At 34.7% G+C, this 114,390-nt stretch overlaps 1 protein-coding gene across 1 annotated transcript; it reads right to left on the bottom strand.

The window, feature by feature from the left end:
• Window positions 1-2,654: 2,654 nt before the first annotated feature.
• On the bottom strand, window positions 2,655-108,676 carry LOC124365893 (fibrillin-2-like). Its single transcript, XM_046822004.1, has 55 exons — window positions 108,264-108,676; window positions 79,235-79,317; window positions 72,750-72,851; window positions 71,391-71,564; window positions 69,907-70,002; window positions 68,932-69,126; window positions 67,038-67,289; window positions 66,368-66,523; window positions 65,908-66,090; window positions 64,907-65,026; window positions 63,337-63,459; window positions 61,541-61,789; window positions 60,834-60,953; window positions 57,584-57,799; window positions 55,830-56,026; window positions 54,412-54,592; window positions 52,825-52,994; window positions 52,147-52,282; window positions 50,352-50,557; window positions 49,505-49,655; window positions 45,775-45,900; window positions 45,002-45,127; window positions 44,132-44,257; window positions 41,972-42,053; window positions 39,813-39,979; window positions 37,560-37,753; window positions 36,128-36,262; window positions 35,847-36,024; window positions 35,467-35,580; window positions 34,954-35,088; window positions 34,651-34,865; window positions 34,160-34,298; window positions 33,562-33,675; window positions 32,771-32,929; window positions 30,853-31,047; window positions 29,086-29,214; window positions 28,718-28,966; window positions 27,078-27,223; window positions 26,074-26,182; window positions 23,047-23,211; window positions 20,853-20,960; window positions 20,078-20,257; window positions 18,732-18,844; window positions 18,469-18,601; window positions 17,305-17,553; window positions 15,380-15,583; window positions 13,104-13,229; window positions 10,294-10,533; window positions 8,882-9,054; window positions 7,771-7,965; window positions 5,059-5,166; window positions 4,172-4,324; window positions 3,927-4,028; window positions 3,616-3,744; window positions 2,655-3,154 (listed from the first exon to the last, which is right to left on the bottom strand). Exons 1-55 carry the CDS (start codon window positions 108,380-108,382, stop codon window positions 2,939-2,941), a joined length of 8,661 nt encoding a protein of 2,886 aa, XP_046677960.1. The 5' UTR covers window positions 108,383-108,676; the 3' UTR covers window positions 2,655-2,938.
• Window positions 108,677-114,390: the final 5,714 nt, after the last annotated feature.

Genomic DNA, 114,390 nt, shown 5'->3' with positions numbered 1-114,390 from the left:
ATTATAACATATTTTTTTAATTTTTCAAGTTGTTGAAAATTTTGCCCCCCTTTTCTAAAGGGGGGCAACTAAAAAATTTCAAATACAAACCCCTATCATGTGACCCCTCATTTTAAAGGGAATAAAAAAAGAAATCCAATAATGCAAACTAGAGGTCTCTACGTTTATTTTAACAGATTTTATGACAAATTTACAATTGAGTAAAGGGGGGCAACTAAACATTTTCAAATACAAACCCCTATCATGTGACCCCTCATTTTAAAGGGAATAAAAAAATAAATCCAATAATCCAAACTAGAGGTCTCTACGTTTATTTGAACAGATTTTATGACAAATTTACAATGATAAAATCAGTAACTATCTTGTTTTGTTTATCGTAACATGAGTCAACACTAACGCAAATTCTAAAAACAGTTACCTGTTTTAATGTAGCAGGTGTTCAAACTGTTCACCTTCGGCTGTTTGACAGTGTGCTAGACGTGTGTAAAAACTTGAGACATGATAGGGGTTTGTATTTGAAAATGTTTAGTTGCCCCCCTTTACTCAATTGTAAATTTGTCATAAAATCTGTTAAAATAAACGTAGAGACCTCTAGTTTGCATTATTGGATTTCTTTTTTTATTCCCTTTAAAATGAGGGGTCACATGATAGGGGTTTGTATTTGAAAATTTTTAGTTGCCCCCCTTTACCCCCCTTTAGAAAAGGGGGGCAAAATTTTCAACAACTTGAAAAATTAAAAAAATATGTTATAATAGGTAGGGTCAAGGTTTCACATAGATATCTCGGGCCGTTTAAATTATATCCAGGTGTGCCAGGACATAAAACTCACTCTGTATATAGAGTAGTGTAGCCTACTATTGACAATGTTTTCTGTTTTATAGCTGTGCTATTATGTGAAATGTTTGTGACAGTAAAGATTTATTTATTTATCTCTAATGTCTCTTATTACTATTTAACTTTGAATACATTACTAAATAAGTTAATAAGACTTAATAAAATAAGTAAACTTTTGGGTAATTGGCATAACAAAAACTGGTACAAACAATATGCTTAACTTTAAAAAATACCTGTCACTATAATAAAGTGCCAATTATTGTTAGATTTTAGATTTAATTAATTTAACATAACGCCGAAACATGTCGGCAGAATATAAATATTATAAACATACAAAAGTTAAAAAGTGATGTATGTGTTTTATGATGTAGACCACAAGAGCTGAAGGACAGAATCCATCGTATTTCAGAGCTAAGAGGGGTAGTGCATTACAGGCCATTGAAATTTAAGGACAAACACAAAACGTTCCTGAGAAGTACTAGTACACAAAGGGCCAAAAATCAATTTTGTCAATGGATAATGTGGATGTAAGAGAGTGCGCAGAAATCACTATTACTAGGCAGTGGCAATAAGGATTTGGGGGCCCTTGCAAGGTTCTTTACTGGGCCCTCCCCTTAAAGAAATATACTACAGTGAGGCCCCCATACCCATGGAGCCTTCTCTAGTCACAGCTTCTGTAGACCAACTGTCACTCTGTAACTGTAAGCTTACACATGTACCCAATTTTTCCTTGTCAAAAGCACAACTTAGATTGTCGTCTCAGAACCCCTGAACAATACTATAAAGAGTTAAAAGGTGAATTCAGTGAGACATACACTTATAATTGAAGTGTTTAATAATATACTATGGTACAATACGAACAACACAGCTATTAACATAACAATACCTTTAAAAATTAATAAAAGTTACATGTAACATCATATAGACTAACAAACGATTAACGATTCCATGGATTTTTAATGGTACTAAACTTATAGTTAAGTAAAAAAAATTACCAACTATTTACATAAGTTACGTTCACTAACTGTAGTGGAGTTTTACTCTACATTTACTAACTAAGGAATTGTGATTAAACTCGACAATGTTATCGTAAACATAATATCTATTGCATTACTGTTACACAGTAAAAAGAGAAACGTGATGTAGCTATCCACATTTATTATAATTATCCTACATTAACCTAATCTCCTTCATTATTATTGAGGGTAAATTCCAGGAAGGAGGGATTCTAATAAATAGATTAACTAGTCGATACAACTACAGATTTTCTGGTACAAAAATAAGAGATTTTTACTATTTTTATGCCAGAAAATTATATAACCATCAGAGTTATCCCGATTTATGCTATCCTAGTGTTGACTTAACCGATCAAATGCCTTATAAATATTAATGAATTTTTCCCCACCGCTCAGTGTGGTTTCCCTCTAATTCTCAGTCACTGCACTCGAAACTCTCGTCTACGGGCAGAAGTCAGTTACGGATGAACACAAGTAATTATGTACAGAATGAACACATCGGTGACTTGACAAGTGAGCCAGTGCCATTTCATACATATAGACTGGGGCGTCCTGAAAATCCATCGCTTGCTCAAAAAAAGTAAAAACTGTATTTCCAATCTTAAATGATTTCTGTATGTGTTGTAAAAATGAAAATACACAACTGGTTACAATTGTAAAATATTAAGTTTGAGATTTTTAATTTGATTGTATAGGGTTACATAAATTACTAATTATTAAAGTTTTAATCATGACAGAATTAGTTTACATTTTTTTAATAGCAGTTCTTGTACTTGTACAGTACAGTACAAAAGTACTTGTGGCAGTAAAATATTTTTTTATGTAGGTGATTTTTATATTAATTTTTTTTAAATAATTTAAATTTATTAATCTGTGATTAATTAATTGATATTTAGTGAGTTTCACTCATTTAATAGAATAAAATATCTCAAACCAAGACCCATGCAAGATATTTTGAACTGAAATGCAAGACTAGAATTTTGTTAAGTTGACTTTTGAGCTGCGGTCTGAGACTATTCATGGATGCCCCTGGCTCCTGAGAGCATAGCTAAGGCACTGGGTGGAGTACCGCTTCACCAACCCTAGTATCAGGAGCTGGCCACGATGGTGACACGCAGTGCTAGCGGCGCCTCCCAGATATCGTTGCTGGCTGCGGAGTTGATCCGACTGCCAGTTATCTCCAATGGGAAAGTGCCGGCATGTTTTAACCTGCGGCGGAAGTGTAGTGCCCATACTCCATGCTTGTGGACCATCTCAAACTGTCCATTCTCATTTCCCTTTGTTATATTGTATTCGAAATCGTTCTGAAACAGGTCAGTCAAAAAATTTAGGAAAACATTAGAATTTGAATTTTTTTCTGAAATGTCATAATAAGAAATGCATGATAAGCTTAGTTTTAATGCTTATAATAATATAAACATTCTAGTTAAGCCATATCTTTTGTTTTTATATTTCTTGCGTATTTAAAAACATTGTGTTTATTTAATTTACTCTATTTTTAAAATTTAGTATTATTTTTTAATTTGCAATCAATATTAATTAATAGTATTATTGACCTCTGTGCTGAAAACCAATGTGATTAATAAGTGCTACAGGACAAGTGTTTTAGGTAAAAAGCAATGCTCTGGAGAACGTGTAGCCTTTTTTTATAAGAAAATTTCTATCCCAACTTGAACCCTGGCTACTAGAGTCTATGTATTATTGACAAACGCTAATGTTTTTATGAAAAATTTCAAATTGTGGAGACAAAAAATCTAGTGTTTACCTTTATAGCTGGTTGAAGTTTCAAGATCCTTGTCCTGTGTTTGGTCTGTGCGAGGCTCACCTTCAATACCCTGTGGGGCTGCTCCATTCTGGGTTTGTCCCCGTGGTGATGTCTTCTATGTCGAGTCATCTGCAGACATTTATTTCTATTAGGCTTGTATGACTGATAAACCACATTCCAAATACCACCTACGATTCCTACTGCTAAAGACGGTTTAAACTGAATCATTTTGTAAAATTTAGAATGACCAACGATTTTGAAGAAGGGAAAGATGGCAAGTTGAGCATATCAGTGAATAATTGTTCACTTACTCTTCGTCTCCACAACTCTCTTAATTTCTTTGCATCGTACACAGAGTCTGTCGAGTTGAAGAACTTGGATTCTGCTATCATCCGCCGATGGCGCCCATTCACCTGATAAAGAAAATAATTAAATTTAAAATCAATTTTTTTCATTTTAAACTCATGTACCTATATAATTTATTCTTTAATGTATTTTTCCTTAACATTCATTGGCAATAAATAAATCTTATCAATACTGTAAGTGGAAGACTGACCTTGCAAGAGAAACAACCCTCTGTGGAGATGAGCCGGTCGTGTGGTACAGCGTACGGGTCCTGGTCTATAGGATATGTAGGAATGTTGCTGCCCAGATTGGGAGCACCGCCATAGCTCAGTCCTGCGGGATTTATGGTAGATAAGCAGTGGCCCTGAAAAAATGTATAAAAACATTAAACGTGGTTGATTTTGAGAAACAACAATTCCATTTAATAATTTCATGTTCATAGAGATTATTAATACCTCAATTTTACTTTTATATAGGATACATTTTTTATATAGCAGTGTTTTTTATAACGGTTATCATGTATATAAACATTATTTTGGGCATTTTTCACACATATCGAGAAGTATCAAATGCATAACATGTTTCTTCTCATTGTAAACATTGTAGTGAAGAACTCAGAACATGTTTAGACTATTTTTATAATATTTATTAAATTTTACAAAACATTGTTGAAAATTTATATAGATTTTGTGAGTATCAGATACACTTGAAATCTTTTAATTAAACTTGTGTTTTATTTTATGCCTTAAATACATTACATTAAAACCTCAAAGTGCACCATCGATGGAGTACAATATAAACAACTGCTTTATTAATTTGACAAAAGTCATTCGACGCCATAAACCACAACTGGTTTCTTACAATTTAAAACCAAATGTGTCATAAGAAAAGTGTGCACCACTGGTGGCATACATTAGGCCATTAAGAAGGCAAAATATAAATCTGTTAATTCTGTCAAGAAGAATATACTAATTATAACTAAACAAATGACCGTTGTCTTTAAAGTCTAACTGGAAAACATAGTGTCAGATTACTTTATTTTAAAGTACTTTTGTAAACAAAAAGCGACTAAAGCAATGGTAGTACATCAGTATGTACCTGTCCGATGCGTTCATAGCCTGAAGGACAGCCGCACTGAAACCCTGCACCTCCAGGACCGGGTGTACAGCCGAACGCACATGGACTACCAACACAACTCGAGGCCACCTGGACAAGATTGATAAAATTGCACATGGACTGTCTTGTGAACCAATTTAAATATGTATAAATGATTTAACAATAATTACTATCCAAGGCCAAAATATACATACAGAATAACCTAGATTTAATCTAAAATAGTAAGTTAGCTATTCAATGTAAATAACAGTCAAAGGATACAAATACTAAGGCTAGCTTTAAAGTTAAACTTTTGTGTTTTTGTATTGCTTTTTTTAAGAAACTTCTTTCAGTCTGAGATTTAATTAAGACTCTTTGTTTAAAGTTTTTTTACTATGGAAGGACCAACTAAAAATGCCAAAAACTACAGACCCATCTCCCTCTTATTTCCACTTTCTCCAAAATCCTGGAAATGAGAATTGTTTTAGCAAGATTAATGGCACACCTTATTCATCACAACCTCTTAACTGACTACCAACATGGCTTTCGGAAGAATAAGTTGACGTCTACAGCTTTAATAGCACTAATTTAGTTTGTCTAAGACCAGATAGAAAATGAACAATACACTTCTGCCATTTTCCTAGACTATAGCAAGGCTTTTGACTGCCTGGGCCATGACTTATATGCAGTAAACTTGAAAGACTAGGTATAAAAGACTCAGCTCTAAAATGGTTCAAAATCTATCTAACAGGACGCTCCCAAATTGTGGAACTGAAAAACGTATCAAATGAAGCTACAAAAAACTGCAGATCTTCAAAAATTGAACTGACAAGAGGAGTCCCACAAGGATCGGTATTACAGTAGGTCCGATTCTTTCTATCTTGTTTACAAACAACTTCCCCAAGCTAATCGCAAGTGAAAATGCCACTGCAATCATGTACGCAGATGACACAACAATTTTACTCAACGACAACACAGTTCAAGGCCTTTACCTTAACTCAAAATCAGTCTTAAGCAAAGCAATCCTTTCCTCAAAGAACAATAACCTCACAGTTAACCCTTCCAAAACCACATCTCTAAATTTCAGCACGAAAAAAGACATAGTCCCTCAAATGGATGATGTAACAACAGAAACCCATACAAAATTTCTCGGTGTTATACTTGACAACAAATTAACATGGACAGAGCACATAGACCACCTGTGCAAAAAAATCAGTGCTGGAATATATGTCGTCCGAAGAATTAAATACATTGGTGGACTCTCTGAAGCCAAGATAGCTTACTTGGCCCTGATGGAATCACATCTTAGATATGGCTTGACAGCGTGGGGAGGAACTTCAGCACACAATATGAACCGAATCCTTGTTCTTCAGAAGAAAGCTATAAGGATTCTTGCTAATCTTGACCCTCTACAGACTTGCAGACCAGCTTTCACCAACCTAGGAATCCTCACAGTGGTGGCTGTCTACATACTTGAAACCATAAAGCCTGTAGATGAAATAAACCCTATAAGAAACCATGATCTACACCACTATAACACTCGTCATGGCTCCAAGCTGGTCCTTCCAGTACAGCAAACTACTCTCTGGAAGAAAAAAACCTTCTTATGCAGGCTGATAACTGAGGAACCACCTACCGAACTGCCTGAGAGACCTGACTGGCAGTAAGCTGCAACAGGAGCTAAAGAAGTGGCTGATCAAAAGGCTGGTCTACTCATTAAAGGAATTTTTTTTAAATACTGAAAAATAACATGTACTTTATGTATTTATGATACCATTGTAATTCTTAACGAATGTGCAATAAAGAAAATTGTATTTTATTGTATTGTATCATGTCAAAGTGGTAGGATTTTTTTGGGACTTTGCCATTATTCAGTGATACAAAAAATCAGTAATAGTAACATTTTAAGATCTGAAAATTGATGTCCTCCTCAGGTAAATAACTAACCTAAAAACATAACTATGATCTAGTTTAAAATATACGAATGATAACTTAACGGTGTGATATGCATAAATCACAACAAACTAGCTGTGGGTAGCTCCATGCGCATTATTGCTCAAACATACTCTTAATATAACTAACGATAATTATTATAAACTGAAATAAAAAATATATAGGTCACAATCAGGGTGAGCGCTGCTTACAATAACCAATCTCTGGCCACTCGCCCATTAATTAAATGTACTTTGTTTATCTTAACTTAGATTGTAGTTATGGAGCTAGATTAGTTATTGACCTGAGGAAAAGATCAGATTCTAGATCTTTGTACTACTGATTTTTGTATCACTAATCGGCACTGTTTAGAAAGCATGAATCTAATTTCATGAACAAGTTTTCATAGTGATTTAAATAAATTATTACCTAGAGAATGTAGTTTAACAAAAAAGTTTAAGTAAAGAATTTTGCGCTTATATTACTATTTTTCTCAATATAAGAACAAAAGTCTGTGTTTAACGCTTTTTTGTAAGTCTGTGCTTTAATATTTTTGTTAAATTACATTCTCCAGTTAATAATTGTTTTTAATAGAATGAAAACTACATCATAAAATTAGATTTACGCTTTCTAGTCAGTGAGGATAGTCCTTTCTGTCAATATCTGTACAAGCCAGTTGTAATAACCAAACCAGCCATTATCATACTCTTAATTAATTTGATTGTTCATGAATGTTTTATATTTACGTCCTGAATGATTTCAGAAGTGAAATGACAATCATACCTGAACACAAACAACCAAAGCTTGGTCGAACTGGAATCCATCAGGACAGCCACACCGATAAGATCCCATGGTGTTGAAGCACTTTTGGTCTCCACAAGGGTTCTGGGTGCACTCGTTGTCATCCACACACTGGTTGTAGTAGACATGTTGTAAGAACCCATCAGGGCATCCGCAACGATATGTACCCATAAAGTTCTGCAAGAATGTTTATTTTCAAATTAATTAAAAATTCCAATAAGAAAAGACCTTCTAGAATGTGAGAATGTGAAACAAAATTTGAAACTGTGAATTTCCTAAGTGGTAAAAAATTAACCATTATTAAACAAACATGGTCTGTAATTAACCCTTCCCACGCGGCAAACGGATATATATCCTTCAAAGTCTATTTTGTGTTATTTAATAAATTGTAGTTGCCATGGAATCCGCTAGAGTTCAAGGGAGTGTGAATACTTGTTCCGAAAAGCAGATGTTACAGTTTGAACCTCATTGGCGCGTCGCAGTGGTGGGAGGGCGTGGCTTTGCCCTCGTGGCGTGATTTAGCCTCAATCTGCGGCGAACCATTACGCGGTAAACGGATATATCCCGGCATGGCATATTTTAGTGTTTAACGCTGTTTTGCCATATTTCCTTATTTACTGTTCATGTTCCTGTTGTATTTAGCATTATATTATCTTTTTATTTTGATGTTATTAATTAATATTAATTTTACCTTATTGAAAATATTTTTTTAAATTCAAGTAAAAAGGTTGTTTTTTCAATTTTTTGTAAAATTTGAAAATTTGTTAAAAAATATAGGGGTCTGATTATTTTGTGATACTGTATTATTTTTTATTCCTAATAGCCACCACTAACAAAAAAAAATTGAGTTTGTAAAATGTAAAAAAAATTTTTAAGTTAATTACGCGTTATGAATCAAAATTGAAAGATCAATTCCGTGTGGGAAGGGTTAAACGTGTTTGACACTTTTATCTGCTTTTGGTTGGCAGCAAAAAAAATAAGACAATGAACTAAAATAATTAGAGTTAAAGAAAATATTTAAATTTTGTTTTTTACAGTTTTACAATTTACAAATAAAAAACTCTTTTTTTTTCTAATCAAACAGTTAACAAACCTGACAGCCGTGTTCGCACTTGGAGTCGTCCGTACACTCGTCCGAGTCTGAGCAGTAGGAACCTGTCTTGTCCAGCTTGTAGCCACGTGGACAGAGGCAGCGGAAACTGCCGAGAGTGTTGATACATCGGCCAGGTGCGGGACACAAGTGTCCACTCTCACACTCGTCCACATCTGTCACAGATCACACATTAGTGTCATAACTGATAATACACTTGTCAATTGATTTTTTAATTAAGTGTCAGTAGTTGAGTTTAGTCTCCTACACTGGCTGAGAATGTACTCAAAGAGAGAGCAAGCTCTCAATCCTCATCTGGGTACGCTGTAATTAAGTGTGTTTCAAGTGTCCATATCAATATTGCAACGATTCAAATATTTAAATTACCAAAAAACTAATTTGGCACTATCACATTGTTTTAAGATTTCTGGACTTAATACATGCACAAAAAACTAAATTCAACATGGCTTTATTACAACATCATAAAATTTAAGTATCCACTTTTTTAATTTAAAAATATCACAATACGTCAGTTACTGTAGACATAGTCTATAATGGTATCCTTTCATATTTTGCATGGTTGTTTCTGGTTCCTCTCTGTTTATTGAAAGCTTATATATATTCCTTCTTAGCATAGAGATAAAGCTGCACCTCTAACAGAGAGGTTACTGGTTTAATTAGAATGGAAAGAAACAAAAATACAGTATTACATCAAATAAATTGACAGTGCAAAGCGTCCATAGTGAAAGCTAAGGTTTAAAATGAATTAAAAGTAAGTTTATCATTAATATGTCTGCTTGTTCTAAAATAATTTCTTTATTTGGTTAAAATTTCATACTGATTTAGTGGATTTTCTATACAAAATCGATCTATTGTAATTAATTTCCCTCATAATAAAAAAAGTTTCAATCACCATGAATTGGTGAAAAAAATACTGAAACAAATTTAAACTTGGTAGAAAAGTTAATCATACAAATATCTCCACTAAGTTCATAGGCCAGCTTGGTTCACCATTTCATTCCAATTAATTCGATCAAGGCTAATTGAGTTTCAAAATGTCACATGCCAACTGTTATTTGCAGTTTTAAATTCAAAATATCTTTACGGGCATTAATTTATTGCACAATCACAGATAAATAGTTGTCATACTAAATTTCAAAAATTAAAAAAAAAATATAAGTATAAGAAAGTGATCATATGGAATATAAGTATATGTTAACGTTAATCAAATATAAAACTCATCACTTAACCATTTGCATTTTCATCATTGAAGATAATTCTTCAAAAGAATACTATTGGTTGTATTTGTGTGCATAATCTAAAACCACTTTCATTTTCGAGAAGATTATATAAATAGGAACACTACATTACAGTATTAATTGCTCAATGGTCAGGTTTATATATTTTCAACTGACCGAGACAGTGGTCGCCAGCCTGGGTGTAGCCGGTGGGGCATGAGCATGAGTAGCTGCCCTGCGTGTTGACACACTGGTGCTGGCAGAGGTGTTGTCCTGTGGCGCACTCGTCCAGGTCCGCACAGCTCACACCGTCAGAGTGTAACACATAGCCTGAGCCGCACGAGCAGATGAAGCTGCCTTCTGTGTTCTGGCATGCGAACTGACATGGTGCCGGCTTCTGTTCACACTCATTTACATCTGTGACACACAGTTGTTATTAGCATCATTAGATTTTATGAAACTAACATAAACTTACAAAGAAATCTTCCCCTCAAGCAGATAAACAAATACCAAATGATAGATCAATGAAAATCGTACTTTTGTTTAATGAATAATGATGTAACGTAATATATCGAGTTTTTGCGGTGCAAGGGTAGATAGATAGGTCTTGTCTTCTGTAGGAGGACTGTTGGAGTTAGTGGAGCTCTCTAAGTGTTAAGGGCTGTTGCTTGCCTAGACATAGGATGTGCCAGCACCTGCCTACTTTGAGAGCTTCCCTTTCTTCCAAGAAGACATGACTGAGATTATTCTCTAAAATCTTTCCTCATGGATCTTGACAGAAGGTCAACCAACCGAACCCCCAACCTTATCCATCCAGAATATCCTATCACTAAGAAAGCAGTGCAAAGGTTGTTATAGGACTAAGAACAATTTCTCAGCTTCTTGTCCTTAGAGAAAAACAATAACAATATAGACCGAAAAATATAAAATTGTGACACAAAACATGTTTGACTGTCTTTACAGCTTGTTTGATTCGAGAAAACGCATAAAAATACATCAACAAGAACATCTTATCACATGTTTTGTGCATTTAGTTAATGCTATTTTACCAAACTGAGCATAAATAATAGTAATACATTTTAATTTGTTAGTATATGAGTTTGTGTTTCATGATTTACTAGCTGCTTCCTGCGACTTCACATGCTTTTCGTAAGATTTGCCCATAAATGTACTTCTGGATCAAGTGAATTATATTTCCAACGCTGATGTAGAGTTTGTCTTGTTGTCACGATCAAGAAAATCTGTCAAAAGTGTATGTTTATAGCCATTGTACACATACATGTACTTTATTATAAAGTGGTCTACCACTCAAGCTTCAAGTTCAATCAGAAATTTACTTTAAAGGCAAATATACATCATAACTTAGCGCCTTAATATAGTGTTTGATCATTTATTATACACGTAACTGCCTGATAACTGCAGTTTATAATGTGCAGGCGCTTTGAAAAGTTTAATCTTTTGCAGCACCATCTGGTGGCGAGTTACATCAATTGGCATAGCAAATAAACCTTCTCCGTGGAAAAAATACATATAAATACAAATTTTCATAATGATCAGTCTCATTATGAAAATTCTTCATAATAGACTAAATAATATCCTAATAATATCTTGTTATATTTCTTTAGTGAATAGTTTCTGAGTCTATCAATGTTAAATATACAAATATCTTCTTTTATATTCATGATTTATTAACATATTTATTGGGAACTGAAATTCATTGGTTATTAATTGTAACCATAAACAATTTAATTTTCTACAAAATTATGTAAATCACAAACAAATAATTAACATTATGAACATATTTATAAACCTTTGAATAAAAAGATCCACTTTGGAAAGTCAAAATTGTTTGTTTCATACTCTATTCTTATATTTTTTCTAGGTTTCTACTTAATAAATTTACTTTTATACTTATTAATAATGTGATAAAAATAGTGTTTCAGTGGAAAACTACAAGAAATACAACAAGAAATTGGATTATTTACAAATTTCTTCTGAAATGTACTGCTCATGAACATACTATAGAATAGTATGCAGTATTTTACTTCAACAACTAATATTCTACAAATGAAATTGTGAACAAACAGCAAAGTTAGTGACTGCTTTAACAAGTTTTACAACTCCCACACTCAGGGTTAAAAGTGTTGGGATTTAAAAAAAAAATTATGGTTGCCTGTAAAGTCGGTTTTACGGGCGAAGATTTTACGTGACAACGTCTTTTTTCTCGGTAGAATATTTATTGATATGAATATTATTAAATTGCACAATAGGAACAAGGAATTGAATGAAAATAAGAATTGCACAAATTTTAACTATAGAAATATATTTTGTTTACTAAAACATTGTACATAATTTGAAATTAATTAAAATTTGTTATTGTATTGTAAATGGTAAAGTTGAATAAAACATTACTACTAAAATTGGAATTTGAAATTCTTGCTAAACACAGTTAAATTCTAACTCCGCGCGTGGTGATTGGTCGCACTGTTATGACAGGTTAGAGGTTATAATTTGTTATTTTAAATGTTTGACTAGCAATACGCGCTGTTTCTTCTCAATCGACTTAATTACGATTGATTGCAGAGTGATTTAAACTAATAATTTACTTAACACTATCAACATTTGTCAATAGTATGACATAACCTATAAACTCAGTTTCTCAACTTTTGTGTCAATCTAACAATTAATCAATCAATCATAGTTTACGATAATGAAATATCAGTGTACAATTATTTACCTTTATTGTTGTAGTTGTTGTAAATGACGAATCTAAGCACTCCACATTTTCACGAATAAACATAGTTATCTGCTTTATCCCGTGCGGCGGACCCACAGTTATCTGCTTTATCCCGTGCGGATCCCGTGCGGCGGACGCACTGGACGGGCATCGTAACGTTACCCGGGCGTTACACTTTTTCATGAGTGACTCCGAGCCGCAACCTAATTTAAGACGTTGTCACGTCAAAAAGAGAGAACACAGGTGTTACCTTTGCAATGTTTTCCACTGTGGTCAGGCTTGAATCCCTTGTTGCAGAGGCACCGGTACGAGCCCAGTGTATTGATACAGCGACCATTCCGGCACAGATCTGGTATTGTGTGGCACTCGTCAATATCTGTAACAAAACAATTTTTACTAAACTTTCAAACAATAGCTCGCAATCAGTCTAGAGAAAAATACAACAATTTGGTTTTACAAACACTTCATTCTTGTTGAATGTCAGAAATGTTACACGTATTCTATAATAAAGAAATATGTTTTTAAATTAAACTAATTAATGCTATTTGGCCTTACAATCAAGTATCTTAAATTCAGGGATTGTCAGATAGGGTCCTCGCCTTACTGTATCTACCGGATCTTGCATTGAATCAGTGTGTGATTTCAGTATCAGCAATACCATATTTAGAGCTTGAATGTGATCTTAACTAAATTTGGGTTTGCAGTCGTGAAAACTGAGAAGATTTAGTAAAATTAGATTTGCAGCATTTATACCTGATCTCAATAATAGAAACAAAAACTCAGAATTATAAAACACACAAAGAAATACAGTTAAGTAACAAGATCAATGTTTTATTAGTAGATCATAGCTTAATTTTATCAAAAAAATTATTAAACATTTAATTTGTTAAATACTTTACACAAAACATCTGTTTCGTTCATCTTCATTTAACGTATTTAGAATTCGTGGTATATATAAAAACTAAGGTTGTTAATTGGCTGAGTGTTAGCAAAGCATATCACTTGAGGGACTGAAAAACACTCATTTCTGTTTGTCTGCACAATATCTTAACTGACCTAGACTTAAAAGTTTGCATGAAACTTCATTTCTACACAAACAAGAATGAGTTCTATGAAGGTGCATGAGCAACTGTGGAATTTGGCTGAGATTAATTGAAGCCTATCACTCAGTAGGCTGGCAAAATTCCTTTGTCTGCCACAGAGATTTCACAGGACACCTCAAGAAAGAAATGAAGTTACAATTTTGCATGCAAACTGTTGTGTTATTCCTACCTTGTAAAATACTATGTTTTCAATAATTATATAATGTAGATTATATTATTAACTAATTATATAATTAAAAATATATACATATTTTTTGATACTGTTGGTTTTACAATCCTTTTGGGGTTTTTAATTTTATTTCAATACACTTTAAATTTTCAACAACTGTATTTATGTTATATTCAACTTATTCTTTAACAACCCATTCAATAACATTCTAGTTACATTTTTATACAATAAATCTGCTGTATTTTTCAATATCCAAACTCACTATACAGTTTTTATTTTTCACTGTACCTACAGGCGTATTCGGAAAGAAGGTGTACCATTTATAAAAAACTACTAAAACAAGCAACTTGAAAGCAATTTTATTTTTATATGAAAGAGCATGTTGAAAATTAATTTTCTACATAGTTTTCACAAATGTTCAAACATTTGTATCAGGTGACCAGCTTTTCAATTCCTTCTGGATAGAAACTACCACCACTGATGATAGCTATGATTTTAAAACTCATTGTTGGATCCAAAGTGCTTGCCGTCAAGCTCACGCTTCATGTGCAGGTACAAGTGGTAGTATGATGGTGCCAAATCCAGACTGAATGGTCGGTGATCAAACTGCTCCCAACGAAACTGCTAAGTCACTTTTGGAACCCATTGGGAACACAGATTGTGATAACCTAGGTGGTCTTGAATCTTGTACAAAGCAGTTCATGATATTTGCAGAAATTCATTTAAAAGTGTCGTCATTATGAACCATCTGTCTTCATGAATGTTTTCATCAACTTTCCTTACCAGATCATCATTGACATCAGAAGGACGACCACACTGAGCCACATTGTGGACATTTGTTTAACCTTCATTGAACATTTTAACCCACTTTCTCTCCATTGAACGTGTTTAATTTGACAAAGAATTTTAGCCGGTTTCACACACTTTGTGTTCAAAAATCGAATTACAGAATGAATATCACAGTCACTGGGATCAGTAATTGTCTTAGACATTATAAATGTTCAGGATAATCAGTAAACACAACGTAGAGCAACCAAAATTGTGATAGTTGAGAGCCAGTGAACAAGGAAGACTTACGCACATGTGTGGAATGCCAACCGCAGCGCTGCAACGGCGGCACAATGAAACGTAACTTACTTTCCGAATACACCTCTTACCAAAGTATGGTGAGATTCTACAGCAGACAAATGGGTTAATACATCTATTACCTACCATATCCCCTTCTACTGTATTATTGTAAGAATTGTGACTGACCACTGCCATCTATGGAGTAGCCAGTGTCCAGACACAGCTGCTGATAGTCCTCCGACCCAATAGCAGGACACAACTCGCAGTACGGCCCCCAGGCTGCTCCCATAGTGCAACAGCAGTCAGCCTTCGTCACCGCCATCAGCCCGTCCGAGTGTGAGCTGCAGCGACCATTCATCAGCTTGCGGAAACAGTAACCCTGTCGTTCATCTGTCTCGGACAAAAGGATGTGTTAATTGTACAACGTTAGATCACAACAAATCTTTAAAGCTCTATGGTACGGATTTCTAACCACTGTTACGATAAGCTCCTACTTTTACTACGGCACAAGACATGTACTAACTTGAGGTCAACTGGAGTAATAAAAAGATATGTCCATCACAGTCAATGTGTTAAGGGAACTGGCAGTATGAAAATACATAAAAATATGGCACACTCCACTCCTAAAAACCAATAATTTAAATCAACTATAAACAGAGTTATAAGATATGAGTATGTCATTCAGTAGAGCAATGTTTAGACTAAAAAAAACAGAATCTGTCAAAAATTTGTTTTCAGAACACAAAATTTTAACTGTTTACAGTCTATACATATATGAGACAGTGATATATATAAAACAAAATGAGAGAAATGCAAAACCTTCAAAAATTTTACATCATTATAATACTAGATTTAAAAGAAATGTCCCTCAGCACAAACTAGAATTTTTCAAAAAAAGAACTGATTTTATGGGCCATAAATTTTTAACAAAACTACCAACAAAAATAATAAATGAACAAAATTTTATTAAAATGAAAAAAAGAGTTAAAAATATATTTGATAAATCTGGCTCTGTACTCCCTTGATGAGTTTTGGGAGGGAAGGTAGATTGGGAATGCCTGGTATGTAATTTTAGTATTTCATGTATATAAGCTTCTGGATTGTTTATTTCTTATTACATTGTATAATTTTAATTTTAAATGACATATAGATTAATTAGTATATTGTAAAAAACTTATTGACACTATTCATGTACACGCTGTACTATGTACGAATAAAGAATTTTTGAATCTTGAATCTTGAATCTACTCATAAACTATTTTTGTATCTGCAATAAAAGTCAGGGGCAATCCATTTAGTTGGCAGCTAGTAAAATGCCAGATTTATAAGTATAATTGTTCATTTTAATAATCAGAATTTCTGTTCCCATTGTACAATTCTATGAGGATTTATTATTTTTTGTGTACTAATTCTTTTATTAAAGTAACTTGCAACACAGTTGATTTTCCCCTAGATAATAAGAAGTTGATTGTATTTAATTCAGTAGCATACATAGTGCTACTGATACATTAAGGAAGTAAAGCTATTACACATGATATCACATTTTTTTTGAACAAGGGGACTAATCAATTATACAAAATGACAATAATACTTATTATCCTTTTAAACCAAGTATAACTCTTGGAAGCAATAGTCTAGTGATGTAAAGACTAGAACTCATGGAAAGCTTTAATTTAAGGCTTAATTATAATTAATCTAAACAATGAAACTTGCAAAAATATATACAGTAAAATCCAATTTATTATTTCAATTCATTAGCAAACATGTTGAATTGACTTTTCAATCGCACTCCAAGCTGTATTGAAATATGTTTAATGTAACATGTTTCAAAATTCTTCTGTAATAGTTAAGATAAATTTCCAAATATTAAATATAATAAAATAAAATAACTTGACGCGCAAATAGAAATGTTAACAAAATTAGACGTTGGTAGAAAGTGTTATTTTGTACAGAAACAAATTCATGTTTTGGTAGAAAATTTCAAAACTAACTAAAATACAGTTCCAAAATTTTAAATTAATTATGTATTCCACTATCTCTAGTAAAAGTTACACAGTTACACTGTGGAATGACCATTGAAGTTTTCTACAACTAAATACATCTCTACTAACCGATGCATTGCTTGAAGTCATAGCTAGATTTAAATCCCTCGAAACAGTCACAACGGTAGCTTCCCTGGAGATTCACACAGCGGCCGTTGGTGCAGATGTTGGGTTGGGTGAGGCACTCATTGACGTCCCTACAGTCGTCACTCATCCCCGTCTGTGAATAGCCTTCCGGACAGTTGCACATGAACGAGCCAATCAGATTCTTGCAGTTAAACCTGCAGTTGTTTGCGGGCGTCACGCATTCATCCACATCTTCAATGGAGAGCAAACATTATTATGTTGTTCATTTCTGACAAATAGAGTGATCTAAAAACTATAAGGTAATCTCTGGAACACATGTAATCAAATGGAAAAAAGTCTGAAACCATTTTAGGTGATAGTTACTATAATGTTACATTATCACTTATTGATATGATTCTGTTACCTTGTACTGCATCAAAATTCACTTATTCAATTTTTGCTTTTTTATATGAATCAGTATATATATATTATTCGTGAGATAAGCTTACAATTTTACTAAGGGCAGCTGATAACATTGTAAACAAAGGTTATTACAGTTAAAATAACAAATTTTTTATTAACTGTTCTGCAGAAAATTTTATATATCATGGCTTAGAATAACATAAAACAGTAAAATAGACAAATATAAAACAAATAATAAACGAAAGATTCTTAGTAAAGTTGATATTTTTATGATAATGTTTTCATTCGAACACAATGTTTTCATGACTTTAATCAATAACACTTGATAACAACATTAAAACCTCCAATTGCTATTTCTTTTATGATCTAACATCTACAATTAGTACGTATGCCTAATTTCTATACCTCACAACTTCTGTTATTATGATCCATTTCATGTTTGTAAACCACTTTCTTAAATGTTAGAACAAAAACAAGCAAGATCAGAAAAGATCTTGAATCATAAACAAACAAACAAATCTATCATGACTTACAAACGTAAAAGAAACAATACTTATTTCTGTATAGTTTCACATTTATGATAGAAACATCATACAGGACTAACTCCTTTGAGTCTACATTATTTTCAACACTAATGTTAGTGACACATTGGATCTTTGTTATTTGGGGCACCGATAAACCTATGTAAGTTTTAGTCCTTTCCAACACAAAAGGTTAGAAAAGATTAAGTGAAACACAACTCACCAACACAGTGACGTCCATCTGGAGCCAGGGCGTAGCCGTAAGGACAAATACACCGGTACGAGCCCGGCACATTGTGGCAACGGAACGCACACTGGTTGTTCAGCTCCAGGCACTCGTTGATGTCTTCACAAGCCTGTGTGACATTAAATTGTCAAATCACATTTCTATCTTTATCCGAGAATCACTTGTAAACAATTCGATAAAACAACAAAACTCGTCTATCATTTTCAATCTCTTCATAATAAAACATTAATTAATGTTACCTGCATCGGTCCTGGGGCGAAGCCTTCAGTACACGAACATTCGAAGCCACCAATAAGATTTGTACACGTTCCGTTACCACAGATCCCTGCACCACTCATACATTCATCATCATCTGCAAGCAAAAGTACAAAATACAGTAGACTGCATGTACAAGAGTCTTCATATTTGCAGTCTAAAGTACAACGCAAAACAACAAATTATATTATTATTTATAGCTATGTTTTTACTAACAGAAATATGAAGTGTCATTTTCTCAGAACCACAAGAATCAGATTTTCTTTATTTCATAAACATCAAGTTTAGAAAGTGCGTCGTATTAACTTATGTTAAATAGTATTTAAACAAAAACATCCAATGCTAAATATTTACAGAGTTTTATAACTTCTGTACAAAAATTCATCAATAGAGTAAAAAGATTTGTCAATGAACCAATTTTTCAGCTTCTTCTTTAGAGATTTGGTGGACCATTCTTGAGACTTGTTGGTAGGGCATTGAACAACTTTGCTCCGGCATAGGACTGCTTTCTCTGGAAGAGTGCTAGGCGAGGTAGGACTGTAGGTAAGGTAAACTGTTGGGAATGTCTCTTTTGATGGATAACAATGTTGCTTTTTAAAAGGACTGATATGTATGTTATATAGGCTCTAGAACTTCATATTTACTTATATTTCTGAATCTAGGAATTCAAGTACCTAAAATAAATACAGACCCAGAAAACGCTGTGCTTCCCACTAGAACAGACTGATTACTTACAGGTTGGGCAGCCGCTAGCAAGGCCCACCACTATTACAGCTCAGATAACCACACTCAAGACCCACTGTACTACGTTGCTGTCATTTCAAATATGGAATTAATTCCTTGCCTTCTACGCTTGACAAGTACTGCTTTCTATCGGAACATGAAGCAATTATGCACATTAGTTAACATTATTTCTGATTTCTTTAGTTTCATCCTGAAGTCTTTTGTAGTACCACATGCTTCTACTGCTAGTGACATATACGACTGCTACTACAAAGTTCAACAAAATTGTATCCAGTGCCTTCGTCAAACTTGAATACTCAAAATCCACGGAAGTAATTATTCTCGAAGCACCGATAGAATAAATTTTGCAATGGGCAAATGTCCACCTGCTATTTTTCCACCCTCATAATAGATGTAAAAAAATTACCTAAGGCGAGCATTCTTATCAATTGTTCATTATGTAACAAATTATAGTTTATAAACAGAATATGATGTAATTTTTTTTAATTTTATAATTTTGTGTTTTTCCCCTTGGTCTTAACATTATCTTCTACATAGCGAATATTCAGATCAGGGTTACAAATCATCAAATAATATTTGGACCTACCAATGCAGCGTTTCCCAGTGCCATCGAGGATATACCCGGCAGGACATTCGCAGCGGAAGGATCCGTCGGTGTTGATGCAATCTCCACCGTCACAGGCATGAGGCATGAAGTCACACTCATTGAGATCCTCACCCGTGTCCATCCTACCAGGTCCTTGTGGGCACAACTTCCAGAACTCCTCTGTGACAGAGAGAGCAAGTGAGAACATGCCCTAGTAGGGAAATTGTCCACCGACACAAATAATACGATGACAATACACTAGAGGGAAATAATAGATTCATGCATTGCACAATATTTACTGTTACAGTTACTGTTATTGACCTGAATACAGAAACCTCATAGAAGTAAAAATTTAAAATTATTATCTGAAAAACGTTAGTTTTTTATTTGGATTTTTATAAGTTGGAATGTTAGAATGTAAGACGCATTAGAATGTAATGTACGCATTAATTCAATAAAATAATTTGTATTCTAATTGTACAAACAGTTCAGATTGGAGAATATAAAATATGTATCACAGTTGCATGAAAAATTAGGAAAAATAAATACTAAATATAATAAATACACAAATAATAAATATTATTTTAATATATAGCAACAATATTATTGTGCATTAAGTGCTAGAAAATGATGTTTAACTAAACCCTACACTTGTGTATCACTCTGATCAAACGTAACGTTATTTCAATTAAAGTACAGCTGCTGTGCCAATCTGAACACAGCACGGCTCGTATGTATGTATGTATGTACTATGGAGGTAGAAGAGTTGGCTAACCTGAACCACCCTTCGGACACTGTTCACAGTAGCGACCCCATGCAGCCCCCATGCTGCAGCAACACTCCTTCATGGTCATTGGTTCCCGGCGCGCCATCGAACACCTGTCTGTGGTATAACAGATGGTTATTCTGTCATCCCTTCTAACAACTCCACAAAGTCAAACTTTTCAGGAATATATTTTTGTTTTAAAACCAATTAAAATAATTTATATCACACACTTTATTTTTTACTTCATAATTTTCAAAAATTTAATATTTTACATGTATAGTCCTCTTTTTTATCCTAGAAGCCTTAGAAACTGAAAAAGTGGTAGAAACGTTTGAGAGCAATGATTAAACTCTTATCAAAAAGGCTTAGAAGAAAAAATGTGTAGATGAAATTAAAATAATTAATGAAGTACAAAAATAAACTATTATTAACTCTTGTAGTGGCTCGAGAAAACGGATACATATTTTCAAACTAAAAACATATTATGTTATGTATCTTTTAAGCCAATTTAGTTGAAAAATAAATGTTCTTTCTGTGAAACATGTTATATAATGCATAAAGACTGCTCTGCTGATAAGAGCTTTTTAGTTTCATAATATTTTATATTTAGATATAATTTTAACTAATTAATAATACTTTTGTAGGTAGTTATGTTAAGTGCCATAGTTTTTCAAGATACATTTTCTTTTATGATCACTTACTTTTTGTTCGGTGCCCCAAACTGACTATGATATCTAAACCTAGATTGATAATTATAGTTGTCAACTAAAATGTAAAATAAAAATATCACTGCATGAGGTTCTAACAGTAGTTGCTAACAATGACAATAAAATAATATAAACATTTTATAATTGGCTCTGAATTTAGCAACATCACTGTTATGCAGCACAATCTAATACACTTCAATTGTAGTGATAATACTACTCTGGGTTTGAAGTATTACCCTGTTTGCCAACTGATATGTCAGAATACATCAGTAAGCTGTCTGCTGTGAAAGGTACTGAAGTACAGTAAATTAAAATTATGAGGAAGAAATTGATACCAGGGTCTATCACAGTTGCACTCAGAAAAAGACTATAATAATTAATGGAATCAATAATTGGCACTTAAATATTGTATTTGTCTTCAGATGATATGTTAAACAATAGAATTATGACATTAAGACAACACAATTATATATTTTATTCAATTACTAACTGCTCTGATAAAATAACAAACTTCAGCTAGAAGAAAATAAACAAAAGGATGTCGTTCAGATCAAAACTTCAATATGTGATTGTAATCATGCATTCAAAAATACAATGATGTGACGCAATTTAAGGATAGGAATGACCAAGATCAACTCCATAAAACTAATAAGGTCGACATTGGATCAAACTGGCATCAAATACAGTTCAGAAAACACGTCGACAACAACAAATTTGTCGAAATCAGGTAATGTTGATGTCCTCTGAACAATTCAATAACATCTGAGAAGAATTAATCAGCTTTCAATTCAAAATGCCATGGAAATAAGTTCTTTGTTTAAAGTTTTCTAAACAATGGATGGATTGTGAAGAAAACAGGTTTTTTCGTGTACTTGCCAAAGTTTAGTGATACAATAAATTAACACTACGTTTCCAGATCTGCATTTTCATCTGTTTCTCAGGTGGATAACTAACGTAACACATACTACAATCTACATTAAAGTAAACAAATTGTACCAGAACATTGTGATACGCCTAAGTCAGGAAACACAACAACCATCTTGTGTGTCAACTCCATGCATACTATCTCTAAAATATGCACTTAATATAAGAAAACCACTAATTATTAAAAGTGAACTAAAGAAACAGGTCACAATAGGTCTAAACTAAACAACCAACCTCTGAGGACAGTTTTCAAGTTGAAATAATCAAATAAGTTTTTTGAGACAGAAAAATTGTGTTTGGGAGGATTTTGTGGTTCTATAATGAAAGGTCTGGTTTTTCCCCCAGTGTGTTTAAATTCCAGCTTACTTCTAGTTTCCTGGTCAGGTACTCATCCGGTTACACTAAATTCGTTAATGCATTTCTATTCTGCGCTGTCAGACCTATAGACAGCTCATTCAATATATCACATTCATTAAGTAGTTAAATTAATTAAGTTCTTTTTAATAAAGATGAGTGCTCCTACATCTTTACAGTTTATAATTCAATCAGAGCTGTTAGCCATTTCAGCATACCCATGTTGAGAACATCGAAGCACATATCCTTGCGAACATCGACACACTTCATGCCATTCTGGCTGAGGACGTAGCCGTCAGGACACTCGCAGATGAAGCCTCCGTCAGTGTTGATGCAAGCTCCACCCTCGCAGATGCCAGCACTGTCCTGACATTCGTTGATATCTGTAATCATCACGATGCTACTTTAGTAGGAACACAGTCATTAGCAGTATGTTAACTGTTCCCTTTCCATTGGAAACAAGATCAGCACACTTTGATTGGGGTTGTGCAAACGTATGGATCATCCATTACATTGATTAAAAACTCTGTTCGTAAGAAAATATTTTCCTAACCATTCATCTTCAAGTGGTTTTTAATATAAAGACATTTTTATCCCTTTCAAAATTTAATTTAATATTAAAAGCGCTTTCGTCAGTTAATATTTTTGTTAACATGTTTTCTGCTAACAATAACTGATGTTGCCTTAACCGGCGAAATCTTTTCCTTTTTATACCCCAGATTGCCTATTTTTAAGTTCTAAAAAGATTAATATCACAACAATTTGAAGAATCAATTCTTTGTTTGAAGGTTATTTTTGACGATGGAAGGATTGTGAAGGAAACAGGATTTTTCCGGACATTTGCCATCGTTCAGTGAAACAAGAAGTGTTACTGATTTCTTGTTTCACTGAACATTGGCAAATGTCCGGAAAAATCCTCTTTCCTTCACAATTTGAAGAAGACAACAATTTTATAAAGAATGTCAAGACATAGAAACAGAATTCAACAAGGGCTAGTGTAGCGTTTGTAAAGCTACATTGGTTGATATTAAAACTTAAATTGAATGATATTTTTGGGAAAGAAATATTGGGATTTAATTTTAATTAGATTGTGAAAAGTTAGGATAAATACGAATATGTAATCCTTTGGCAAGTTAGTGCTGGTAACTTTAAATTATTAGGAAGGTGGTTCACTGCCTTGAATTGATGAGAACTTATCTTGTGTACTGCAGTTACGTCAGATCTGTGAGGGCTATTGTTTCTCAAGTTGGATATGGCTGGGCCAATGAGAGAATGCCGCGGATGTCCATCAGAAGGGGGTAGAAGGGGAACTATAAAAACTGCCAACTCATAATTTTCGGCCCTTTTTTGTAATTTATCGTGAGTTAGTTGATGACAGTGCGCGCCACGTTCCTAAATTTTTTTCCGAGAGGGATTTTGAAGTAAGCACTAAATTTATTGTACGTTATATTGAAATAGTCTTCCAGATCTGATATTAAATTAATTTTGTTGTCTTTTTTATAGGAAAAATTAAATGTATAGAAACTTCAAAGCAATCTGCATAACTGATTCTTGATGAACAATAAAGCACAATAGAATCAAACAAGTTACATTTGGTTCAAACTTGCAAGGAAAGAATTGAATTAAAAGTGAACTTTGTTAATAACTTTGATTGAATTTTGGAAATTTAGTAATTTATTAATATTTAATTTGAACTGTTTTATTGTGAATTTTTTATTGGAAATTAATTGAACTTTAATAATTGTTTGATAGAGTTGTATCTGAATTGCAAAGACTTGAAAGTTAAGGTACAACTAGTGGAAAGAGAAGTGTAATTTTTAATTTTTTAATTTTGATTGAACTTAGTTAGAAGTGAACATTTTTATTTTAGTTATTTCCAAGTGGTATTTGATTTTTATTTGAAAACTTTATTATTTTATTTCAGAAGAGAGCTCTGATTTTTAGTTTGATATATTTGACTAAAATTTTTATTTCTTGCCAAAGGACCTTTTTAATATTTCTATACAGTTTGTCAATTCTTTTGTGGAAAATAAAGAGTGATGAAATTCTGAAGCATTGAACTATTTAATTTGTCATTTTAAATAAATCCATTATCTTAATTTAGAACTGTGATTTTTATTTTAGACAAACCAGATAATATTTAACAGTTAAAAATGTGGTAATAAATTTTATTGAATATTCACTCGGAGCTTACTAATAAAAAAATATTTTATATCGTCTTGGATATCTGATTGATAATTTTATTCATAATATTGTGGAATATTAATACCTATAATCCAAGTCGTTATATCTAGAAAAACTATAATATAAAGATAAAGGTAGAGGATGTATTATTTCACCAGGTGAAGTTAGGGGCCAAGAGGCCCTGTCATACACTTTGCTTGGAGACTTAAATCAATCAATCAACATGTTTTATTGCCATAAAATAAAGATAATCGACAAAGTCTCATTATAGCTTTAATTATAAATATAGCCAAGTCAGTTATAAATCTTATATTATCTATCTAAAGCTGACTTCTGAACCACCACTGCTGGCAAGCAATCCACCTGCGGTGATCGCTCAGTGATTGCTCAGTGATCACCCATCCAAGCAGCAGCCACACTGGATGTTTTTTTTATTCAGTTATTTTGTGATAACCTCCATACTCGCGCTAAAGTGCTCCATTGCACTTATAATATTAGTACAGTTATAACAAGTGTCTTCATGTAGGACTAATTTATAGACGAAAATATCTAATAGTTGTACCTTTAAGTTGTACTTCTTTCCATAGTGTTTACCTTTCCAAACAGTCTCCATATTTGAGGACTATGCTGAAAGCTACTTGTTATTAGGACTACCTAGTTGTTATACATTTTTTCATAAGACATGTAAAACTTGGGACCTGCCAAAACACTTAAACCTAAGACATTTTATACTACTTCTGGGGTGACTGAACACAAAGAATAAAGGATAGCAACCACATTCTACATACTAACGTAGAATGACTGTTCTCAGCTCTGTCACACTGGGGGACTCTCTATCAGCCAAATTGTTTGCCAGAGAAACCACTCAGAGCCATTCACTCCACTCCACTTCCTTTGCAGTGGATAAAATCTTCCTCTGGATTCTTATATTATAGCAGGTTAGAGATGTACTGCTCCTGCACTTAACTATATCAGTTTTGGTATTCTGAGAATTGATTCAAACCGATAGACAGAAAGTAAAAGATTATAGTTTATGCAACTGAAAATGCTCAGGTACTGACCTACACACTGGGTCTTGTTAGGGTTGAGCCGGAAGCCTGAAGGGCAGGAACACTGGAAGGAGCCCATGAGGTTCTGACAGCGACCGGCTGGTCCACACATGCCACCTGTCTGAGACACCAACACTCTCACACTCGGCACAACAGACACTGCTTGCACTTGGAATACTTTGGAATTCCAACTATAACTTTCAACATTTTATCACTATGCCTCTTGTTTTGTGGAGTGATAGTTACATCAGAAAAATTATTTAATTTTGATGGGTCTGCAATACTCCTAATAATTATGCTGTATCCTAAAAAGATTTCTGTTACTCACAACTCTTTAAACAATTTATTTGAAAATAGATACAAATAAATTATTAATGTTTGGAATTTAAGTAACACAACTGACCAATATTATAGTCAGTCAAATATCAATATTTTAAGGAAACCTTAATTATAAGTTGTATAGTTGTTATATTTTTATTGCACAGTAAAAGTGGGTTAATGTTTTATAAAACGAAATAATAATACTACATGTGATTTATTATAGTATACAGTTATAATTATATAATAAATGGCATATTAATTCATGTTGAAGATGGAGCTTGTATTGGCTACTATCAACTTAATTACATTTGAACACATAAACCAATACTTAACACTTTTATTTTTATGAGGCCTTCCGATAGCAAAACTATCTTCATCAGAAACATCATAAAAGTAATTTTAGTTTAAATGTAATTAAGTTAAATATGAATTCATGTTATTCTATTTCTACTGTTACTTTAAACACCATTAAATGTCTTTTTTTCATTTAGGATAAAAAGCTGAGGATATCTCTTATTTCACTTACAGTAATTGTTCAAGAATCTCAGTGCTGCTTACAGAGTGACAGGATATTCAGAATGGTAAATGCGTTAACAATGTTTCAAACTCTTGTCATCATCAACAACCATTCCCTGTCTACCAAAACACATTTTGACTGAATTCAATTGTCTGTGCTGAATGTTGGTGCACGTTACCTCTTGACATTCGTCTATGTCCTGGCAGTGCTGACTGTCCGGTGAGAGTGTATAGCCATCAGCACACTCGCAGCGGAATGACCCAATTGTGTTGCGGCAGCGTCCGTTGCGACACAGATATGGCATTATGTAACATTCGTCCACATCTAGAACAATGGAAATTTATGAAATATTGTTTCTGTTTGGTACAGCTAGATTTTAAATAGTTTGTATTCATTTTGCTTGAAAAAGGAAGGAGGCAGATTCAATATTTGGCATCAACAGAGTTTGGAAAATGTTTTAAAACATGGATATGTGTTTTCAAACTAAGTTAATAATAAGTTTCAATCCCCAATTCAGCAATATTGTGCACAATTGTTTATATTGCAGAAAATACCAATCTGGTGAAATTTTATAGTAAGAGGCAATTCTAATTTATTTTACACAAAAATACTATTTCAATTATTAATTTTTTAAACTTGGTTTCCATATTCAGATAATTTACTTTTGACCAAAGATAAATGTTAATTTGTTACAAAGTAACTGGTTTGTCCGAAAAGTATTCAACCTTGCTTTTGCTTGCCAACTATTACGAGACTGACCGTCTCAGACCAGTTATGGGGATATAGGGAAAACCCTTTTAAGATTTGAGAATGCCACCAGGCATTCCCTGAGTTCCTTCCAGTACATGAGTCACAATGCCCTGCTTCATGCAATTACATGTGCTTATATCGCATTTCACTACGATCAATTGTGGTTTTAAGCAAAAAGTTATAATGAAGTTTTGTTGGAAACTTGGACATTCTGGTTCAGAGAAAGCTCTATGATACAAAAAGCATTTTGTGAAGAATTTATGGGTGATACTATGATAAAAGATGGTTTAGGCAATTCAAAGATGGCTGTTGATTTTATTGACGAGTGACCCGCAAGCATTAACGGTCTGAAGTCTTGCAACCTTGAACGTGTTTGTGTGGCAATCAACGAACACCATCAATTGATTTGTGAAAATTTACATAAAGATTTGGAAATGAACCGTTTTACTGAATTTCTGGCTTTTACAGGCCTGCCAGAATTACAGGTCACTCTTCACTGAAGTGTGGCCATCCAGAATCGTCTAAACCACTATTTTATCTGTCTACCATCCATAGATTTGTTTTCAAAAGCTTTGTGTATCACAGAGATTTTCTCTAAAGCAGAATGGCCAACTCTCTGCAAACTCTCTGCTCAAGACTTCAGCTGTTGAGAAATGGGATGATAGCACATGTAATAACAAACAAAGCAGAATCCTGTGACTCATGAATGGGCGGAGCACAGGTAATGCCTGATTGGCAGTCTTGAAGTGATCACCTATCCTTCCCGTAAACAATCTTGGACAGTTGATTACATAATAATTGGGCAGCAAAAGGAGGTCGGAAACTTTTTGAATGTATAGCTTATTACAGCATGTCTACATATATTTAATTTTACTAGTAACAGCTATTACAATTAAGTTATAAAACAACTATTATCTCATATCATAGGGATTAAATGATAAAAACTACAAATACAAAGGAAATGTTTCATGCCTCAGTTTTATAAATTGCTGTTTTTAGTCACAAAGGATTAACGACTTTACTTGTTATCACTACTACTTGCTACAGCAAAACCTTGCCCTCACTTACCAATGCAGTCATTATTATGGCTCAGTTTGAACCCCGGGAAACAATGGCACTTGAAGCTGCCGATGGCATTGATGCAGGTGCCGTTATTACAGATGTTCGGGTGTCGTATACACTCATCCGTGTCTGTGCAGGTCTCGCGCGATGCGGTCAGCTGGTACCCGTTGTGACACACGCATTGGAAACTGCCTTGAAAGTTGTTACAGTCACCGTTCTCGCATATACCAGGCCGCTCCAGGCACTCATCTATATCTGGAGGTTAAAATGGAAACTTAGTTTTTTCAACAGTAAAATATGTCTTGATGAAATTAAATACACTGAACACAATAGATTACTACTGTTATTGAAGAATAAAATCGATTTCAGCTCACCTACACAGTCCCTCATGCTCATGCCGAGCTTATACCCCTCAGGACACTGGCACTCAAAACTTCCGGGAGAGTTGACACACTGTGCGTTGCCTCGGCAAGGACTCGGGATACGCAGACACTCGTTGTCATCTGTACAAAAACGCATGTAAGATAACACAAAATGGGATAAAATACATCACTTACTCCACAGGAAAGTTTAAAATTAAATTTAATCAGGTATGTATCTAGAATTTCTGGGAGCATAAACTAATTTCTGATACCTTTTACAAAGTTTTTGTTGCACCTATACATTTTATTAATGGTAATTATGTTCTTATAATCAAGTAAATTATTCTTTAATTTAGTTGAGTATAAAAGTTTGAGATAATGTTTAAAAATAACAAGTACCGGCTCTGCATTATAGTGAGTAAAAAAAGAGCAGTCTTAATAACAATATGCAGCCATTATTCAACTTCATTGTCACGAATCTGTTGTTGATGACTGGTTAAATATTGATAAAAACTGGTTAACCTTAAAAAGTTTTGAAGATGATGAAATTGTGAGATGGCATTTGTTGATAGTGGAAGTGATGGGGAAGGGTGTGAGGGAATGATGAGGATTTGCCGGCTGAGCCCAAGGTCACGCACGAAACAGCAATAAATCACGTTCAGTGTTTGCTAGGTTATTTGGAGGGGTAGGAAGACAGTTTGCTTTGTGACAAACTGGTTTTGAGGTAGTTACGTTCGACAAAAATAAGGAAGGAAGCTGCTGCAAAAATACGAAAAACAATGATCGATTCCTTCCAACGAGTTATTAAGTAATCATAACTCATCTTTTAAATTGTAAATATTGTACATTGTTTATTTATTTTTTGTGGATATTAAATTGTGTAACATGTTTTTATTCTCAACTAAATAGACGATATAAGTGGATTATAAACACTCTTATTAGGTAAGTTTAACCGAAAACCTTTTTATTTAGCAATTAATTACTAGTTTGATATGGTTAATGGCTCCCTTTGTTTTAACTGTGTTTGGTTAACCGTGGGAGGCTTGCCGTTGATTACCATGTATAATCGAAAGTTGATTGCATAAAGTCATAGTACTGTAACCCTTTGAGGGTGACAATCAATTATAGCTCAATCGCAGAAATGTTGGTGTGTCATTTGAGGCTGGACATTGACTGTAGGTTGACCATAGTATTTTTTGGAAATACTTGCATGGTGGCAATAGTGTGACAAGCATTTTCACTACTTATTTATGGCACAAATTGTTCGTTCTGTTAAATTTTAAAAAGTTTAAAAGTAACCAAAAACATAACTTCGGGACGAAAGAGACATTTTTCAATGACCTGAAAGAGTTTATTTATTTTTCAATGTATTCATCTTGGCTGTTAAGGCACTTACCGTTAACATGCAACCAGTTTTTCAAAAGTCTAATGACATTATACACTTCACATGATGGGATTTTCCCTAAGTACAGCCATTTTGAAAGGCCACAGGACAAAAAAACTTGACTTTAAAGTAAAGAAACTCTGCATACACTAAGACAAGTAACAAAGCTAACGAACATGTTTGCATTGCAGGGCAAGGAATCAACATCGGCACAACCTTGCAATTCTATTGTTAATAAAATTGTTGGCACTCATGTAACAAAACAGTATCTAAAATAGCTCTAATATAACCCAGAAATACATTTACAAATAAAACCCCTACCATTAAAAAATAACCAAAGGATGTCACAGTATTGAATACAAAGTAAATTATTTCTCAACCAAAAGTGTGCTTACCGATACACTGGTGGGATTCAACATCGTACACGAACCCACGGTTGCACTGACACTCGAAGCTGCCGGGTGTGTTGAGACACGAACCGTGGTTACACATAGTTGGCATCAATGTGCACTCATCTATCTCGACACTGGCGTTGGTCATCGGGTCCATGATCTGACCTGGCTGGTTCCCACATAGCAGCAAGTATTCCTCTACAGCACAAATCGTATTTGTACATCTCTTTGCTTCTTAACATGGTAAAGCTCTGCTACTTCAGAATAGCATATAATACTATAGTTCTTTGCTAAATTGTGACTTATTTCAGTGAGGAGCGACAAAAAAACACTACATTGGCACAAGAAATTATACTCAATTTATTAATGCTGCTTCACAACTGCATGAGAATTTCGCATAAGGTAACCTCTTAAATAAAATTAAGGGAAAAGTATTTTTCCATGATTCATTGTCTTTTAAACATATCATTACATCACAAGAACTACAATATAAAATTCAATATTCAATATTGTAAAACATGTTTTCACATTTAATGGATACAATAGCAACTTAGTGGACAGAATTAATTTAAAGTATAAAAATAAAAATACTAATAAAGAAGATGGGAAACAACCAAAATAAAACTTTTATTTGTGTACAGTATAGCCAAACCATACAGCAAGGACTCAAAAGAACACTGAAAGATTGAGACATACATGTAATGTTTAGAACAAGTAACAGAGTATGTAACATCCTGAACAAGAATTGGTACAACCAAGGCGAGCCAAACAATTGACATGATGTCTATAAGTTAAAATGTACTGTGACAGCATATACATTGGGAAAACTGGTTCGAAACTAGATTTAAGATAACACCGTCCAAACCCATGGATAAATTAAACAAAACTTATCTTTTGTCTAACATTTTATTAACAGCAGTAACAACATGGGTAAAATTAATACCAGTTTAGAAATTTTACATAAACGCAAGAAAGGTTGTAAACTTGATACTCTCGAAGAATATTAAATTTATAAATGTTTCTGTTTATTTTGTTTTTGTTGTGTGGTTTTTTAACCACCTAATGATGGAACTTTTGATCCAAAAATTAATAGTGGAAATTTAACAATTGGACCTGTTTTGACCGGATATATCACCACATTTTGAGTTAATTTTCAGTATTTCTGACATCAAATAAAACATTTATCTTGAGTTCAACAAAATATTGTCTCCATCAAACCAATAAAAATCATCTGGAAGTGTGTTCAGAGCTACCCATTTTACATCATCCAAATTTTTATTAATATTTAAATATGGTAAAATAATATGTAATTTAACTCTTTGGAGACCAGCCAACCATATTAGATGGTGAAAAAGACCAGCTGACTATATATAGTTGATATTATGATTTCATTTGAAATTACGACGTCTTTATTTTAAACTTTAAAAAATCACCACTTTTACCCTGGCGGTTATAGACAAACTCGGCTCATAAATAAACAACATTCTTTTCCAAGCACGAATATATTGGTCTGGTTTTCAAAGGGCTAAATACGCAAATATCAAAATCAGCTGTGTATAAAACTGATAGCTGAATAATATTATAAAAATTTTTAGATATGATAATTTTGGATTTTCTCAAAATTCAGGATTGGAGCAAAAGAATGTTTAGAGGAAACTATAAATACCAAAATTACCATGAGTTTACTGTTAAATATTAAAAGAAACATTTGTTGTGGTCACAACAAGGTTCTCAAGGCTTGATTTTGTGGAGAAACTGTTAAGTTCAATCTAGTATGATCTGTTCTCTCAAAATTAGTTCAAGTCAACTTATATAAAACGTATTGTACGTTAAATAATCAAAAAAATAAGTAAAATGAGGAGAAAATTGTAATTAGTTTCATTTGAGCCCCCTTTCCATGTCAGGATTCCAGGTGACTTACCGGTCTTGTCAGCGGGACAAGGACGACAAGGGTGGCCCCAGGCTTGACCCATACTGCAACAGCACAACATCCTTGTCTGTTCGTTGGTCATCGGCTGTGAACACTGGCCCTCCGCGAACGACAGGTAACACAGCTCCTTCCGCATGTCCACACACTCCTCTAACATACCACTACATCAGTACAGGCGTAATAATATGAGATCCATGAAAGAAATCTATGTATAAACTATTAAAAGTTTAACATTGATGACTCCTGTTGTACAAGGTGCTTAAGCTTGTACAAGAGCATGTGAAAAAAACAGAGAGCAAAACAAAATTTGTTTGGCATATTTTTAATGTACAATTTTTGAAATACAGTCATTTTATAATAATAATAATATCTTTATTGTAATATTAATATATTACAATCATTGATAACATCTAAGTACAGCAGTTTGTACAGAAACATGCCAAGTCAAAATATAGTCTGTGGTGACTAATTAACTTAATATACTAATAGATTATTAAAACTTCATCATCAAAATAATGTACTAATACCTGAAAATAAAATCATCTGCAAACTAATTGTAAGTAAATGGATTTTTCCCTGCTATTTTTATATCAGGCATAATAAATTTAAAATTAGTGTCAGTTGCTAACTTTGATTTCTCCCTAATTATACATCAAAACCATTGGTCTACTTTCCTATTTTATGATATTATAGAACATGAAAATTATATACTTTCCGGGAAACAAATGTTAAAATATGTCACTGAGTGTTCCACATTTGTATGAAATTGACAAAATACTCACTGCCATTCGGCAGCAACATGTAGCCGTCAGGACAGACGCAGTGATAGCTTCCATCATCATTAACACAGAACCCGACACCACAGATGTTCAGCCTCTCTTGACACTCATTTATATCTGAGAAAAAAATAGTTTCACTTATAACTATGATACAAAAGATCAAATATGTTAAATAGTTGTTTTTGGCAATTATTTATTTTATTTTATTTTATAAAATTACATTACCTTTTTATGTTATTACAAAACAGCCACAGCATTCTTTCTGAACCACTTTAGTTTATATTCTTTTACTTTATATAAAGTCTAAACAGAAGATATAAATAGATCCCTTCTAGTGACATACATAAAATATTTATAGAAATAGGGCCTTTATTCTGGTAAAAATGTTACAAGACAGTATCCAGTTTAGACTGCAAAATAATCAGTACCTATAAAAATGCCACAATACTAATGTAGCAAAATCCAACCTGGCTGATTGTAAGTAATATTAACAATAACTACAACTGACTATCAGCATTACAAACAAGTCTGATTTTCAAGCAAACCTCAATAAATGAAACTGAGAATTTACGGTAACTATATAACAAAAGACTCCACTGACCTACACAATTGACTTGAGTGTCGTCGAGTCTAAAGCCTGTGTGGCAGGAACACATAAAGCTTCCAAAGGTGTTGGTACAGTGGCCATTCTTGCAAATTCCTTCATGCTCCTCACACTCGTTTATATCCTCCAATACTACCTGTAGAAGACAAATAAAATTCCAGATGTATACATCAAACCTTAAACTTAATTTTTCCCGACATGTACTGTTGTTTAGTGTTACTAAAAAATCAGTAACGCCATGTCATAGATTTTTTTTTCTACCGCTGAACAATGGTGAATGTCCGATAAAATCCTGTTCCTTCACAATTTTACTATGTTCAAAAACAAATAACAAACTTAAAATGTATTATTAATTGAACTTATGAAATCTATAATATAGTAATACTTTGAAAAAGCTTGTATGTACTTAAAATCAACACAAAAAAACTTTAAACTATTTAAATAATTTTATAAAAGAACAAAATATTAGATGTGAACATAGCACTCACAGTGAGAGTATTCGGCCGGTAGCCGACTCCACCAGGACATAGAGTCTTGTATTCCTCGGAGTTAATCTTAGGGCAAAGCTCACACTGAGGTCCCCAAGCCTTGCCTACACTGCAGCAACAAGTGGCCTTGGTCACAGGGGAGCCCATCTCTTGACTACATCGCTGTCTCCCTCTCCACTCTTCCACCTCTAGGTAGCAACGTGACTCTCGCTTATCTGTCAAAATTAAATGTTTTAAAATGCAACAAACGTTTTAGAACGCATCCAGTAAAGAAATATTGATCAGATTTCACTGCATACTAACCGACACAAGCATTTCCGGCTGGAACCAGCTGGTAATTTGGTGGGCACTGACAGATGAAGCTTCCCTGCGTGTTGATACATGTTCCGTAGAGACACGCCTGAGGACTGTCACACTCATTCACGTCCGTACAGTTGCCTAAAATATGATACCAAGTTAAAACATTGCAAATGCCATGAAATCATTTACGCTACAATGTTTTACATTCTGCTTTTCATGCAGCGTTAGTTTTACACAATTTCAACAGTGATACCTACGATAAATTACCATGCAACAACACAAGGTTCAGAAAAAAAATCTGATGGATTCGTTGAAATCCAGTGATTACAGTTTCTCTTATACATATGGAAGAGACAATAAATTAAAGTTTTAAATCGGAAGGTATAACATGATACGATGTGATCAGATCATGTACACAAATTATAGTAAAAATTATGTCATATAACACAATTCTTGAATAATTAGTACTAAAATTAGAGTAAGGATAGTATGAGACTGCAATACAGACATACTCACCCCCAGAATTATCCAGTTGATAGCCTTCATTACACTCACACCGGAACATACCAAAGATGTTTTCGCAGCGTCCGAAAACACACAGGTTGTTGAACATCATACACTCGTTGATATCTGCAGGCAAAATATTTTTTGGAAGTTTAAAAATTACTCGTTGTGGAATAAAAATTATAATTTTGTAAAAAATGTCAAAACAAAGTAAACTGGATAAATTTAACAATTTTATAGATATTTAAGGTAATAACCAGTAAAATGATGTAAATGGGAAAATATAAGTTTTCTAATACATGAATGAAGTTTAAGTTTCAATAGACAATAGACAAAACAAATCAACAGATGTTTCGATACACCTTCCATGAACACATCATGTCAGCACCTACCAACACAAGCCGTCTCACTCTTGTCGTCAGGATGCATGAAGCCCATCTCGCACTCGCAGCGGAAACTGCCCGGATAGTTGAGGCAGTGGCCATTCTCGCACAGTGTCGGACTCTCCGTACACTCATCCACATCTTGGCACGAATATCCGTCACCTCGGAAACCGGAGTCACATACACACTGGACACACGAACCAAGGGTTGAGACAAGTACAAGCAAGTGTGCTCAGCATTAACATCCTGATTTATCTTTTTATTATTCTATACTCAGTAGTGAAGCTGACCTTGAACGAGCCGTCGGTATTGATGCATTGAGCATTCTGGTCACAGCCACCGTTGTTTGTTAAGCACTCGTTGATGTCCCGGCAAGTGATTCCGTTACCAGTAAACCCATCTGGACACTTGCAGCTAAACGAACCCTGTAGTGGCAAACAAAATCATTACATTCCAACCAATATTACAATACGTTTTCAAGGACGTGGTGTATAAAAATGTACAAAACATTTTGGCTAAATATAAAAATGTATGTATAAATATTAAAACTTCTGAAAAGAAGACATGATGTAATTCAGAGAATATCAAAGTTAATGTAGTATCTTTTTTAGTTATAGTACATTATATCCTTTAATATTATCTTAAACTTAGTATGAACTTCATAACTATTACCAAACATAGCCTTTCTGTAGCATGATTATTCACTTCAATCAATGTCCAAAGGGGCAAAAAGTGCCTTAGAACAAAGTATGAACAATAATATAAAAATTGTTTCCACCAAATATTTTTAAAATCTAAACTTCATCATTGGCTTTGTTATATTGATCTTTCTCTCATATAAGTAATACCAATTACTTAAAGTTTCATATTCATTTTCATATTTACTTGAAACATTTCTGGAAATACGAGTATGTTAAGTGACTTTTGGTAATATTTTAGCAAATGATTTGACAATGGTTTAATTCTTTGTTCTTGGGTTTGCACATCCAATGTCATAATGCAGTGAAAACAGACAGAACACATGTTAAACTGGAACTGCCAATAATCAACTTACTGCTTATATAGGTGATTTGAGGAAACTGAGCTGTATTGTGATTGGCTAAATTTTAACCAAACTTAATGACCAAACAACAATCAATATAATATGGTTTCATCAAGGTTCTCTAATCTTTAAGAAGACCTGAACTGCCCAGTGACTTAGAATTAAAAACATAATTTCAAAAGAAAATGTACTGAGTTTGACAAGATAAAATCTTTGGTTAAAACTGCTAAAACATAAATTAGTTAAATGGTATATCTAATAATATGTTGATTGCATCTCTTGACTTTTACACAATGAATAAATTATTATAAATAATATTATGTCAACATTTTTTAGAATGTATGGGCTACCAAAAAAGATGTTTATATTAAAAAACAATTAACATCTCCACAGAATTAGAATATTTTTCATATATCTACACTCATGTCCATTTGTTTTTCAAACAAAATTCCTGAATTTTATACTGACTGAATTATAAAACTAGTCTGGGCTTCCAAACAAACATGAAGAAACTACAATTATAAAATATAATAATATTTGAAATACACATATTTTTTATTTTGAAATTAAATTTTCTACTGGCTTTCATGAATATTTTCTACTCAAGAACACTGAGATCTCAATTACATAAGAACTAGTGTACATTAGAAAGAGAAGCCAGATAAATAACAGATACCTACTGGATTATTGATACAAAGGGCGTTCATATCACACTGATGTGTCTCCAGAGCACACTCGTCATCGTCGGTACACTGAGGTCCGCGCCCTGGCTTGACCGAGTAGCCATCCTCGCAGCGACAGATGAATGAGCCGATCGTATTGTCACACTCACCGTTCCCGCACACATCTCGTCCGCTTTCACACTCGTTCACGTCTGAAAATTCAAGGAAATCGATTGAAATTATATTTTAATTATAATTTTTTTTTATTGTTTGAACAATTTTGTTAAATTAAACTTTAAACTGTGAAAAGTTTTTTAGATTGATCTAATGATGTTCGTAATGAGAACATAATATGTTAACCAATTTGTTAACATTTTAATTATGGTTACTAAAACAGCTGCAATAAAATTGACAATAACAAAATTAATAATGATTAAATACAAATAAACAGTTAATTAAAATAAATTACTAATTAACTATGTAATAAATAAAAAATATGAATAAACATTTAAAACATCAAATTAAAATTAAAGGTTTTTAATTGTTTGAAATTAAAACATTATATTGTTATTAAGTATTCTGATTGTGGCATCATAGAAAAGCAACAGTGTATACTATATATGTTGAAATTGATCATTCACTATGTAGAGCTACTATAATAATTAAATTGAAAAAACATGATACGTAGCATCCTTTAACTCTTAAAGCACGGCATGCCTGTACCATCAAAATTGTGGAAAACACGACATACAGAAGTATCTCTACTATCTTATTTTAGTTTATTGTGTACATCATAATGCTTTGAATGTGTAGGAATGCATAAGTGTATTGATTTATAACTGTAGGGAAGCACATTAAAGTCTGTGTCCCGTGAGAAGTTAATAAAAAAACCAATGCTATTCTTTTATCGATATTTCGTCCAACATTGTGAGGCGTGGCATGCAGATATATAAAAATGGCGGGGACCACGTACATGGTGAGTCTACGTGAAAAACAAAGTAGTAAACCTCAAGTAAAGTGTAATAAAATAATTTTAAATAATGAAAAAAGAATGCATGTGTTAATATGCTGTTATATGTGTATGAATATACTGAACTATCAGTCTCTTGAGGCAGTCTTTAAAACTTTTATGATTAACTATTGATACAAGGGTAGTTTGATAAGTCAGTGACTACAAACAAATTTTTCTGCAAATAACCATTTATTTTTTAATATAATCAATCACTTTTTAGCTCATATTTAGTCCAGTGTTTTTCTAACTTGTTTTATAACCTCCAAATAATAGGTTTTTTCAAGGCTCTCAAAATAGGACTTTCTTTCAGTAATGATTTCTTCATTCGACCCAAATCTCCTACAGGCCAGCCATTTCTTTACGTTTGGCAACAGGAAATAGTTGCAGGCAGGGGGCTAGATCTGGAGAATATGTTGGATAGGGTAGCAGTTTGTAGCCCAATTCATGGATTATTGCCATTATGACTAGACAAGTGTGCACACGTGCATTGTCTTGATGGAACAGCACTTTCTTCTTCACCAAATGCGGCCGTTTTTGCAGTTTTTGCTTCAAATCAACGTCGAATCTGTCCAAAAGCTCTGAATAGTATTCGCCATGATTGTTATACCCTTCTCAAGGTAATCCATGTGAATGACACTATGTGCATACTAAAAACTATGGACCTTGTTGGCTGACAGAATCACCTTGGCCTTCTTTGGACTGCAGCACAGTTGCATTTAAAGTTACTATGCGGAAAATTCAAAAAGTCACTGGCTTATCAAAACCACCCTTGTATATAAACAAATTTCAAAATTAAAAGTTGAAACCTGCCCTACAATCTTCCTTGTTCAATACGAACATGAAACAAACACAAAAACATAAAACACAAACATACATATGAGTTATACGTTACATATGAATAGACTCAAATTAGTTACATTGCTTTGGTAAACAAGTCTGATATGCAACCCAAAATCAATCTTCCAAAAGATGCTTTACTGTCTACAAAATCGTTATACGAAAAACCAATATTTCTACTTTGTAAGATTATTGTATCTATGTATATATGTACAAGATATAACTTTTTTCTCAAAAAAGCTCTTCTTAGAATTATATTTTTTAACACTAACATAACAAAATTTTAGCACAGTTACTATTAGGTCTATTAATTACAGTCTCACTCAAATTGTATTATATTATTATGGAATTTTCAATTTCAAACTGGTTTCCAATCTACAAGTCTTTACAAAAACCCTACTTGACTTTGATAGTTGGCATACCGAGACAAGAAGAGCCGCCGGGGCCAGGCAGCAAGCCGTCGGTGCAGCTGCAAGTGAAGCTGCCGATGGTGTTGGTACAACGGCCACCACTGCAAATCCTTGGGTTGTCCTTGCATTCATCCAGGTCCACACAGCCTCGGCCGTCCGACACCAGGCGGTAGCCGTCACTGCACACACACGCACCCTTCCGACTTTAATGTTGATAATACTTGGCTTCACCTGACTCTGACTGAATGAGGAGTGCTCTGATTTCAGCCAAACAATATAGTCTTCCCCCAACTCATTATCAGTATTAGTTATATCTGATTAGAGCTGGTTCAAGTCTAGCGTTCAAAACCAGGAGAAATATTCTATATTTGTAATAGATAGCTAATCGGATCTGACTAATGGTAGTAGAAGTTAAGAGAATATAAGATGGAATTAACTCTATTGTTTTGATTGTTATTATTCAAGCATTTCAACAAAGTTATCACTAAAGCATGATAATAATAAATTATAAATAACAGTATAATTTCAGTTTTCAATAATGATTAATTCTGTCACAAATGTTATCAGTCATAATTAAGAAGGTTTAGTATAAACATTTTTAGTGTAGGATAAGGAGGAAACTAGACCATTTTCTATCTTTTTAGTATTACATTACATAATACAACATCATAAACTTAAAATTATTGGACAATTGCGTAATCTTCCTTTTATAATAATCGGCAACTGCCAAAAAGCAATATTAATATATTGGTATATAACATTGATTATCATAATTTGCAATTTTATGATAATCAGGCTTTGCTAAATCTGTGTCCAGCTCAACTAAAATATTCAATCAAAATTTCCACTTGTCTAGATAAACAACCAAGTATTTTATGATAACAAATATGAATGTTATAAAAATAATCTTCTAAAATAACAACAATAATAACAATCAAGATGCATCAGGAGTGAATGTTATTTATACTCACTCAATACTGAAAATACAATTTTCGCAAGTCTCTAGAAAATGGATGAGATTCTACCAATTACAAATTCAGAGATTTGTACAGATTTTATCAACTGCACAGATCTTAACAGCTTCTAATATGCTATCATCATCCTTATTTAGACTCTGCTTCCAATTTTAGTAACCACCACCTGTTCATAATATGGACTATCTATACTCTGGTCATGTTTCCAACTGACCTGAAAAATCACAAAACTGCTAACTTTTAGTAACCATCATAATTATTATTTGGAGCATATCCATTTCTAATATGGATAAGCAAGACCAAATTATTTCTGGGGATTGTCTTGAATCAGTAAAAAGGTTATACTAGGAGAAATTCATTTTGTCGCCCTGTCTCTGTTTAGGATCTATGCCCAACTAGTTTATTTTGGCCACCCATCACTTGTCCTTAATGTAGACCAATAATGCTCTAATCACAGTTTTAGGTTACAGAGGTCTCGTGCAATAATTCCTGCAAAAAATGAGTTTGCATACTATTCTTAGGTTTTTTTCAGTATTTAGATCCACTACCTTAAATTTAGTCACCTGTGTAAATGTTCACCATTAAACTAACGATAGCAAACATATTCAATCATCATAACACTGTAAATGCACACATGTCTGTGTCTTTTACGGAATAGACTGGACTTCTAACTGGTCCACTTTGGTTTCCTGCGATAGGTCTATATTATGAATTTGTCATATGGTCACTCAAATCAAAAGCATCCAAGCAAACAATCTGGTCCAATTCCACTCTTTGTGAGTAAAGTCGTTTTAATTTTTTATAAAAACTAGAATTTTCATATTTTTAAGTGAATCTAAACTAATAATACTTGCTTTATATTTTTCTAATCTGTTGAGATACAGAGATTTCCAGAGGTGTCAATTACTGAAACTGGTCCAGCAGAACTAGAAAGTTAGCTGTCTGAAGAATTATTAATTATAATATATTAGGTGTTCAAAAATTTTGAATGTATTTAAATATTATTATGATTACAATACACGCAAATTTCTTTAAAAACACCAAAGCTGAATGTCTAGAAAACTATTTTACATTTTGTTTTCTTTCACACGGCATACAGATTTAAATTTGAATAGGAATCACATACTTTAATAAAACTGACAACATCAAACAAAAGGTTACACATGAGTTCTATAGCCTAGGAGTAACATTACTAACCTACATGCACAAGAGAAGCTGCCTGCAGTGTTGACACAAAGGCCTTGGCACCCTCCGTTGTTACTGGAGCACTCATCAATGTCTGTAACAATTTGTATATGTAATTACTTCAAAATTAAATCATATTCATGCAGTTATTAATCATCGAACTGGCAGTCATTTTTTTCTCAGATGTCAGGGCATTTTTGAGTGATATACTTGTACATTAAACATTTTGTAAAAAAATTACATTTTTACTATATACCTATATGTGTTTAAACCTATAAACCTACATTATTTTCTCAGTAAAATGTAGAGATAATTATGGTATAAAACATTATGCATAAACCATAAAACAGTAGCAGTCGTGGGACTGCCGATAGAAGTGAAAACGGAACTATTAAATTGAGAGTAATTAACAATACGTTATAGTAGCAGTACATCTGTAATTGTAAATGTGACGCGTTTTTAATTTTCCAATTTTAAAATCCACGAAAAAATATTATCAAATAACTAGAAATATATTTTACCACGCTAGTAAGATAAATCTTATACCGTAATAATACTCATTTCATGATGAAGAGGTTAAATATTAAAAACATAATTAAAATGAATAATGCTAAATTTTAAATACAAATATTCGTACAAATATTAAAAATGTTTAAAAATATATTCGTTGTTTTCATTATTCATTTATCTGTATAAAAATATGTTGTAATTGCTCAATATTAATAGTTAGTTAAACATAGAATACAAGTGAGTAAACACCGAGTGAACAACAGTGAGTTGAACACCGTTGTAAATAATACAGTTATTGCTACGGATAAAGTATATAATTGCAATAACAATTAAACCCACAATATTTTTAAAACTAATAAATTAGTTAAATTAACTTGGTTCTTTCGTAAAGGTATTTTTATTGCACAATAAACTAATTTATTGAGTTAATACGGTATCAGTGAGCCAATGCGCCAACTACAGTTCCGGCAGAAACGTTCACTCATCACTTCATACGCTACTACAGGCTAAACTAAACTTCCAATAAAAAAATGATAAATTACAAAAAAAAATATTCATCTATTTTCACACAACTTTCTCGCTGACAAATTTTGTCTGACCAAAAAATAAAAAAAAATCCTCGCTTACTACTTTTTTCTTGTCATTGTAAACGCTATGTAAAATGTAAACAATAATCAAAATTATTTCGAAATTTTTTAATATTTAAAAATGTAACCAATAGATTGCCAATATTAAGAGCTTTAATTTGACGCATCTTACAGAATTGTACGACATTGGCTTCACTTTTAAATCGCGAGAGGGAGCCGTAAAGGTCACTGATTTTCGCAGTCTGTTTTCATACTCCGCCGGGACAGTTTTAACACAGCGAGACTGACTTTTTCATGCAGGTTAGTAGTTCGCGGCCAAGTCTACGGTTAAAAAACACAGCGAGACTGACTTTTTCATGCAGGTTAGTATCATTAGCATGTCGGTGACGCGAACCGAGGATTTTACCCTCTACCAAAACGCTCAACGCGCCTAAAGAAGTTTTCACTTCAAAAATTACTGCACTAAATTTTTGTTTAAAGTGTGATAATATTATAAATATTAGAAAATCTTAGATAGTCAATTTAATTATCCATTTTATCTAGTTTCAGAAAATATATAATAGTAACCAGGTTCTCATGAAGAAAAATCATATATATTGTAAAAACCAAAAATAGCACATGAAAGACTAAATTTGTTAATATGGGTATGATTGTTTTCAAAAATGTACAAAAAAATGTAATTCTGACACTAAATGTTTCCAAAATATATAAAAATTTAGAGAATTATATGCACTGTAAAACAAAAAATAAATAAATTCATCTTAAACAATTACTGTATTGCCTTTACATCATAGTGAAAAATCTATATGCCCACAACAGCTCCACAGTACTTTGTCCTTTTTAATATTGTTTAGTCAGTAATTCTTCCCAACAGAACAACTCCTCCCGCTTCAAATTTAAAAAACTTAAAAATCCCAAAGGAAACTAATACATTTTCTAAAAAATCATATTATATTTTATATGAATTGATGTAATAGATAGTTCTTATTTTAACTATTTCCATCTGTATCATGATAACCATACAAACTGACTCACGAGAGGAACTGTTTGTCACGGCATATTACTATCAACCCACCTTCACAATGACTCTTCATGTCGGTCTGCTGATAGCCATCGTCGCAGACACACTGGTACGTGCCCATCATGTTCTCACAGACACCGTTGGAGCAGATGCCGGAAGTGCGGGAACACTCGTCTATGTCTGCAACAGTCGGAGAGAGAGAGGATGAATAAATATGCACAGTTGATAACATTTTATCTTCTTACAGACTGGAATGAGAGGAGGCTTCATACCTAAATAACGGCCAAAATAATTTGGTAGGACTCCAAGTGTATAAATTGACCAGGAGAGCATTAGGATTGTAAAACATTTCAATCAAGTAATTTAATTCACTTGGATCACTTCATCGTGTAGTATGGTTAGACATTCCAGGAAGTTGCTTTGTAGCAGTTGAAGAACCCGAACTTTCTGTGTTAATAAGGTACTCAGTAAGTATACAATATAATATTCTACTAAACGAATCTGTGTCTCTGTATAAACAGAGCCTGTCTCTGAGAGGTATGTATGCTCTTCCTATCCAATCTATCTCTTCCAATCAGATTAATAAACCTTTTTACCTAATAATTTTAAAACAGGCACATACTTAAAAATTGCTCAACATCGTAACGACCTTATTATTTTCTTTAAGGCTACAAAGTTATTTATAACACTGGAAGCATAAGTGTACTTATGTACACAATCTACTGAAAGTGAAAATGTACTGTTTATACTATCTTTTATGAAACCCTTTTACTAATCTAATCTGACACATGCTTACAATAAGTCTCCAACAGCAATCAGGCATGTATCCAGAAATGTTACACTCTTTGTGAGTGATCTAGTCAATAATACCAAAGCCTCAAAACTCTTCATGCTCATCACTACCTTATGAACTGACAATCTCACCTTTACAGGACTGCTTATCAGGGGCCAGCTCGTGACCAGGTGGACAGTTGCAGCGATAACTGCCTGGCGTGTTGTGACACACTCCGCCTCGACACAGTCCTGGTGTCCTTTCACATTCGTTGATATCTAGCCAACATACGGTTTTATATACACATTTAAATCTCCTCACAAACACAAAATATGCTTTTCAAAAGTTCTCTCCATTCTCCCAACATTTAAACCTGTTTCAAATGATACCAGAAATGTAATTAACAACTTACCAACACTTATACTTAGTCATAGTTATGAACACAAGACTGATCTATTGAATAAAGCAAAATATCACATAACTTATACTCCGTCCATGATTCTTACTGTATTCCAGTTTGACTACTGCATTTACAAGATATTCACTCCAAATTTAAACTTTACACCAAGTTTTGCGGGAGTATGTTAAAAATTAAGTGTCAATTATCTTCAACAATATGTTCCAAAATTAAAGAAATCTGACAGAAAAATATACAACTCAGGATAAAATTTAAGGTACATAATTATAATAGTGTACTATCTTTAATTGATGAAGATATTTTTTTAATAAAATCCAAGACATTTACATTCTACTACAAATTAAAAACCCATCACTGTATTAAAATTACAAAGACACATCCAAACGTTTAAAATGAATTCTATATGTACCATAATTGCTCAATCTTCGGCTAAATAAAATCTACATACAATAATATTCCTACTTTTCTTGCTAAGAAATCATATTCTACTATTATCAGCTTACTCACCCACACAAATCTGCATCATAGATGAACTCTCATAGCCTTCCTTGCAATCACACTCGAAGTTGCCAGGAACATTGCGGCAGATGCCGTCACCACACACTCCATGCATGATGCTGCACTCGTCAATATCTGTAACACACAGTCTATGTTAACTATCTTTCCCTTCCTTGCAATTACACTCGAAGTTGCTAGGAACATTGCGGCAGATGCCGTCACCACACACTCCATGCATGATGCTGCACTCGTCAATATCTGTAACACACAGTCTATGTTAACTATCTTTCCCTTCCTTGCAATTACACTCGAATTTGCTAGGAACATTGCGGCAGATGCCGTCACCACACACTCCATGCATGATGCTGCACTCGTCAATATCTGTAACACACAGTCTATGTTAACTATCTTTCCCTTCCTTGTAATTACACTCGAATTTGCTAGGAACATTGCGGCAGATGCCGTCACCACACACTCCATGCATGATGCTGCACTCGTCAATATCTGTAACACACAGTCTATGTTAACTATCTTTCCCTTCCTTGTAATTACACTCGAATTTGCTAGGAACATTGTGGCAGATGCCGTCACCACACACTCCATGCATGATGCTGCACTCGTCAATATCTGTAACACACAGTCTATGTTAACTATCTTTCCCTTCCTTGTAATTACACTCGAATTTGCTAGGAACATTGCGGCAGATGCCGTCACCACACACTCCATGCATGATGCTGCACTCGTCAATATCTGTAACACACAGTCTATGTTAACTATCTTTCCCTTCCTTGCAATTACACTCGAATTTGCCAGGAACATTGCGGCAGATGCCGTCACCACACACTCCATGCATGATGCTGCACTCGTCAATATCTGTAACACACAGTCTATGTTAACTATCTTTCCCTTCCTTGCAATTACACTCGAAGTTGCTAGGAACATTGCGGCAGATGCCGTCACCACACACTCCATGCATGATGCTGCACTCGTCAATATCTGTAACACGCAGTCTATGTTAACTATCTTTCCCTTCCTTGTAATTACACTCGAATTTGCTAGGAACATTGTGGCAGATGCCGTCACCACACACTCCATGCATGATGCTGCACTCGTCAATATCTGTAACACACAGTCTATGTTAACTATCTTTCCCTTCCTTGCAATTACACTCGAATTTGTTGCTAGGAACATTGCGGCAGATGCCGTCACCACACACTCCATGCATGATGCTGCACTCGTCAATATCTGTAACACACAGTCTATGTTAACTATCTTTCCCTTCCTTGTAATTACACTCGAATTTGCTAGGAACATTGCGGCAGATGCTGTCACCACACACTCCATGCATGATGCTGCACTCGTCAATATCTGTAACACGCAGTCTATGTTAACTATCTTTCCCTTCCTTGTAATTACACTCGAATTTGCTAGGAACATTGCGGCAGATGCTGTCACCACACACTCCATGCATGATGCTGCACTCGTCAATATCTGTAACACACAGTCTATGTTAACTATCTTTCCCTTCCTTGTAATTACACTCGAATTTGCTAGGAACATTGCGGCAGATGCCGTCACCACACACTCCATGCATGATGCTGCACTCGTCAATATCTGTAACACACAGTCTATGTTAACTATCTTTCCCTTCCTTGTAATTACACTCGAAGTTGCCAGGAACATTGCGGCAGATGCCGTCACCACACACTCCATGCATGATGCTGCACTCGTCAATATCTGTAACACACGCAGTCTATGTTAACTATCTTTCCCTTCCTTGTAATTACACTCGAATTTGCCAGGAACATTGCGGCAGATGCCGTCACCACACACTCCATGCATGATGCTGCACTCGTCAATATCTGTAACACGCAGTCTATGTTAACTATCTTTCCCTTCCTTGTAATTACACTCGAATTTGCCAGGAACATTGCGGCAGATGCCGTCACCACACACTCCATGCATGATGCTGCACTCGTCAATATCTGTAACACGCAGTCTATGTTAACTATCTTTCCCTTCCTTGTAATTACACTCGAATTTGCTAGGAACATTGCGGCAGATGCCGTCACCACACACTCCATGCATGATGCTGCACTCGTCAATATCTGTAACACGCAGTCTATGTTAACTATCTTTCCCTTCCTTGCAATTACACTCGAAGTTGCCAGGAACATTGCGGCAGATGCTGTCACCACACACTCCATGCATGATGCTGCACTCGTCAATATCTGTAACACACAGTCTATGTTAACTATCTTTCCCTTCCTTGTAATTACACTCGAATTTGCTAGGAACATTGCGGCAGATGCCGTCACCACACACTCCATGCATGATGCTGCACTCGTCAATATCTGTAACACACAGTCTATGTTAACTATCTTTCCCTTCCTTGTAATTACACTCGAATTTGCTAGGAACATTGCGGCAGATGCCGTCACCACACACTCCATGCATGATGCTGCACTCGTCAATATCTGTAACACACAGTCTATGTTAACTATCTTTCCCTTCCTTGTAATTACACTCGAATTTGCTAGGAACATTGCGGCAGATGCCGTCACCACACACTCCATGCATGATGCTGCACTCGTCAATATCTGTAACACACAGTCTATGTTAACTATCTTTCCCTTCCTTGTAATTACACTCGAATTTGCTAGGAACATTGCGGCAGATGCCGTCACCACACACTCCATGCATGATGCTGCACTCGTCAATATCTGTAACACACAGTCTATGTTAACTATCTTTCCCTTCCTTGTAATTACACTCGAATTTGCTAGGAACATTGCGGCAGATGCCGTCACCACACACTCCATGCATGATGCTGCACTCGTCAATATCTGTAACACACAGTCTATGTTAACTATCTTTCCCTTCCTTGTAATTACACTCGAATTTGCTAGGAACATTGCGGCAGATGCCGTCACCACACACTCCATGCATGATGCTGCACTCGTCAATATCTGTAACACACAGTCTATGTTAACTATCTTTCCCTTCCTTGTAATTACACTCGAATTTGCTAGAGAACATTGCGGCAGATGCCGTCACCACACATCCATGCATGATGCTGCACTTGTCAATATCTGTAACACACAGTCTATGTTAACTATCTTTCCCTTCCTTGTAATTACACTCGAATTTGCTAGGAACATTGCGGCAGATGCCGTCACCACACACACTCCATGCATGATGCTGCACTCGTCAATATCTGTAACACACAATCTATGTTAACTATCTTTCCCTTCCTTGTAATTACACTCGAATTTGCTAGGAACATTGCGGCAGATTCCATCACCCCACACTCCATCCATCCATACTGAACTCATTAATATCTGTCTGTGTTACAGTCTGTGTTAACACTCTAGACTAAACTTCAAATGTTGAAATATATAAATGATGAATTCCTTTCAATAGCTTTTTTATGTTTATCCAGAACTATTAATAATAAAACCATTGAAGTTAAGATAAAAAATTATCAGCATCAATAAAGTTTGTCACTACCTTTTTCAATTAAGATGACAAAACTTTTCAATATTTTAGCACTTTGCTTTGATGTGTGGGCAACATTCAGTTTTATATCTATATTTAAATCTTATTTCTCACAAATATAAAATATGTTTGTCAAAAGTGTTCTCCACAGTCTCATAACGAGTTTCAATATATTTCAATAATCTATTTGTGAAAAGATGCAGTACAATGAGCGTAACGATCAAAGACCAGTATCACTTACCAATGCACTTGATGCCATTTTCATCCAGAGCGTAACCCTGGTTGCAGCGGCAGTTGAATCCTCCGATTGTATTCTTGCACCGTCCGTTAGTACACATTCCAGGAAACTCTGTGCATTCATTGATATCTTTTCTGTCCACAAACCCATATCCCTGCAGGAAAACAGTAACATTCAGAGGAATATTTATTTTGAACAATATTTGTTTTTGTTCAGTATTGTATATGTATATACAATACTAAAAGTAATATTTGAAAAAAAACATTAGGCATTATGTGAAGTATCTGAACTAAAGTAAACAAACATGTTGAATACTTTGTGTAGCCACTCTATAGAATTTCCACAGATATGCAATTTTTATACCATGTTTTATACCATGATTATAACAGGTTATGTTAGATTAGTTTGGCTGTATTAAATTAATACGGTACAGTAGGTTATATGATATTTATAATTTTAATTAATAATTATCTGTTCAAAAATTGTAAATTTTATATTTTGCTTAACTGTGTGATGCCAGGATTTTACACATTGCTGCTAATATATAAATTTCATACTGATTAATTAATTAATAAGAAAATAATCAGTCAATAATTTTGAAATTGATATCTAGACTATTTCTTTTTACAGTAATCATACTATTAAGGTAATTTTTCGTTAGTTTTTGACAATGGATGGATTATACCGGTCATACATTTATTTTATACAAAAATAACACTAATGTTATTGTATTTATTTTACTTAACGATGAAAAATGTGCAAAAATATTCTTGTATATTATTAAAAATATTAATGAGGGATGTAGAAATATCACTATTTACCAATTGTTATCCAAAACCACTTTGCATACCTTAGGGCACAGCTCGTGATGAGTGTCGGTACCTTGGCGGGGACACTGCTCACACCGTGTGCCGTCAGATGGACCGCCCCACGCCTTGCCCACTGTGGAGCAACAGCACAGAGAGCGGGGGTACAGCCCCTCCAGCACTGTCACCCCTCCTCCATGTCTGAACTCAGTAAAACAGCTCTCCTGTCGCACGTCCAGGCACATTGTCCCTGTACACAAACACGGTCTTACTTTTAGCATGTGTTTACCCCAATCTTATAACAAAAACAGCTACTAAGGAAAGTTGGTATATATGCATGATAGACTAATTCAGCAGCTGTCTTTAGATGACTGATACAATGTGAGCAAGGCATGCTGATCAAAACCATAAGTAGAGAAAAAAATGTAGAAAGACTAGAATTTGTTACTCATCTAATATTTTTTTCCTGTTCACAGGGGTTGAAAAATCCTCATTGACACCCAGATGCCCGTACTTTTGGATATGCCAGTCTCTTACCGACTAAAAAACCACATTAGAGATGTAGCCTCAAAAAGTGTTTGATAAACTTATATACAATAATAAACCTTGTTAACACTTTTGATATATTTTTTTATTTTGTACGATGTACATTTCAAATTTTAAGAATTCATCATCAGGTACATTTTTAGGTTAAGGTAAATTATGAAAATAAATTATTGAAACCAGATTGTCATATGTTTGAACTACCTTGGTGTTTCCATTTTTAAGGGTAAACCTCTGGTTACATTTTTGTTGTTACTATTCATTGCTACATCTTGAATTCCTCATTTCATAATATTTATTTTGTCTAATTTACTATATTAACTATCTACACATGTCACCTACAAAGATATTATTCATTTACATTTAGCGGATCCTTTTCATAAGTTTTTTTTTAAAGCAACACCAAGAATATGATATTTCTATTTTTATGTAAATAGAAATATCATAACAGATTTCAGAAATGAATTTTTTTCTACAAGTAAACCTAACCTACCTAAACAGGATAAACCTAAAGTCTAAATGTTTTTCAGCAAAACTTTCAATTAGAACCTTGAAGACAACACTACGTTAACAACATAAAAGTTCCTTGATTACAGTTGGTTAATGAGAATAGGCAATTTAAAAGAGTAATAGAATTTCAGACACTTGCCATTGTTATACGTTACAAACACTAGAACAATATGTTTCCAGGATTGGAATCCAAGTCTTTTTCAAATCCCCAAAGAACTTAGGTTCAAGGAGACACAACAAAATTGTAGAACATATCAATAGATGGCGAAGAACTCACTACAGTCTAACTTGACAGTAAAACAAGTTGTATGTCAAACCTTTAAGACCCGAGCGATCAGAAAAAACACAACCTTAGGTGCCCTGGACACTGCGCCATACAACAGAAAGTGCCAACATTAATATTTTTTCCCAGTCACTCATCTTCTCTATGTGTGACATGTGTTTTGCAGTGCATGTGTATTGTGCTGTCACTATTCTTTGAGTTTCTTCTGACAGCTCTTAACTTTTAGATATATACTTAAATTTTTATGTACAACTTTTTATTGTCAAGTTTGGCTTTGGCACGTTTTTTTTATCATATATTGATTTGTACTTAAATTGTATTGTGCTTGTTTAACCTTGTTTCTTGTGTTTTTAGACATCTGAAGAAGAAGTATATTCCAATACTAGAAACATAGTGTTCTATTTTTGTGACACATAACGAATTGCAAGTATCTGAAATCCTGTTATAGTACACAACAGTCTGAGAAAGTAGTTATATAAACCATCTGTCTGCACGATATCAACCTGTGTTATCCAGTGTGAGTCCAGGTGGGCATATGCAGGTGAAGGAACCCTCTGTATTGACGCAGGTACCACCTCCTTTGCACAGTCCAGCATTCAGATCACACTCGTTAATGTCCGTGCAGATCTTGCCATCCACCTGTACACATACACACAACACGTCATCACAAGCCATAACATATTACTACAAGATACAAGGATATGTCACTATAAGATCTACTGCTAACCATGCCTTTCTTGTTGGATTAGTTTCCAAAACATGTAGTTGATGGAACAGTACTATGTTATAGTTGATCTGTTTAACTGTGCACCTGATGAGACAATAAGAATACCTCTTCACCTAGATTACACAATCAATATATTGTAGTCTAGATGTCTCTAATGTCGAAGCGATGTAAAGAGTTTATTTTGAGGTTCTTTGTCACCGACTTTTTTTATTTCTTCAGAAAAACATGATTTCAGTTCCAGGAATCAAGTCTATGACAGCATCGGATTCCAGACGCTGCACTGAGAGGAAGACCAAAGCATAATGGGGAAAGCAAGAACAGGTAAAGGTTATTCAGGAGAAAAGCAGTCAGCAAGAGGATAAATATTCTCTGAGAAAGTATATGCATATTATTATTTTCACAAATTTCAACAGGACCTAATTATTTGAGTACATAAACAAGTTTCCAGACTAACCTTGGCAAACCCCTTGGAACAGTCGCACTGGTGGACATTGCACAGCTCGCAGGGACTGCCCCAGGCCAGACCGATGCTGCAACAACACTCTGAGCGTAGAGTAAGGCGAGGCAGATTGTTTTCACAACGGCCGGCCACAAGTCGCGACCAGCATGTGCCTCTCCGGTTGTCTGCAACATTTCAATAAACATTTGCTGAACATCAAATTCTCGTCACTAAGTAAATTATATCCTAACATTTTAACCCTCTCCAGGCCTATTGCCCCCAATCGCCTTGACGCAGAGCCTGGCACTAAACTCCTCCAACCGCTACTAACTGCTTCATCATTACTCTCTGCATTGTGCTGCCATTGTACAGCCACTTTAGGAATTACTAATAGAAATATCTATTGACAGTGCTGTTGTTCGCGTTCATTGCATGCTTTTATCCCTAATGATGCTATCTAGGAGTAATTTATGAAACGTTTCATTGACAGTGATTTAGCCGTTGTTCATAAAAATTCCTTCCAACTTCTTTTGCTACCTTATAGAATTATTAGACCTTTTGTAACTTCCTACAGCAGCTGTTTTATTGCTTACTGTTGTGTTGTTTTTACAGTTCTTTGTTCTTATTTTAATACAAACAACATGTAATTTTAAAAACTCATGCCAAATAATAGATTTGGACTTATATAGAATACAAACATTAACAGGGTTTTAAATTTTAAATCTGTACATAACACAATATATTCAGCAATCACTTTGTAATGTTTTACAATTAAATTTCTTTATTTCAATATCGAAATATATACTAATTTTCATTGCACACAGTACACAATTTTAATTAAATAATATGTAACAGTTTTGTTCAAATAGAGTTTTTCAAATTAAAAAAAAAAAAACACGAGTGCAGTCTTCCGTGATGAAGTGGCCCAATCCATTCAGCCCGGTAGCACCAGAAGCACTTTGTGGTAATTCAACCGGAAGAGGATTAAAAGAACATGTAATTTTAAAAACTCATGCCAAACAATAGAATTAAACTTATAAAAAAATACAAACATTTACAGGGTTTTAAATTTTAAATCTGTACATAACACAATATATTCAGCAATCACTTTGTAATGTTTTACAATGAAATTTCTTTATTTCAATATTGAAATATATAATAGATTTTCATTGCACACAGTACACAATTTTAACTAAATGTTTTTGGATAAATATTTTATTAAAGTGTATACACCACTGATTCAAAAGTGCCAATACTATACTTTAAGTTGTGTACTTAAATGTTTGACTTCTAAGTTACTGATTTGACTTTCTTTGGATCTCTTGAGATGAACTTGACTCCACATTCAAGTATTCAAGTCTGAGACAGTGTCAGATACCAGATGCTGCAATAAAAGGAAGGTGAACTGGAGCTAAACTCAACACTCAAGTGCCTCAATTTGGCGATTAGAAATGGCTTAAGAATGTATCCAAATGTAAATAATGTAATTTAGTTTTTTATTTGTATAAATTTCTTATTTTAAAACACTTGTTACTTTCTGGACAGCTCTAGTAAGTAAGAAATTTTACATGATTAAAAGAAGGGAATGTTCAATGGACTCACCTATGCAGATACGGCCCGTGTTGTCGACAACAGAACCTGGCGGACACTCACACTCGTACGAGCCAATGGTGTTGACACATTCACCGTTGAAACAAGCCTCCGGACCCAACTGTCGACACTCATCTACGTCCTCACACATGTGGTTCGCAGCATTCAGTTGGGTCCCTGTCGGACATATACACTGGAACAAAGCCTTGCGTTTCTCTTGTGCACACACAATTATGGAAACTATCTCTTGTAGTTTATAGAACAAAACTCACTTACAAAACAAAATAGAACATACATTTAAAGTAGTTGTAAAAGTTAAACAAAATAATACAAAAGGGGGATATGTAAGTTGATTTTAGCACAGTTTCATCATTCTGTAAAAGTAAACTACTGTATATTCTTTTCTTTAATATTAAGGACATTTAACATGACATAAAAATTAACAAAAGTGAAATGATAAATGAAAACATTTTAAATTAAACTTATTTAAAACGAAAGCAAAATATCAGTATCAAAGGACCTGACAGAATGTAAGGATTGGTTGGTTCTACTAACCAATCCAACTGAGTAACTTCATCAAATGCATTACTATGTCATATGATACATATGATTGTACTGTTAGTTTAAAATAAGTTTATTCTGAGATTTTCTCGTTGCCATCATGGTTACCAATAAAATAAGACAATGTTTGAATTTTATCTTACTTTTAATCTTCAGCTTTTGACCCTAAATTCTTCCTTGAAGCAAGAGGAACAAATGTTCCAAATCTTTAGGATCTTTCCAACAAGAGTTATTACACAGACAACACAATTTTGGATAAAAAAACTGTTAAATGTTTAATGACTTATAAAGCAACAACTTTTATGATCCTTTAAGCTGTATCTGATACCAACCTGATACTATTTAATCAACACTCTAGATATTATTTTATGCTTCCTTTACTATTCCAACAGGAATAAATTTTGGGCAAAAAACTAAAACTTTGAGAGAACTATTTCTTGCATACTTGTCTTCCTTGAACTTTTTACTACATATAAGAGAATGTTTGAATTTTTTAAAGCAGTGCATTTTCCACAATTGTTTATTTAACCCATATCAGTATTTAAAAAGACCTCTGACTAATGTGAAGATAGATTATTATTAAGTGAAAACCGAATCTACTAGACCTACACAACAATTTTAAATCGTGAACTCTACTAGCAGTAATTAATTCCTCAACTATGATGAGATTAATTCATTTTTTATTAATTAATTGAATATTAAACATCGTAGTTTCAAATAGCAAGCCTTATTATCGATTAATTAATTACATTGAATAATTGTAATTGAAAAAATAAATAACCATGTTTTTTATTGCAGACAACTTAAAAACTCCTGCCTTGTTTATTTATTTTTACGTATGAATGAAATGAAACATGTTTGCCGTGTACCTGGTAGCTGCCCGGAGTGTTGCGACACTGACCGCCGCTGCAGATCAGCTCATCATCACACTCGTTAATATCGATGCAATGTTTGCCGCTAGCGTCCACTTCATAGCCGGCGTTGCAGATGCAGCGATGAGAGCCCATCATGTTCTCACAGGCACCATTCACACAAACACCTGGACTCTGGGCACACTCGTTGATATCTGGAACACCACACAACATCAGTCCCTATCTTTTGTATTTATTCTTTATTTATTTATCCAAAAATATCATCAATACTAATACGTGGAGATTGACCATGTAAACAAATATTACGAGGCCCGATCAGCCAAAGACCTCGTCTGATCCTGGGAATGTCAAGTCTGATTTAGGAACTGTAAATTAAGAATTAGATTCAAATCTTGTGTATCAGGTCTGAGGCTGAAATTGGACTAACAGAATCAGATTTTAGTAAAACCAAGTCTGATGTAGGTTTGAATTAATAGGGCTGAAAGCCAGGTATTGTTACAAGTTGATAGGAAAAACAGCACAATTGCCTTGAAAACTACCTTCTGAGTCCACTGATTTAAAAGAACATATAAAAGTACACATATTTTACACATGATTAAAATTTTTCGATTACACTGCAATCTTTATCAACCAGTAGAGTGCATTCTAGTTGTTTGTTGATTGTAAGTTACAGAGTCAATGTAGAAACAGGGTTGCCAATTCACTTGGTAAATCTATGTCAATTGTTGCTTTCTTCCTTATTATCTAAATTCAAATTGAAGGGGATCTCTTTTATATTAAAAAATAATAATATTTTGAGAATGAGCATGTTATTTAATGAAGGTGAGAAAATTCACTCAAACCTTAGGATGTTTTACACGTCTTAATGTTAAATATTAGTAGTAATTTACCTTGAAAACATATCGCTTCATTAAAAAATCCCCTTTTTGGACGGTTATAGATTATTACAACTTCAACAGCATAGCAACTAAATTGCGAATGCGATTACAATACAGCTTCAACTTAGTGCTTGGAATTTATATGTACATTTTTAAAACACTGAAGAGAATCCAATATTTTTTATAATAGGTAAATAATTATAAAACATATCTCCGTCTTTTAAATTTGATTTGATATGTTAGTTACTATTTTTAGCTTTGATATTTATAGATTGAACTATAGAAAGAAAGAAATTGATTATAATATACGTACTCATCTATTACAATACAAATCACTATTCACAACAGTCAAGAAAATATTAAAATTTATATTAACAAGCACTCCTAGAATTCAACTAACTCTTAAAGTGCAGAGTACTGAAATATCCGCATTGTCGTACTTTAGTTTATTGTGTACATTCTAAGTCAGAAAAATGATACGAATGTGTGATGGGAATGTACAAATTAATTTATTTATAATTATTGGGAAGCAAATTGGATTGTGTATCACATGAAAAATCAATTAATAATCAGTGTTATTCTTTTATTGATGTTTCATTTGAAAACATTAGATGTGGCATGTGAATACAACTATAAGGCACAACTAAACTAAACATACGGTGTGACTATGTGTAAAACATGGCCACCAGAGCTGGTAGAACTTTTTTATGTGTTATTTTTCTTTCAAGAAACAGAAAATAAGCTCAACTTTGGCAAAAAAAGATTTTTTTAAATATCTAAATGCACAATAATTGAACTGAAGCCAAATTTTCTTCAGCACTTAAAGGGTTAATACTGATCAGAACTTTCACAGCAAAGTACAACAACATTTACCGTCACCGCTGTAGGTCATGCCTGGTCCATGCGGACAGAGGAGGTTGAACTCTGGGCTGTTGAGTGGGGGGCAGGGCTGACAAGGGGTACCCCATCCCATCGGCTGGTCGGGGAATATACTGCAGCAGCAGCAGCTGGATTTGGTGACCGGGGAGGTGGAGGGGGAGGTACACTGGCCATCCTTATAGCGGGCATAGCATAGGTCCCGGCGACTGTCTGTAACACCCACACTGATCAATTTAATCCAAGAACACTTGTATGAATCAGTCTCACACAGTATGAATAAGATATATTTGTTACCACATGAAGTTATCATCGATTATCATTTCTCTGTAATTTATCAGTGCTTCAAACTGCTCATAGTCAGTCGCATGTATCCTATAGAACATGTGTCTATGGTGGGACCTCAAATCAAAATCTAAATAAAATTCTCAGCCTTCAAAAAAAAGGTCTGAGAACCATCTTGCGATTAAGAAATAATGATTCAGTCAGGGAACATTTTACCACCTTAAAAATATTGACAGTATATATAACCAGTATATTTTTAATACAATCATTTATGTAAAAAATCATGAACTCAATTTTAAAACTTTTTTTGAAAAAAGGTACACTTTTACAATACTAGAAACAAAAACACCATTATATTACCTCATCATAACTAGAAAAATTTAAGAAAGGCACCACCTATGCTGGAATAATTTTTTTTTAACTATATTCCCAAAGCAATAAAGGAAATAAATTATTTAAAAACATTCAAACTATTACTAAAAGACTTTCTTCTGCAGCATGCTTTTTATTCACTAGATGAATTATATTCATTAGGACAGTCAATATAACTCTTAAACATATAATAGGATTTTAAGGTTTTTTACAATTATTTTATTATATATTTTACTATATCATATGAGGTTATACAGTATAAAGAAACACTGTTATTAGTAGTTATAATGTACTTAACACTATTTATTGTATATTTATACATACTAAATAAAAACTTTTTGATTTGATTTGAAGTTCACAAAGGTAAACATTAAATGTGTTAAAACAAATTACGACAATTTTACTATATATTGTTCTATACAATCTGTTGAATAGATAACCTTGCCATAAACTGTTATGTACTTGGTAAGGCCACAAGAAGCAATCATTTATGGATCTCAAAATGTTAATATGAGGAGATGCACACAAATTTCATGTCTGTGCTGTGCTGGGCAGACTACTAGTGTTGTATTTCTTGTGACAAGTGAGCATCACATAACTCGGTCTGTTTGTGCACAAGAACTAGTACAACTGCTTTAATAATAAAAAACATACTATAATCAGAGATATAAAAAAGTCATTTCCTTTTAAAATTGTGTAAAAAAAACTCTAGCTGCAGAGGAAGTAAGTAAAACAAATTTTAATAATAATTTAAATCCTTAATAAATAGCATATTTTTTATTTGTTCAACATTATATCTAATGATTTCAAATTGTGTAAAATAAATTTTTAGCTAACCATAGCATTTTTGGTATTTCCAATAGAATCCAAAAATCCCCAATGGATTAAATGGGGTTAAAGTTTAAAACTGTGTTGTAAATAATAAGAATTTGTTTCAAATCCAAAATGTTATTATAAAAACTTTAGCCGAGGGTAACTTGTAACACTACTGGTTACTGATACAATTACAATTATACACTAATATAGTGGCTGGTATCTTCAGAATGGCAACCCTTCTTGAGATTACAGAAACTGATCAAATATATTTGCTTAAAAATTTTATTTTTTGGTTATTTTTATTTATAAACTAAAGTACTACACTTAAAATGAAACTGAGAAATAAACGATTTATACAGTTAAGTTTTAGCAGTGCACTCAGCCTTCTGCAGAGTTGATATTCAACACATATGTGCTACTAAATAGCCGTCAATATCTGGAATCAGTCAGAACCAATCATAAATTCAGGAGCCAGAGAATTGCTGAAGTATCAGTTTTAGTAACTACTGTTCAAGTTTCTGAGATAGATTTGCGTATTTGGAATATCCAAGAATGCCAATGAACACAATCACTAGCATGCAAGAATGCTATTGTGAAATGTGAAGAATGCTAGTTTTGATAGCAGAGATCTTTTTTGCTATGTGTGGTTTTTCAGATACCAGAGGGAACTTTAAGTTTCCCAAATCAGTTCAGGTATGAGTGATTAATTTTAAAACCTATTCCAGGTTAGAAAACCAAACAGGTACCAACATCTCAATACAGATTAATTAACTTGTTTCTGTTTTATTACTCAAGATTCAATCATTCCTTGCTCATGTAACAATCCCAAATATGGGCGTTGCCCCAAAATTTGCGAATAGATTGTTCAATTTTATTTTCCCAAATTCTCAGACAACCCTACCTTTTTTTGTTCAAGAAACTGAGGATCATTCCACTTATTCATAAAAGATCGTTTGTACTACTTCCGGATATTAAGGATGGATAAGGTTGGGGATAGAGACCAACCACCACAGTCAAGATCTCATGAGGAGGGATAGTGGACACTATCTCAGCCATGTCATGTTGAAAGAAAAGGGGGCTAGCTCTGTTCCAACCTCTTTCAGTCGAACAGAGGAAGGGGTGGTATTCCACCAACCACTAGGGTGGTCAGCTGACACATCGGTTTTTGCTGTACCTGTTCAGCTGGCAAGTATAAAGCAGCCAGAAGTGAATCCTCCTGGGAACAACTCTACCTTGTTTGTTCTCTTAGGATAAGAAACTGAAAAATTTCACTTCCAAAAATTAGCATAGTCTAAAAAGGACCTTTGTACTACTTCCAGAGTGACAAAATATTCTGGATAGGTAAGGTTGGGGGTAAGTACCTCCTCCTGTTGACATCCACAAGGAAGTATTTTGGGAGCATTCATCTCAGTCATATTGCCTTGGAAGAAGGGGAAGCCAGCTCTGTGCCAGCCTCTACAGTCGTCAAAGCAGGCAGTGGGTGGCACACCCTTATTTCTAGGCTAGCAACATCCCTTAACATTTAGGAAGCCCCAACAACTCCAACAGTCATTCCCCGCAGTAGACTAGACCTGTTAATCTATCTATCTACCTTTACACACCAATATCCTGACATCTGGGTTTAGTGATGTACCACTTCTGGACATTAATAAGGTTTGCAAGATTTAAGTGAAACAATGGTTTTTGCTGTAACTGTGTAGGGTCAACTGGAAGGTATTAGACAGCCAGAAGTGAAACCTCCTCTACCTTAGTCTACATCAATGTTGATACTCACCAACACAAGAACGTCCGTCAGGACCCAGGGTAAAGCCAGGCAGACACTCACAGCGGAAGTTGCCCTGGGTATTGATACATCGGCCGTTCTGACAGGGGGAGCTCTGACACTCGTCAATATCTACACAGACGTTACAATGAGCTAACATATCACAAGTTTACTATAGACCATATTCTTTAAGGGCTGATTAAGTATACTTTCCAGACTCATGTATAATAACAATCATAAAGTGCGTTTATATTAAATACCGAACAATTAAAAATAATTTACTCTTACAACACTATTTTTCAGTGTAATATTTCATATAATATCAAAAAATTGTTTTATAATATTGTATCACAGTGAGTTACACTGCTTATTTTTCATAATTAATAACTTATTTATAATTTATACAATATTATAAAATATTTGAAAAGATAATAAAACATTGTACAGATTAGAAATATAATTAGTTCGTACTTTATAAAAAAAATTCTAATTTATAACTGCCTATGCCTGTTAATTGTAACAAAGTTAATGGCAATAACTAATCAATTTTTAGAATTTGAATATTTCATATACATTTGAAATTTTTATGTTTACATCTCCTTCATCTTATTAAAAAGAGAAATTTTTTTTTAATGTACTGGATTGACTAAAATTATTTAGAGTGCTTAACCTTTATAACACACTGCTGTTATAGGTTAAGCACCTAGGTTCATACTGACCAATACAGCTGCGGTGGTCCGGAGTCAGCTTGAAGCCCGAGTCACAGACACAACGGTATGAGCCGTCCATGTTGAGACACTTGCCGCTAGCACACATCCCAGATATGCTGCACTCATTGGTATCCACACAGAAAGCCCCGTCAGCCGACACTATGAAGCCTGGCTGGCAGACACAGCGATAGGAGCCGGGCGTGTTCTCGCAGCGACCGTTCAAACAGATCCGAGGATTCTCGTAGCACTCATCAACATCTAAAATACACAAGTTGATTCTGAGGTTGGTTCAATTGCATGTATACAGTGCTAAATTAATTTATTTTCTTCCTTAATAAAACAATATTTATTGCTAAGGTGTCTAAGCCAGTACGATCTATTATACAATGTAAGGAGCAGAGACCTCTTCTAGGATTTGTATTTGAACTGATACCGACATCAATTTTGTCTTCCTAAGAAAACTCATTGTTTTTCTGACTTGCCGATACATAAGTGACTGTACGTATTGATGTACAAGTGACTTATAATATAACATGTATTTTATTTACCAATGACATGCCTAATCTTCTAAATACCTACTGCTCTTCCTTAATGTATGCCGACGATATGACTCTTCTGCTCACTGGGAACTCTACAGAAGAACTAGCAATTGATTCATATACAGCAATATGGCTTACCAGTACTGCCACTTCAACGACCTAGTAGTCAATATGACCAAGACCAAACAACTGACATTTGGTAGAAGACGAGATGAAATTGCAGCTCTTCCAGAAGTTGACATGCAACCCAAGGCAAAATTTCTTGGTGTAACAATTGACGAAACTCTTCCATGGACTCGGCATGTTGACGACCTTTGCAAGAAACTTAACACCAGCCTCTTTGTCATTAAAAGAATTAAGCACATCAGTGATTTAAACACTGGAAAGACAACTTATTATGCCCTTTTTGAGTCTCATCTGAGGTACAGCATTGCTATATGGAGAGGCACTACAGTCACTAACCTACAGAGACTTCTCCTGATCCAGAAGAAAGTAATAAGAACTCTTAGAGGCCTGGGACCGAAGGACAGCTGTCATGAAGGTTTCAAGGATCTTCGCATCTTGACAGTTGTGGCCCTCTACATCCTGGAAGTGACTATGTTTGCCGACATGAATGAACTCCCTCGGGGAACAGATGTACACCAGTACAACACTCAACATGCTGACAACTTCATCCTGCCAGCACACCATCTTTCACTGTATGGGAGGAAGCCGTCATACATGGGACGCAAGCTTTACAACCTGCTGCCAACCGAGATAAAGACTCAGAAGGGGAAGAACCTGAAGATGGCACTGAACAGATGGCTGGTGACCAGGCCGTACTACACGCTGGAAGAATATCTACATGAAACATGACTATCTTAGACATCAAAACTGCTCAACTCTAACTTACATTAACTTTAACACTGTGTATTTTGACGCCAATACATTTCTCTACAAAAATTGTAAATAGAGATTTTGACTTTGACTTACCGATGCATGAGTGTGGCCAGTGGGAGACAGTATGAAACCATTGTCTCACCTGAACTTGAAGGACCCGTCCATGTTAATGCAGACACCATTGTAACACTTGCCTGTTTGTCTCAGTGATCATATCAATATCGATGTACAAGTGACTTAACAATGCATGAATGACCGGTAGGAGACAGTATGAAACCGTTGTTACACCTACACTTTAAGGACCCGTCCGTGTTAATGCAGAGGCCATTGTAACACATGCCTGTTTGTCTCAGTGATCATATCAATATCGATGTACAAGTGACTTACCGATGCATGAGTGGCCGGTGGGAGACAGTATGAAACCGCTGTTACACCTGCACTTGAAGGATCCGTCCATGTTAATGCAGAGGCCATTGTAACACATGCCTGTTTGGCTGCATTCATCATGATCTGAAAAAAAGCAAGAACTTCATTATTACCACAAAATATGTATTGGGTATGATTTATTAACTTAAGATTAATTAATTATAAATTTAACAGTATATATTACAAGGACAATCCAGAAAGTCGATTATGTTTTGATACAAAAAACGAAATAAAAAAGTTGTATTTTATACATTTGAAAGTGACACTAAAATACTATTTTTCAACATAGTCACCATACAAATTTAGGCACTTATATAGTGGTGAACTAGTTTCGAAATTCCAGAGATATAAAATTCTGCCATCTGAGACTTCAACCAGGTAGTCACACTCTCCCACAGTTCCACGTCGTTATCAAAGCACTGTGTTGCAATTCACCTGTTTTACCCAAGTCTCGTCTCCTGTAAAGATTCGTTCGGGCAGCAAGTCACCATCTTTTTCTTAAGTATCCAAAAATGTTAATGAAACAGCCATATGATGATTTTTATCATGTCATTTTTAAACTTAATGCATCACTGACGCACTTCAACTTGAATAATCACATCATTCCCATAAACTTCACAGGGTTGGTGATAAATTTCAATAAGTTTATTTTGCCTAAGCAACCAATAAACTAACCAAACAACCTAACCGCATTACTGACTGCATTTCACAACTCATGGGATTTTCAATTGCATCATACATTTTAAACTGCTTCTGTAAATCAACAAAGAACGACAGTAACCTCTCACTAGCACGGCTGGATAACCATTGAATGGAGAACCACCTGACACAAAATGGCTACAATGGTTCTGCTCTTAGCGGCTGCAGAGCGAAACATAATCTACTTTCTGAATAGTCCTTGTACATAATGAATTGTTCATAATGATAATAGGTGTTCTTAATTATCATTTTATTTTATAGTACGTGGGTTTGATTTTTATTTATAATGTTAGTTTGTTATTTAAACAAATAGAAATTTTAATTTAAAAACTAAAATGTTTGCAAAACAAAGATTTTTAAATGTATTAAATTAGTGAGTTGTAGTTGTACCATTGTATTACAGTGTACAAAAACACTTGTAAATTTTGACATTTAGGTATATTCACCAGGCTCTCCACATATTTTCACTAATAAAACTAACCATTCTAACCTTATTTCTGGAGCTTGATGTTAAAGAAGTTATGGTAAAAGCTTTTCTTATTTTCCGTTACTAACAAAGGCATGACTAACATATAAAGAGAACTTTGTCCTCTTAAAATATTATCTAGAGTGTCTCTAGTCATCATAGAGTTTTAGAAACTTTTCCATTTTCATGATGTGGAATTGATACAAACACATACCTGTTACGTTGTATTCACAAGCAATATTTAAATATAGTCGGGATAGTGTTAAGTTGAATTAGTTAAGTTAAACTCAGTTGAAGTATTAATTAATAATAAATTATATGCCAAAATAGCAGTAAATCTATATTACAGATCTCAGTTCAGCTTACCAATACAGAGTCTACCATCGGAGGAGACGTCGAAGCCAACTGGACAGTGGCATGTGAAACTGCCTGGCGTGTTGGTACATTGCCCTCCTTGACAGAATCCCTGCCTGCACTCGTCCACATCTGCAATACAACACTCACTTACATCACATGTGAAGTTATTCTTTCTACTCATGTCATAAAAATTAAAGTTTATTATACCTTATGTTAGTGGTCAAGAGACCTTTATGAGTGACTTGTTAGCACATAATAATTTATGACTGTACTGAGCTCTCAGCTTGGGCCTAGCTTACCTTTGTAATGTAAACAAACCATAATAGGAGCTCAAGTCAAATAGTCAAATTTCATGTGCACAAAAGATATAAACGAATAAAAATATCACAAAAATATATGCCATTAAAAAGTTTTTATCACGTTTTTGAGAATAATTTATGAATTATACAGTTTTACATTACAAAATTAGAAACATATATGAATATACATACGTATACAGGGTGTCTTAAGATTCCCACTCCTTCATTTGGACATTTTTATAAATGGCGATAAATAGATTTACTTCAGGAGATTGCTTATGTGACAAATAGAGTTTTTTAAGCATGAAAAATTTCAACTGCTCTTCTGAAATGTGAGGTGGTTTGGGGTAAGTAAAGAAGTGTTTAATAGAAACCAAAGCTTTGTTGAATATCTGATCTCAGAAGACGGTTTAAACTAAACAACTTCTTGCTGGCAAAGATGTGGCAGTGGCCAGCAGTACTGCCTATCCAAGAGAAAATAGTTATGATTTCTTTATAACTCTTTTTATTTGTAAATATACCACAGTGGAACACTATACAAATGTAAGACTAACTGTAACTGTTGTTTATTGCCTATTATAAAAAAAAGATACCTATAAAAAACAACTTTGGTAAATACTTTATTCCTCTATTTAATTTAGAACACTAAACTGATTGATACAATAAAGTTTTAGCGGAACAACAAAAAGAAGTAGAGAGAGTTTGACTGGCCTTCACACACTTGCGACTGGCCCCTGGACACAAAGCCAGGATGGCAGCGACAGATGTAGCCGTCAGGAGTGTCCACACAGTCACCTCCGCCACAGATGAGTGGCCGCAGTGCACACTCGTCTATAGCCATCGGGGGACCTCCACCATTCCCTCCTCCCCCACCACACAGCTTCTTATATCCATCTGTAACACCGCCACACACAATATACACATTATGTATGAATTAATATACCCGAAAGCCAAAGGTTATTACTAATGGATAGGAAAATCTGCTGGCTTACATTGAAAACTTCCTTCTAGGCTCCACTGATTTGAAAGAAACACATAAAGACGCAGGAAAGTACAAATATTTAGAAATTTTCAATTGCACTGTAATATCTATCAACCAGTAGAGAGCACTCTACTTCTAGGTACAGACAACTGGTGAAACAGTAATAACACAGAAAGTTACAGAACTCACCTTCACCGGATCTGGGACACAAGTCACAATCATCGCCCCACGCCTGGCCCATGTTCATGCCGCAGCAACAGTCACGACGCGAGAGTCTCATGGATAACTCATTGTGACAGATTCCTCCCGATGTGACACTGGTGAAACAATTGCCTTGTCGAGCATCTGAACACAATGTAATTCACTATTAGTTGTTAGCAGATAAACACAGTTTCTTATAAATAGAAAACTTCCTTGAATAGATCAAAGGAAACTTCATTGTTATTAATAATACTTTGTCTAAAAACCATATTGTACTTATGAAAGGTATTTTTATGAATAAAAATCTGTGTATTGTGGGTTTTATTTTATGTGAAGCGTTACGATTAAATATTTCAAACGTCCACTTAAATATATGGTTGCCACTTATTATTAAATAAAAAAAAAAATAATCTAAAATACAAAATATATATAGTTCAAATTGTTTGAATTATTAACCTCAACACAGAGTACACTTCCACTGAAACATTTACATTTGATGTTTTTATTTATAACATATATTTACAAGTACCCACTCTTACTAAACTATTAAATCAAATTATAAGAAAACGTTTGTGGTTGTATTAAATACAATTATTTTACGTGAAGTGTTAAGATTAAATATTTTAAATGTCTACTTTAATACATGTTTGCCATTGACCTATACAGTTCTTGCGGTCCTGGGTGGGTATGAAGCCCGGGTTGCAGACACAGTAGAAGCTGCCATCCGTGTTGACACAGCGGCCATCCTGGCACGTGCCGGGTGTACTAGTGCACTCGTCTAGATCCCTACACTCGTTGGTCTCCAGGTGGCGCCGGTGTCCTGCTCCACACTCGCACTCGAATGAACCGATGGTGTTGATACACTTGCCCCCCAGACACAGACCAGGGATCGCCTCACACTCATCTATGTCTGCAGACAGATAAGTCCAGCAATGTTAATTACATGGAGTCAAATCAATTACAAAATTACAAATTTAAACAATCACAGAATATTGATATAATAGCATTGTGAAAATACTTTAAAAACGAGGAAAACATAACAAGAGTAAATGGCTGTAATATAATTTATCAATTGTCACAGCTTTGCATATACTGATTTTGATTGTCTGTATTTTTGCAATCATCCTGAATCTTTGAAACAAAGGGAGGCCCAGACTAAAAGAGGTTTAAGATATCAAATCACTAAAACTTTAAGAGAAGGTTGGCAATAATGAAGGTTCAAATCCTGATTTGTCACGGTCACTGTTATCAGTACTGTCCCGATGACCCCCACAGCATGATATCTAGATACTGCAAATATAGAAGATAAACAACATATTTATAAAGAGTTGATCAAGTACAAATGATTGGTGTCAAACAGAAAGTAAATATTACAAACTACATTTTGATCTACATAGATTCTATGCAGCCAAAATACAAAAATAGTAGGTTATCAAAAAAGTGCCATATATACAACATAATAAGTACATTTTTTGTAATACCAAAAACCTTCCTCTAAATAAAATAAAGTACTTCTAAAATGAACTTTGTTCCTTATATTTTTGAATTCATACACATGTATAAATGTTGTATTTTCGAAAAATGTAAAAATGTTTGATTCTTGCTTAACTTGGGTTATTCAAATATTTCAGATTGTGATTTACATAACGTATATCCTCCCCCTCCATTTTAAGGGCAAAAACATTATTACGTTATCAGAGATATGTCCCAATTGCTCCTTATTTTATAATAATTATGGATTACACTTAGTTTAGACAATGTATAATTAATCTCTTACAAATACTGAAACATCTTTACAAATAGGGTAATTTATTGTCCAAGCATCATTAAACACAAAAGTAATGCTCTGATGGAAACAACCTGTACCCTGACATGTATCTCTCTGTACAATTAAGATTGTACAACACCCTAAATGATTACATCCAATCAGAGTAAACTTAGATTCTATAGTTTCTCATCTACTAATTAATCAGCATATTAAAAGATAAGTTAAATTTAGATAGCAATGAAATAACATTGGCAGTGGTTTTATGCATTAATGTTGTATTCAGAAGTTAGATTTAGGAGCCTAAAATGAAATTGATCATCTCATAACTATTACTCTGGTGTGGATTAATTATTATCTAACCAATCAAACTTTTCCTTTTTAATTTTTTTTCTTTTCTATCATTGTTGAACGAACATTTTTGTTTTCAATTGAAAATGCATAATAAATATAATTTTATGTAAAACAGAGGGTTTTGTGACAAATGTAATCTAGTGAGGCAATGTTATAATTTTTCTCCTACCATTTTGGGTCCTACCAACCAACCAATAAATATGCCACTCTAGGTTATGTAAGATGGCATAAGATGTAAGATGTTAAGACACGAGATTTGTGTATGCATTTCCCACAAAATATACCTCCAGGTATGGGATCATACCAATAACAATAAAATAATAAATATAATGGTAAACTGACCTGACAAACTCGTGTGAATCTGACTTTAAAAATAGCACTAAACAGTATAAAATCAATAAAAATAAAATAAGCATCTCTTAGTTAGACTCACCAACACATTGGCCGCTGTGAATGTTCTTAAGATAGCCCTCGTCACAGGGTAGCGTTGACGGACACTTCTCGCAGGGGTGTCCCCAGGCCTGGCCGACCGTAGCACAGCACAACTGCTTGGTGCAGACAACACCGGCCAGTTGACCCTGGCACATGTCGTTCACCACTCGTTGGAAACACGGGCCTGTCCGGTAATCTAGCACAGTGATAATCACCAATTAGTGATAAATGTTTGTGATTATAATTTTGATTTGGAATCCTCACTTTTAATAACTTTCTGACAGTTAACCTCTAGCAAGGCTTTGAAACCTGGATTCTGTTATATCTCTACAACAATCAATCAACCCTGACAACTCTTTCACTCGCACATCCATGTATGAGAGTTCTCATAAACTGTTTCATAATTCATTCATTTGACTTGTTTGTTATAAGATTGTGTAATACCTTAAGGTCTTCTTTGAATTTGTGTAGGTGTCATTTCCAAATGCCTTAAAACCTTCTTTTAATAGTGAGCATCAGAATCCAACACCTTTCTACATTTAAGAACTTGTGTAAATAAATTATGTAGTATGGTTGAAATATTTTGGTCAAGTAAAAAGAAAGAAGGGGGATATAAAACATAGAAATGTTTAGAGTACGAAAAGCACAACAAAAGACCAAGAAACTGATGGGGTAAGTGAGTGAAGAAGAATTTTGTGAAGAAGGAAGACAGCATGTAGGAAAGAAAATCATAAAGGGTAAGATGGAGAACATTATGTACCAATCAAAGCACAGAGAAATGCAGGAATTTGTTTTACCTGATTAATTTATAAGCGTTTTAGAGGAGTAAAGGAGATGTATAGATATGAGAGTTGGAAACAATTTTTAAAATATTACTGATAGACTTTATTAATTAGTTTAAATTCATGGAAGATCTATAAGAAAACATGTAAACAACAACTAAGCCTACTTATAATTACCTATATTATTAACTCACCAGCTTCACATCTTCTGCCAGTAAAACCATACACACAAGCACAGCGATCTGGACCAATACAACGTCCAGCATTAAGGCAAGGTTCACGGCACACCGCTGAAATACATCAGGAATTAGTGCAAAATCTCCAAGGCAGAGTAAGTGTGCAAAGATAAGCGACCCTAAAAATGACTAAAAGAACCAACTCATCTTGCTCTTCTCTATATTAAATTATTTGCTTAAACCATACATAATCAAAAGTCTGTTTTAATATATTATTAATAATGGATAATTCGGAAGAATAACAAGTTTCTTATAAATTTATGTTTTTGCTAAGTATAACGAAGAACTACAAAATTATATTTTAAGAAGTTTTATCTATTGTTTTCTACAGGCGAGAAATCTTAAACAGATTAACACATTTAATTGTTAATAATACAATAAACACACAAACATGATAACACAACAGAGAATTTTTACACACCTATAATCAAGAATGAAATAAAACACACAAATAATGCTGTGTAAATACCAAAATTAAGAAGTAATAAAAGTAGAGTAAAGGATATTTTATTTTACCAGGTGAAGTTAGAGAAAGCCCTCTGTTACACCACTATCCTAATAAAATATATTATCTTGTTTGAACAAGATATTTTTAAACACCAAATGGTATAAATTAAATTTTTACCAGCTTTGAATTCAATAATATTAGTTGCAGACATATAAACTTCTAGTTTCAACTTAACAAGTGTGGTAATTTGTGAAGCACTGAATTATTCAATACAAGTCTTCAGAGTAACCAGATGAGATGTGTGTTATATTAATTATATGTACATTGTCTATAAATTATCAAATGTACAAGTTATAGCATCTGAATAATGTAAATGAAATTTAAATACCTGAAGTTCAGTTTCTATCTCATATAAAACTTGCAAAAATCTTCTCTTTGCTTCAAATTCCACGCAAATCTCACAAAAATGTAACTAAAACAATAACTTTTTTGTTCTCTTTGGGCAAGAAGCTTATAAATTGCCATTAGTCCTGTAAGAACCTTTGCACTGCTTCTGTAGTGACAGGATATTCAGGATGGGTAAGGTTAGGGAGTAGGGGTCACCTTCTATCAAGATCCATGAGGAAGAATTAGGGCACTACATAAAGTCATGTCTCCCCGGAAGAAGGGGAGGCCAGCTCTGAACCAGCCTCTCCAGTCAAAGTAGGCACGAGGTGGCACACCTTTGTTGAGGCTAGCAAGAACCTCTGAAGTTAGGGAACAAACCCCACAAACTCCAACAGTCATCTCCCAAAGTAGACTAGACCTATCGAATTGCCCATGAACCCCAGAATCTCAACATTTGCGGTTAGTGATGTGCCACTCCTGGACATCCATAAGGTTGCCCAGATTTAAGTGACACATCGGTTTTTGCTGTGCCAGTGGTGGGTTTGACTGGAAGGTATAAACCAGCCAGAAGTGATCCCTGTTGGGTACAACAACAACAATAACTTACCCTCTGTGCAAAACTCCCCCTGGTACCCAGGTTTACAGACACACTTGGAAGCGATGCATGTGCCTCCGTTGTGACATGGCCCTCGGCAGCCTCCACCAGACTCTCCTCCGTTAACTCTACTGCCAGGCTGTATCAATGGGGCTCCATTCCCTCCATTCACTTTCCCTCTGTCTCCTGTGGAACACACGTAGGCCTAGCAAATATTAGACCGCCCGCTTATAATGGCTCTATACTATTGTTTATAAATTGTTTACAAATTATATTCACAAAGTAAGAAAAGCCTTATTTATTCCAATTGTATTTTTAAAATGCCTTGGATAAAAATAGTAAGTACAATCTTAATGAACCTAAAATGTTTGATTTACAACAAAAAATATAATCTTATAAAGCACAATTACATTCAATTGTAAGAATAATTTCTTTGCTTCTAAGATCCATTGTATCCCAGGTGGGTTGGAAACTATATCACTGTTTTATGCAAACCTGAATAACATGCATAATTAATCCGTCATTACAGAATACAAACTTTTGTTTAATTTTATGTCAGAATCCATGAATCCGTTTCTTAAGAACACTGTTATTTCAAACTGATTATATTTACAGACAACAGCTTATTAGGCCTAGTATTATGATGCCTAGAAATTTCATTAGTTTTAATAATAGTAAGAGTAATGAATATATAGTAGTTCAAGGAAGAAGATAAATTTATTATTATTATTTATATAAATATATTATTATTTAATGATATGGCAATGTTTTATTATCAACATTGTTGACTGAGCGCAAACAAAGAATTTCTGCGGATTAGTTTTAAAAGTTAGTATATTCTTCCTTACGTCCACATAATTAAGGAAAATTTAAATTAATATGGTAATTATAGAGAATGACTCAATTAAAGGCAATAATAAAGCAATAAATTGTGAAATGGATAAAATAAGTTTCAATGTGCAAGGATTCCAGTTATCTGTAATCCTAATTTGTAATCCAGTTAAAGTATTCCACACTGACCAAGTACAAGTAAATCGACCCTGTTAATTTTTTGGGCATAGTTCAGTAATAAGTACTCTTAAATAATTGATATAGGCCTAACTAGATTATCAGTCGGTAATAATTTGAATAGCCTAGTCTGTTGAACCTTATGAAGATTTGAATTTTGAAAACTCCATATGGTCTTATGTTTTAACACTTTGTACAACAGAATGGACTTCCCACAGAGGTAAAGGATGTAATTTCCCTCCTTATCAAGCATGGCTGAGCAGTGGGTACACAACAGATTGAGGTATAGCAATTAATAGTATAAATCTTATCCAAAAATAAGTTATAGTAATTTATGAGTAACATTCTTTGACTACAACTTACCATTCTGTTTTTGATTACAGGTTGGTTGTAGGTTGCCATCCTCACAGAGGCAGACGTTAGGTTTAACACACCGACCTCGACCACATTTTCTTATACACACAGCTGCAACAAGAGCATAGCACAGTAATGAGAGGGTCAACTGGAAGAAAACAATACTACAACAATATTTTCTTCCAATACACAAATGTCATAAAGTCGTAATTGGTTTCTTATGACATTTTTACCTCAACGTCCATTGATTATCACCACAAATAAATCACTAACCAATTGAATCATTTCGAAAGCAAGTTGCAGTCTTATGAATAGCACAGTCAGTCAATTTTTACTCTAAATACAAAACGTAAATTCAATTAGTCCTTCAATTCCTGATTCCATAGTGTAATGTTAACCTATTGTAACCTTGGACTTGTGTAATGAAAACATTGAAAACTGAAAAACAACATTCAAAAGAACGGCGCGCCGAGACGTCAAAGCCGAATCGTACAGCCATATAAATAATGAAGCCACAACTGTATTGTTTTACTATAAGTAACAAATCCATCAAATGTTAAAAAAAGAATCCAACATTGTTTTGGGGATTTTGAATAAGTAGTGAATGCTGAATTGGAAACTTGTGCGCAACATCTCTCGCTTTGCCGTGTTTGAAGTTCTGATACAATTATTCATATTTTCAAATGTTGACAGCTAAATTAAAGCGCGCGGCGTAATTTAAAAACTCCTCTTTGCATACATGGAACAGTCAAAGACAAGTATATTACGTCATAAAACACATTATAACTTGATCTTAAATGGCTAATTTGAAAATTACTCGATAATACCTAGGTTGGTGATATCTAAATCAGTGTTGAAATTCACGATGTAGTACTTTAACAGGCCTTTTCTGGTGGATGAGGAAAGAATTTATGGATGAGGAAAGAAATTATGAGGAAAGAAGGCTGCTAGAGAAGTATTAGAGATAGGAATGCGGCTTTCTTTTCACAATGTTCATATCTAGACACGTTTACTATGCAAGCACAAAAATGTAGTTGGAGAGCAACTGCTCAGAACATCCTTGAAACATTTTATGACTGCGATTGTCTAAGAATGTGTCTGCACACTATCGTGCATAGTGGAGGTGAATTATATTTTTTACTACCTGAGTTGTATTATTCATTTGTATGATGCTTCGCATATTATTTGTACAAGTCAGCATCCCGCTAGTTTACACATAAAATAACTTTGACTTAAAAAGAGAATAAATCTTGCATCCATATGGACATTGTGTGCCGGAAATTTGAGCAAAGCCAGCTCTGTTCCGTAATGCATACATACCGATGTCTTGCTAAATATTTTGTTCAGACATGCATTCAATTTGAAGCCATGTTTAATTATTTTCTGTAAACACCGTTTATTTCGTTCACCACAAGACAGAGCGCAACCACAACGTTTCAAGTGGCAACAGGTTTTAGCATTGGATTAAATATCTTCTCATATACTATTTAATAATGTAAGGCGATCAATTTAAATGAGCGAATTGCTTGGGCTCAAAATGTCCTTTTGACTTACTCCTGATTGTAGAGAACTGTAATTTATAAATTATAAGTATTAATAGTGGAATACTGCACTGTATTGTTACATATGGCTTGAAACCAATGCGGATTCCGCAGAATATACGTGGATTTTGCGTATTTTAGATGTTGAAGTTAAGACCTAAATGTTAAGATGTTTAATGAACAGTTCCCGCCAAAATATAGAGGGGGCTATGAAAGGATGTGTACATCCACTGTTTTGCAGGTTGCCACATATCAGAGATTGCTGCTCACGTGATCAAAGGTTACGGTACCATAAAACTCACGAGACTATCGCATAATCGTTAATAACCACACACACTGTACCTATTTACTGTGTGTGACGTGGTAGCCGGACTTGGACAGTGGCGCAGGAATGTTTGTATAACACTAATGTGATATACTATAAACTGTATGTATTATGAAAATGAGGCTCCGTTTAGTCATTTGCATAGTTCTGTATATACTGTAAAATATCGAGACAACAGTCATTACTGCTAGTTATGCCCCAAAAGTATGTTGTCATCGCAAGTCGTATTGTCTTCTCGTCGTGAATAACCGCTTGGCATAGAATCTGATCACCATAAGGTATGGAGTTTTTCATATAATAAATACTTTGGCTGCTAATATATCACAGACAACTTTATCCGATACAATCATATGGACATTTTAGATTATCTTTCACCTATTTCATGAATAGGAATGGGACGACCTAAACATTTACAACATTGAGAACATTATTATTCTTTGTGTTTTTACTACCTTGCCCATTTTAATGAAGTTTTTCAATTGGTAACTTTTCACTTGTTTCATTTTGTTCCGGGTGATTTGAAAAATAGGCTTCCGTAATCGGTTTCTTTCCTTAGCTCACAATCTGTTTGTCAGAAGAACACTTAGGGTTACGTTCAAGTGACACCCGTGTTCCTGGAGCGCAACTCTCAGCAAATGAGAGGGTGGAAAACATTGGTGGTATGATGGGAGAGGGTGCGTGTGGGATTGTAGAAGGTATCGTACAATTACGTGAGAAAAGTTTCACGTCACACAGACACATTACAAATCAGTGAACTCATTCACGAATCAAAATTAAATTTTCTAACTGCCTAATTAGAAGTTATATCCACCTCAGACTCCTATTACTTATAACTCTTGTTATTTTACATAAACGCCTTCATAATGCACCCTAGAGGCTAACGAAGGAATTACTTTTCCCTACGACATCAGAGTTGGTGATAAAGTTGTGAACATTTCCATAAGAAATACATTGCAGCAAAGACATTTTACTTATTAAAAATAAAAACCCTGTTAATGTGTTATTCGCAGAATTAATGAACTCATTTATGTAATGTGGAATTTACCAAGTATTCTAAAATCAGGTAGCTATCCTAATTATTTATTTAAAAATGGAATAATTCCACTATGAATAAATTCAGTAAAATGTAAATTTTTACTTGCTGTGATCGCCTATTAATCCATACAATTCAGTTAACCTTTTGCTGGAGTCCAGTAACTGGCCAATCAAATCTAACCAGATTACTTGAAAATCAAGAGCCCAGAACACCCCTGATTGCCCAAGCTTTTCTAGAAGCTGAGTAAAAGAATAAGTAATATTACATTTGTATTTCAAATTCCGTAAAGATTTAGAACTCGTTATCTATCGAAAATATCAAAATCGTCATAATTAATATTGAATTTGAGGCAACAAATTAATGAGATGTTGGGCGAAAAGTTACTAGTAATTTGATTGTTAAAAACTTCAAAGAAAGGCAAAATTCAAAAGTTTTTATAAAAACTTCAAAAACTTAAATACATATAGAGACTTATTAATCCTTAAAATAAGGCACTCCATAATGGTAGTATGGCAAACAATAAAGGCGTAAGGATGTTTAAGATTAGGTATTTTTCTATATGTGTTGCATCAATACAGCCGGTTCTTAATTCATGACATTTTTACAAAATGTTAATTTTAAACTGCCCACTCTTTAACAGTTTAACGGTTCACCTTTCTAAACACTAACAGACTTAGTAGTTATCATCACTAGAAAAAAATTGGTTTTTGTAGCGCAATCGTGTTTGAAGCCAAGGTCAGTAATACGACTAAGCACCAAAGACACTTTTGATCCTTGTGATGAACAACGGTGTGGATCAAACAGGAAACAAAATTAATTACACGTTGTATTTAATTTGTATTAAGTAATAACTCAACATAGTAATAATGTCAAATCTAAATATAAAAACAACTGTGTATTTTTTCAGTTACTTCTATTGAAACAATATAAAAGTTTGAGGTTAGTTCACGGAAAAACTTGAATTGTGCGCCATGTTATATTTCAGATCTGTGTTATAAGTTAACAAAACAATCACTTTAAAGAACCAACTTCAGTATAAAAAAACAGTTATTATTTGTGCAGTATAATAAAAAGGGGTATTTTACACAGGAACTACAGGAACAGTTGTTTTTCGGTTCACACTGCACAGAAACATTGCTTACACACTTACATTCTTTAAAATATTTCGGTTTCGCTCTCGAGAGCTATCTTCAGTCAACGAGTTGGAGGCAGAGAGGACTAAGTGTAACATCGCCTCTATAATAAAGACGTTTGTCATTTCATTTTTAATTTGAAACAAAAGTTTCATACAACACTTTTTTTATTAAATATACGAAGGAAAATTTTAAATCGATTTAAATTCAGAAAATTTTTCTCTCAAAATATATTTTTCGTATCCCGTAACGGAAATTGTTTAGAGATTTAGGGATCTTCAGAATATATATTGAGCTTTGAAATTGAAATAAAACCTGCCATTTTTAGAGACCCCGGGCTTGGTACAGCAACACAGACAATAGTGTTGATTGTTTCTTTCAATGAACATCAATCAGTCAATGAGTAAAAGAATGCTCGTAATCCTGATATAAATTATGGCACTCCTTTTTTACTGCTGGGTGATATTGTATGGAAATCAAGCAGACTGCAGTCGAACAATCAGAGTGGAACGTCTGCAGATCTGAGTCATCCCGGAAGTTCATTTGGTAGAATCAACGTAGCATTTATGAATTTGAAATTGGCGCCACGTTGTCGATGCCGGAAACAACTACTTTCTTTATCTATTGAACTAGGGAGGGTACTAACCACAATCCAGAGAGTGCGGTAATTTCGGCATATCAATGGACTTTCAGCTACATGTAATTTTACATATGAGTGAATGCTACATATTTAGAAGAACGCTTTCTATAATTTTTCTAACATTAAAAGGGGAAAGTTTTCAAAAATTGAAGCACAGTACAATTTAGATTAAAACTTCTGAATAAAAGAAAAAAGAGTTAGTAATGTTCATTGCTCGTAGGTACTATACAATGGCTAATACTATGTTTGGCTAACTACAAAAACGCTAGAAAAGGCTTAAGTGTAGGTAATGCGGCGCCCAAGAACGTAGTCAGAAAAAGCTTTTGGGAGGGGAGGGGTCCAGACAATTTTTTCCCCGTAGTGGACAGAGAGTAAGACCCCATTTTGTTCCTTAAAAAGTTCTTGACCTGTTTCTCTGTTGAGAACGATCTTTCAGCAGTACATGTCAGTAATAGTGAATTGTTTAAATAATAATATTCGTTTACCGAAAAAGTAAGTGAAAAATTGAAAATTTGGGGGGTCCGGACCCCTTGGACCCCCTCGCTGGCTACGTCCTTGGCGGCGCCTACGCTCCGCTAGGCGCTCAGTTTGATTAATTACCATCAGGACCAACGCATTCGTGCAAAACAGTTCCCCCCCCCTCCTAAACATTTCGTGAGATGAAGTTTAATAATAATTGCTGTTGACTTTTGAATCATCACACGCGGGGACAAAAAGTGTAATAGATCAATCTAGGCTCCCTGTAACATATAAGGACTGTTGTTACCCTTAGGTTTGTTTATTGTTACTAACGATGGACGATTTGAAAGGAAAACAGGAGTAAGGACATTTCACACAGTTATATTTTACAATAACTATACGACGGTTCGAGCCATTGTGTCTACACTCTTCTTGAAGTGTAAGATCTGAAGAACTAACTTTAGAGCATGAAAAGAACGTAAGAAAAATTCAATACATAGCGATCAGACTGGTCTGAAAATCGTCATATGAATAGTAAGATAAAAACAACTTGAGAGTTAGCGTAAAATGACGTAGTGTTTTCCCCATAAGAACAATATTAAACCTCATGCAGTCTTACGACCGTATTTTCGATCGTAGCGTCGTGGAAGATCTCATTTTGAAGATATTTTTAATATAAATCCAAATGCTATTTTATTTTTTCGATACTTTATAGGTTATTCGATAAAATAACGAATTGTGTTCTACTTCATCGTTTAGATATTCAAAGATAACACACTTTACAAAGAAAACTATAATGCGGCTGGATGTGTATTAATTGTATATTTTAAATGAGAAATCTACTACGCTAAGATTGAAAATAAGGCCTTAAAATTGCATACGTTTAACATTCACTGTTCTTTAGGGGAAACCCCAAGGTCATATTTACTTTGTTCGTGAAGAGAATGTTGTAAAAGAAATTTTCTTGAAGCAAGTGAGTAATCGTGGATATGGAGGGAGGTGCTCTGATACGTTATGAAATATGGTGCAAAACACGTCTCCAAGACACCAACCAATCCAAATTAACTAATTGCTAAGGCATTAGGCGTTTTACTTTGTATGTTAAATTAGTAATGATGGGCGTATGAACTATTTTATATTCCAAATATATTTTTAGACAAGTAGTAATATACATAAGTTTCTTTCTTACTATTTTTTCTTTTACATTTTGCCCAGCTTCACTTGCCACCCGCAGGTCCTTTCTGCTTTGTGCACTTGCATCGACGGCCGTACCGGTTCTGATAACTATCTTAAAATACGTAATGGGAATTTTAACTACAGTTAGGTTATGTTACGTTAGGTTAGGTAACCTAATACTTACGTATAATGCAAAGACCCGTCGCCGGTTTCATCGACCAGCCAGGACAGCAGTAGTTACGATACCTGCTTCTACATACATTCGGCCTGCAACACATGCATACATAATTAACTATATATTCCATGTATGTAACTAGAACAGCCTGTACCCAACACTGTTGCCATTTTAAGTGTATGAAAAATTACTGATCCGTATCAACAAATGGGAACAGCTGATAGTCATAAGCAATATGGCAACACCGCCTCAAACGTCATTGGACTATGTTGGTGCGGTCTGCTCTAGTAAAAATATTAATAAACAAATAAATCTTTGCTAACATGTGGCATACACTATTACAGCTCTCCCAATTCTACATTTCCACATGGAATCAAAATCAAATTAATTTTCTACAGAAAAACCATACGAAATCTGTTTTATGTCATTTAAAAACCTTTAGTTACAGTGCATGTAAATGATAACATTCAGTTAAACTTGGCAAACAATTTATAAATATATTTTTATGAGCCAATCAAATCATTCTTTATTCATATCTATGATATATTTGATTTACAACTATTTAAACTAAAATTTCAAGTTTCTGTGGAAAATTATATAAATAACATTTACAAACAGAAGTTCATAAAAACATCATACTATTTGTGGCCTCTGTAAAGGTTTTAATTTAATTTAATAACAATTTAAAAGTATATCCTTCCTAACTCTTCATTGGAAATTGTTACAGAAATTAAAATTCTAATTGACCTTAATAAGTAAAAACTGCATGAAAGTATAGGTGAGATTTTTTTGCAGTTACGATTATTTTACTTTATACGCGTTTTCGTGTAGAACTTGTTAGCAAAAAACTCTATTTGAAGATATGCTTGTATATCCAAACACACACACACACACACACACACACACACACACACACACACACACACACACACACACACACACACACACACACACACACACACACACACACACACACACACACACACACACACACACACACACACACACACACACACACACACACACTTGCTATGTTTTTATAGGTATTTGAAGACTAGCTATTGTAATTAAACTCGAGTAAGGCCTGGGATAGTGCATAGAAGTGAGGTAAGAAACATAAAAACAATTAATACTGCAATTACAAAACTCATTAAAACTGTGTCAACAAAATAAGATGCGCAATGTAAATTAGAACATACAGATTATGCTGTAGTCATTATCTCTTAATCAAAACCCTCCTCCAGTGCTAAAGTCAGGTTTATCGTTGTGTGACCAGAAATTCGCCAATGCTGTAAACGCGTTTGACTCCAAGAAGTTTTTCAGGTAAGTGTTTAACGCAGAGACAAGTCGTACTAGTCACATTCCGGTAGTTATCTCTGTCTCTTTACACAATACGATTCCATTGGATAGCTGGGGACAAATTAAACCAAAATACGCCTCACTTGGACAGCATATTAATTTAAGACAAGAAATTTGGCACAATCATGATCAATAAAATAAATTCCGTTTTAATTTTCGATCGAGGTAGCTTTGAAGAGTAGATTTCCTTAAGTATTTAATCTGCCACCGTAATGGCAGGGTCACACTCTACGTCTGAAAAACGTAGTTTAAAATTCAGAACATCTGATTTTTGTTCATTTGAAGATTGCGGCTACTGAAAACTTTTAAATAATTGTTGAGACCAACAAACGTGTGCATCCCCAAACTTTGTTTGAAACCTTCTAGAAAAAGAAAAGTCGTGTTACCACCATACCGCATTAGTGCAATAATTCGACGTCATATATGGAAAAGAAGTGGACTGAGTACTTAGCCATTGCGGACTCCGTAGCTCGGTACAGTAGGTTCTAGAAGTTCATTTTAAATTTTGACGATTTGAGGTCTATAGATTATAAATGGATAAACCCATAAAACCTCGGTGAATTTGTAAACGTCTTTGATTCCTGGAACTAGGCCATAAATGTCATGTGAACTCAATTAAGCACAATTAAGCTTTTCATTATTAAGCTACACAATTATCTGTTAGTTTTCATATGAAAAGCTTTATATCTGCGGTAAATATCAAAAGAATTGAAGCTTCACACTTCGTCTGTAACACCAAAACCCGTTGATTCTATCCTTAACGAACACAACTAAAATTCAATAACACCCCATTGTTAAGAACATCGCTTACTTGCAGGATATTTAAACTGTTTCTAATACACGCTCCGAAAATTCCAAAAAGAAAAACCCCTTAGTGAACCATTGATGATTTGGAGCACTCATCATAAACTTATTTCATCAATAAGTTGCTAAGACAGACAATTTCTTAGCACGTAACCAACTTATTATCGTTTTACGTGCAAAGAATTAATTACCTAATGCGTTAAGCCCGGTATCGACAGTGCGAGCCTGCTCGCTGCGAATGCCTCGTGCCATCTGCCTCAGGGTGAGCTCTTCAGCTAGCAGCTAGTTTGTAACCACGAATGCTCACTGCGAGCACGCGTACCACCCGCATTCGTAGTGAAGACAGTCGGGACAATATGTATTTTTTTCTAGTAATGCGCAAGTTGCTGTCGTTGATTTTATTGTGATGGCGACGATTACCAGGAAAAAACAACAGAAAAAGCGACGTAAACCCCGTTGGTGGGTAAAAAAAAACTTATCGAAATCGGTTATAATTGACTGCGATATTTCGCTCCACAAGTCTTCTCTGTTGTTTTTATTTTAATATTCAGGGTGTTTCGAGTCCCACAGGTGTTTGGTTTCATAACACTTCACTAATTGTCTGATCATTTCATGAATATATATGATGACAGTTTCGTTGTGGAGGTTTGTTGGTTTGCAGTGCAGAATCGTGTCTTGTACGGTGCGAGGCAGACAGCGCAGGTATCCACTTTACGCACAGCTCGGAGCGAGGCACCTTTGAGCACTGTTCTAAAACCGACAAGCACACGGCTCGCCTCACATTGTGTGACGCGAACGCCTCATAGCGAGCAACTCCGGTATCCACAGTCCGAGGCAAAGCCGAGCATTCGCCTAGAGGCATTTGCAGCGAGCAGCCTCGCACTGTCGATACCGGCCTTTATAATTTTATTTGATTGTGTTAACTGGGTGATATTTTAATCTTCTAATGTGTAATCTAAGAATCTAGGTTGATTTAATCTTATTGATATGTACTCAATCAAACATTGGTCACCCAGTTTAAAATACTATTTAGTTTATCAAACACATAATTTTTAAACACTGTCTATAGACTAAGGTGACGCGCGGCAATTCGTATGTCGTCGGTCGCTTCGGACTGATTAACGAAATTATGCAATTTGATTCAATAATTAATGTTAATTCAAACATGCTAATTTTTTATGTATAATCTAATAGATTGCCGTAACAAAACCAGCGAGCTGGACAACTGCAAGACACTTTTGGTACACAGATCATAGCACTACACACAAAAAGTGAATACTGTAGTTGGTTCGCATATCGATAAGAACGTACAATGCATTATCACTGTCTTTGGAACATTCTGAACAGTTTTAGTTCAATTGTTCACGCAGCTGCGCTTTAAAATTAATGTATTACAATTTAATTACAATTGTATTAAATTATTACGATTCTAAGATATCCTTCTCTGTACTAACCTACACAAGTAATATAGATATTATGTCTTGTTTTGTATTTATTATTACTTGCTGAGTTTATTTTTCCATTCTCAAAATTAATTTACCGTAGCTTATATCCTCGTATTTGTGGAGTTCGAAGCGGCCGTTTAGTCATCTCCGAACAAGAAACAAACAATTATAAAAACAAAAAACCGTAAATATTTAATGAATTTGAAAACAAACACCCCAATAATTATTTTTTTAGTGTTTGTTTTCAAATTAATAATTCAAATAAAAAGAGCTTCTAGAAAGTAAACATTTAGTTGTGAATTTTAATAATTCATTAATGTTAATATTGTGACAAGAATTTTTTGTGTCACAGAGCATCATCAAATGTTTCATATTCCAAAGCTGCATTAATAATATGATCAAATACTGAAAAGATTCCATACTACTTTTAATAAGGTAAATGTAATAAAAATTGTAGTTTCATACTTCCAAACGATTATATAAATAATAGCGTTCAATTGGAATAGATATGTGTTATATGGATCAATTTTAATATTGGAATACCACAAGAGTCAGCATTAGAACCTCTCATATTCATTGCATTTTCAACGTCCTTATGAAGGTTGTCATTTATATAGCACAGAGTCAACATAATTTGGAAGTTTCATGGACACTTTTGGGTTGAACTAATACATCGTCTAGATAAAAGATAATAAGATGATAATGTGTTATATGGAGACACTAGTACTACAGTAACGACGCCGAGTGCCTTCGCACAGACTCGAGATTTCTTTACTAGTTTAAATGGGCCATTAAGGTCGGATAATCAGGCATTAACAGGGCACTTATCGGTAACGGCGTTCAGGTCCCACGAAGGCATTACGTGGGTTTCGGTTTGACGATTCCATCACATAATTTCGCTGTCAGGGATTTAAAATCGTCGGCCACAGCGCAGCGCCGAGTCGCTGGTCCATCTGATCTGGACACTCCCAGGCCTCGCGCCCACGCACGCGCACACACACACGGTGGAGATTTATCACATGTGTGATTAATAACCGAGCTACGGCTGTCACCATGATGCTGGTACAGTACAAGATGTGACTGTGACCCACGTGCAGGAATGTGACAGCTCAAAGCGCGAGTTGACTGGAGAAAGTTTGGGATTGTCGACTATGTTGTGAATGAGTTTCCTGAGGAACTAAGCTTTTGGTGCAACTGCGGTTATCCTGACCGCTGACCCGGCGAGTGCCGGCTTACAGTTCAAGGAGAGGCGTGTTGCACTGCGTCAGGTGGGACAAGGTGACGGCACTGAGAGAGCTTTGACAAATCCACCACCTTCGTCATGAGTAGGAAGTTGTGACATTTATTCAATACAATAAACATTAAGTGTTCTGTTCACGTAAACAAACTTTTAAGAGGGGAAAGACACAGTACAGCCACTTTGTTGGTACTACAAAGCCTCTTTCTTCCATGTTGCGAATGCCTTTCGACCCAAAAAATTTCCACTATGTCCTTGAATTTTTTTAATTATTGACCGATTTAAATTTCATTAGGCAGGCTGAGTAATTTCAACCCAAACCAAACCCACAAATGGTGTTGTGTTTTGAACTTGCTAAATTGTGGATCAACCTAAATCAATGGCATATATTTGTAAGAATTGTTCATTGTTGTAAAAACAATCAAACACCGGAAACAAAAATTACGATCAGTAAAGAAAAACTAATGTGTCATACATAAATAAAACAATGAGATTGCCACCACATTGAACCCGATTCTCCAGACAGAAGTATAAACTCAATTCTTTGAAACCATCCAGAGGTGGTGTTCCCAAGGGTATGTGCCTATTTCAGTCTTGATTCCGCTGAGCCAAATTAGTCTAGCTTGATTATATCCTTGTCTACAAGTAGAGAACTACCTCAGGGCTAGTAGCTGGTCGTATAAAAGTCTCAAAGTGGATGTGGATATGAAACGACTGCGCAGTTATGATGTGAATAGTAGGTTTAGTAGTTTTATGCTAGCTGAAGTATTCCAGACAACAATACGTTTTTCACCAGATACGGAAGGTGTAATGATAATCCTATAAATTGTGTTATAGTTCTGTAACTTCGATGAATATTGTGTAGTCCAGTGTGTGCATAGTGTTTCCGGTGTTGTGATTCTAAAGATTATCTGTGTAGAAGTGTCCATCTCTTACGTTACCAATTGCCCATAAGATTGTACCCCACAGAAACTGAAAATAAGAATATAAAGTTGAATGCCTCTCGTCAAAATCAAATCTTTTTGACAGCAATAGCCACTTTCGGATACTGAACTTGTCATTTTTTTCTGTCCGTTCGGTCTACATCGCTCTGGAACTCTGCCCAGGAGCAGAAAAGCAATTTGCATTGTACAAGTACCATAGTACAGAAACTGGTCAACGTTGGCATCGAAAGGGTTAAACATGTAAGAAGATAAATTTTTTTCGGATTATATATTCCGGACCGTCGTCCGTTGTATTGTAACTATTACTTATGTGCCAACATAAATAATAATTATACCTTCTACAGACAACTAGACAAGGGAACTGAAAGCGGCCACTTTAAGGGTGTGTATATAGTTCGCTAACACTGATTTTAACATTTATGTAAATTTTTAGGTACAAGTGAAGAAACTCGGGGTGGTGCGTTATTCTCTTTTCGTAAAATGAAGGTGTACTTACGTTATCTCAGTGATCCTGGCTATCAAAAAGCTATCTGTCAAGAACTTGGTGTACCCAAGCTACGGTATCTCATTGCAGTATATGACAATATAATTGCACAGTCAAATTTAATGGATAAAGTTTCCAACTACCAACCCCGAAATAACAGAGGCAAAGCAGTTGTGGCAAAGTAAATACAAGTTTCCGGCAGCTATTGGTGTGATTGATTGTACCCATATAGGGATACTTAAAAAATGGACGGTGACAGACTTCCATTTGTAGAGAAAAATGCCAGACTGAAGTAATTTATTGCTAATACGAGCGATGATAGGAAGTAAAGCAAACATAATTTATTTAATCATAAAGGTCTAATGTCTCTTTGCAGGTAAAAAATATAAATCAATATTCGAAACAGCGTATATAGCCAAGATTTGGGTTTCCATGATTCCATTTCAAATTTTTGGATTCCCTTTGTCACCATTGGTCAGTAATTGATTATTGCATATTTCCACTGCTTTGGCTTTGAGTAGTTAAAGTCAGAGATCAGCCTTAGACATGTCTGAAAGTGAAATTAGCACTTGGTTTATTTAGTCGTTTCCGAATACCTTTTCTGTACTTTAGGCCATACAATTCATTCATAACAACGCACTTGGTCGATTAACTAGAAAATTGTCATTTAGTATATACAAAAACATTGATATAAATACGCCCCGAATAGTCAGAGGTTTTATAATACTATCTTGACACAATTAAAATAGACCAAGTTGATGTATATAAAAACCTGATCTTGTGCAGTACAATAAAAAAATATTCAGAGAAGAAGACCTGTCATATATATTTATTTATTTATTCGCCTTGTCAGGCTTTAAATCCTCCGGTTGGCAATAGTAACATCGGACTAAAGTATTCAAGAGTGTTGTGCCACTACACGTTTATTGTGTTTTATATTATGAATGCTTTACCAAATAGGCGATCGATTTCATAAAATTAGTAATCACTTGAGGGAGGAGATTGCTGGCAGGCCCGTGCGCATGGGGGGGGGTTTGGGGGTTCAAACCCCCCCTTGAAGATTGGGATATATCATATTGTTTCCATATATCAGTTTAATTGTGCTCTATTGCGCCGTCAGTTTACGCGGCATTACTGAACATTCATCGAGACATTGAAGTAGATGTGAACTCAGTATTAGATGAATTTTTTTCTGTACCTCGACGCATCAACTTATTGAAAGAGTAGATCACATGTGTTTTTATTTGAAAAAGTTTTTACTTTGTTTAAAGAATGAGTTACAAATGTATTAAAAGTATGTAGTTTTACAATTTTATAATAAACTCATTTTCCATACGTATTAATTTTTATCTATTACTTATTTAAGTTTCTTCTTTTTTATTTCATAAAATAAGTATAGAACCCCCCCTAAATAAAATTATGCGCACGGCCCTGATTGCTGGTGAACAGCATGTTTCATTGAGTATAGTATAGATGTGACGCTAAATTGGGACGCAAAGCGTCCATACAAAGCGTCCATTTCTTGGAGTATGCATGTATGAAACCACTTAGTCCTATCCCCCAGTATACGAGCCCTGAAGCTTGCCTCCTGTTCCTCCCTCTCTTGTCGGGCTCGAACAATTAGTTCCAGATAATACGTCATGGAGAGTGAGATTCCGTTTCTTACAAAATTAATGGCTGCTCAGATAGTGCTATACTCTTGAACGAGGAGGCCTGGGGAGTAAGTGACACAGATGGGTGGTGGTGGGTGGGGGGGGGGTGGACCGGGGGTCAGAGCTGAGGTCACGCGTGTCAGCACGTCCTCGCCTCACTTCACGCCCTCACCCGCACGCGAGCCGTGATATCTCTATGTAGCGACAGGCCAGCACACCGTGTGAACTACACCTTGTCCCTGGTCACGCCCAGATAACACACATTACCGTATATTTAGGCGCACTTCACGCACCACAGTACAGTTACTCCTCTTTTCTCCTTTTCTTTAGAACTATTTGTAAGCTTCGTTAGGCCTCCCCATTGTAGACCGGAGACGTCCATATTGTCTTGAGTCAAATGATGGTCACGGTTCAAATGATAACGGTTCAAACTCATTGAAATAATTTTTATTTTTGCGTCTAGTAGGGAATGTGTCAGCGTCTTTTCAAGTTGCTTGTGATATTCTAATCAGACCCAAAAAAGGGTATGAAAGTTTGATTTCCTGTTTCAGCTTTATTTGCAACTGAACACCACACACACTCGCGCGCACACACGCATATAACTATTAAGAAATAATACAGTCTTACCAGATTATTACACAATAATCATTTCAAGTTACCGAATTATAGAATTATGGCAAACAAGTTCAACATAAATGTCCACGCTAAATGTTATTACTCTTCCTGGTGGTCACCAAAATTAAACACAATAATCTATGAGCTGAACTGGTTTTACTTGAATTGGATATAGGATTTTTGAAAGACAGAATTTTGTCGTTAGCCGCACTAATATTTTGGAGGTCGTACAGGGAGGGTATCAAAGGGGTTACAGTAACAATAACAATTATCCTTGTTCTCTCAGTTAATATTTTCTGAGTTAGACGAGACTCGAATCTCCATGATTCCATTTGAAACTTTTGGATTCCCTTTGTTGACATTGGTCATTAATTGATTATTCACTATTTTCATTAGCCTACTTTGGCCTTGAACCGTGAAACACGTATCTACATGAATGTTAAATCAGCGTTAACAAACTATATACACATCCTTAAAGTGGTCGCTTTCAGTTTCCTTGTCTAATTGCTTGAAGAAGGTATAACTATTATTTATGTGTCAACACAACATCCTGATTATTCTGCCATCGGTCTGAAAATCGCGGAAACAAGTGTTCAGTGTAAAGGTGGGTCTGCTACTGACCAATCTCAGTTTTTCCGAATGATATGCTTTTTATTTAAAGTAACAGGGAAAATTTATGTATATCCATTAATTTTTCAATAGCAAAAGGATATGCTTCTTACTTTACGAATATAATGTCTTGCTTGAAAGTATTATGAATACCAACAGAAGGGTATCCTTGAGATTATGCAATTATAAGCATATGCTTTTCTTTATGAATACCCCCTAATGTCTCATCGGCCCTGCGTAACTTTGGTATAATCGGCTAAATCAGTCAATGTGAAAGACACCAAATATGAGTAACTGTCAGTGTCGGTGATTAAACCGAATTTGTAACATAATCCAAGATTCTACCTAAACCATAGGAGTAAGTTATGAAGAGGCTAGAAATAGTTCCGACTTTGCTTTTACATATCGGCTTATACCTGCTCGAACACCCAAATGTGACTGCTGTAACCCACAGCCCCCACTACAGCGCCTCAGCTAGAACGACTGAATTCCTTAAACCAAAACCCAAATAAGCCAATAAGGTTAGAGAAGGAATTTTCATTTGAAATTTATGGATCGATTGGTTTTACCTATCTGAAATAGATGCACTTGTTGAGAAAGTTGTGCTCCAATGGACAGACTCGGGCAGTAACTTTCTCTGTGTTTATGGGGACGGTAAGTAGACGCAGCTTCTTTACGTCACGAACGTCTTTGGTGGCAGTGTCGGTTTGGTTAGCGTATTGTAGCACGGAGGAAGTGAAAATGTGAAAATGCTACACACCCATCATATTTAAATAAAATTTACAATGATGCTTAAGGGGATTACGTACCTCAAAATTCAAAAAATATATATTTTCGTTTCATATTGATTCATAAATATACGTCTTCGGTTAGAATAATCTGTGAATTTTTAGTAAATAGAACATACACTTTTTCGAAAATCCACTGTAATGGTAAATAAAGGCAATTACCTAACAAAATTCCCCTTTTTGGAAAGTTTACTTTTTATACATATTGTACCCTCTCATAGAAAGTTTTCGAGCTAGAGTTTTAAAATTTGTATTAGCTGTTGAGGATTGAATTTATTATAATAGTTTGTATAGGTTTTGGTATTGTAAGAAATAACATTTTAAAAATAAGTTATGTTTTATTAATTTTTATAAGAAAGTATATTTTGAGGGATAATAACTCAATAGGTGAATAAGGCTTGCTGCAGAAATAAAATCTTTGTGCATGTAAAAGTTTCTGATAAGTACATCAAAATGGCATAATTTGACATTGGCGAGATACAGAGACTAGCAACCCCCTTTATATGGATAGAGTTTAAAAATGATTAAATGTAGCCTAGTTTATAAATTGTTAAGAATTTAGGTTATGTTTTAAGTAGGTACTGAAAATGCGCTACCCATAATTAATTCAGAATTCTCTTTAGTCTAACTGCGAACTAAAAATGAAATTCGACTTTTGGGAGACAAATAACACATACAATATGCAGAACCAAAACCAGACCATTCTCTATTGGGATACATTATGTAAAAAAGTGTAGAATACGCACATTTTTTGGTCATTTATCTGGCTGACCTTGATATGAAAATAAAGACAAGGTAGTTTTGCGTGAGCTCATAAATAAATGCGATAACTGTCGCGATAAGCTCTACAACATGGTTGTAAATTGTTCACTAACCTTACCTCATCGCTAAATAACTTGTCGCTTGGTTCACGTTTAAACTTACATGAGTACATCAGTGTGTTTAGAGTTCATTCAAATAAATATAAATACATTTTTGTATTTATAAATAGAAAAACACTGAATTTTATAATTAGTCCAACTTTATGTTCAGTTTTATTAACTTTTGAAGAGTGAACGACGACGTACAAGTAACATAGTGTATACGAGTTAAACTACAGTGAGTCTCAATACTATCAAACTTACATAAATTCAAGTTTGAGTAGATACAAAACTATGAAAGACTGATTAAATATGCCATATTACTATAAACCATAATAAGACTATATTACATACTAGCTTTTACCAGCGGCTTCGCTCGCATTTAAGCTACTAAATAAGCATCGGAGATCATTACTATAGAAATGAATTAATATTATAACTATATTTTATTGCTTAGCTAGGATGATCAATTTTCAAAAATTATTACACACAATGAAGTTTCAAAAACTTAAAATATGTTTTATTAAATAACAACAACATATGTTAAAATATAGTTCACCGAAACAAAAATTCTAATGCCTCCAAGAATACGTGTACAAAGTTTTAGGATGATCGGTTAAGTAGTTTTCACGTGAAAGCGTAACAAACAAACTTACATTCGAATTTGTAATATTAGTAGGGATACTATGCAATAAATCACAGTTTTATCACTATACTCATTTATCTTTTATAAGATCGTATAATTTACATGATGATATTGTCTTATGATGTTAATTTTACTGAAGTACACATTCCATGCATATTGTAAGAGCTGCATTTAATCGTTGTCTGGCATGTACTGTTAATATTCAGTTTTAAATTGCTGATACCACATCTATCATCATTCAAACAGAAATACACCGCGAGTTCGGTCCTCTAAGTACACAGATAGCTTGCCAAGGGCCCACATGCCGGGCAAGCGCTTCAATCCATCAAACCCACCCGATCTGTCATCCGTACACGTCGCATTAGCTACCTCATTGTCGAGCGAATTGAAAGGTCCGCATTCCACTTTTTACAGTAAGACAATGCGTGTTCGGTATTTAGTTGCTCCGAAGTTGGCGGCCCTGGCGGTGTGAGCAGCTGGGAGTGTCGGGCGGGCCCGCACCGGATACAGAACCGCGGTCCGCCTACCATAAACATACATACCATTCATTGTAACCAGGGAAACGGCGGCGTAATTAAGCCGATTGTTCGTCAGGCTGTCAAAACAATCTGATGCACTATCTCGACCCCGAATCGAAGTCCATGGCCTCATTTGGACGAACAAGGACTCTAAGATGTTCCAGTTAGCTTCGACAATTTGGAAGATGGGGAACATCGTTGAGACCAAATAAAATGTATACATAAAGAGAATAAATCTTTATGGAATGCCAGGCAATTAAATTTAACTTACAAACTGATTCCTATTGTTACGTGCAATTTGTAATTAAAGAACAGTATTTAATTCTTGACGAACTGAAATTCACACAAAGTCAGATTTATCCACTTCCCATGCGTGGGTGGGTGAATTGGCTGCCTACCCCTGTAATGCTCTTAACAACTAACTCTCTTAGGGACATCTACCTAAAGAAATCCATACTTACTGACTTGGCTGACTTGGAAACTGCTAGAAAGATTTTCAATCTGTTTTATAATCTTTGTTACATCCTACAATTATGTAAAATAAACGGAACTGAGAAATTCCTGTTTTAAAGGTAATCAATAACCGGAGTCTTACTCGATGATTGTTCATGTTTCAGGTTTATTATAAATCTGATTCCAATGAGTGATGAAGGGTTTTTCAGATTTTCCAGGCTATACTAGATTGTTCTATGCAGTTATTGGTGTACCATTGGCTGAGCGTTAACGAAGCTAACTCGAGGAGCTTAAAATTGGACATAAAACCTCACCCGAAACCTGTATGCGACACGTGTTGTGGCGTACCTACGCGTACCTTGTACTGTAGCCATGAATATTCTATAACAATAATTTAAGTCTTTTAAATAGTCTCAAAGGTTAAAACTATCGAAATAAACCATCGATGGTTTATATCTTTAAGTCCTACCATACATGGTACCTACCGACAAGATGCATTAACTGTAGACTATACATTATTATATACGTACTTTTGTATAAAAACTATCTTTTGTACATTGAAAAATATTTTGTTTGAAAAAATATAATATTTTTTCTTTCCGAGGTAGGCAATATAAAACCTGCTAATTTTTAAGTATGAAAGATAGATCATTCACTCTTTAAAGTTTGTTATTAACGTTGGAAGGTTTGTAAGGATATCAGGATTTCGGACATTTGCATCGTTATAGGTTATGTCCGAAATCCTGTTATCCTTCTAGATCCTTCAGATTTAACAAATTTGCCAGACTTCAATTCATTTGTATATTATTCTTGAGACGAAACGTTTTTGAAGGTGTTGAGAGCGGTTTTCGAACTAATAAGAAAACCAGCTGTATAAAATATATTTCTAACACTAATAATGAATTTATTTCTCTGTCTAAAATAATTATGTAGACCCATTAAGTGTACATTGTTGCATTACAAAGTTAAATACGCATAGCAAAATAAACACAAATGCGTTTAATCCCCATCGTTATTTGTATCACAAAAGGAAAACTACAGCAAGAACCGGAATACATCATTGTGATCCGAATGCGAGCAAATTGGATCATTACAGCTAAGTGGTGATAATTGTGGTGTCATAAACAAATTACTTATTAGCAGTCTGCGTGTCAAAGGTGAAGGGTCAGATCAGTGAAGAAGTTTTGATAACGCTCGAGATTGTAGGCGAGGCGAGTGCGGTTGTAGAAGTGGAGGAAGAGAGTGCAGGAAGCAGATTGCAACTGGCCTAGATAGTGATGTGCCCAGCCTAGTGACCCTGTGATAGTAGCTGACTTGAACCCTGCTGTAGCATACGTTAGACGCCAGTCTGACATCAGAGCAAGAAATAGTACTTCGTAATGCATATACCAGTATCAAAGTTGAAAGCATTGCAACTTTCTTAGTGATTTCATTTCCGCTTGAGGAATTACAGTTTCAATAGAGGGTAGTAGAAGCAAGGGGTAAAATGCAAGTAAAAAGTATAACTACTTCAAAGGACGAAGCCAGCGAGGGGGGTCCAAGGTGTCCCAGACACAGACACCCCAAATTTTCAATTACTTTTTTAGTAAAAACGATTCGTTTCGAACGAAAGATCGTTCTCAACAAAGAAACGGGTCAAGAACGTTTTAAGGGAGAAAATGGGCCTTACTCTCTGTCCACCACGGGGAAATATCAGTTATCTGACCTTCCCCTCCCCCCCCCCCCCCCCGAGAATGTATTCCAGGTTATATTATTGACGAGTTTGTAGAAAATGTAGACGAAATATATAGAAATTAATGTATTTTTTACAACAAGTTCTCACAATGTATTGTTATGTAATGTAAATCATATTTAAGGGATAGTTTATACATTAAAAACAGCAAGTTACTAATAGTTTTGATTATAGCTGCTTTCAGTGTGAAAGCATAAAGCCACATGCTCTAATAGGTAATATCCACAAGTTTCTGCAGATTCTTTTAGCGAACAAGGAATGTAAACCACTAATCATTGAGTATCCCTATCGTCTATAACGATCTGAGCAAGCCATATCGTTTTCACTATTATCATGTCTACGTAACCCAGTTGTTAGTTATTCAACTCGAAGGTCGAGGAACTATTGATTCCAGAAACAGCAGATCCTGTTTAGATATTATCTTTAAGAGCATAATAGTTGAATTCGGTCACATCTCTTCGATTATGACCCAAAGAGGTCATCATAGAAAGCCAGGGGATATTTTGATTACTATGCGGATGACTTTAAACAGAGCTTGTACAATCTGGGATGATCTCTTCGCCAATCGCCAGGAGCAAAGCCAACAGATCCTCATCGGCACGTGTCCAGTCGCAGTCCTAGGCACATTCGATGTCCGGTCTTCCACAGTATTGTCCATGTCTACCAACCGACGACCTAGCCTTGTACAGGTTCGCCTACGCTCATCGCGGACGGTCTATCTAAGTTCACTTCGCTCAACCAACGGTATCTGGCCTACATGCCCACATTTCATTATTTTCCGTTAATGCATACTCTTAGAAGTACACCTTAAAACGGCCATAACGCCTTGATAAAAGGTCCTTGCTGGTTCATGTCGAAAGTGATTAAGGAATGTAAAAATTGGTAACTCGACAGAGACTTGGATTGTACATTCCTTTCTCGTTTTTTCAAAAAGCGCGGGGATTACCCTGTTCGTTTTCAAAACGATGCATTGTTTCAATATCTTTCAGTTGTAAATTGAATACAGAAGGCTCCAAAACAAATGAAAGCCGTTGGAGCTTTCCCCTGTAGGTTTGACCCCACACTACAGGCCACAGGACTTGTAACTCTTTCGCGCTACTTTTTGTTGGTCTCAAGACACAATGCCTACTTACGGCACAGTATATCTTCCGCCTTGTCTCGAGGTGGCCCCGTTTCATCACGGCACACATCTCTGCGGGGATTAAAGCTGTTTGCACACCCTTATCTCTCTTGCGTCACGCGCTCCTAACTGAGATTCAGGTCACAAAAGAGAATGAAAGTTGGCATCTATTTCGTCTAGAAAGTAGAGCATCCCTTCCTTGCCATTACTTCTTTGACGGGGATTCAAGTAGTCTTGCAGTTTCGCAATGCCTCTCTTCTCTTTCGAAAACAACAGAACCCAGTGTTCAGTCAAGTCCAAGATATATAATATTTACAGTTTTTATACCTCAAAATCGCAAGGTCCCAGTAATAATAATTCCGCACTAAACAAACATGCCAAATAATAAAATAAATTCGTGTTTATGTGTATCTTTAAAGCAGGTGTATTATTGTTTCATTATTATAAAATCTTCCATCTATAATGCATCCGTAATTTTAAATAAATTTATTTTCAGAAACAGTTGGGTGTTCCTCAAGGATCGTCGATAATCAATCTTTTATTTCTCTTACAGCTTGTCTGTGTAATGGACTCCGACCACTTGTTGTGGTCAAAACGCAGTCTCAATCTGGGAACGTATCTTGTTCCCAGTATCATTTCATGTAAGCAATTTTGAATTAACCATTTGCGAATAATGGTCTTGATTACAGATAACAAAAATGTCTGTCTACATTATTGAGGTAAATATCAAAATATCGTTTGTAATGGCAAACAAAGTATTATCCGTTGGAAGGTGCTCTTACGGGCTGTAAATAAAATTAAAAAAGTAAAGTGTAATAAGTAAAAAAAACTAGAAATCATTTTATTTTGGAAACATTAGTGAAAATGAAGTAGGTCGAAAATTATTGAACCTACTATTGTTAGATCTAATTTTCAGGCCACGCTTTGGAATGTCTTTCCGAAATACTAGCTGTCAAGTGAGTTACATTCCTGTAATTATTAATGGGCCATATATCCCTCAGATACCGACATATCGACGATAATCTCTACCAGCATGTGCACGCGGACACTCACACGCACGTGTAAGCACAAGCACAGTGCAGGGGGTCCGGAGTTACGCAAGCCCGTGAGACCCACGACACATGCACCATTAACTCGCAGGCCCTCGTAGATAGGAATTAACTTATAGCTCTAACACTCTTTATAGGCTGCATTAGCCCGTCCTCGACAGCCACACAGTACTGGTTGTTTATGGCTACCAGTAGAGCAGTAGAGCTGCCAGAAGCTACAGATAAACGACACGGCCGCGACCTCTAGATCAGTGGCGGCGATCCTGTGGGTTGTCGAGAGGTGGGGGAGGGTAGGGTGGCTGTCACCATCCCAATGCACATGCGAGTCGTTCTTATGGTAACAGTTGAATTAAAACTTCCTAGAAATCCTCTTTTATACTATTTTACGATAATTTGTTCCAACATTTTTCTGCATGAGTATCTGAGCTCATAAGAAAATTATTAGAAGAAGATTAGTACGAATTTCATCATGAGATTCTGGGCAAACCTTCTTCTCATCGTTTTCTCATAAATTCAATAAAAGAAACATATGAAATGAGGGTTAAGAGCTTTCACTTTACAACATTTCTCTTAAATTTTCATAATTTAAAACTATTGAAAATTATTAATTAATATTTAATCACTAGTTTAGTTGCTCAAGTTTCTTGATGAACCATTGAAATGGCTTTACTGGTATTCACTGTAATTGTTTAGTTAAACAAAAGTACAGGATAACTTATTTTAACGGGCTAATAAAGCCTCTCTAACACAACCTAGGTACCAACGGTTTAAAGGACACTTTCGAACCACCAACAATGACTTTTTTAATTACTGTAAAATAAAGTACTTTTACTGATAAACATTACATATTATTACCCTTTGCTCATTACACAAGGGGAGGGTTCAAACAACCTCCAAATGGGAGGTTAGTTGTAATATTTATGCACAATAAAACTGCAAGACGTACGAGTATTTATTTATTTTAAACTGCTCGTATTGACATTATTAAGCGATGCAGAGGTTCATTCCCTCAAACTTCCCTATAATATATTCTCGTTCTTAAGATGAAAATTAAGGAATGAAAATCAAAGTACAGTTTGAAATTATTACTGTTTAAGAGCCACTTAAAATAGTTAATAGCAATAAAATGGTTTTATTCACCAGCGTGAAAAAAAGTTGCAACATGTTTTATACAAAGTAACTGTTATACTATTTCTTCAATAAGATTTACTAGCAATATCTTAGATAGGAATTCAATTACATTGACAATTTTATGGACATTACGTATTTAATAGCTATTTTACACCGTTGAAACCTATCTTGTGCCATCTTTGTGATTAAACATAACAGTACGTTTCCAGCTATAGATGACACGTGTTCTCTAATATATCCATACAGTTCTCTAAGTCCTTAAAAATTTTAATATATTTCCAAACCGACTATGTTATTTAATGTTCTTTATTGTAACAACAATGTTTCCGTAAGACTAAGCCATTCAGTCCATAATTTATTTCCATTATAACATTCATAGATATCAGACTTTAACTACCACAGTTTTTAAAACATGGATGGAGATTTTGGACGAGGTCATTTCAGTGTAAGTGCCCCACTACACTGCTCTGGATTACACCAAACTTGGACTTGACAAGCTCCGAGCAAGTTCTACAATTCTAAAAATTGTTCAAAGTTCAATAGATAAGATCCGACCCCTAAATGTAATGTATTCCTAACACCACATTTTTCAAGCTTATCGCAAAGACTACTGTGATCCACTCGATCGAAAACCTTACTTAGGTCACAGAAGACTCCCAGAGCAGGCTCACGATGTTCAAGGTGGTAGACTACAACTGTAAAACATCAGTGATTGCATGTGTTGTCGATCTCTTAGCTCTGATGCCAAACTGATTTGTGAAAAAATCTTTAGTTTATTAAAGTGGCCAAAAGTTTTCGTACACGCATTTTTCCATTACTTTAGACAAAGTACACAATAGACATGGGGCGATAATTATTTTCATCACTTTATCCTCCTTCTTAAAGATGGGATCTTTGACACCTTGAAAACATCTGAATATATGAGTATACTAATGAAAACAATCGGGCCGACGATTATTGTGTTAAACCATTTCAGGATTGAATTAGTAGGAGCGAACTACCATTATCGGTACTATTCGGTATTGTAACAACACTGTTTACTAAACCGACTGTGATATTGTGGGTACTAATAGGTATTGTAACAACACTGTTTACTAAACCGACTGTGATATTGTGGGTACTAATAGGTATTGTAACAACACTGTTTACTAAACCGACTGTGCCATATTGTGGATACTAATAGGTATTGTAACAACACTGTTTACTAAACCGACTGTGCCATATTGTGGATACTAATAGGTATTGTAACAACACTGTTTACTAAACCGACTGTGATTGTGGGTACTAATAGGTATTGTAACAACACTGTTTACTAAACCGACTGTGATATTGTGGGTACTAATAGGTATTGTAACAACACTGTTTACTAAACCGACTGTGATATTGTGGGTACTAATAGGTATTGTAACAACACTGTTTACTAAACCGACTGTGATATTGTGGGTACTAATAGGTATTGTAACAACACTGTTTACTAAACCGACTGTGATATTGTGGGTACTAATAGGTATTGTAACAACACTGTTTACTAAGCCGACTGTGCCATTGTGGTTACTAATAGGTATTGTAACAACACTGTTTACTAAACCGACTGTGATATTGTGGGCACTCACTATTCGGTATTGTACCAACACTTTTTCTCAAACCGACTATCCCATTATTGGCACTGTTAGGTATCGTAACAACACTATTTCCTAAGCCGACAATGCCATTATCGGTACTATTCGGTATTAAAACAATATTACTTTCTAAAACAGATTTTGATATTATCAGTATTGTTCGTTATTCCAACAATACTATTTCCTAAACCGATTAAGGCATTATTGGTACTATCAGGAATTATAATAAAATATTATTTCGTAAACCAAATGTGACAATATAGAAGTAATGGTAAAATGCAGGAAACAGGGATATTAGGAAGAACGCTAATACGACAATACCCTTGATTACAAACGAACTGAATCTTTCCCATTTACCCAACGCCCACACGTGGGACGGGTGGGCGGATCACCTGGTCCCACTCAACTCTCGTAGCTCTGGCCACCATCCAATTCCACTTTACCGTCCCGTCTTCCTAGACCGGCAAGATTCCCTATCCGGCCCAGTGAGGACCAAGCGGTCACCGCGCACTCGCAGAGCTGCCGCTGGGTCACGTGAGACATAATAGAGCCAATCACCGGAGGACGCGGTTAGCATACGAAAGACTGCCGGGTGTTTAGCGTAATGAGCTACCGCCTGGCGGCTACCCGATTAGCATACTGACAGAGCGGTTAGCATGACAAGACGGGCGACCTCGCTCGCGGAAATGATCCCAATATTACTGTACATTGTTGGGGGCCGAGGCGTTGGAATATTTTCCGTTGGCACGCGCCCACGCGACTTGGACCCCAATAAAGCTACTACCATGATGAAAAATTCTGCTAGGCCTCCTAAGATCTTAATAACCCCACCTAGCACGTCAGTTAGATATTTTATACTTAACTGGTATATTTCAAATTAAACACTATTATCTAATTGTTCCATGTCCAGGCTATTTGATCTCTGAGATTCTTAATAAAGTAAGGGAGCTTTAGACCTGAAAACTTCCCCTTACTACCTTGATGATCACATTGTTTTCTTTTCCAAGAACCTAAACTCTGACACTCAAACACTCTTCGATCTTCATAATTCTTAATAAAGTAAGAGAACTTTAGGCCTAAGAAGTTTCTTTTCCTTACTTGATGATCACATTGATTTCTTTTCCGAGAACCTAAACTCTGACACTCACTACACTCTTCGATCTCCACAATTCTTAATAAAGTAAGAGAACTTTGGGCCTAACAACTTACTTTTACTTCCCTGATGATCACGTTGATTTCTTATCCAATAATCTAAGCTCTAACCCTCACAACACTCTTCGATCTTCATAATTCCTAATAAAGTAAGAAAACATTAGGCTTAAAAAGTTCCCTTTACTTCCTTGATGATAACATAAATTTCTTTTCCGAGAACCTAAACTCTTACACGCACAGCACTCTTCGATCTCCACAATTCTTAATAAAGTAAGAGAACTTTGGGCATAAAAACTTCCATTTATCTGCTTGATGATTACATTGATTTCTTTTTCAAGAACGTAAACTTTGACACTCTCAAGACTCTTCGTTACCCATTACTTTGCTCTTTGGAATTTTGATGAGAGGGAATTTGGTTTAGTACACGCGTTTTTGAATTTTAAAGCTTTGATCTTTTGGCTTTTGTAGCTAAAAGACTTGAAGTTCTTGACCCTTCAAATTTCTAAACGGTAGTTCGTAAATCTCTACTCTATCCTTATCCTATATAATATGTGAAACCTCAAATTCTGACTACCATCGGGTTCCAGAACCAAGAACCACGTTCACAGTGTCTGTGTGATCCTTCAGTGGTTCTGTGTATACTGCTGGGTATTAGGTCTGTGAATCTGATAACCCTAAAGTAACTTTATTTTTCTGTACATTACTGACCTTAGGGTTTCCTGAGCCAGTTATATATGTGGACCTTACGATTCTTGGAGTCCCAAAGCATTGAAAGATCAGTCATGAAGGGTTTATTGATTTCCGGTACTCTGTGCCCCTGGGATCATAATTTAATATAACGCCCTGGATTAGATTATATGTAATGTTATATACGTGTAATACATTTTTCTCGCGAGACCCTTTCATCAATATTGTTTAATATGCAAACTTCATATCCTGTGCGTGTAAAAACTTGGTCGCTTGTCAGATCTACTGAGCCCTCCCATTGGTTACTTTATTTGTTCAAAGGAGACATACGAAGCAATTGAGCATAAATCGCTGTCTTTCACACACTCATAAGTAATACTTATAATAAATTATGTTATTTTCTAATGCTTACGTTCCAGTGTAGGTCTCAGATCCAAAATATTCAATTGGGCTACAGCTAAATATGAAATCAACATTGCTTACAACAAATATTAAAGTTCTCAATTAATATTTATTCTATGACACTCAATGAACCAAACTTATAATTTAATTTTATAAACACACCTGCGTGGTTCTTGTGGTTCTTGCAGAGTAATACACATTGCAGCTTAAGTACTGAAACAAGAGTACATAAGCGAACAAATGTCCTAATATTATGTCAGAGAAGTGTGGGCTTTCTATTTAGTGTTTAATATAACACGATTTTATGTTGAACTACTATAGAGCAAAGTAGTTAATTGATTTTAAAAAATCTGACTAATTTAATGACTAATCTAATCTAGTATGATTTATATTTGATCTCGTAACAACTCTAATATACAGTATTAAAATTGTTTTAATGTAACCTGGATAAGATGCTTCGTCCAAGGAAGCCTGATGGACCCTTAGCGAGAAGTTATCCTAGATCCTTACAAGACTCCTACGTAAAGAATAAATAGTACATTGAGACGGCATAGGATTTCCAGAAGCCTATTAGTCTAGAGCTAACAATTAGAAAATAAAAAGAAAAACATTGTTTTCAGTCAAAGCACAACTGATTTGCAATAATTTTTTTAGTCTGCTAGGATAAATATTTACATAGACCACTTTAATTTTTAACCACTCGTATTCTATCAAAAGTTTTATAATTATGTTAAGTATTTCTGATTTCTATAAGATGTAAATATACTTAAGTATCTCTGGTTTCTCTAAGATGTAAGCATACTTAAGTATTTCTGGTTTCTCTAAGATGTAATATACCTAAGTATTTCTGGTTTCTCTAAGATGTAAGTATACTTAAGTATTTCTTCTTTCTTTAAGATGTAAGTATATTTAAAATTTCTGGTTTCTCTAAGATATACGTATACTTAAGTATTTCTTGTTTCTCTAAGATGTAAATATAGGCTACTTAAGTATTTTTTGTTTCTCTGCGGTGTAAATATACTTAAGTATTTCTGGTTTCTCTAAGATGTAAGTATACTTAAGTATTTCTTGTTTCTCTAAGATATAAGCATACTTAAGTATTTCTTGTTTCTCTGCGATGCAAATATACTTAAGTATTTCTTGTTTCTCTAAGATGTAAATATAGGCTACTTAAGTATTTCTGGTTTCTCTACGATGTAAATATATACTTAAGTATTTCTGGTTTCTCTAAGATGTAAGTATACTTAAGTATTTCTGGTTTCTCTAAGATGTAAGTATATTTAAGTATTTCTTGTTTCTCTAAGATATAAGCATACTTAAGTATTTCTGGTTTCTCTGCGATGCAAATATACTTAAGTATTTCTTGTTTCTCTAAGATGTAAATATAGGCTACTTAAGTATTTCTGGTTTCTCTACGATGTAAATATACTTAAGTATTTCTGGTTTCTATAAGATGTAAGCATACCTAAGTATTTCTGGTTTCTCTAAGATGTAAGTATACTTAAGTATTTCTTCTTTCTCTAAGATGTAAGTATATTTAAAATTTCTGGTTTCTCTAAGATATACGTATACTTAAGTATTTCTTGTTTCTCTAAGATGTAAATATAGGATACTTAAGTATTTCTGGTTCCTCTACGATGTAAATATATTTAAGTATTTCTGGTTTCTATAAGATGTAAGTATACTTAAGTATTTCTTCTTTCTCTAAGATGTAAGTATATTTAAAATTTCTGGTTTCTCTAAGATATACGTATACTTAAGTATTTCTTGTTTCTCTAAGATGTAAATATACTTAGTTATTTCTGGTTTCTCTATGAAAATTGTAGGTAATTTAGCGCAGTTCCGGTTAGGTATTCCAAGAAAACCTCTTGCTCTCGCCGACCAATGCCAGCACAACCGGGAGCTCTGAGACTCAGGCCACTAGATCACTAGGAATGCCGTTAATGACTGTTTTATCAGCTGGTTTATTTGCAAGTACAATGAGCAACATCTAGCCTGTCCGTGGCGACCCAGCGTGTGTGGGAGCGGCATAATTACAAACCGCCGCTACTTTGTAACTTGTATGCAAATCTGTTGCGAATTTTAATTTAATATATCTGTCCAATGAATATTGATTAATTACCTAGACTTTTTCTGGAAAAGAAGAGTTTGGAAGAGGGAGGCGGTCTAGGCCACCTTACTCGACTGTCTCGAGTAATTAACTAGACCTTTTTTAGAGAAATTAAAGAATAAACAAATACTAATCAGCATTCAAACATACTAATGACCATTCCATAATCAAATCACCAATAATTTAGACCATGTCCTTTCAACGTCAGTATAATTAATTACAACGGAGTTGTGAATCTTGAATAAGATATTTCGACGTTAAAAATATGGTTTCCTTATAATCTGCCTTGTAGTACAGGTAAGACATTTGCCATAAATTTTCTCTCTAATCATCAGATAAGTGTAAGAAATTATGACTCCTTAACCACTGTTAAACAATACTTCAAAAGGGAAGCTCCTTGCCTTACAGATAAAGAGAATGTAACCTGTTCAGCTTACGTGATCAGCCTTACGAACACGTTAAATAGACCTCACTGTACTATTCTTATAATTTCAAGAATTTAATATCTGGTTTTAAGATATATATAGACAAACTGGAATCTCATGGCATTCGAGGCTTAACCCTACAGGCCTTAGTTCATTTCTAAGAACAGAAAACAAGTTGTTCAAATTTCAAATAAAAATTCAAGCTCTATTGAAACGAGTTCTGGGGTTCCTCAAGGTTTCATTCTCGGTCCGATTCGTTTTGTGGTGTATCTAAATGACGTTGAGTCATCGCTTATGCACGAGAAACTCGTCCAATATGCCGACGACACAATTTATTGCACCGATACATTTTGGAGACAGTTTCCAATTGAAGGGTGCAGGAGAAAAAACCAACTTAGTCACAAAACTAAAAATTTTTCAGGAGAGCAAAAACAAAGTTTCAAACGGTCTGTAAAAAAAGAACATAACTTTTTGACCTTAAAAACTGGATCTAGGTTTAGTATAACTGTTTTTTTATAAAATATAAAAAAAATTAGCTCATTGCAACAATTAGTTTATTTTTAAAAAATTGTCCCGGTAACAACGCCATGGACTTAGTTGGTTTTTCCCCTGCACACGATGGACTCAATTGGGTTTTTCCCTGTAAATAATGAAACAAACTAGTCAATATTTTTTAACTTCTGGTTTATTATCACATTTGATTGAAAAAAGGACAAAACAAAACTTAGATATATGTAAAATATTTGAAAACTGTGAAAGTCTGTCATTTTCATTGGATATGGTCCAACGTCTTTCTTTTAGTTAGCTCCACACACTTTTGGTTACCTCCACTTTAGGTTACATTTTCACTTGAGGTTTCTTCCTAAAACACAATGAAAAAACCAAATAATATCCAACTAATAGGATATAGTTTTAATCCTCACAACTGTAAATACTAACAAAAAGAAAATTGTGAATAATTCAATATTTGCAAAGACAAAGTATCTTAGGTTTGTTATTTTTCACAAATAATTTTTGTGTTTAGAATGTTTTAGGAACATAATTATTTCATTAATCACTGCTAACGGAAAGTTATTGGAAAAAATAGTAAAACAGTTGAATAAGATATAGATTTTCAAAACGTACCTTTAAAAGTTAGCTTCTGCAGTCTCATGAGCGGCTACATCAACGGCTGGAACCTTCAATCGCTGTTTCATTTCCCACAAAAAGGTTCATGTAATATTCCTTTGAACCTTCTTCTTCGCAAAACTTTAGAAGGACTTTTAGGTCGTTGCACTTTTTCCTTTGACAGTGCTAAGGGTGCATTGTAGGATTGTTCAGGCTCAGCCATATGCTCAGGCCTAAGGCAAGTTCTTCTTTTTTCTTTGTTTTTCTTCTCTTTCTTTCTCTCTATCATTCTTCTTTATGGATGATGTGAAAAAGGCCCCATTGTATCCGTTCCGATATTCTAAGCTGAGACATTTATCTTGGAAAAAATCTAAGTTGTTTTACCGGTCTGACGGCAAAGAGAAACTTATTTTTGTAGTCTTTGGATGCCAAAAACTCTCCCCCATTTTTTGAACATTTTCTGTTGGCAAGAAACCACTGTGAAGGGTGATGGTTTTACTCGAGCGTTCTCCAACACAGATCTCCAAACCGTCAGGTGTTTCAGCTTTTGCTGTTTTAGGGATTAATCCCATATTTTTGTCATTTTCCATATAAGAGTGTCCTCTTACTGGGAAAGTCACTATAACTTTGTCAAAACCGTTTCTCTTCAGTTGTGAGGTAGTGCAACATCTTCATTACAGTGTGGTTCTTATTTTGACCTCCGCATGAATCAGCAAAGATGTAGAGGGTTTTCACTTCCATTGACAGGTAATTTTGGACAAAATCGTACAAAAAAGAGGCAACATCATCAGATCCCTTCTTACCAACAGTCTCGTCATAGGTGTACATGATGGATTCCCCAGTGGACAAGATGTGTACATTGAAGATGTAAAATGTCAACTGTCGTCTAAAATAAACTTCACTAGTGGAGATTGTTGGGGGTCGGTAGATTCTTCCCGAAATCAATCGCAATAGCCTCCACTTCATTGCGTAGTTTTGCTGATTTTTTGGCTTTACGTTTCAACTTGTAAAAACCAATCTGCCTTAGTAATATGCAGTTTTTGCTCTTCCTCCAGTTTTTTCTTTTCTTCAAGTAGGGATTCTTTTTCTTCAACTGACACTGCAGCAATCTTTCTTTCAATTCCTGAAACCTTTGCATTATTTTCGTCACAAAAACAACATGTGTCAGTTCTTGGGTATCCAAACCCGATATTGAAACTCAGTGACAAAGGTGTGTCGAAATGTCTCGTAGGAAATTTCCATGCCTGGGTTCTTATTTAAAAACATTGACAGAAGCTCCTTGACATTTAAATTTTCAGGTAAGTACACTTTGGTACTGTCATGAAGGCTGTAATGAGCCCGTCTACCTTTTAAAGAACAAAAAAAGCTCATCATAGCTTCGCGTGTAGCCTCTGGGACTTTACGAGGTCGATTAAAAATGTTTTCCTCTGTTATCTACGGGAGATTTACCAGTGGGTCATTATTGACTGCTTGATTCTGTGTAGCCTAAAAGGTTTAACACCAAAAAGAGACTGAAAGGCCTTAAAAACAAACAGGGATCTCAACGGCAGACTCATCTCTCACAACTCTAACTTTGTATGAAAAAACTTCGTTCATTCTAGCTTGGTTTTCGTCTAGCCGAGGTCTCCTCCGAGAAACAGGATGCAACGCAATTAGTCCACCCAAGTAGCTGTTTTGAGCATTGGTACCTCCCTTCACGCCCTATGTCATTGAATTGTTTAATTAAGGAATTTCTCTCTTCTGGTGTAACTTGTTGAAAACATTCGTATCGTTTACAACGGCAATCTTCACCCGTTTCATATGAGCAAGCCCGTAGCTTTTTTGGCGACATCCCTAACTCTCCCAGTTATTTTTCGTTTTTTTCGTAGTTTTTTACTTCACTTACCCTAGTGGCTTCATCATCACTTTCACTTTGCAGCTCACCGTCAATCATTTTCAAGTGATTGGGCACTAAACACAATATTCACCAACGCTAATTCAAATACGCACACCAAATAAACACTAATAACCTAAAACTTCACTTCAAACAGTACAAACTAACACAACAGAGACAATAAGGAGTGTGTTGTTTAGTCTGCTACAGCTGAACCACAGAGTATGGATTGTTTGCGCATGCGCTAAGGTCAGCTGACTGTGGACTCAGTTGCTTTTTCCCCCTGAACAGATGGACTGAGTTAGTTTTTCCCCTGCGGTACAAACATTTTAAAATGGCTGTATCTTGTAACTCAGTTAGTTATTCTCCTGCAGCTTTTGGCATGTTAAAATATGGACCACAGACTATCGAATGGCATCATAATCTGTAAATCGATTTTTTTTGGACTAAGTTGGTTTTTCTCCTGCACCCTTCAATTAGGAGACCAAATTGACGTATAAAACGATAGCTCTATTACCAAGTTTAACGTATGAAAACAAAAAATTGAATTTAAATTTGAAACATACTGTCGAATTTTATTTTCAATTTTGAGAACTAACGTCCAAGTTCAAATTCTTATCAAATGTATAGTAATCGTTATAGAGTATTCAAGCATAGAACATTGAATAGATTTAAGTAGTAGAAAGAAATACAAGATGAATAAACCGTACCTAAGAAATACATATTATAGACACGTGTTCTTCCGATCATCAAACTCTATAATCAAGTGATATTCGAACATGGCTGGACAATTAAATTCAGTAAAATTAAAACAAAGAACATATCGCTAGGCGGTAAAAGCCTAATTCTTTATAAACTAACTTTAATAAACCTAATATACTCTAATTTTGGTTAGTTAGTTTGCTGATGCGAAACCAAATTGACAGCCCAGCCAATGGAAACATTGAGGAGTTATAATATTAAATAAAAGTCTGTCCAGGAAGATGTTGAAGTTTAATATATATATTCATAACAATATGATAACCATGGAAGCATTGTGTGATCTTAAATAACATGGAACTATTTAGGCTCGTGCATTTTTCACTCATTCATGAATCGTGAAACTATAAAATGTCTACGATATTTGAGTTAAAAATATTTATAAACTTATGTTTCGTTAGCGTGTGAAATTAGGGGTATATTTCTGAGGGTATTTTCCCCCAATTTACATAAGAAACTGGAGTTGAGCAGAATTTGTGTGCCATGTAAATTATAGAATGAATCTTTAAGTTCATTTTTTATTTAGTTTTTTTCAGTCGTTTCCGCAAAATCTTATAATAGTTGTCCCTGTTATTTTATACTCAAAACCTTTTTTCAGACTCCTCATAACGTTGCAGATCTGTCGACATCGTTTAAAACAAATTAATGGTTTAATATTAAATATTTCCGATTATGCGATAAGAACTTCTTTTACACAGTATTACACTTTTTTTAATTGAAATTATTTTTTACACTAAAATATCTTATCACGTACTATTTTAATATTATCGGATTCTTCAGATTGAATGCTACGTTAATGTTAAAAATTAACCATAAAATGTATAACGAAAAACAATATTTAGTTGATTCTATTCTCACACTGAATGTTTAGGGAATGTTTTAATCTATTTTGAGAACTCTAAGATATTACATTTTATAAATAGTAGATTATAAGATATAATTAGTTAATCCTGAAAAATTCACTCATCGAAATTGAAAACTCCTCGATGCTGTTGGAATGTTGAAATCGTCTGGTACATACAGTTTATTTATCCAAATTGCTATATGCATCCTGTGCACTTTAAATTTTGAATCATAAGTTTTATGGATTAAGTATAATGTCAAATATGAATGTTTTAAATGCTCTATTTTTTTATGGAGAAGCGCTATGTTTATATTTTCCTGCATGTTTCTGAATGCTACAAGCTTATACGAGGATTTTATTAAAATATAAAGAATAAAAAATCTTTTGGAAAATGGAACATCCTGGATAATTAAATCTTAATCGGTTTCATAGATCCAAAATCCTTCGTTAAAGGTTATCCTAATCTAGTGCAATAGTCTAACCCGCAATCACAGTTGAGTAGAGTTAAAGTACTTTAACATTAAATTCAAGTTTCACATCAAAACTTGAAAAACACGAAACCAGAACCCCGCTTGATTTACAGTAACTACTAGTATCTCATTGACATTACTTACCCTCCAACAGGTCCCGTGAGTTGGGGTTGGTGGTCTGAGGTATTGCGGTAAGCAGGATCCCCAAGGCACCCTTGGAGTACAGAGAGGAACAAAACTAATAAGTACAAAGGTACGGCCATCTCGGCCAAGTCTATCACAGGGTAGTCGCTACACGCTTCGGTAGGTGTGCATTGTTTATAGTACAAATCACAAGATGTGTGCGGGGGGTGTTCGCGAAAGATATATAATAACTATCAAATTTACGTTATATAACACAATTCATTACTAATATGGTGGAACGATTATAGAACGTAACGAAACTGTATTTACTACAATGCTTCGAGAACTCGCGACAAAAGAAGAGGGACGGAAAATTCTTCGTGAAGATGTTGGCAACACGGAGGCCAGCTGAAGACTGAGCAAGGAGGCAACAATGCGCGCGCTGGCGGGAACTGAGCAGCTGAGAGATCAGCTGTGACTCTCAGCTGACTGATAACGCGCTTCCCACATCCACCAGCACCAGAGACGAATTTATTTATAACTATTGCCAAATATTCGCGTGGTCCTTTAATCGTTTGACGCGTTTTGAAAATTAGCCTACCATAAATTCTTTCATACCATTTTATTATGTAATGATCTAATTTAGGACGTAGTGACGTTTAACTGATGAGTAAGCACAAGTAGATAACGGTTAACGAAAATAAGGATGCTACATTACTGATGGCACGGATTAATACAAAACTCCTAGTGACAAATTTCGAACTCGGCTAAAAATAAATTTTATCGACCACTTCTGATTAGTAATAGGCTATGTTAAATTAAGAACCTAAAACTAGAATTCGTATGATCAAAGTAAGAACTATTTGTAGTTTTCAAAATTACAAACAATTTGTATTTAATAACTGACACTCGGTATTTATTCTGAGTATGCTGATTTCTCCATTATCATAATCAATGTACAAAAGATGTTTTTTATGTTGATTATTATAATGGGGAAATACAGCACTATCATAAAAATCTTGCTTATTTGACAAAAAGTAGCCACAGTAGTGATTACAGGTATATTATAAATCAATCCTTCACTTTAGAACATATTTAATTTCCCAAATTATGTAACTAGTAATTCCTGTTTATATGTTTAGAAAATGTATAATATAGCTGTATGGCGGCCATCTTGATTTTAACCCTACAAGAACAATGGTAATATCAAACACTGTTTTGCCCTAATTTAAACCTAAAGAGTTATGAGAGTTATCTTATTTATTGTTTAACGCACCCAACAGATTTTTAGCTTTTCAGATATTTTTATTGGTAATTTACCAAGAATACCTCAAAATGTTTGTACTTTTTGAGGTTTACAATTGACCTTTGGGATGAAACTCAACATTGTGTCGCTTCAGTTTTTCGTGTAGTAACAGTCGACTGGTGATATGTAGGCCTAAGTATGTTGAATTATTATGGGATATTCTCCGGTTGAAAAGGTGATCTCAAGCAGTTTTGAGACTGAATTTACAAATAGTTACCCTATTCTCCGTTAAGTAAGTGATACGTTGTTGTCAACCTTCAGGCCAAGTGGTTTAACGGATTAATTTTTATACCACGTGAGGCCATTTTACGAGCTTCGGTTTGAGACATTTTGAGATTTTTATCATTTTGGAAAACTTTTTTTAGAGATTTTCAGGTCTTATCTATCGTCCATGCATACGAAAATACTAATTCGACTTAGTTTTTTGAAGAACAATTTAACATCGATCGACGAATTTATTAGTTACACGAATTCGCGTCAATCCATTTATCGTTGGATCGATCTAGATACAAATAGGCTATATCCAGTTAGAGATATCTACTAGGCAGGCCTTTAAGCGCCAAGACCTTGGCCTTATCGCCTCGACACGAGTAACAAGATGTTATTGCAAGAAGAAAATGTGTGCCAGCTTGATTAGTATTCATTAAATTCTTGGTAAACTCAGTATTTATCAATACGACTGCAACAGTTTCTTTAACAGCTTTGCTGGCTCGCAAAATACAATGTTTTGCTTAGAATGTTTCGCTAAGTAAATTGTAAATACAGTACTGTTAACTTTAATATTTCACTTTTATCAAACCACCATCAACAGTAGTTTTGACATATATTTCGTATGTTTGGTAATGAAGTTTATAATTATTTATAAGGACCACAATATATATTATGATAATCTAATTATATAATTAGCTGTAGAGTTATTTATGTGATATACCACTTTCGCAAAGACTTCTTCCATTGGAAGAATGGTAAAATATATAAACCCAGCTGTACAAATGGCCATTTTGGTTTTAGTCCCATAAAAATAATGTTAAACTAAACACGTTTACATCCTTAGTTTTGGCCATAGACTTTTGCGATATGGCTTGTTTTAAAGATATAATTAATTCACGTCTAAACGCTTTTTAGTTTTTTTTTCTAATGGGTATTCACAAATCGTCTAAAATGTTGCTTACATTACAGTAAAGATATAAAATATTATAAATTTTGAAAAAAAAAACTATACAACACTTGGATGCGTTTCGATCCTATCTTTAAAATAAGACAACTTCCATAATTATATGACCAAAAATAAAAGCGTAAAAGTGTTGATTTGAGATGTTCTTAGGGGGTAAACATAAAGGTCGCCTCTCTACAGATGGATCTTATATCATAGTAGGCTGCTATAAAAACATTTTTGTACATATAGATGACAAATTTCGGAGTGGGAAAATGTTTGAAGAAACCTTTTCACAAATGCTGTCAATCGTATCGTTCTATGAGATTCTATTCTCTTTCTTTGTGCCAAAAGCCTAACACAGTCTACTTTTTTGAGGAGGATGTTGCAAGGTGTAATGCAAGAGGGATCTAGGCAAGGAGAGTTCTTGGAGAGTTTATTCCTAAAATCTCGGTTGCTTGAAAGGATTACGAGTGCTCTCTGTGACAGCCATAGTAACTATCGGTTTCTTACTCTCCTTTGTTTCCGTTTATGGTACTTACAACCTGAAATAATTAATAAAATACATAAATTTGTATTTCCAAATTCAACTGTATAAACTGAAATACGGCTCCATTAAAGCGGCCCATACACTAGACGTGCAATGCACGCCGTGCCAAAATTGGAAGAAACGTGCCAGTGTGTGGAGGTCTCCGTGCTAAGCACGCCGTGCATTGCATGGCACGATGGCAATCAAGATCGGTTTGATTTTCGACGTGCCGTGCCACCTGCCGCCGTGCCATCCTGCAAGTGTGTGGACCAGTCCCGCGCCACGTGCTGAGAGTGGAGTGTCTTTTGAGGTTATTTTTCGTTCTCTCGCGGCAAATACTCTCCTATATTTACCATGTCGACTGCTGACACACATATTTTTCTCTCTCCTAATTTCTTACCATTATTTATAGATTCGTATAGAAATCACCATTGTTTGTGACGAGTGAAGTGTAAAGATTACTAAAATAAACGTCTAAAACAAAATGCGTATTTAGACCTTGTGGAACTGTGCAAAACTGAGGTGCCTGATTAAGTCTTACAGTAGTCTCATATCAGAATACATTTCTCTCTCTTTTAACCAATTTTTCGTCCATAATTGTCTTCTTCTCTTCTTCACTTTGCTATCGTCATGAATCGCACCAATCAACAATACTGTTAACGCTTTATGTTTAGTTACAAGAGGCATAGTTGTAAAATATCACAGCACGACAATACTACACAATATCACAATAACACAACCAACTTCTAGCACGTCACGGGACTGACTAAACTGTCAGTGTGTGGGGCACAAAGTGCCATGCCAAGCACGGCGTGCCAGTATAAAAAACTGCACGGCGTGCAATGCACGTCTAGTGTATGGGCCGCTTAACACCCCGAATAACAATCGTGCCATTCGCGTATTTGAGATATTTCAGTGTTTAAAGAACCTTTCATTTCAGTTATTTAAATTTTAATTAATAACGCAGATCCAAGAACGTATCCTTGAGGAACTCCATATTTAATTTGTTTTGAATTGGATATTCATATAAAATGTTTTTTTATTCTTATTGTCAATCCAATCAAACCCTTTATATATTGACAAATAAAAAAAAACATATATTGTTGTTATCTAAATATTTAGTTTTAAATTCGAGTGATACATTGATCGCATACTTATAACGTCTCTTCCTGTGCCTCTCCTCACTACCCGAAGAAAGTTTATTGAAATTACTTCCCATAGCCTTTGGGAGCATCTTTTTAATACCGTACCAATAAATCACAACACTACTGAGAACATAACTACCTTTTCTGAAAACTAATACACTTGGATAAATATACTAACAAAATGCAACAAGTCCAGATCCTTACATGATAAACGAAACAAAGATAACTAGGTAAGGTATAAATAAAATATTATCAATTTTTTTCTGCAATAGGTGTACGTGATAGTATTTTTATATTCACAAAGAGACACAATAACATCTAGTATCACGAAAACTTGCTTCCAATCCACGTTTGATTATGGAAATGCAAGGAAATGAGATTTAATAGAAGAGATCTAACTCTTGCCAATATTTTCTCCCTCAAGATGGTGTAAAATCCTTAAAACGTGTGGTTTTATGCTCTTGAACCCTCTTCCTTCAATCGTCTCAAATGTATTCCCTCACTCGGGAGCACTGTCACGCGCGGCTGGAAGGTTGTGACATCGCCCATCTTAACAAATGGCTTGGGACCGAGCCAGGAACAAGAGAAGCCCCAGTGACGAACCTTGAGTAGGTCCCCGTGCCGCTGCACCCACTTATGCTAACGCCGGCACGAGGACCTAGTTATGCTAACAGGGTGCAGGATAATGGCGATGACGACATTTTGAATACCAAGTTGTGGTCCGGCAGTGTCTTCGTACAAATAGTATTGTGTTTGAGATGAGGCAACTTGTCATTTTCTCCTCTACATCTCATTTAGCTGAACGCGGCAGAGTGGAATACTGTCGTCCATTTGTCAAAGTTGTGAGTGAGATATTTATTCCTAACTTTATTATTTGACACTAAACGAGTATTCCATAATGAGGAGCATGCTTTTGATTTTCTATGACACACACATATCAATGTACATTTATTATAAATTTCGTAAACTACATTTTTTATGTTAACATTCTCCGAGTCTGCCTACGGAATCAGCGTGGAATCTATTGTTTTTATCATATAATTGGTTTAAGAAATAATTAACTCACAGCCTGTTGGATTAATATGGATTAATTTGACACAAAACACATCATTACAACATCATTTGTGCAGAACCTGTAGTACACATAACGTACATTAGAGTGGCCATCAGTGTTGCAACACTCAAAAACAAAACAATGCTATGCATGTAATATAACGTGCCTGTACATAATAGAGTCATTATCAAACGTTTCTTGAGTCTAGAGTTATCACCTTTGTAATACAATGCAAGTACAGGGACGTAGCCAGCGAGGGGTACAAGGGGTTCAGACCTCCCTCCAAAATTATCGGTTATTTCAATTACTTTTGTAGTAAACGATTATTATCATTCAAATAATTCAGTATTACTGACATGCACTGCTGAAAGATCGTTCTCCACAAAGAAACGGGTTAATAACTATTCAAGGAACAAAATGGGGCCTTACTCTCTGTGCACTACGGGAAAATGTCAGTTGTGTGGACCCCAACATTTTTGCTAGTAATGTGTTGTCTTATACCATCTCACAAAACACTGACTGAAAGTTATAGTTAATTTTGCCTTTTTAACGGTTCTGGTGGTACGTGTAAAGTAAGAATTTATATTTTTTAAATCAGAGACTGCAGTATCCAAAGTTCCATGACTTGGTTTTAATGAGTCTAACAGACCCTCGGGCGAATATCTTCGGTATCTATTAAAATCGATTTTAGTCATTCCGGAATTATAAAGAAGCTAATCAGTTTTGATACTGGATACTACTTATTATAATCTTTTGATATAAAGAGATTTTATAACTAACTTTCTCCACAAGCTTCCTTAGAGAGAGAAATGATTGTTTTGCTGACCTTAAATTAGACGGAAAGGAATCGTCAGAGGTCAGAGTATGGTGACTCAGTAATGATTTCGTTCATTCTTTCACTCGACCAAATTTTCTCCAGCTGTTTCCTTGTTACATATTGCCTAGTGTATTGCTAAAACCA

This window comes from Homalodisca vitripennis, chromosome 7 (genome assembly GCF_021130785.1).
Source record: "Homalodisca vitripennis isolate AUS2020 chromosome 7, UT_GWSS_2.1, whole genome shotgun sequence".
Classification (NCBI taxonomy): Eukaryota; Metazoa; Arthropoda; class Insecta; order Hemiptera; family Cicadellidae; genus Homalodisca; species Homalodisca vitripennis.
This window is presented reverse-complemented; position numbering and strand designations above follow the sequence as displayed.

Excerpts from the sequence above, each read along its gene's own strand:
- LOC124365893 (XM_046822004.1), bottom strand. The coding sequence starts at position 108,382 with ATGGCCGTACCTTTGTACTTATTAGTTTTGTTCCTCTCTGTACTCCAA. Across the intron at positions 42,054-44,131 it reads CATGAAGAGTCATTGTGAAG|ACATTGATGAGTGCTCCAGT; the intron begins GTGGGTTGATAG and ends AAATTGTTACAG. Across the intron at positions 37,754-39,812 it reads CGGCGGCTCTTCTTGTCTCG|ACGTGAACGAGTGTGAAAGC; the intron begins GTATGCCAACTA and ends TTGAATTTTCAG.